This window comes from Aquarana catesbeiana, linkage group LG03 (genome assembly GCF_042186555.1).
Source record: "Aquarana catesbeiana isolate 2022-GZ linkage group LG03, ASM4218655v1, whole genome shotgun sequence".
Taxonomy (NCBI): domain Eukaryota; kingdom Metazoa; phylum Chordata; class Amphibia; order Anura; family Ranidae; genus Aquarana; species Aquarana catesbeiana.
In genome coordinates, this window is record NC_133326.1 from 385,009,866 (window position 1) to 385,154,044 (window position 144,179).

Genomic DNA, 144,179 nt, shown 5'->3' on the forward strand with positions numbered 1-144,179 from the left:
AGGGTGAGTGTCCCCTATAGAGGAGACAATGTCAGTGTGAAGGGTGAGTGTCCACTATAGAGGAGGAGACAATGTCAGTGTGCAGGGTGAGTGTCCCCTATAGAGGAGACAATGTCAGTGTGCAGGGTGAGTGTCCCCTATAGAGCAGACAATGTCAGTGTGAAGGGTGAGTGTCCCCTATAGAGGAGGAGACAATGTCAGTGTGAAGGGTGAGTGTCCCCTATAGAGGAGGAGACAATGTCAGTGTGAAGGGTGAGTGTCCCCTATAGGAGGACGAGACAATGTCAGTGTGCAGGGTGAGTGTCCCCTATAGAGGAGACAATGTCAGTGTGAAGGGTGAGTGTCCCCTATAGAGGAGGAGACAATGTCAGTGTGAAGGGTGAGTGTCCCCTATAGAGGAGGAGACAATGTCAGTGTGAAGGGTGAGTGTCCCCTATAGAGGAGGAGACAATGTCAGTGTGAAGGGTGAGTGTCCCCTATAGGAGGACGAGACAATGTCAGTGTGCAGGGTGAGTGTCCCCTATAGGAGGACGAGACAATGTCAGTGTGCAGGGTGAGTGTCCCCTATAGAGGAGACAATGTCAGTGTGCAGGGTGAGTGTCCCCTATAGAGGAGGAGACAATGTCAGTGTGAAGGGTGAGTGTCCCCTATAGGAGGACGAGACAATGTCAGTGTGCAGGGTGAGTGTCCCCTATAGAGGAGACAATGTCAGTGTGAAGGGTGAGTGTCCCCTATAGAGGAGGAGACAATGTCAGTGTGAAGGGTGAGTGTCCCCTATAGAGGAGGAGACAATGTCAGTGTGAAGGGTGAGTGTCCCCTATAGAGGAGGAGACAATGTCAGTGTGAAGGGTGAGTGTCCCCTATAGGAGGACGAGACAATGTCAGTGTGCAGGGTGAGTGTCCCCTATAGAGGAGACAATGTCAGTGTGCAGGGTGAGTGTCCCCTATAGAGGAGACAATGTCAGTGTGCAGGGTGAGTGTCCCCTATAGAGGAGACAATGTCAGTGTGAAGGGTGAGTGTCCCCTATAGAGGAGGAGACAATGTCAGTGTGCAGGGTGAGTGTCCCCTATAGAGGAGACAATGTCAGTGTGAAGGGTGAGTGTCCACTATAGAGGAGGAGACAATGTCAGTGTGCAGGGTGAGTGTCCCCTATAGAGGAGACAATGTCAGTGTGCAGGGTGAGTGTCCCCTATAGAGCAGACAATGTCAGTGTGAAGGGTGAGTGTCCCCTATAGAGGAGGAGACAATGTCAGTGTGAAGGGTGAGTGTCCCCTATAGAGGAGGAGACAATGTCAGTGTGAAGGGTGAGTGTCCCCTATAGGAGGACGAGACAATGTCAGTGTGCAGGGTGAGTGTCCCCTATAGAGGAGACAATGTCAGTGTGAAGGGTGAGTGTCCCCTATAGAGGAGGAGACAATGTCAGTGTGAAGGGTGAGTGTCCCCTATAGAGGAGGAGACAATGTCAGTGTGAAGGGTGAGTGTCCCCTATAGAGGAGGAGACAATGTCAGTGTGAAGGGTGAGTGTCCCCTATAGGAGGACGAGACAATGTCAGTGTGCAGGGTGAGTGTCCCCTATAGAGGAGACAATGTCAGTGTGCAGGGTGAGTGTCCCCTATAGAGGAGGAGACAATGTCAGTGTGCAGGGTGAGTGTCCCCTATAGGAGGACGAGACAATGTCAGTGTGAAGGGTGAGTGTCCCCTATAGGAGGACGAGACAATGTCAGTGTGCAGGGTGAGTGTCCCCTATAGGAGGACGAGACAATGTCAGTGTGCAGGGTGAGTGTCCCCTATAGAGGAGACAATGTCAGTGTGCAGGGTGAGTGTCCCCTATAGAGGAGGAGACAATGTCAGTGTGAAGGGTGAGTGTCCCCTATAGGAGGACGAGACAATGTCAGTGTGCAGGGTGAGTGTCCCCTATAGAGGAGACAATGTCAGTGTGAAGGGTGAGTGTCCCCTATAGAGGAGGAGACAATGTCAGTGTGAAGGGTGAGTGTCCCCTATAGAGGAGGAGACAATGTCAGTGTGAAGGGTGAGTGTCCCCTATAGAGGAGGAGACAATGTCAGTGTGAAGGGTGAGTGTCCCCTATAGGAGGACGAGACAATGTCAGTGTGCAGGGTGAGTGTCCCCTATAGAGGAGACAATGTCAGTGTGCAGGGTGAGTGTCCCCTATAGAGGAGACAATGTCAGTGTGCAGGGTGAGTGTCCCCTATAGAGGAGACAATGTCAGTGTGAAGGGTGAGTGTCCCCTATAGAGGAGGAGACAATGTCAGTGTGCAGGGTGAGTGTCCCCTATAGAGGAGACAATGTCAGTGTGAAGGGTGAGTGTCCCCTATAGAGGAGGAGACAATGTCAGTGTGCAGGGTGAGTGTCCCCTATAGGAGGACGAGACAATGTCAGTGTGCAGGGTGAGTGTCCCCTATAGGAGGACGAGACAATGTCAGTGTGCAGGGTGAGTGTCCCCTATAGGAGGACGAGACAATGTCAGTGTGCAGGGTGAGTGTCCCCTATAGAGGAGACAATGTCAGTGTGAAGGGTGAGTGTCCCCTATAGAGGAGGAGACAATGTCAGTGTGAAGGGTGAGTGTCCCCTATAGAGGAGGAGACAATGTCAGTGTGAAGGGTGAGTGTCCCCTATAGAGGAGGAGACAATGTCAGTGTGAAGGGTGAGTGTCCCCTATAGGAGGACGAGACAATGTCAGTGTGCAGGGTGAGTGTCCCCTATAGAGGAGACAATGTCAGTGTGCAGGGTGAGTGTCCCCTATAGAGGAGACAATGTCAGTGTGCAGGGTGAGTGTCCCCTATAGAGGAGACAATGTCAGTGTGAAGGGTGAGTGTCCCCTATAGAGGAGGAGACAATGTCAGTGTGCAGGGTGAGTGTCCCCTATAGAGGAGACAATGTCAGTGTGAAGGGTGAGTGTCCACTATAGAGGAGGAGACAATGTCAGTGTGCAGGGTGAGTGTCCCCTATAGAGGAGACAATGTCAGTGTGCAGGGTGAGTGTCCCCTATAGAGGAGACAATGTCAGTGTGCAGGGTGAGTGTCCCCTATAGAGCAGACAATGTCAGTGTGAAGGGTGAGTGTCCCCTATAGAGGAGGAGACAATGTCAGTGTGAAGGGTGAGTGTCCCCTATAGAGGAGGAGACAATGTCAGTGTGAAGGGTGAGTGTCCCCTATAGGAGGACGAGACAATGTCAGTGTGCAGGGTGAGTGTCCCCTATAGAGGAGACAATGTCAGTGTGAAGGGTGAGTGTCCCCTATAGAGGAGGAGACAATGTCAGTGTGAAGGGTGAGTGTCCCCTATAGAGGAGGAGACAATGTCAGTGTGAAGGGTGAGTGTCCCCTATAGAGGAGGAGACAATGTCAGTGTGAAGGGTGAGTGTCCCCTATAGGAGGACGAGACAATGTCAGTGTGCAGGGTGAGTGTCCCCTATAGAGGAGACAATGTCAGTGTGCAGGGTGAGTGTCCCCTATAGAGGAGGAGACAATGTCAGTGTGCAGGGTGAGTGTCCCCTATAGAGGAGACAATGTCAGTGTGCAGGGTGAGTGTCCCCTATAGAGGAGGAGACAATGTCAGTGTGCAGGGTGAGTGTCCCCTATAGGAGGACGAGACAATGTCAGTGTGCAGGGTGAGTGTCCCCTATAGGAGGACGAGACAATGTCAGTGTGCAGGGTGAGTGTCCCCTATAGAGGAGACAATGTCAGTGTGAAGGGTGAGTGTCCACTATAGAGGAGGAGACAATGTCAGTGTGCAGGGTGAGTGTCCCCTATAGAGGAGACAATGTCAGTGTGCAGGGTGAGTGTCCCCTATAGAGGAGACAATGTCAGTGTGCAGGGTGAGTGTCCCCTATAGAGCAGACAATGTCAGTGTGAAGGGTGAGTGTCCCCTATAGAGGAGGAGACAATGTCAGTGTGAAGGGTGAGTGTCCCCTATAGAGGAGGAGACAATGTCAGTGTGAAGGGTGAGTGTCCCCTATAGGAGGACGAGACAATGTCAGTGTGCAGGGTGAGTGTCCCCTATAGAGGAGACAATGTCAGTGTGAAGGGTGAGTGTCCCCTATAGAGGAGGAGACAATGTCAGTGTGAAGGGTGAGTGTCCCCTATAGAGGAGGAGACAATGTCAGTGTGAAGGGTGAGTGTCCCCTATAGAGGAGGAGACAATGTCAGTGTGAAGGGTGAGTGTCCCCTATAGGAGGACGAGACAATGTCAGTGTGCAGGGTGAGTGTCCCCTATAGAGGAGACAATGTCAGTGTGCAGGGTGAGTGTCCCCTATAGAGGAGGAGACAATGTCAGTGTGCAGGGTGAGTGTCCCCTATAGAGGAGACAATGTCAGTGTGCAGGGTGAGTGTCCCCTATAGAGGAGGAGACAATGTCAGTGTGCAGGGTGAGTGTCCCCTATAGGAGGACGAGACAATGTCAGTGTGCAGGGTGAGTGTCCCCTATAGGAGGACGAGACAATGTCAGTGTGAAGGGTGAGTGTCTCTGTCAGTAGAGGTGTGTAGAGGACTGTGTAGTGTCAGGGGGGTGTGTGTAGAGGACTGTGTAGTGTCAGGGGGGTGTGTGTAGAGGACTGTGTAGTGTCAGGGGGGGTGTGTGTAGAGGACTGTGTAGTGTCAGGGGGGGTGTGTGTAGAGGACTGTGTAGACACCCAGTCCAGGCCGTGCCGCGTTCCCTCCTCCCCCTCACGTGAGGCCTGTATACACACACCGGGGACACTGAATGGCCGTCCTATGAGCCCGCTCCCGGTTCCTGTGTGTATCGCTCGTCCTCTTCCGTTCCCGCCTCTCCCCGCCCGCTGACAGTCATGCGTGATTACGATGAGGCGACCTCTTTCCTTGGAGAGTGGGGTCCTTTCCAGCTCACCATCTTCTTCCTTCTCAGTGCCAGCATCATCCCCAATGGCTTCACCGGGCTCTCCGCCGTGTTCCTGGCAGCCACCCCTGAGCACCGGTGCCGTGTACCAGACAACGCCAACCTGAGCCTGGCTTGGAGGAATGTCAGCATCCCCTGGGAGGAGAAGGATGGGGCTCTGGTACAGAGCAGGTGTTGGAGATACAAGCTGGACACCCTGAGGAACTATTCTGATGTGGGGCTTCTTCCTGGACTACATATCAATGTCAGTGACTTAGAGAAGGAGAAGTGTCTGGATGGATGGGAGTATGACAAGGACATCTATCACTCCACTGTCATCACTGAGGTGAGGGGGACAATGGGGGGCAGGTGGAACCTTTCCTCGTCCTCAGTGTGATCGGTTTGCCCTTCATAAATCTTGGCAGTCAGCTTTCTCCTATTTGTCACTTTCTTCCAATCACCTCTATCAGGTCTGTTTCCATTATACTCTTTGTACCTTGAAGGGAAATGAAATCACTTAGCAAAAGTCCCCTCACACCTAGACGTGTGTTATGTACTCCATGCGTGTTCTTCCACTGATCCACCTTCCGTTAGTGCAGGTCACCTACCTTTATAGTACACACAATGAGATTATGGAGACTCGCCATCCGTTTTTTTTTTTTTTTTCTTGCATGCTAGACTCCATATCGAAAATGAAGAGGCTACTAAAGTTACGAAAATTCTCGTAGGACAGAATAAAAATTCAGAAGTGATGTCATGTGTTGTGTTTTTGGACAAAGACTGTACTGATGAAGGTTGCACCGATAGCACTTTTTTAAGACCGAGTACAAGTACCAATACTTTTTTTAAGTACTCACCAATACTGATACTTTTTTTTAACCACTTCCCAGCTGCCAAATGACGGCTGGGCAGCGCGGCTCTTGTTCTGGGTGGATGTCATATGACGGCCCTCCAGAACGACCGCTCTCGCGCTCTCGTGGGGGCGCGCATTGTGGCGATCAGTGGTGCGGTGTGTCAGTCTGACACATCGCACCACCGATCTTGGTAAAGAGTCTCTGACGGAGGCTCTTTACCACATGATCAGCCGTGTCCAATCACGGCTGATCACAATGTAAAAAGGAAGAGCCGTTGATCGACTTTTCCTCACTCGCGTCTGACAGACACGAGTAGAGGAGAGCCGATCGCCTGCTCTCCTAAAGGGAGGGGATTTGTACTCATTGTTTATCAACGCAGCCCCTCCCCCCCTTGGATGCCCACCCAGGACCACCAGGATGCCGCCAGATCACCAGGGATGGCCACCACACTGGACCACCAGGTATGCCACCCCAGACCATCAGTGATGCCTAACAATGCCATCTATCAGTGCCGCCCATAAGTGCCCATCAGTGCCACCTATCAATGCTGCATATCAGTGCCACCTTATCAGTGAAGGAGAAAACTTACTTATTTACAGAATTTTATAACAGAAACAAAAGAAAAACTTTTTCTTTTTCCAAAATTTTAGGTCTTATTTTATTTGTTTAGCAAAAAACTTTTGTTTGGGTAGAGTGTAGCATGACAGCGCAATTGTCATTTAAACAGCGAGGAAAGCTGAAAATTGTCTTGGGCCGGAAGGGGGTGTAAGTGCCCTGTATTGAAGTAGTTAATGTGTGACAAAGCACAATACAGATTAATGATATCTTTGCAGCACTGATAGGTGGCACTGATATGCAGCACTGATGGCTGGCACTGATATGCAGCACTGATGGCTGGCACTGATAGGCTGGCGCTGATATGCGGCACTGATGGGCTGGCACTGATGGGCTGGCACTGATATGCAGCACTGATGGCTGGCACTGATATGCAGCACTGATGGCTGGCACTGATATGCAGCACTGATGGCTGGCACTGATATGCAGCACTGATAGGCTGGCACTGATATGCAGCACTGATGGCTGGCACTGATATGCAGCACTGATAGGCTGGCACTGATAGGCTGGCACTGATATGCAGCATTGATAGACTGCCACTGATATGCAGCACTGATAGGCTGGCACTGATATGCAGCACTGATGGCTGGCACGGATATGCTGGCACTGATATGCAGCATTGATAGACTGCCACTGATAGGCTGGCACTGATATGCAGCACTGATGGCTGGCACTGATATGCAGCACTGATGGCTGGCACTGATATGCAGCACTGATGGCTGGCACTGATATGCAGCACTGATAGGCTGGCACTGATATGCAGCACTGATAGGCTGGCACTGATATGCAGCACTGATGGCTGGCACTGATATGCAGCACTGATAGGCTGGCACTGATATGCAGCATTGATAGACTGGCACTGATATGCAGCATTGATAGACTGCCACTGATATGCAGCACTGATAGGCTGGCACTGATATGCAGCACTGATGGCTGGCACTGATATGCTGGCACTGATATGCAGCATTGATAGACTGCCACTGATAGGCTGGCACTGATATGCAGCACTGATGGCTGGCACTGATGGCTGGCACTGATGGCTGGCACTGATAGGCTGGCACTGATAGGCTGGCACTGATAGGCTGGCACTGATATGCAGCACTGATGGCTGGCACTGATAGGCTGGCACTGATATGCAGCATTGATAGACTGCCACTGATATGCAGCACTGATAGGCTGGCACTGATAGGCTGGCACTGATATGCAGCATTGATAGACTGCCACTGATAGGCTGGCACTGATATGCAGCACTGATAGGCTGGCACTGATATGCAGCACTGATAGACTGGCACTGATATGCAGCACTGATGGGCTGGCACTGATATGCAGCACTGATGGGCTGGCACTGATATGCAGCACTGATGGGCTGGCACTGATAGGCTGGCACTGATATGCAGCACTGATGGCTGGCACTGATAGGCTGGCACTGATATGCAGCATTGATAGACTGCCACTGATAGGCTGGCACTGATAGGCTGGCACTGATAGGCTGGCACTGATAGGTTGGCACTGATATGCAGCACTGATGGCTGGCACTGATAGGCTGGCACTGATATGCAGCATTGATAGACTACCACTGATATGCAGCACTGATAGGCTGGCACTGATAGGCTGGCACTGATAGGCTGGCACTGATAGGCTGGCACTTATATGCAGCACTGATGGGCTGGCACTGATGGGCTGGCACTGATGGGCTGGCACTGATGGACTGGCACTGATATGCAGCACTGATGGCTGGCACTGATAGGCTGCCACTGATATGCAGCATTGATAGACTGCCACTGATATGCAGCACTGATAGGCTGGCACTGATATGCAGCACTGATGGGCTGGTACTGATGGGCTGGCACTGATGGGCTGGCACTGATATGCAGCACTGATGGCTGGCACTGATAGGCTGGCACTGATATGCAGCACTGATAGGCTGGCACTGATATGCAGCACTGATAGGCTGGCACTGATATGCAGCACTGATGGCTGGCACTGATATGCAGCACTGATAGGCTGGCACTGATATGCAGCATTGATAGACTGGCACTGATATGCAGCATTGATAGACTGCCACTGATATGCAGCACTGATAGGCTGGCACTGATATGCAGCACTGATGGCTGGCACTGATATGCTGGCACTGATATGCAGCATTGATAGACTGCCACTGATAGGCTGGCACTGATATGCAGCACTGATGGCTGGCACTGATGGCTGGCACTGATAGGCTGGCACTGATAGGCTGGCGCTGATATGCGGCACTGATGGGCTGGCACTGATGGGCTGGCACTGATGGGCTGGCACTGATATGCAGCACTGATGGCTGGCACTGATATGCAGCACTGATGGCTGGCACTGATATGCAGCACTGATGGCTGGCACTGATATGCAGCACTGATAGGCTGGCACTGATATGCAGCACTGATGGCTGGCACTGATATGCAGCACTGATAGGCTGGCACTGATAGGCTGGCACTGATATGCAGCATTGATAGACTGCCACTGATATGCAGCACTGATAGGCTGGCACTGATATGCAGCACTGATGGCTGGCACGGATATGCTGGCACTGATATGCAGCATTGATAGACTGCCACTGATAGGCTGGCACTGATAGGCTGGCACTGATAGGCTGGCACTGATAGGCTGGCACTTATATGCAGCACTGATAGACTGGCACTGATGGGCTGGCACTGATGGGCTGGCACTGATGGGCTGGCACTGATATGCAGCACTGATGGCTGGCACTGATAGGCTGGCACTGATATGCAGCATTGATAGACTGCCACTGATATGCAGCACTGATATGCAGCACTGATATGCAGCACTGATAGGCTGGCACTGATATGCAGCACTGATGGGCTGGTACTGATGGGCTGGCACTGATGGGCTGGCACTGATGGGCTGGCACTGATAGGCTGGCACTGATATGCAGCACTGATAGACTGGCACTGATGGGCTGGCACTGATATGCAGCATTGATAGACTGCCACTGATATGCAACACTGATATGCAGCACTGATATGCAGCACTGATATGCAGCACTGATATGCAGCACTGATAGGCTGGCACTGATATGCGGCACTGATATGCAGCATTGATAGACTGCCACTGATATGCAGCACTGATAGGCTGGCACTGATATGCAGCACTGATGGCTGGCACTGATAGGCTGGCACTGATAGGCTGGCACTGATAGGCTGGCACTGATATGCAGCACTGATGGCTGGCACTGATAGGCTGGCACTGATATGCAGCATTGATAGACTGCCACTGATATGCAGCACTGATAGGCTGGCACTGATAGGCTGGCACTGATATGCAGCACTGATGGCTGGCACTGATAGGCTGGCACTGATATGCAGCATTGATAGACTGCCACTGATATGCAGCACTGATATGCAGCACTGATATGCAGCACTGATATGCAGCACTGATATGCAGCACTGATATGCAGCACTGATATGCAGCACTGATATGCAGCACTGATAGGCTGGCACTGATATGCAGCACTGATAGACTGGCACTGATATGCAGCACTGATGGGCTGGCACTGATAGGCTGGCACTGATAGGCTGGCACTGATATGCAGCACTGATGGCTGGCACTGATAGGCTGGCACTGATATGCAGCATTGATAGACTGCCACTGATATGCAGCACTGATATGCGGCACTGATAGGCTGGCACTGATATGCAGCACTGATAGACTGGCACTGATATGCAGCACTGATGGGCTGGCACTGATATGCAGCACTGATGGGCTGGCACTGATATGCAGCACTGATGGGCTGGCACTGATATGCAGCACTGATGGGCTGGCACTGATATGCAGCACTGATGGGCTGGCACTGATATGCAGCACTGATGGGCTGGCACTGATATGCAGCACTGATGGGCTGGCACTGATATGCAGCACTGATGGGCTGGCACTGATAGGCTGGCACTGATAGGCTGGCACTGATATGCAGCACTGATGGCTGGCACTGATAGGCTGGCACTGATATGCAGCATTGATAGACTGCCACTGACATGCAGCACTGACATGCAGCACTGACATGCAGCACTGATATGCAGCACTGATATGCAGCACTGATATGCAGCACTGATAGGCTGGCACTGATAGGCTGGCACTGATAGGCTGGCACTGATATGCAGCACTGATAGACTGGCACTGATGGGCTGGCACTGATATGCAGCATTGATAGACTGCCACTGATATGCAGCACTGATATGCAGCACTGATATGCAGCACTGATATGCAGCACTGATAGGCTGGCACTGATATGCGGCACTGATATGCAGCATTGATAGACTGCCACTGATATGCAGCACTGATAGGCTGGCACTGATATGCAGCACTGATGGCTGGCACTGATAGGCTGGCACTGATATGCAGCATTGATAGACTGCCACTGATATGCAGCACTGATATGCAGCACTGATGGGCTGGCACTGATGGGCTGGCACTGATGGGCTGGCACTGATATGCAGCACTGATGGCTGGCACTGATAGGCTGGCACTGATATGCAGCATTGATAGACTGCCACTGATATGCAGCACTGATATGCGGCACTGATAGGCTGGCACTGATATGCAGCACTGATAGACTGGCACTGATATGCAGCACTGATGGGCTGGCACTGATGGGCTGGCACTGATGGGCTGGCACTGATGGGCTGGCACTGATGGGCTGGCACTGATATGCAGCACTGATGGCTGGCACTGATAGGCTGGCACTGATATGCAGCATTGATAGACTGCCACTGACATGCAGCACTGATATGCAGCACTGATATGCAGCACTGATATGCAGCACTGATAGGCTGGCACTGATATGCAGCACTGATAGACTGGCACTGATGGGCTGGCACTGATGGGCTGGCACTGATATGCAGCACTGATGGGCTGGCACTGATATGCAGCACTGATGGGCTGGCACTGATATGCAGCACTGATGGGCTGGCACTGATATGCAGCACTGATGGGCTGGCACTGATATGCAGCACTGATGGGCTGGCACTGATATGCAGCACTGATGGGCTGGCACTGATATGCAGCACTGATGGGCTGGCACTGATGGGCTGGCACTGATGGGCTGGCACTGATAGTCAGCACTGATGGGCTGGCACTGATATGCAGCACTGATGGGCTGGCACTGATATGCAGCACTGATGGGCTGGCACTGATATGCAGCACTGATGGGCTGGCACTGATATGCAGCACTGATGGGCTGGCACTGATATGCAGCACTGATGGGCTGGCACTGATATGCAGCACTGATGGGCTGGCACTGATATGCAGCACTGATGGGCTGGCACTGATATGCAGCACTGATGGGCTGGCACTGATGGGCTGGCACTGATGGGCTGGCACTGATAGTCAGCACTGATAGTCTGGCACTGATATGCAGCACTGATGGGCTGGCACTGATATGCAGGCACTGATGGGCTGGCACTGATATGCAGCACTGATATGCAGCACTGATGGGCTGGCACTGATATGCAGCACTGATGGGCTGGCACTGATATGCAGCACTGATGGGCTGGCACTGATATGCAGCACTGATGGGCTGGCACTGATATGCAGCACTGATGGGCTGGCACTGATATGCAGCACTGATGGGCTGGCACTGATATGCAGCACTGATGGGCTGGCACTGATATGCAGCACTGATGGGCTGGCACTGATGGGCTGGCACTGATATGCAGGCACTGATGGGCTGGCACTGATATGCAGAACTGATGGGCTGGCACTGATATGCAGAACTGATGGGCTGGCACTGATATGCAGCACTGATGGGCTGGCACTGATATGCAGCACTGATGGGCTGGCACTGATATGCAGCACTGATGGGCTGGCACTGATATGCAGCACTGATGGGCTGGCACTGATGGGCTGGCACTGATGGGCTGGCACTGATAGTCAGCACTGATAGTCTGGCACTGATATGCAGCACTGATGGGCTGGCACTGATATGCAGGCACTGATGGGCTGGCACTGATATGCAGCACTGATATGCAGCACTGATGGGCTGGCACTGATATGCAGCACTGATGGGCTGGCACTGATATGCAGCACTGATGGGCTGGCACTGATATGCAGCACTGATGGGCTGGCACTGATATGCAGCACTGATGGGCTGGCACTGATGGGCTGGCACTGATATGCAGGCACTGATGGGCTGGCACTGATATGCAGAACTGATGGGCTGGCACTGATATGCAGAACTGATGGGCTGGCACTGATATGCAGCACTGATGGGCTGGCACTGATATGCAGCACTGATGGGCTGGCACTGATATGCAGCACTGATGGGCTGGCACTGATATGCAGCACTGATGGGCTGGCACTGATGGGCTGGCACTGATGGGCTGGCACTGATAGTCAGCACTGATAGTCTGGCACTGAGGGGCTGGCACTGATATGCAGCACTGAGGGGCTGGCACTGATATGCAGCACTGAGGGGCTGGCACTGATATGCAGCACTGATGGGCTGGCACTGATATGCAGGCACTGATATGCAGCACTGATGGGCTGGCACTGATATGCAGGCACTGATATGCAGGCACTGATGGGCTGGCACTGATATGCAGCACTGATGGGCTGGCACTGATATGCAATACTGATGGGCTGGCACTGATATGCAATACTGATGGGCTGGCACTGATATGCAGCACTGATGGGCTGGCACTGATATGCAGCACTGATGGGCTGGCACTGATGGGCTGGCACTGATATGCAGCACTCATGGGCTGGCACTGATATGCAGCACTCATGGGCTGGCACTGATATGCAGCACTGATGGGCTGGCACTGATATGCAGCACTGATGGGCTGGCGCTGATATGCAGCACTGATGGGCTGGCACTGATATGCAGCACTGATGGGCTGGCACTGATATGCAGCACTGATGGGCTGGCACTGATATGCAGCACTGATGGGCTGGCACTGATATGCAGCACTGATGGGCTGGCACTGATATGCAGCACTGATGGGCTGGCACTGATATGCAGCACTGATGGGCTGGCACTGATGGGCTGGCACTGATAGTCAGCACTGATAGTCTGGCACTGATATGCAGCACTGATGGGCTGGCACTGATATGCAGGCACTGATGGGCTGGCACTGATATGCAGCACTGATGGGCTGGCACTGATATGCAGCACTGATGGGCTGGCGCTGATATGCAGCACTGATGGGCTGGCACTGATATGCAGCACTGATGGGCTGGCGCTGATATGCAGCACTGATGGGCTGGCACTGATATGCAGCACTGATGGGCTGGCACTGATATGCAGCACTGATGGGCTGGCACTGATATGCAGCACTGATGGGCTGGCACTGATATGCAGCACTGATGGGCTGGCACTGATATGCAGCACTGATGGGCTGGCACTGATATGCAGCACTGATGGGCTGGCACTGATGGGCTGGCACTGATAGTCAGCACTGATAGTCTGGCACTGATATGCAGCACTGATGGGCTGGCACTGATATGCAGGCACTGATGGGCTGGCACTGATATGCAGCACTGATGGGCTGGCACTGATATGCAGCACTGATGGGCTGGCACTGATATGCAGCACTGATGGGCTGGCACTGATATGCAGCACTGATGGGCTGGCACTGATGGGCTGGCACTGATGGGCTGGCACTGATAGTCAGCACTGATAGTCTGGCACTGATATGCAGCACTGATGGGCTGGCACTGATATGCAGGCACTGATGGGCTGGCACTGATGGGCTGGCACTGATGGGCTGGCACTGATATGCAGCACTGATGGGCTGGCACTGATGGGCTGGCACTGATGGGCTGGCACTGATGGGCTGGCACTGATGGGCTGGCACTGATATGCAGCACTGATATGCGGCACTGATATGCAGCACTGATGGGCTGGCACTGATATGCAGCACTGATGGGCTGGCACTGATATGCAGCACTGATGGGCTGGCACTGATATGCAGCACTGATGGGCTGGCACTGATATGCAGCACTGATGGGCTGGCACTGATATGCAGCACTGATGGGCTGGCACTGATATGCAGCACTGATGGGCTGGCACTGATATGCAGCACTGATGGGCTGGCACTGATATGCAGCACTGATGGGCTGGCACTGATGGGCTGGCACTGATATGCAGGCACTGATGGGCTGGCACTGATATGCAGAACTGATGGGCTGGCACTGATATGCAGCACTGATGGGCTGGCACTGATGGGCTGGCACTGATGGGCTGGCACTGATGGGCTGGCACTGATAGTCAGCACTGATAGTCTGGCACTGAGGGGCTGGCACTGATATGCAGCACTGAGGGGCTGGCACTGATATGCAGCACTGAGGGGCTGGCACTGATATGCAGCACTGAGGGGCTGGCACTGATATGCAGCACTGAGGGGCTGACACTGATATGCAGCACTGATGGGCTGGCACTGATATGCAGCACTGATGGGCTGGCACTGATATGCAGCACTGAGGGGCTGGCACTGATATGCAGCACTGAGGGGCTGGCACTGATATGCAGCACTGAGGGGCTGGCACTGATATGCAGCACTGAGGGGCTGGCACTGATATGCAGCACTGAGGGGCTGGCACTGATATGCAGCACTGATGGGCTGGCACTGATATGCAGCACTGATGGGCTGGCACTGATATGCAGCACGGATGGGCTGGCACTGATATGCAGCACTGATGGGCTGGCACTGATATGCAGCACTGATGGGCTGGCACTGATATGCAGCACTGATGGGCTGGCACTGATATGCAGCACTGATGGGCTGGCACTGATATGCTGGCACTGATGGGCTGGCACTGATGGGCTGGCACTGATATGCAGGCACTGATATGCAGGCACTGATGGGCTGGCACTGATATGCAGGCACTGATGGGCTGGCACTGATATGCAATACTGATGGGCTGGCACTGATATGCAATACTGATGGGCTGGCACTGATATGCAGCACTGATGGGCTGGCACTGATATGCAGCACTGATGGGCTGGCACTGATGGGCTGGCACTGATATGCAGCACTAATGGGCTGGCACTGATATGCAGCACTGAACAACCTCGAGCCAAGCGAGGGGAAGATGGCCCCCACTCGGCTCCATAGCATTGACTGGCAGAAGCGACATGAAAATTCCACCCAATGCTCTTAAAGGAGATTTTTTTTTATTGCATTTTAATGTAAATATGAGATCTAAGGTCTTTTTGAGCTCAGGTCTCATATTTAAGGAGGTCATGTCATGCTTTTTTATTTTCTATTACTAGGGATGTAAGACCGCTGCGCAAATACAGTGTGACATAAAGTATTGCAACAACCGCCATTTTATTCTCTAGGGTGTTAGAAAAAAAATATATAATGTTTGGGGGTTCCAAGTCATTTTCTAGTAAAAAAAAAATGATTTTAACTTATAAACACCGAATCTAAAAAATAGGCCCGGTCCTTAAGTGGTTAATGTACCCTAGTTGATCAATCAACTTAGGTACAACCAGGCTGCCGGATTTTACATGCGATTATTGCCAGCGGCTGTTATAGCCCCTAGCAATAATCAGTGTTTTCTCCCGGCGGGAACGGCTTCTCCCACACTTACTCCTCGGGAGGGATTCTTCTGTCAGCACTGACTGTGTTGATGGGAGAATCAAGGTTACAGGAAAGAAAATTGCTCCATCTATGGCTGGCCTAAGACACACTGTAACCCACATCAAGGCATTATAATACATATAACATGTGTATCATAACCAGTGTGGATTTGATTTAAATCATGATTTAAATCACTAGTAAAAAGGCTCAATTTAACCTTATTACATGCAATACCTCCTGTATGATGGGTAATACGTGTATTAATACTGTATACATAACATGTATGATCTCGCAAATAAAACCTTTGTTGCTTAAAAAAAAAGGCTCAATTTAAATTATTATTATTATACAGGATTTATATAGCACCAACAGTTTGCGCAGCGCTTAACAAAATAAGGGCAGACATTACAGCTACATTACAATTTGGTACAAGAGGAATCAGAGGGCCCTGCTCATTAGAGCTTACAATCTAGGAGGGAGGGTCAATTGATACAAAAGGTAATAGCTGTGGGGAATGAGCTGATAGAGCAAGTAAAACAGTGTATTAGTTGTAAGCTGGGTAAGCTTCTTTAAAGAGAAGGGTTTTCAGGGATCATCTAAAGATGGATAGATTAGGGGACAGTCGGACAGATTGGGGTAGGGAGTTCCAAAGGATGGGAGAAGCTCTGGAGAAATCCTGTAGGCGAGCATGGGAGGAGGTGACGAGAGCTAGAGAGCAGGGGATCTTGGGAGGACTGAAGAGAGCAGCTTGGTTGGTATTTTGAGACTAGGTTAGTGATGTAGCTGGGGGCAGAGTTGTGGATGGCTTTGGAAATGATTGTTGGTGCTTTGAATTTTATTGGTTGGGTGAGTGGAAGCCAGTGCAAGGATTGTCAGAGAGGGGTGGAGGACACTGAATGGTTGGTAAGGTGGATGAGTCTTGCAGCAGCATTCATTGTGGACTGAAGGGGGGGAAAGAGCAACTGTCATCTCTGTCCCGCAGCGGCTCCTCCTCTGACCCGATGTTGACTCACCGACAGTCCCATTCACTTTAATGGGATGGCTGGTGATGCGGCAGTGACACAGCAAGGTGTGGGACATGGCGGCAGCAGGTGAGTGGATGCCCACTAACAGGCGCTGCCATGATGGATCTGAAATGACAGGTGCTCTTTAAACGTAAGGACTTATTCTTGCTGGTAGTTAGAATCTTTAATATTTGCAACAAAATGAAGGTTTCCTATTTAGAATAATATTCTGTCAGGTTAGTAAAACAGCGATATCGGAACCAATTCAATCACACAGTTTGTAGTGTATATAGATTTGCAAAACAATAGGATAAAGGAATATTCCTGAACTTTGTTTTATCTCATGGTTACTGTGATATTGTGTGAATGCATCAATGCAGTGCATGTTATCTCAGCTTGCAGAGCTTGGATTCATTGAATGAGTTTACCAAAAATGTAAATATTGCAGAATATACAGCCTCATGCTACATAACTAAGCTCCATTTCATGCTGAATAAACTAAATTATTAATGTATCTTAAAAAGAAAATTATCTTTAGATAGATTTTTTTGCTACAAAATCATTTTATTAAAATAAATTTGATTAAAAAAAAAAAAAAAAAAAACAGATTTTAAATTTAAAAAAAATCTGATTTTAAATTTAAAAAAATGTAATATTTTTAAAAAAGAAATAATTGATTTTTTTTTTCTTTTATCCATCCACTCTGATCATAACACACATGAAGGCATCATAACGCACATCAAGCACAGAATACACAATGTAATACATAGTAATATCCTTCAGTAACTTCCTTACAAGTTGGTTGCATAAAGAACAAAGCAAATTGTTACAGTTTGGAGATATGGTTTACAATAGGCAGTGATCAAACATGATCTAGGCAGAGATGATTTCAGAAGGTGATTTGTGTGTCACTGGACAGAGTGCATTTCATTTCAACAGAATACAAAGACTAGCGGTGGAGGTTACCACTAGTAAGGATCTTGGTGTGCATCTGCACACAGGGTGATGGCAGTAAGAGAACAGAGAGAGAGAAAAAGGGTAAGGCTCCATTCACACTTGTGCAACTTTGGACACTGAAGTTGCATGACAAGTCATACCCCATGTCTTTCAATGACACGGTCAAATATGTGCGACTTAAAGCTTCCTGAACTACTTTAGTTTGACTTTCATGCGACTTGAGTGACATAGACTGCAATGTAAACCCCCCAAAGTTACATAAAAGTTGCACCTGGATGTTATACATGCAACAGTTGTCCATTATCATTGGTCAGAGCCAAAGTCGCATCCAGGTTTCACCCATAGAAAGTTGCGTCAGGCTCCATTCACACTTTATGACTCCAGCTTTAACACAACTTTGGATGGAAAGGACTTGGATGTGACTTGTTGTCCCTCTGCAAAGTCGGACCCACTGTTGCATGTAAAAAATTCAGGTATGACCTTCAGGCAACTTTTGAGGGTTAACATTGAAGTCTATGGCTCTCAAGTTGCATGAAAGTTGGACCAAAGTAGTGCATGAACTATTTGAAGTAGTCAGATGCGGGGCTCAAAAACAGCCCCGTCTGACAGCAGAAAACCATTTTTATAGTAGTTTGGGGAGTGGAGTGTCCCACTTTTCCAAGACTTTATCGATTTGTCAAGGTAGTTAAGAAACCTCGCAGTGAGCAGTTCCATTATTTGTACATCTCTTATATGACGATAAGGCTATCAATAGTCAGGTGTGTGTTGGTTTCCATCTCAAAGCTATTAGACTTTGAGCTGCGGTAAATACAGCTGAGATAACTTTCCTTAGTTGGAAAGACATACCACTCATGGGTTAGTGCAGGAGAAGTGTGAGGAGGTCATTTACCTGTCACCAGAAATGGATTGGAGCCCGTCAAAAACAATAGATGTGTGCCAGGGTTCTTCTGTGTGTTTGACCCCTCCAGCATCTATCTGGATAGCTGTGGTTTAATTTAACCACTTCACCCCCGGAAGATTTTACCCCCTTCCTGACAGAGCGTTTTTTGCGATTCGGCACTGCGTTGTTTTAACTGACAATTGCGCGGTCGTGCGACGTGGCTCCCAAACAAAATTGACGTCCTTTTTTTCCCACAATTAGAGCTTTCTTTTGGTGGTATTTGATCACCTCTGCGATTTTTATTTTTTGCGCTATAAACAAAATAAGAGCGACAATTTTGAAAAGCATTATTTTTTACATTTTGCTATAATAAATATCCCCCAAAAATATATAAAAAAACATTTTTTTTTCCTCAGTTTAGGCCGATCGTATTCTTCTACATATTTTTGGTAAAAAAAAAATCGCAATAAGCGTTTAATAATTGGTTTGCGCAAACGTTATAGCGTTTACTAAATAGGGGATAGTTTTATGGCATTTTTATTAATAATTTTTTTTTTTTACTAGTAATATCAGCGATTTTTATTGTGACTGCGACATTATGGCGGACATGTCGGACATTTTTGACACATTTTTGGGACCATTGTCATTTATACAGCGATCAGTGCAATTAAAAATGCACTGATTACTGTGTAAATGGCACTGGCAGTGAAGGGGTTAACCACTAGGGGGCGGGGAGGGGTTAAGTGTGTCCTAGGGAGTGATTACTAACTGTAGTGGATGGGCTGTATGTGTGACGTCACTGATCTCTGCTCCGATGACAGGGAGCAGAGATCGAGTGACACTTGTCACTAGGCAGAACGGGGAGATGCTGTTTACAACGGCATCTCCCCGTTCGTCCTTTCTGTGAGGCGATCGCGGGTATCCCCACGGCGATCAAGTCCGCGGGACCCGCGACCCGACTCACGGCGCGCACGCAATGGCACGGCGGGCAATTCAAATGGACGTACAGGTACGCCCATTTGCCCAGCCGTGCCATTCTGCCAACGTACATCGGCGTGCGCCGGTCGGGAACCGGTTAAAAGCAGTATAATATCAATGCAAGAGCATTTTGTAGGTATTTTCTTTCTATATGTTGTAATGACAACTCTCGCCCTAGGACAGTGATGGCGAACCTTGGCACCCCAGATCTTTTGGAACTACATTTCCCATGATGCTCAACAACACTGCAGAGTGCATGAGCATCATGGGAAATGTAGTTCCAAACCATCTGGGGTGCCAAGGTTCGCCATCACTGCCCTAGGATATCCTCCCATTTTTTTCCTTAGCTTGTAAGTTCTTTATTAAGGTTGGGTAAGGTAGTGGTTGAAGTAAGACACCATCCATAAACAGGGAAATAACAAATGATTTGCCATGTGTTTGTAGTACGAATATGGGCTGCTAAGGTTTCTATGGATATGGCAAAGAGTAGGCATAACTTTGTCCTATACCGTCTAGTATCGGGAATTTATGTGATGCGTAATGAAGTTAGGAACGAAGGCCAAAGGGTTCGGGTAAAGTAATTGTATGGCAATAAGAAAAGGTCAATGGATTCATGTTGCTCTGTTGGACAATAGCAAAAAAAAAGGCCAACTGAAGCAATCAAACACCTTATCGGCATCCAGACTTAAAAGCACCCGTATCTTTGGTCACCACTATTAGATTATACATCTTCTAACCCTTTATATTTATGAGGTGATATTTTTAAGCCTCTTGCTATGGTGCTTATAATTATTGTATGAGCTCGCTCACTACATGGGGGCACTTTTTATATCCCCAGATGCTCCTAATTGGTTTCCTGTGCTTGGTTTACCCATCCCCCACACTGAGCTCCAACTGACTTATACTTTTGCCTCTGATAGGTAAGATACTATATATATGAATAGTTCATGTAGAGCTTATATACTGAGAAATACTCTAAAGAACAATGCCCTATTTTATCTATAGAGCTGCCAGTTCTTTTTTGTCACCCTGGAGGGTGGACTTTTGGTGGTCCAGGTATCCTGTGTGAGAGGTGAACGCCTTCAATATTTGAATTCTTGATTCATGGAAGGACTGATTTGGTTCTCCTTTGTTTTGTGTGGTTTCACATATTACGTGATCTTCATGGTCAATCAGGCAAGCATATCCTTTTATAACTTTTTTTTTTATTCTCTGTGTGTGTTTGTTCATTCCAAGGTCTGTGTGTATATATATATATATATATATATATATATATATATATATATATATATATATATATATATATATATATATATAAAAAAATCTCACACACCTGTTTAATATCAATATGTATAACTCTAATACTTATTCATTTTCTTTTCTGTATATTTTTTTTAAGTTCTATATCAGCACCTACCCAGTATGTCCCAAGAAAGAAATTAAATGTGAAACGCGTTGACAAGCAAGCACGGAGGAGTGCATAAACCTGACCTGTTGATTATTACATATACCCCTTTTGTTTGGTTGTACATTAATGGACCTCTCACCAACCATATGAAAGGTTCCATGTCTGTATTTGGGTATCTGGTGACCTTTGTCTAGTAGAGGGTGTTGTGCTTGTTATATCTATAGGTGGTTTCAACATTTTTTATTTTTTTTTTTGTAAAAAAGATATAATTTTTAATAATTACTTCCTAGTGTTGTGCCCACAATTCCACCCTTTTTTTTTTTTTTTTTTAGAATCTTAGTTACTCTCTCAATCCTTTCTCTCCAATTATTGGATGTTGGCATGGTGGGGACCCCTTATTATTATTGTTATTATTATTTATTTTTATTAAAATGGGGAAGGGTTATATCCTCTGTCAGATTTGTATTGCTACCTGTGTCCTCATTGGGAACATTGACCTCTTCTTCTTTTTTTTTTTTTTTTTTTTCTTGGTGACCATTATCACCAAAAAAAGAAAGTGAGAGAAATCCAAAATCTGTCCAGAGCAAGAGGAAAGGGGAAATTGCTCATTGTGCACAACCGTCTAAGGGAATTCCCCTCATTTTGATAATTCCCTCTAACTTCCTGTTGCATTTCTAGGACAGGAAGTGAAGGACCATTTTGCTAACAGACTGAATAAACAGAATGTAAGAGAGAGGCTGTAAGGATTTGTGAGAATGTCTTTTAATATTCATAGGGAAGTCTGCCAGGTCCTGGCACTTTGATTTGGTAGATTTTTGATGACTGCAGTATGTTCTTCCATCTCTGCAGAGTAGTTAAACGATTCTGCCCATTCCCTGGGTTAATTTGACATGGTTAATGATATCTAGGTAGTCATTAATGCATTTCTGTGTCTAATCCAGCCTTTTCAACCAGTGTGCCTTCAGGTTTCTTCACAGGTGCCTTGGCAAAATGCCTAAAAATTGCCCAAAAAATGTATACAAGCCAGGTGGATAAAACCTGCCTTTTAGTTAAACAAAACCACAGGTGTCACCATTACAACCTTCTAGCCTCCGTATCCTAACACCCAATTACATCATTGGTTGATACAGAGGATATTGGGCACCTGCACAGCACCCTTGTTTGCCCCTGCCCCCCACCCCCCCCCCCCGTCAGCACTGGGGGGGGTCACATTATGAGGTAAGGAGAGAAACTCGGGGAAGGAGCAACACTGGAATACTAATCAGTGCTAGTGTGTAAACTTGTATTTGCTTTGGAAGTATAAATCGCCTCTAACATTGGGTGGATATTTGTGGATGTTGCTGCATTATGTAAACTGTTACGTTTTTCTACATGTTAGAATGGGGTGCCTTGAGACTGTGTGCGGAATTTTAAAGGGTGCCTTGACTGAAAAAAGGTGGAGAAACGGAGAACTATTTATAGCCATTGTGTTATGTAAATGGCTATGGTAATCACCAGAAATATCTGCTCGGACTTGAGAAATTGGGGGGGGGGTCACATATTCGTGTACCATTATTGTTTCTTATTGCTGGATGAAAATCATCTTTGCTTGTAACATCTGAGCAAGGAGAGTGTCAGCCTTGTTGCCTTTTTATCATATCATCTACTTCTTTTTGAGTTCTTATGACCAGTATTTTAGGTGGTTGAGGAATAGAAGCCCGGTTTATTTTCTAACTGGTGCGATTCCATTGTGAGAAGAGTGTTACGGTGAGCTGTATCACATTTATGCGTGGACACTAATGCATTGCACATGAACTATCATTTTGTGAGCCTTTCATAATGTAACGGTCTGGGGGACTGATCCCACATTTTCTGTAAAATATTGGCCAGTAACATACTAGGTAGAGTTTGGGGGGGTTCATATTTAAGGGAGTATTCGTTAATTTGCCAATGACACATTATTGCTTTTTTAGGTCCTAAGCATACTTCTAAAGAAAAGCATGGTCTGACCAACTGATGGGGTGCATCTTGGATTTTAAATTAGTGATGCGCCGAATTTTCAGCCGCTGAAACATATCGGCCGAAAATGGCCTTTTCGGCAAAATGCCGAAAAGGAAATCTCGCTGAAAATGGGGATGGGGCCCCGTCCCTGGTGCTGCCCATAACAGGAGTGTCCTGGTGCGGAGCGCCGCAGTCCTCTCCTCTCTTCTCCTCCTTCTCTCCCTCCCTCCCTCCTCGCCGCGAGCTCCGTTGTGTCACGGAGCTTAACTACACAGACTGCAGTAACAATGTCCCGCCTCCTGTGACAGACGGCACACTGATCCAATGTTGGGACATTGAATCAGTGTAACGTGATTACAGGAGGTGGGACAACGTTACTGCGACCCGGGCAATTCAAATGCAGCTCTGTGACACACGGAGATCACCGCTCTGATTCGGGAACTGGCAGGCTGCATGACAGGCACTGGTAGGCTGCATGACAGGCACAGGTGAGGCTGCATCTTATGGGCACATGTGGGCTGCATCTGAGGGGCAAACGCGGGCTGCATGACGGGCACCGATGAGGCTGCATTGATCTCTTGTATCATGTCCGCCGTCTCTGACCCTCTCTTGTACCATGTCCGCCGTCTCTGACCCTCTCCTGTACCATGTCCGCCGTCTCTGACCCTCTCCTGTACCATGTCCGCCGTCTCTGACCCTCTCCTGTACCATGTCCGCCGTCTCTGACCCTCTCCTGTACCATGTCCGCCATCTCTGACCCTCTCCTGTACCATGTCCCCAGTCTCTGACCCTCTCCTGTACCATGTCCCCAGTCTCTGACCCTCTCCTGTACCATGTCCCCAGTCTCTGACCCTCTCCTGTACCATGTCCCCAGTCTCTGACCATCTCCTGTACCATGTCCCCAGTCTCTGACCATCTCCTGTACCATGTCCCCAGTCTCTGACCATCTCCTGTACCATGTCCCCAGTCTCTGACCATCTCCTGTACCATGTCCCCAGTCTCTGACCATCTCCTGTACCATGTCCCCAGTCTCTGACCATCTCCTGTATAAAAATATTTTTAAAAACAGTCACTTTCGGTATTGGTGCTGTTTTGGTATCGGTTTTCAGGATCAAGGAAGATTTATTTTCGGTATCGGTTTCGGCACCAAAAATTCGGTGCATCCCTATTTTAAATAATTCGTAAGGATTGGTAGGTTAAAAGGGGTTGTAAACCCTCGTTTTTTTTGGGAGTTTTTTAGTTTTATGAAAAATAACAAACATGTCTATACTTACCTGCACAGAGCAGCCCCGATCCTCTTCTTCCTCTTTATCGGGTGCCCCCACGGAAAGCCGCTTTCCGTGGGGGCACCCGTGCGGGCTTGCTCTCGAGTCCTGCTGCTGCGTCTATAGACACAGACAGCGGGACTTAGCCCTGCCTGCCACTCGTGTCACTGGATTTGATTGACAGCAGCCTTGAGGCTTTACAAACACTTTAACCACAAAGTAATTAATATGAGTATGGGCTTGATGAGAAATTGAATAGAGGTGATTTTGTTTTTAGGGTGGCTCTCTATATTACATAATGGTTATGCTGCTAGCATTGTGATTGGGTGAAAGTTTTGTTAGGGGGTTGTCAGATGAAGATCCATGTGTTGTATAGCTGCAAAAAAAAAAGCGTGTCTTATAGTTCTGTGAGCAGAGATTATTTGTGCAAAATGGTACAGTGTTATACTGTAACAGGATTGGAGCTCAGTTGCACATCATCTGATTCAGAGGCCATCTAAACCACTGCCTCACCTGCAGTATTTTTGACAACACAGCGCAACAAATTGCATAGAGTATGCACCTCTGTTCATTGTGGTATGCTATGCCACAAGTGCATTTCTTCTTGCTGTATATGTGCAACGGGGTATCATTCACTATTACCGCCATACATAAGTGTGAATTCAACCATAGACAAAAGTGTTTACTGTTGTTTTCAGCGGTACTGTTGCTTTCTTTTGGTTACAGTTTAGCAAAATGCAGCTTTTATTCCTTCGATTTTTGCAGAAGTCCCATGCTACTTGGTTTTCATGGACCATTTATAGTTCACCACCTTGCTGCATTTTTGGTCCAATTTGCGGAAAAGCTCCTTTCAAGTGGATGAATAGTAATGACTGTAAAAATTATGTAGAACGCACAAACCTCCATGGAAAGTGCAGAGAGGTGAATGCAGCCTCTGATATATAGTTGTATAATCCAGGCATCAAGGGGATCTCTGTTCATGCCGATCCATTGCTTGATGACCTTCCTATTTTGCTTGATGTTACACAAAAATGTTCTGGCAACTCTCAACCAGGGATTTTTTTTTTAACTTAAAGAGGAACTGCAGTCTGTTGACATAATTTGTAATAAAAACATATTCGCCATTCTGAAGCTTCCCTCTAACCACTCTGCATATTTTATATATTCTGTGATTCTGTACTTGCCAAATATGCTGCAGAAATCTCGCTCCACTAAGTCTGGCTGCAGCCATTTTAACTGTGGGCAGCTGAAGCTGCTGCCTGTTCACTTCCTGGATTTACACAGAGGCACACCTACAGCTCTGCAGCCCTCATTGTCCCTTTTATGACTCATCCCCCCCCCCCTTCCTGACGAACTCTCACGAGAGAGAGCGATGTGCATGATGTCATAAATAAGGACGAGCTCCGGCGTGTTCGCACACTCCATGTGCCGAGCCCGCCAGGAAGTTGGCACGGCGCTGCACTAATCATTGGCAGTGAGACATTTCCCGATCCCTGCAGCCGCACATCTGGAAAATGTCTCTCTGCCTGTGATTAGCGCAGCGCCGTGCCGACTTCCTTGCGGGCTCGGCACGTGGAGTGAGCAAACATGCCGGAGCTCATCCTTAGTCGTTAACCTAGGCTTTTTACCAAACAGGAAGTGGACTTTATAAGGTATTTACTGGCAGAAAAAAAAAATGTTTTACCATCCAAAGTAAAAACAAGGGCAGAAGAAGGCTGCATTCACACCTGAGCATTTCAAAGTCGCTTGTTTTTACTGTGATATTATCGAGATTTTGCCAGTGTAAAAGGCAGAAAAACACCTGTAATCTGCCCCAAAGAAGCTCATGTTCTTGTTTGAGCTTAGGGCATTTTTCAGGTGTTTTGCTTCAGGTGACAAAACACTCAGATGGGAATAGGTGCCATTGAAATTAATGGGATTTTGCTTGTTGGGCATTTTTCAGGTGTTTTTTACGAGCGTTTTATGAGCTGAAAACGCTCAGGTGTGAATGCAGACCTAATAGATGGAAAAAGTTGAAAAAATGACTGAAGGTCCGCTTTAAGAAACAGTAAAATAAAGGTTAAAAACAAAAGTACCTTGCTGAACAAATAGTCAATGAATAACTGAGATGTACACCCTTGTTCTCAACTATCACTGGTTATTGTTAGCCATGTAGTAGGGTGCCTTTGCTGTCATTTGTTGCAATGCTAGCGTTCAACTAAGATTCTGTGACGACTGAAATTGTGTTGTGGTGACCCTGCATACCAGCATTAGGAAACCAGCCATTCTAGGAAATGCTACCCTGTCAGCATTCTTATCAATGACAAAACCTGATCCACCAAACAACCACAACAGCTGACTATGAAATGTGATGAAATGTGCCCACGTGATATGACTCGTGGGCTCCTGAACCACCTTCTGTGTGCTCGGCACTTCTGCCTTCTCCTGATAGTTATAATCTATGATTTTGAACACCGATTACATTCTACAATGCTTTATCTCACTAGCAAAGGCTAGCTTTTTTTTTTCTTTTTTAAAGTAGCTTTTTTTTTTTTTAGGACCTCATTCAGTTTCTTTAAGCCCCTTTAACACTGGGGCATCGGCGGTAAAGCACCGATATTTTTAGCGTCCTGCCAGCGCAGATTAGTAGATCCCTAATCTGCTGTCCAGCCCTCTTTTTAAAGCCTGGTACACACTGAGTTTTTTTTTTTCTGTTCGACCCAGTGGATTGAAAGGAAAAAAAAAACTGTCGGCTTCAGTTGGAGCCGCTGTACTAACTATGCAAATTTAGTGCAGCGATCTTCCCCACTGAGCTGTTGTGGACTGCCCCCCCACCAGAACACTTCGATCAGCACTCTTTGCAATTGGCTGAGAGCGCTGATCGGGAGACGGTCGGCTGCTGGTTTTCCAGCATGCTTGTCCGACAGACCGAAATCCACATGGGCCAAATGTTGGGCTTTTTTTTTTTTTTTGGCTGGCTGGCTGTCTCCCAACATTCAGCCCATGTGTACTCGGCTTTAAGCTGGCCGTACACTGTTCGAACTGGCTGAATTGTTTGACTTCTGTTGAAGAAACTTGGTGGAATAATTTTGCCAGTCAGCAGCTGCAGCCTTTGATCATCGTATTCTGACAGCGGCGGGTGGTCCTGCTGTCAGAATTCAATTTTGCGGCAGGCAGGATTTCATCCATCTTGTTTTTTTTGGATGAAGCAATCTATTCGTTTTTTTTTTTTCCCGCTGGCTGAAAAAAAAAGCAGTAAATCAGCTGCTTTAGTTTCACAGAAAAAAAATCCCTCCTAATACTACATCACCTGATAACTGATGTTTTATTTTTGCCTGATATTTCCACTACAAAAATGCATATAAATTCCAGCACAATGAAGTTCTGTCTTGCAAGCATAATAGATCTCTTTTGTAATAATTGGTGTTGCTTTGCAACAGGTAGTGTAAAACAAATAGTATTACTGGCTGATAATGAATACTAAAACACAAGTGAATGGGAGAGCTTTTTAGGCTGGACTTCTCCTCTGGGTCACAGGAGTGCAATTCGTTTTGCACTCCTGTGACCTGTTTTCAGCGGAGAGCGATCTGAGGTCCGCTCTCCGCTGAAGTCACTGCCATCAGTCGAGGCAGCACGTCATCCCGACTTCCCAAGTCTGGAGCCGCCAGCTGCCTTGATTGATGGCAGTCTCAACGTCTTAGCAAGACCCTGAGACGGCCACTCTCCGCCCCTCGATAGCTCAGCGCTCCAATGAGCGTGGAGAAACAGAGCAGGAGAGAGGCTGACTGACAGCAGCTCTCCTCTCTGGGATCTTTGAGAACCGAGCCATCGGCGATGTTCAGTGGCTCAATTCTCAGTGCAGAGACGGTGGGGAGACAGCTGCAGCATCGGTCTGATGCTGCATCCATATAGGCAAGTATGAATTAAAAAAAACATACTTTTCTTTTAACATAAATAAGTCACAGGGACCAGATGGCTTGCACTCGAGGGTCCTTAAGGAACTCAGTCAAGTAATTACCAGACCGTTGTTCCTAATTTTTACGAACAGTCTACTGACTGGTATTGTACCAGCTGATTGGTGCTACATTGGCTTTTCTCCAATCTTTAAAAAAGGACCAAGATCTATCCCTGGGAACTACGGACCAGTTAGCCTGACATTAATAGTATGCAAGCTCTTGGAGGGGATGATAATGGACTATATACAAGATTTTAGTAATGAAAACGGTATCATTACCAGTAATCGGCATGGATTAATGAAGAATCGTTGTTGCCAAATAAATCTATTAACCGTCTATGAGGAGGTAGGCTTCCATCTAGATAAAGGAAGGCGCGTAGACCTAGTGTATCTGGATTTTGCAAAGGCATTTGATACAGTTCCCCGCAAACATTTACTATACGTCTGTATTTACTAAGGTCTGTTGGCATGGACCAAAGGGTGAGTACCTGGATTGAAAACTGGCTACAAGGGCGAGTTTAGAGGGTAGTGATAAATGGGGAGTATTCGGAATGGTGCAATGTGAAAAGTGGGGTCCCGCAGGGTTCTGTCCTGGGACCAATTCCATTTAATTTATTCATAAATGACCTGGAGGATGGGATAAACAGCTCAATCTTAGTACAAATTAATGGGGTGGGCAACTACATGGCAAATGAGGTTTAACCACTTCCCTCCCGCAGTACGTCATATGACGTCCTTGACTTTCAGTGGGGATATCTGAATGAAGCCTAAAGCTGCAGGCATCATTCAGATATCATTCTTTTCTGCCGGTGATTCTGTGCACCGTAAGAATGATCATAGCAGCAGTTCCACCACTTGATCATTCTTACAGGGGACGGGGGGGAACATGCCCTCCTGTACTTCTCTGGGCTCCCGGAGAAAGAATCCGCCCCCGTCGGATGAAGAGCATAGAGATTTTTGGTGACCTGATGGAGGCCCGGGCGCGACGTTATGACGTCACATCGGGGCGGTGGATGTCAACAAAGCGGTGATTTTGGCTGGAAAGCATCAGATCTGTCTTTTGTCTTTTTTTTTTTTTTTTTGATCTGATGCTTTCCAGCCTCATGAAAAGACAATACAAAAAAAAAAGTTTTTTTTTTTTTTTTAAAGTGCCCCCGTCCCCATGTGAATGCACACATAAGTCCCGCCCACATATGTAAACGCCATTCAAACCACACATGTGAGGTATCGCCACGTGCGTTAGAGCGAGAGCAACAATTCTAGACCTTCTCTGTAACTCCAAACATGTAACCTGTAAAAAATTTAAAGCATCGCCTATGGAGATTTTTAAGTACCGAAGTTTGGCGCCATTCCACGAGTGTGCGCAGTTTTAAAGCATGACATGTTAGGTATCTATCAACTCAGCGTAACATCATCTTTCACATTATACAAAACAATTGGGCTAACTACTGTTTTGTTATTTTTTTAATTCATGAAACAGTTTTTTTCTAGCAAAAAAATTATGATTTTTACATGTAGGAAAGGAGTGCCAGGATAGGCTCGGTATGGAAGTGGTTAATATAGAAAAATGTAAAATTATGCATTTAGGTGGCAAAAAAATGAATGCAATCTACTCACTAGGAGGAGAACATTCTGGGGGAATTTAGGATGGAAAAGGACTTAGGGGTCCTAGTAGATGATAGGCTCAGCAATGGCATGCAATGCCAAGCTGCTGCAAGCAAAGCCAACAAGAATATTGGCATGCATCAAAAGGGGAATTAACTCCAGAGATAAAACGATAATTCTCCCGCTCTACAAGACTCTGGTCCGGCCGCACCTAGAGTATGCTGCCCAGTTCTGGGCACCAGTCCTCAGAATGGATGTACTGGAAATTAAGCGAGTACAGAGAAGGGTGTGACAGACCTAGCCGGGACAGAGGCTGTTGGAGAGTCGGTCTGAACTGTGCTGATCGGACTCAGTCGTGTATATATGTGTGTATTGTATGTTGTTTGATTCTGTTGGGGACTCCTTGCTGTGGTCATCTGGGATCTGTGTCCCTGAAGAGGGAGGGGGGATTCCTCCAGCAGCCCCCTGCTGAAAAGACTGATTCATACTGTTGGGACACATCCTGTGAGGAGATGCTGGTGTCATCAACTCCAACTACCTGTGTTTATGTTAATTGAATGAGCTGATGACATTGTCCTCTATACAATGTAGGAGACGGGACGACTCCTATTGGAGCTGCTGCTATTGTGAGAAATGTCCTGTGATAATTAACTCAGTCTGGACAAAAGGTCATGTCTCAGTCACCTAGGCTGTATAAAGGATTAGTTAATTAGCTCATGTTAATTAGGTTAATTAGGTTACGTTTGTATTGTTAGAGTAATATTTTCTCCTGTATATAAGACTGTATTCTGGTTCTGAATAAAGTGAGTTCATGTTAGCTACAAGCAAGTGTCTCCTTGTTTTGTGCTCAGGTTGGAATATCTGATATCTGTATACAGACTGGGAGGAAGTGGTATATGACAGAAGCACTCAAGCGGAGTGTGGGACGTTCCGTGACAAAGGGCAATAAAGCTAATAAAGGGTCTGGAGGATATTTGTTATGAGGAAAGGTTACAAGACCTGAACTTATTCTCTCTGGAGAAGAGAAGCTTGAGAGGGGATATGATTTCAATGTACAAATACCGTACTGGTGACCCCACAATAGGGATAAAACTTTTCCGCGAAAGGGCATTTAAAAAGACTTGCGGAAACTGCATAGAGGGTTCTTTACGGTAAGAGCGGTAAGAATGTGGAATTCTCTTCCACAGGCGGTGATAGGGGGCATCGATAATTTCAAAACAATTAGATGGCCACCTAAACGACCACAACATACAGGGATATACAATGTAATATTGACATAAAAGCACACACACATGTTGGACTTGTGTCTTTTTTCAACCTTACCTACTATGTAACTATGTAAACAATTATTGTCCATCTAAAATATGATTTGAAATGTAATTCACATGTGAGCATATTGGCTTTGCTAATTTAGGCTTTTGATTTATAAACATACATTAGTGAAATGTTAGAATCTCAGAATAGCAGACAGCACACCTTTCTGGTTACCATTAATAAGCCAAAGAGTGGCAATAAAAAGACTGTTTTTGCAAACAATGCTTCAATTGTAAGAATTAGGCCTTTATTACCTCCCAAGAGAACAGTAATGAACACTTACTGATGTCATAGGCCCTTTGTTATTGAAGATTATTCAACTTCTTTCTGGAAATCTTGAGTATGAGTGGGACCCACTGTTGCCACCCTAAAATGGGGGATTTAAATAGAAGGAATAGTTGTTATTTTTGCTTAAAAGTTGTTGCAAACCTCTGACGTGAAACATGAGCAAAGCATATCCTTCTATAGTGTGTGCTTGTCTCAATCCAGAGTACTGTGTCATTTCTGTCTGCTGCCTTGTTCCTCTGCTATGTGCGTGAGTCACTTCTGACAGGTTTTTCTGAGGCCTAGATCAAAAAAGGTGACAGGGGAGGGATCTTCAGCACACGGTGTGTAATTGACGGCCTCAGCTGTTTTCCTGTGTGCTGTGTGACGGGGTGTGTCTCTTCCCTTTAGAGGTCAACCGATATGGGTTTTTCTCTGGCCGATGCTGGTATTTAGAAATTGTGGCGGCCGATATATTTTTTTTTTTTTTTTTCCCTTCATCTCATAAAATCTAACAGTTATACCCCTTTCACACTAGGCGTTTTTCAGGCGCTTTTGGGCTAAAAATAGCGCCTGTAAAGTGCCTGCAAAACGGCTCCCCTGCAGTCCCAGTGTGAAAGCCCGAGTGCTTTCACACTGAGGCGATGCGCTGGCAGGATGTTAAAAAAAAGTCCTGCAAGCAGCATATTTTGAGCGGTGTATACCGCTCCTTCACCACTCCTGCCCATTGAAATAAATGGCCCCGCTGCCGAAGCGCCTGCAAAGCGATTCGGCAGCGGCGCTTCACGGGTGCATTTAACCCCTTCTTCGGCCGCTAGCTGGGTTATAAGCGCCCCGCTAGCAGCCGAATAGTGCCGCTAAAATGATGGTAAAGCGCCGCTAAAACTAGCAGCGTTTTACCGTCAATGCCTGCCTGCTCCAGTGTGAAAGCAGCCTTAATTAATAAGTGATACAGACAATTTCTTACATTTAAACATTTATTAAACAAAACAAACCTCCAATCAGTTCACTTGTATGTATAATTTAGGTTAAAAAGAACTATCTTAAATATTAACCACTTGCCGACAGCCGCACGACGATGTACGTCGGCAGAATGGCACGGGCAGGCAAAAGGACTTACAGGTACGTCCTTGCCTTCCCGCGGGCGGGGGGTCCCCCCCCCCCCCGGTGCCTGCGGCGGTCGGATTCTCATCAGGAGCGATAAGAGGCGAGGGTGAGTCCACTCATTCGTGGCTCCCCCCTCGCGATCACTCCTGGCGAATGACAGGCTTCCTCGGCTTCTGCATAGTAAACAGAAGCGGAGGAAGTGATGTCATCTCTCCTCGGCTCGGTTTTTTCCATTCCGGCGCCGAGGAGAGAAGACATCGCTATGTGTGCACAAACACTACACACACAGTAGAACATGCCAGGCATACTGTACACCCCCCGATTCCCCCCCCCCCCGATCACCCCCTAATCACCTCTCCCCCCTCCCTGTCACACTGACACCAAGCAGTTTTTTTTTTGGTTTGTTTGTTTTTTTTTCTGATTACTGCATTGGTGTCAGTTTGTGACAATTGGTGTGGTAGGGCAGTTAGTGTTAGCCCCCTTTAGGTCTAGGGTACCCCCCTAACCCCCCCTAATAAAGTTTTAACCCCTTGATCACCCCCCGTCGCCAGTGTCACTAAGCGATCATTTTTCTGATCGCTGTATTAGTGTCACAGGTGACGCTGGTTAGGGAGGTAAATATTTAGGTTCGCCGTCAGCGTTTTATAGCGTGAGGGACCCTCATATACTACCTAATAAAGGTTTTAACCCCTTGATTGCCCCCTAGTTAACCCTTTCACCAGTGATAACTGTATAACTGTTACGGGTGACGCTGGTTAGTTCGTTTATTTTTTATAGTGTCAGGGCACCCGCCGTTTATTACCTAATAAAGGTTTAGCCCGGTGGTGATATAACTTAGGTTTTAGGGTCAGATAAGGTCTGCGTCGCCCCAGGCAGCATCAGGTTAGTGCCAGTACCGCTAACACCCACGCACGCACCGTACACTTCCCTTAGTGGTATAGTATCTGATCGGATCAATATCTGATCCGATCAGATCTATACTAGCGTCCCCAGCAGTTTAGGGTTCCCAAAAACGCAGTGTTAGCGGGATCAGCCCAGATACCTGCTAGCACCTGCGTTTTGCCCCTCCGCCGGCCCAGCCCACCCAAGTGCAGTATCGATCGATCACTGTCACTTACAAAACACTAAACGCATAACTGCAGCGTTCGCAGAGTCAGGCCTGATCCCTGCGATCGCTAACAGTTTTTTTGGTAGCGTTTTGGGGAACTGGCAAGCACCAGCGGCCTAGTACACCCCGGTCGTAGTCAAACCAGCACTGCAGTAATACTTGGAGTCTCATAAGTGCAGTTCAAGCTGGCGAGGTGGCAAGCACAAGTAGTGTCCCGCTGCCACCAAGAAGATGACAAACACAGGCCCGTCGTGCCCATAATGCCCTTCCTGCTGCATTCGCCAATCCTAATTGGGAACCCACCACTTCTGCAGCGCCCGTACTTCCCCCATTCACATCCCCAACCAAATGCAGTCGGCTGCATGAGAGGCATTTTCTTTATGTCCTCCCGAGTACCCCTACCCAACGAACCCCCCCAAAAAGATGTCGTGTCTGCAGCAAGCGTGGATATAGGTGTGACACCCGCTATTATTGTCCCTCCTGTCCTGACAATCCTGGTCTTTGCGTTGGTGAATGTTTTGAACGCTACCATACAATAGTTGCTTATTAACGTAGGGTACAGCATTGCACAGACTAGGCACACTTTCACAGGGTCTCCCAAGATGCCATCGCATTTTGAGAGACCCGAACCTGGAACCGTTTACAGTTACAAAAGTTAGTTACAAAAAAAAGTGTAAAAAAAAAAAAAAAAATTTCGTTTTAGTGTTGTCTCTCTCTCTATTCTCTCTCTATTGTTCTGCTCTTTTTTACTGTATTCTATTCTGCAATGTTTTATTATTATTATTATGTTTTATCATGTTTGCTTTTCAGGTAGGCAATTTTTTATACTTTACCGTTTACTGTGTTTTATTGTTAACCATTTTTTTGTCTTCAGGTACGCCATTCAGCTGCAGCGCGGATTTATTTATCTTGACAGCAACAGCGTTTGCTCCCACGATATATAAAGCCGTGACTCCAGCGGAGGTGATATATGCCGAAGCATGGGGGCAGCAGGGGGGGAGGAGCGATTTGCTCCTACCTTTTGCGGGAGGATGCCCCCATGCTTCGGCATATATAAACAGTGCATGTATGCCCATCATTAGAAGTGAGTGGATGAAGGGAGGTATTCTAATGGTGGGCATACCCACCGATCAATCTCTTTTTTTCGTTCAGCCCACAGGCTGCATGAAAAAAAAAAAAAGATTACAATATATGACCAACAAGGACCAGCAACGTACTGGTATGTTGCTGGACTTTGAGTGGTTATACCAGAATGATCCCTGTAGGTTTAGGTATCATCTTGGTATCATTCTTTTCAGCCAGTGGTCGGCTTTCATGTAAAAGCAATCCTAGCGGCTAATTAGCCTCTAGACTGCTTTTACAAGCAGTGGGAGGGAATGCCCCCCACCGTCTTCCATGTTTTTCTCTGGCTCTCCTGTCCCAACAGGGAACCTGAGAATGCAGCCGGTGATTCAGCCAGCGATTCAGCCAGCTGACCATAGAGCTGATCAGAGACCAGAGTGGCTTCAAACATCTCTATGGCCTAAGAAACTGGAAGCTACGAGCATTTCATGACTTAGATTTCGCCGGATGTAAACAGCGCCATTGGGAAATTGGGAAAGCATTTTATCACACCGATCTTGGTGTGGTCAGATGCTTTGAGGGCAGAGGAGAGATCTAGGGTCTAATAGACCCCAATTTTTTCAAAAAAGAGTACCTGTCACTACCTATTGCTATCATAGGGGATATTTACATTCCCTGAGATAACAATAAAAATAATTAAAAAAAAAAAAAATGAAAGGAACAGTTTAAAAATAAGATAAAAAAGCAAAAACTTAATAAAAAAAAAAAGCACCCCTGTCCCCCCCCTGCTCTCGCGCAAAGGCGAACTCAAGCGTCGGTCTGCCGTCAAATGTAAACAGCAATTGCACTATGCATGTGAGGTATCACCGCGAAGGTCAGATCGAGGGCAGTAATTTTAGCAGTAGACCTACTCTGTAAATCTAAAGTGGTAACCTGAAAAGGCTTTTAAAGGCTTTTAAAAATGTATTTAGTCTTCCACTGCACGTTTGTGCGCAATTTTAAAGCATGTCATGTTTGGTATCCATGTACTCGGCCTAAGATCATCTTTTTTATTCCATCAAACATTTGGGTAATATAGTGTGTTTTAGTGCATTAAAATTTAAAAAAGAGTGTTTTTTCCCCAAAAAATGCGTTTGAAAAATCGCTGCGCAAATACTGTGTGAAAAAAAAAATGAAACACCCACCATTTTATTCTGTAGGGCATTTGCTTTAAAAAAATATATAATGTTTGGGGGTTCAAAGTAATTTTCTTGCAAAAAAAAATAATTTTTTCATGTAAACAAAAAGTGTCAGAAAGGGCTTTGTCTTCAAGTGGTTAGAAGAGTGGGTGATGTGTGACATAAGCTTCTAAATGTTGTGCATAAAATGCCAGGACAGTTCAAACCCCCCCCAAATGACCCCATTTTCTAAAGTAGACACCCCAAGCTATTTGCTGAGAGGCATGTTTTTTTTTTTTTTGCACAAAGTTGTCACTAAATGATCTATTGCTCAAACATGCCATGGGAATATGTGAAATTACACCCCAAAATACATTCTGTTGCTTCTCCTGAGTACGTGTGGCCTGTGTGAGCAATATATCATTTAGTGACAACTTTTTGTAAATTTTTTTTTTTTTTTTATGTCATTATTCAGTCACTTGGGACAAAAAAAATTAATATTCAATGGGCTGAACATGCCTCTCAGCAATTTCCTTGGGGTGTCTACTTTCCAAAATGGGGTCATTTGGGGGGGTTGTACTGCCCTTCTATTTTAGCACCTCAGGAAATGACATAGGCAGTCATAAATTAAAGGCTATGTAAATTCCAGAAAATGTACCCTAGCTTGTAGGCACTATAACTTTTGCGCAAACCAATAAATATACACTTATTGACATTTTTTTTACTAAAGACATGTGGCTGAATACATTTTGGCCTAAATGTATGACTAAAATTGAGTTTATTGGATTTTTTTTTTATAACAAAAAGTAGAAAATATCATTTTTTTTCAAAATTTTTGGTCTTTTTCCGTTTATAGCGCAAAAAATAAAAACGGCAGAGGTGATCAAATACCATCAAAAGAAAGCTCTATTTGTGGGAAGAAAAGGACGCAAATTTTGTTTGGGTACAGCATTGCATGACCACGCAATTAGCAGTTAAAGCAACGCAGTGCCAAATTGTAAAAAGTGCTCTGGTCAGGAAGGGGGTAAATCCTTCCGGGGCTGAAGTGGTTAATGACACAAAAACAGGTGTAGCGTCAGCATTTTTGCTTATTAAAGTGGGGTTCCACCCAAAAAACAAAAATACCTGGAAAAAATCTAAAAAAAAAAACAAAAAAACATTTGGATATTTTTTTTTTTTTCACTTACCTCTAAATGCCTGTTGCTAGGTGGTCCCTCGTAGTCTGCCTGTTCCTTTGCCTGGGCTGGTGACATCACTTCCCCCCAGGCACAGGAAGGGCTCCGCTCTGCTCCCTCCCTCCTGTCAATCATCTGGGACCCATTACAGGTCCCAGGTGATTGAGCGGCCAATCACGGCGCGCGGCGCCGCTCGCACATGCGCAGTGGGTGCCAGGCTGTGAAGCCACAGCCCGGCGCCCACAGTTGAAATGCCGGTGCCGACGAGCGGAGAGGTGGGACGAGCGGGGCCTCGATCCCCCGCATCGCTGGACCAGGGACAGGTGAGTGTCCAATTAAAAGTCAGCAGCTGCAGTATTTGTAGCTGCTGACTTTTAATTTTTTTTTTTTTTTGACGGCCCCCTGGGTGGAACTCCTCTTTAATGTGGTACAGTGTTAACCTATGAACAGTATTATATTTTGATATTTGTCACCATCTAGTGGGCAAATTTGTGAATGGACTTTATTTTATTTTCCTTTTTCAAGAATGTGAGAATATGACAGGAAGTGACTGTTTACTTTTCACATTAACTTACCTACCCAGCATGTCGTGTAATTTACCCAGCAGCACTCAGTACTGAATTGCATGCTGGGTAGGCTATAAAAAGGCTCCGCGCGGCCATCTTAGGTCTCGTCTGGACACATGGCCTGCCTGTGAGGATCTGTGTGGAGGTATCCAGAGGAGCGTGGTCTACACCCATTGTGGAGCGACCCGATCAGCGATCCTGCTGCACCTCAGTGAGCTGGACAGACAGTGAGGCAGAACTGGGAAGGATTCAGAGAAGCCCGTTGGAGCCACCTGAAGGCCCCGGAACATCTCACTTAGCGGAGCAGTGTTGGCTGGGTAGAAACCGGACCGCATGCACCGGAGCAGAACTGTTCTACCTTGCAGACCTGGTTAGGTGAGAGGGCTGCTGCCCAAAGTTTCATTGACGCACTTTTACACACTTGCATCTATAACACAGTGCTGCTGGGACCTGTAGTCCCACAGAGGAGATTCAAAGGATTAAAGACTGAGTTTAATATAGGCCTCAAGGCTGCACTTCACTACAATTCTGACACTGTGTTATTCAAAGTTACTTGCATCGGAGACCGTTGCAGTGCTGCCGCACCACAACAATGGTTCAACATTCAGTTTGCTCTAACCCGGGTTTTGTTAACCACTGGATTACAATTTAACCTACACATAGCTAACAGAAGACAAAAGAAAAGAAGGACTGCCTCTTTTTAACGCAAGGCCTTGCATTTTATTGTTCTTCAGAGTTATTGTAATATAAAGCAGTGGGAGCTCCCTAGGAATTGTGCTATGCTTTATTAACCACTTGACCACTGGGCACTTAAACCCCCTTAATAACCAGACCAATTTTCAGCTTTTGGTGCTCTCACATTTTGAATGACAATTACTCAGTCATGCAACACTGTATCTATATGAAATTTTTGTCATTTTTTTCACACAAATAGAGCTTTCTTTTGGTGGTATTTAATCACCGCTGGGTTCTTTATTTTTTGCGCTATAAAAGAAAAAAGACCAAAAAATCTGTAAAACAAATGCATTTTTCTTCGTTTCTGTTATAAAATCTCATTTCTTGAGACCCTAACATGCCAGAAAAGTACAAATACCCCCCAAATGAACCCTTTCTGGAAAGAAGACATTCTAAGTATTTAGAAAGATGCATGGTGAGTTTTTTGAAGTTGTCATTTTTTCCCACAATTCTTTGCAAAATCAAGTTTTGTTTTTTTTGTTTTGTTTTTTTCACAAAATTGTCATATGAGCAGGTTATTTCTCACACACAACATATGCATACCACAAATTACACCCCAAAACACATTCTGCTATTACTCCCGAGTATGGCGATACCACATGCGTGAGACTTTTACACAGCGTGGCCACATAGAGAGGCCCAACATGCAGGGAGCACCTTCAGGCGTTCTGGAGCACCCAGGCCAATTCTGACATTTCTCTCCTACATGTAAAAATCATCATTTATTTGCTAGAAAATTACATAGAACCCCAAACATTAGATATGTTTTTTTTTAGCAAAGACCCTAGAGAATACATTGGCGGTCATTGCAACTTTTTATCTTGCACGGTATTTGCGCAGCAATTTTTCGAACGCGTTTTAAAAAAAAAAAAAAAAACAGTTTTGTGCTTTAAAAAAAACAAAACAGTAAAGTTAGCCCCAATGTTTTTGCATAATGTGAAAGATGAAGTTACGCCGAGTAAATAGATACCCAACATGTCACCTTTCAAAATTGCACACACTTGTGGAATGGCGCCAAACTTCGCTACTTAAAAATCCCCATAGGTGACGCTTTAAAATTTTTTACTGGTTACATGTTTTGTGTTACAGAGGAGGTCTAGGGCCAAAATGATTGCTCTCGCTCTACCGATCGCAGCGATACCTGACATATGTGGTTTGAACACCGTTTTCATATGTGGGCGGGACCTAAGTATTCGTTCGCTTCTGCATGCGAGCACACGGGGACAGGGGCACTTTAAAATTTTTTTTTTTTTTTTTTTTTTATTGTTCATTTTACTTTGTTTATTTTAGTTTGACGCTTTTTTCCCAAAAAAATTTTTTTGCTCACTTTTATTCCTATTACAAGGAATGTAAACATCCCTTGTAATAGGAATGTGGCATGACAGGTCCTCTTTACAGTGAGATATGGGGTCAATAAGACCCTACATCTCACCACTAGGCTGGGAAGCCTGAAATTAAAAAAGAAAAAAGCTCCTGGCTTCGATCGTAGCGGTGAGTCGGTAGAAGCACCGTAGGGAGGGGGGGACATCCCCTCTCGCCTCCCGTAAGAACGACGAAGCAGTGGAACAGCCGCTATGATCGTTCTTATGGTGTAGGGAATCGCTGGCTGAAAAATCTGATATCGTTTTCACACAAAGTTGTCCATTTATACAATATTTCTAACACATAGCATGTACATACCAAAAATGACACCCCAAAATAGATTTTCCTACTCCTCCTGAGTACGGCGATACCACATGTGTGAGACTTCCACAGCCTGGCCACATACAGAGCCGAGTACAGCCGGGCATGGCTGAGTATAGCAGGGTATGGCTGGGTATCACCGAGTATGGCAGAGTATTGCGGGTTATTGCGGAGTATTGTGGGGTATTGCACAGCATTGCACAGCATTGCAGAGTAGTGCAGGGTATTGCAGAGCATTGAGGGATGGCTGAGCATGGATGGATGGATGGCAGTTGTCACTGAGCAGCGCTTTGGGCACTACAGATCCAGCCCACAGCGCTGCTGCCATCCGATCCCTCCCCCTCTCTGCTCACAGTGTACCGATCGGTACACAGAGGGGAGGAGAGGAACATGTTTGTTTACATGTGATCGCTCCGTCATTTGACAGAACGATCACATGGTAAACGGCCGCGATTTACCGGGATCCGTGATGCGGCGGGTCCTCTGGACCCGGCGGTCACAGATGCTCTCGGGTGCGTGCCGAATTCTGGGAGGACGTCACTGTACGCCCTCCTAGAGTTAAGCAACCGCCCTATAGCCTTCATTTGGCTATGGGCCGGTTGTTAAGTGGTTAAAATAGCAATTGTCTCTTTTACATAAACAGAGCGTGCTGAGAGTGAGATAGTGCCCATAGTGAAGTCAGTTTCACTCTGCCATTGGTCCCATTTTTCAAACGCATTTCTAAGAGGTTAATTTAAACAACTTTTATTTGTATAGTACTGTTGTGAACTAAATCTGTTGGCTGTCACAATACCTTGGTCTGACAGTACAACTGCTGTAATCACTATCTTGAAGCAGATATAGTAAAATCTTACTTTTGTTTAAAGTGGAGTTCCACCCCCCAAAAAAAAAAAAAATTAGAGAAAAAATTTTTTTTACTCACCTCTAAATGCCTGTTGCTAGGGGGTCCCTCGTAGTCTGCCTGCTTCGGTGCCTGGGCTCCTGTTGTCACTTCCCTCGGCGCAGGAAGGGAGATCGCCTCTCCACCCTCCCTCTTGTCAATCATCTGGGACACGTGACCGGTCCCAGAAGATTGCAGGGCCAGTGACGGCGCGGTTTGCGCATACGCAGTGGGTGCCCGGCTGTGAAGCCACAGCCAGGCGCCCACAGTTAAAATGCCGGCGCCGCCGAGCGGAGGGGGCTTCGATCCCCCGCATCGCTGGACCCTGGGACAGGTAAGTGTCCGATTAAAAGTCAGTAGCTGCTGACTTTTTAAATTTTTTTTTTTTTTTAATCGGAACCCCGCTTTAAGTACTATTGTGTGAAGTGTTTCCTTTGAATTGCTGACTAGGTGGAGAGCTGGAGGTTAAAGGTAAAGACAAAAGGTATATTATATTACATATTGTGGAATTGTCTTTAAGTCCCTGCTGCACATTGACATTACACCACAGCTGTGTCAAGGGGACTGAGTCAAATTAAGGGGGTGTTATAGCAGAGTACAGGCCAAATCAAACATCAGCAGCTTCTTCGTGGGTCAGTACTACACAGGTAATCAAAACTTTTGGATGAAAAAAAATGGGCTAACTTTACTGTTTTAGTTTTTTTTTTAATTCATTAGTGTATTTTTTTCCAAAAAAATTGCGTTTGAAAGACCGCTGCGCAAATAGCGTGTGACATAAAACCGCTATTTTATTCTCTAGGGTCTCTGCTAAAAATATATATATATATATATATATATATATATATATATATATATATATATATATATATATATATATATATATATATATATATATATATATATATATATATTATAATATAATTTTTAGGGGTTCTAAGTGATTTTCTAGCAGAAAATACAGGGTTGTTACTTGTAAGCAACAAGTGTCAGAAAAGATTGAGTCTTTAAATGGTTAAACTGAGAACTCCTACACATGGAGTTCAGTTCATTGATAAGTATAAACATTGTATCTCTTTTTGGTTCTTTTCTCAGACTTGGCAGGCTGCCCAGAGAGGAGAAACAAGTCCCTCCATGGAAGACTTTAGGCAACTTGCATTGACTTCTATTAAAGAAGTCATTTGAAAGTCGCGCTGAAGGCCTTTTTTATCAGCACAATCAGCAGATGCCAATTAAAAAACGCCAAATATCGGTGGACCTCTACTTCCCTCTAATCAGCTCTCACACTTCTCCTCACTTCACTGGGTATATGTAAGGGTTTATGTTCAGGACAAAGAAAAAATTAACAATGTATTGGGTAAACCTGAGAGGAAATGTTTTTTTTTTTTTCCTACTCGCAGCCAGCATGTCATGCACTTAAAATGTATCTCTAGGCAATTTTTTTTAGTTTCAGGCGTTGGGAAGTATTGGATCTCAAATTGTTATTGCTGTACATTGGGGAGATTCACCCTGCTCTTTGTACATGTAACCATCATTACTGAAAGTGAAGGAGAAATATAGAATTCTAGATTTGTCCCAAGAACAAGAGGTAAGGGAAGTTTTCCAAGGAGAACTGCTGTCTATAAGAGGGAAAGTTCCCAGAATTCCCTTATTTTCCTGTTGCATCTCTGGGACAGAAAATTAAGCCCTTCTATACAAACTTAATGCGGAGTTCCACCCAAAAATGGAACTTCCACTTTAAGTGAAGGTGACCCCCTGACATGCCCCATTTGGCATGTAATTTTTTTGGGAGGCTGAGCAGATACCCTCTTTTTAGATGCACCCAGCTCCCACTTCCTCCCGGGGCTCCGTGGCGCCGGAAGGAAGTTCACCCCCCCTCCGTGCAATCTTCTGGGACAGGTCACAGGTCCCAGAAGATTGGCCGGTCAATCGCAGTGCGTGCCTGGCTGTAAAGCCACAGCCGGGCGCCCACAGTCACAATGCCAGCGCCCCGGAAAGGAGGGGGAGAGGAGCGAGGCTCCGTGCGTCGGCACCGATGGACCGTGGGGCAGGTGAGTGTCTGATTATTAAAAGTCAGCAGCTACACTTTTTGTAACTGCTGACTTTTATATGGGTGGAATTTCTCTTTAATGCTATGCTAGGAATATTCCAGATAACCTGTTGTGAATAGACTCAATAAGCCAAAGGAAAGACATGCTTCTCTCTTAGTATACAAGGACCTGTATTGATTTTTAGGAAGTGAACAATTGAACAAACAGTTCTAGACTTTCTTTTTGGACATTATAGCATTCTATGCAGAAAGTGTTATGAATGCACCCTGTGTTAAATGTTTCTCTGAAAAAAAAAGATTTTTTCTATAAAAAATGACATACAGGCAGTCCCCGGTTTACAAACAAGATGGGTTCTGTAGGTTTGCACTTAAGTTGAAATTGTATGCAAGTTGGAACAGGCACATTTTTTTTAAGTGTAACTCCAGCCAAAAAAAGTTTTTTGGATAGCATAGACAAGGGTTAACACCCCTGTAACATTTGTTTTGCTGTCTGTGCCCCTGTTTAGAAGATTTCACCTCACTTTATGTCCTGTGACTATTGCATTTTGAAAAATTTGGGTTGTTGTGGAAACAAGAATTGGTGATAAAGGTTCAGTGGAGACACATTTTTCACTTGATAGTATGAGTCGCATGTAAGTCGGACGTTTGTAACTCGGGGACTACCTGTAGTATACATAAGCCATGAGGAAAAATGTTTTCAAGTGGAAATGCTTTAAAAAAAATAATGCTATGATTAGTAAAATCTGTAAACTTTCAACAAATCGCAGTAAATGTTAAAAAATATATATAAATGAAATCCATATGTGGTGTTTACCTTTGCCCTAAAATCCTCAGCAATTCTCACGCTTTCATGAGATTTCTGAAGTTACATGCATGGTTAGGTTGTTCCAAGAAGCACTGTTTAACCACAGACTTTTGCTGACTCGCTTCCTTCTGTCTTTGCACATAATTTTAGACTAGTTTGATGATGATGCGATCAGGGTTCTGTATATCTGTATATCTACTCCTCTTGTCAGGGTCATTATCCTACTAAAAGTGCCAGTTCACACATATGCGATGCGGGAACCAGTGCAATGCTAGTGCCCGTACCCGCATCGCATAGAACTCGCAGGCAGTTCACACTGCCCTATGGGAACCGCTGCGGGTGTCAATAGAAAGCTGACACCCCAGATCGGTTCACATATCGCAGTGTGAACTGTAAATTCAAACAGGAGTCGAAACACCCGTGCAATCTGATTCTGGTGCGAACCAAAAGGGTCCTGCACGATTCTGGTCCAGATGCGATGCAAATTTAGCCATCTGTATGGCTAAATTTGCATTGCACAGACATCGCATGTGATCTGCACAGCAGCGCGATGCTAAACACATACAATGTCTGACATTGCGCTGGTATGAACCGGGACTGAATGAAGTTAAGACTGAACAAATGTCCGCTTGATAGTGTTGCTTGATTGATAAAGCTGGCCATACACTGTTCATATGTTGGTGGCTTCCAGATAAACAAGACAAAATTTGCTGAATGTGTTGCCCTTTTGACAACTTACCACCTCCAGCTGCTTGTTTGGGTTTTCTGACAGCTGTTACTGATCAATTGTCGCTGATCACTGTATTCTGACTGTCAGAATACAATGTCACGGCAGGGTAGAGGGGTGGGAGGGATTCTGCTAGTTTTCAGTAACTGGCTGAATGAAAAAAACTAGCTACCTTTTGGCCAGCTTACCTCCATTTGCAGAAGTACAGCGCTAAATCTGATCTCTACTGTGATCTCACCTTTTTTAGTATGGTTGTCCCTTGCCCATGTCTTTTAATTGAAAAGTTTTTTTACTACCTTACTTCTGTAACACGTATTCACTATACCCTGTGGGTAGGCACTGCTATGTCACAGACTTCACAGAGCCTGTCTTCTGAACTACAAAGGTGCTCAGAGGAGGAGTTCCAGGAGGCTGAGTGAGTACAGGAACCTTTGTTTGCATGCAGCAAGGTACCATGGGATATATAGTCCTAAGAAACTGAAAGTGTTACTAAACCCACAACAGTAAAATCTGTCTGTATATGCAGAATAGCATGCTTGTTATACTCACTGTAGAACTTAAGGGGTTAATCCTGTGCATTGTGTAAAAGTCTCTTTGACGCTATATGGATGGATCCTTCCTTCCTGCACTGTCTTTCTTGGCAAGGTCATATAATACAGTGAGGGTAGCTGTCCTGCACATGCTCAGTTTAGTCTCCATTGCTGGAGAGAACATTTCCTGTTTCAGTTGGACTGTTCAGGTCACATGATATTGACATCACATATGTGGGTGTTTATACAGGCTGTAGTGGAAATCTCCTCCTACCTGAAAACTCAGCACTGGACAAACTGTGCAGATTATCATGTGACTGTAGTATACAGATCAGCATAAAAGGTATATAGTGGGGCAGTATTTTATTGTAAAAAGAAGATTTCTAAGCTGTGGGCACTGTGTGTGTGTGTGTGTGTGTGGGGGGGGGGGGGGGGCAGCAGAGGAACCATTTTCATATTACTGGGTTTAGTAACACTAGCTGCAAAGCATGCAGGGAATCCAGCAAGTTGTGGAAAATGATGGCCAGCAGACATGTAGAACTCACAACATGAAAGGCGTTTTTTAAAAGTAAGCTTATTTTGGAATGTAAAAAAAATATATATATTTATTTTTTGTATTGGTATTACAGTGCTGATGTTATAAAATTAAATTGTATGCTGTGACCATAGAACACCTTTATTTTTTTTCCCTTAAGGACACTTATATTTTTGCTTGGCTTTTTGCACAGTACCCTATACAAAAAATTCCATTCCCTGAAAGGCTTAGCCAGCTTTCAGTCACACAGAGCGGTGATCCTTGACAATTATGTTGTGATTCTTCCTAAGTCGGGTGTTTCTCTGCCCTGTCAGCTGATAGCGGGCGGTCGCCTACCATCACCTGACTCTAGGTCACAGGGAGACAAAAGTAAATGTACTCCTTTGACCCAGTACAGCCCAAAAAAACTTTGGCCAAACTTTTCTCTCTTAAGAACAATCTGCAATACTCTGTGTTTAGAAATGCACATGCCTATGTTACTGTGGTCACCCAGCTTTATTATAGATCTGAACTGAACATGTATATGTGACAGTCGGGAAACAAATTAGAAAAGTGATATTCGAACATACAAGGGAAATTTGTATAATGGAAGGCTAATTATATTAGCAAAAAAAAAAAAAAAAAATTTTAATATGACATATCTTTGAGCAACAAGCAAACATAAATAACTAAAAACAAAGATGGTGGAAATTAAGGTTGTTGCAGTCTTTTGCAGACCATCTAGTAATATAGTTGGAATTGCTTTAACGTTTCATTGTACTATTATGTAAACTAACCAGTGTTCCTATTGTGTAATCTACTAGTATGACCTCCTTTCTGCCGCTTAGTCATTGTTTGTGTTTGTAGTGTAGCTTGGAAGTAGGTGGATAGTGCATAACTAAAACACTTACATAGTTAGTGCCTGTCTTGCACTGTTAGGCCTCATGTACACTGCAGCTGCTAAACTCACGTTTAGGAGCATTTGCGTTTTTTTTTTTTTACAGCAGCCCCTGAACTCTCCCCAATGTTATAATATGTGTACATACATTCAGTCGTTTATAGTAGCTTAGAGGCAGTAAAGTTTACTGATTTTTTTTTTTTTTAAAAGCAGATAAATTGCTTTCAGGACTGTAGTTTATCGACATTTCAAATGTCAAATGCTTCTAAACGTTAAGATACATCGTTAAGCGGTGCTTTCAGCCCATTGATTTGAATTTAAGTCACATCCAAGTCGGATCATAATGATCCGACTTGTGGTGCGACTTGTGCTCTGAGGATCTTGAAGGGGGACCCCACACCAAAATAAAACTGCATGGGGTCCCCCCCAAAGATCCATACCAGGCCCCTTGAGTCTGGTATGGATCTTGAAAGGGAACCCCACACACCAAAATGGAAAAAACAAAAACAAAACGTGTGCCCCTCCAACAAAAAAAAAATCCATACCAGACCCTTATCTGAGCATGCAGCTCGGCAGGTCAGGAAAGGAGGGGGACCAGCGAGCGCCCACCCCCGGACCATAACCGGCCACACGACCTCAACATTTGGGGTGTGGGTGCTTTGGGGCAGGGGGGGGGGTTCTGCGCCCCCCACCCTAAAGCACCATAGGGGCAAGGGCCTCTTCCTGATAACCCTGAGCTGTGGTTGTCAGGGGTCTGCGGGGGGCTTATCAGAATCTGGAAGCCCTCTTTAACAAAGGGGCCTCAATATCCCCCCCCCCCCCCATGTGAATGAGTATAGGGTAGTGTAAATAAAAAACAGAGACTGTTTTACCAAGTCCTTTATTAAAAATCTTCCTCCCGTCTTCCTCTGGTGTTCGTCCTCCGTTCCTCTCCGCTGTTGCTGTCTTCTCCCCCGCCGACCCGGTCCTCCTCCAACGCTATCTCCCATCTTTGTATTGGCTCTGTTCTCTGCTGATTCTTATATATAAAGAAAAAGAGGAGCACCCGGTTATAGAAAGCCGGGTAAGGGGTTACTTTAGCAACAATTTTTCATCATATCAAAATGCTGACAGTTTAATCAAAAAATGTAAATTTTATTTATTAAATTATGGTACAAACATCAAGAGTGGTAAGGCAACCTAATGATTAAAAAACTATATTAAAAAATTGTTGTTAATTAGGTCCAGTTGAACCTAATAACTAGATACATGATCAATTAGACAAACTGGACGGGACAAAAGACATTACATAACAAAAACAAAAACAGACAACGTACGACAACGTCCGGACGCTTTGGATATTGCAGGCTGTCAGGCAGTATTGAAAATAGGTAGATGCTGGGGTATTATCAATCCCCGTTTGTCAAAAAGAACCTAAATGACAGCCGGAAAAATCCAGTGAAGGTAAATGGAGGTGGATAGAGGGGGGAGGGGAGGGGGGGAGGGGAAGTGCGGGCTGCAAATATATATGGATACAATTGCTGTAGCTAAGATGATACTAATTTTGATTAGCTGGCTAGTAGAGTTAATGTATTAAATATCCATTCAGTTACGGTCATTCCAATTAAAGTAGTTATTGTGACTGAAGATTCATATCCTGATAGAATAGCACTTATAGGATCGATCAAAGTAGTTCATATAGGAGAATTATGCTGTCAGTAAGTGTTCGAGTCTTATAAGGAACATCTTATAATGAATATGGTAGATTTTACCGTTTGATGTTTTCAGTCAATGAGGAATGATCGGATGTGTTGCAGCATCGCTGTGTGCACTTCATATGTGAAGAGGGAGGCGTGATGTGTGTACGGGTTCCTCTGTTCAAAGGTAAGACAGCTCGATATATGGCATCATTGGCTACAGGGGTGGCGGGAGATACAAGACTCCGTTGTCTTCACCTTCTTCCCGGTCAGGTGCCGTAGCGCAGATCAGCTGTAAGGGTATCCCGGTTAAGCATAAGTCTCCGTAAAGGTGCAGACATACGAGACTGAGTGGGAGTCTTTGATCCATTTGGGAGACTGGTGGATCAAGTCAATCAGGCTATTCCGACTCATCCATACCTCTGCTCGTAATTCTCTCCTCTCGTTCGCCTCTCACCTCTCACCAAAGCTCCAGCATCCGTGACGGGCCTGCGTTGATGACGTCAACGTGTTTCGCTAGTGCTTCATCTTGGATTCTTATATAGCAATGGGGCGTAGCCATCCGGTGACGTTACCATGAGCCCCGCCCCTTGTTATGCCACGTGATTGCCTTTTTTTGGGGGGGTGAATGGGTAGGGGTACAACGTACCCAATACTCCTTCACATGGGAGGGGGCGGGATCTGAAGGATCTTGTTAAAGGGGGCTTCCAGAGTCTGAGTCCCCCCCCCCCCCGCCCACAGACCTCAAAAACCACAGCCCAAGGTTGTCGGGCAGATGCCCTTGACAAGGTGCCCCAAAGCACCCACACCCCCCATGTTGAGGGCGTGTGGCCTGGTATGGTCCAGGAGGGGGCCATAGGTTTCCCTTTCAAGATCCATATCAGACTCAAAGAGCCTGGTATAGATATTGAGGGGGGACCCAAGGCTGGGTTTTTTTTTTCATTTTGGCATGGGGTCTCCCTTTAAGAGCCTCAGAGCACAAGTCGCACCACAAGTCGGATCATCATGATCCAACTTGGATGCAACTTCTATTCAAATCAATGGGCTGAAAGTCAGGTCAGTAGACAGCTTTCATAGGAAACCATTGATTTTGAATGGGGCCAGAGAAACACTGCTAAAAGCTAGCGCGGCTAAACACGCATTAACGCCAATGGAAAAAGCTATTAAAAGCACGTTTTTACAGCCCCTTTATACTGGCGTTGGTAGTGGCTTTATGGCTATTTTTTTTCTAATGCCTGTGTACACGAGGCCTTAAAAAACATTTTCAGCTGCATTCATTCTTTTTTATATTGAAACCTTTTAAACACTTGCCCGCAATCCGGAAGATTTATCCCCATTTTTGCGATACGGCATTGCGTTATTTTAACTGATAATTGCGCAGTCATGCAACGCTGTACCCAAATTACATTTACATCATTTTTCCTTTGGTGGTATTTGATCACCACTGGGTTTTTTTATTTTTTTGCCCAATAAACAAAAAAAGACTGTCAGTTTACCAAAAGAAATATATATATTTTTTACTTTCTGCTACAGAACTTAACTTTTAAAAAAAATCTAATTTCTTTATAAATTTAGACCAATATGTGTATTCTGCTACATATTTTGAAAAAAAATTCCAATAAGGGCATGTTGATTGGTTTGCACAAAAGTTATAGAGTCTACAAACTATGGGATAAATACTGGAATTTCTTATTTATTTTATTGTTTTACACTAGTAATGCCGGAGACTAGTGACTTAGACCCCTTTCACACTGGGGCGGTTTGCAGGTGTTATTGCGCTAAAAATACCGCCTGCAAACCGACCCAAAACAGCCGCTGCTGTTTGTTCAGTGTGAAAGCCCGAGGGCTTTCACACTGAAGCGGTGCGCTGGCAGGAGAAGAAAAAAACTCCTGCCAGCCGCATCTTTGGAGCGGTGAAATCAATGGGGCAGCGCGGCTATACCGCGGCTATAGCCGCGCTATGCGAGCGGTTTTAACCCTTTTTCGGCCGCCAGCGGGGGTTAAAACCGCACCGCTAGCGGCCAAATACAGCCGCAAAAACGACGGTAAAACAGCTCTAAAAATAGCGCTGTTTTACCGCCGACGCCCCAGTGTGAAAGGGGCCTTATAGCGGAACAGCGATATTGCAGCGAACAATCTGACACTGGACACTTTGTGGGAACCAGTGACACTAATGCCGGCCATACACTGTTCGAATTTTGAAAGAATTTCGCACCATTAGTGGGCTGCAGCAATGGCCGATTTTCATGCGGCAATCAAATTTGAGGAATCTGACATGTTGGAAATTTTTAGAAAAACGAACAATTTTCTAATCAATGATGGGAGAATCGTGCGAGAAATGTAATAAGAAAAGAAAATTTACGGAGAGGAAAGAAGATTCCCAGCCACGAAAATTCTTTTCTGTAGCAACATGAGGTGAAATTGAAGGCTTGGTCGGACGAATTTCGAAAATCAATGGTGGCATCATCGAATCACAAAAAAAAAAAAAAAACTTTCTGGTTTTGAAAAGAAAATTTAGTTCGAAATTCGACCATGTATGGCCTGCTTAATACAGTGATCAGTGGAAAAAATATGTACTGTCACTGTACTAGTGACACTGGCTGGGAAGGGGTGTAAACATCTGGGATGATCAAAGGGTTAACTGTGTGCCAAACTAGTGTTTGTGTGTACTATGTGTGCTGCTTTTACTAAGGGGTGTGATGGATTTTCTTCCCTGCTTTGCATTTACTTTACATATTACATATTGCTTTTTTTTTTTTTTTTTTTTTTTTTTTGCATAAATTCGTAGCCAATCATTTGTGCCGTTATAATGACCTGATTAGCATAAGTGTTGTTAACCTAGATATGACTGACAATGGCTTCTGTAAGCATCTTTTTGCGTCCTTATGTTGATAGAAATATATTAAAAGCTTTGTGCACTTTCACCTACATTCAACTTTTCCATTTAATCGGCTTTCCTGAGGCTAAAGTACACTGAAATCGTGATATACGGTATTTACAAAGCACAGCTTGTGCCAGTTGATTAATTTGCTGTTTTTTTACAGCACTTTGCCCTATGATGTCTGACTAATGTAAAGCAAACCAAAGACTGATAAAAAGCTATAGTGTAATTGAAGAGTTCTTCTTTAGTTGGATTTGTGAAAATGTCTTGTTATATTAAATGCTTGCAGTTCTCTTTCTGAAGTTTTACACCCACCCACATACACAAACGAATGGGATCGAAAAACAGAAGTGTGAATGTTAGACACATGACTAAAGCTTTCCATGTAAATTAAGAGATTGTCAGATGATTTAGGTTCAAACACTTGTATGTGTAAAGAACATGGACAGTTTTGTTAGGATGTAAGCCTATGACAAAATAATAAAGAAATCGCCTGCCAATGCAAAAGAATATGCATCCCACCTTTTTGATCCTTCCAGTAGTGATATCAATGGCAGGCATGAGGTCCTCATGTTTTCTGCTCCCATGTCCAATGTGCCCACTTATAGGATAACATAAATGGTCCATGAGGATGTATACCCTGGAATTGGAGCAGAGCAGCTCCAGATGAGGTCTACACTCTTATCACTCCCGGAATACATTATTGAACTAGGGAAATTTTCAGAGAACCTGAATATACTACATCACAATTTTCTGAAGCTGTTATGAATGAGAGTGCCATTTTTCCCAACTGTTAAGGAGGACAAAGGGGTTTACCACCATCGCATATGTGTACACCAATGTTACGATGCATCCTTGAGCATATACGACTTCTCATGCTGAGTTCTATTAGGAACTCCTATGAACATGTACAGTACATATGATTTAAGACATCACATTCCGCATCTGTATGCTGCATCATATCTGCAGTTTAAAGTGTATCCAATAACAAGAAAAAACGCCAATATATTGTATCTTACAATTAAATGTAGTTTTTGGATTAGTTCTTTTTTTGGGGGGCTTTTTTTCCTTCATATTTACCTGGTCAGCCTACCAGTAACGCCCTGTGCCAGGAGGGCATCCCTGCACCTCATACTCCTTATTTATGGAGGTGCAGTGTTGTAATCTGAGGACAGGCAGTGTGTCAGCACTATAGAATACCCTCCTTATCATTTCCATAACAAAAGAGTGGGAGGATGTTCTGTAGTACACAGAGAGAACTGGGAATAATGCTAATTGATATTAGAGTAGCAATGGCACTGTGTACAGGAAGTTATCAGCCCACTAAATGTAATAGGTTTTCTTTTGCACTTACCAAACAGCTATACCATGACATTTTCAATGGTATATTTAAAGTAGAACTGAAGGCAAAACTTTCAGTTTATTTATTTTTTGTAATCTGTGTTTAGTTGGGAAGATCTCTCTCCACATCCTTTCCCAAAGCCAAACCAGTAACTGAGAAGAAATTGCTCCAAAATGAAGGAGCCCCTGGTTGTCATCTGCGTCACCAGAACTAGTGTCCCCGCTGGAAATTTTCCCTCTATATCTGTTTTGGTGACGACTCAAAATGTGGGTTTTTCTTTTACGTTTAATGATAATGGTAAACAGAACAAATAGAGAGGGTGAATCTTCCTAACGGGGGCACAAAGAGTAGTAAGAACCTGGCAGGTGTTCTAATCCCTCTCCACTGTATCCAAGACTAAAAGAAAAAGTTTTGTCTTTAGTTAACGTTAACGGACCAAAATGGTAAAAATAAGAAAAAATCATCATTAGGGCTTTTATACACTGTAACCTGAAATACATGGCTTTGTGGCAGTCATAAATGTAATTTAATGGTTTCAAACTTGTGCTACCATTCACTGTTACCCAATCCATCGGCTCTTTTTGTCCCAGTGGCCAGAGACTCTTCACCTGCTCAATCACAAATATTAGCCTTCCTAAAACGTCATGGCTGCAGGTGACATTTTCTGTTTTTAGTCAGCCATCCACGTCACTTTGCCACAATGAGACTTCCACTAAATGCAATAAGCTTACATATACAGGAAGACTGGAATTTAGCTTTTAATAAACAAGCAGATTATGTCTACTCCTTCAGTATACCCTAAAAGTCAGTTATTATTCCAAGCTGTTTTTAAATGCCAGAGGACCCACTTTAAAAATGTATCAGTCATCTCAAAATCAATGTGTTAAAGTTGTATTTATTTTTGTATGTATTTTAGAGTAGTAAAGGAACCAGAGTCATGAGAGAAAAATGGGAGCTGCTGACTTCATTCTAAAATTTGTGGTTGCCTGGCTGTCTTTTGCTTTAATAATTAGTCGTTGCCCTGAAATAATAATGCAGGACGCAAAGTCAGATTGGAGTCAGAAATCTTAATCTGTATGCTTGATATGGGGAAGTGGCTCAGAAAGAATTGACGCTGTTAGATTTTAAGAAGGGGTTAGCTTCCATATTTCTTACAGCACATTTCCTTTAATGTGAAAGGGCATATGCTAATTTTTACTCTTTGCTTTCTTGCAGTGGGACTTGATCTGTGACAATGACTGGAAAGGACCATTAACTACCTCACTTTTCTTTTTGGGAGTGCTCATTGGTTCATTTGTGTCAGGACAGATGTCAGACAGGTATATTCACTGCAATACTCTTCTCTAAACTGGTTCTTGATAAACTTGCATTAGATTATACAGTATCTCATTCTTACCAAGAAGACTCTGAAACCACGTAGCAAGGATCCGGACGCCTAGTTTAAGCCTCATGTTGGTCTTCTTTTTATTTTAAATTTCAAGCCCAACTTTGGGCAAATTTGGCGCCACTTCTAACCTTCCCACCCATGAACTATTTCATTTAAAGCGGAGTTCCAGCCTGGGTGAAAAAAAAAATAAAAGTCAGCAGCTACAAATACTGTAGCTGCTGACTTTTAATATAAGGACACTTTCCTGTCCAGGGAGCTCGCAATGTCGGCACCCGAAGCCAACTAGTTCATTGGCTCCGGGTGCAGGTGCCAGCATCCCTACTAAGGGAAGCCTTGCAGCTTCACAGCCTGCTTCCTGCTGTGCATGCGCGAGTAGCGCAGCGCTTTCTGATTAGTCCCGTCTTCTTCTGGGCACACAGGTCCCAGAAGGGGGAAAGAGGAGGGCGCAATAAAATTGCGGATGTAACGTAACCTCGCCGCATCGACATGGGGCAGAAGTCCCAAAGAAAATGCCAAAAAGGTATGAAAAAGAAAAAAAAAAATATCCAAAAACAAACGGGGATTGGGTGTGCTTTTGTTTCAAACGGAGTTCAATTTCTGCCTGGAACTCCACTTCACCTATTTTTTAAAACCCTTTCTTACTGACCTTAGCCTTCAGTCAAAGGACCCTCTGGGGGTCTGGGCCCACCACTGATCAATCTTGTCTTCTACCCAAACCTCTCCCCCCAACTCTCCCCTTGTCATGACATTAGGACTTTGTAAGGATTTCACTGATGGACCCAATTAGAAAGGTCTACGTCACCAGGCAGTGACATAGGCACCCAAAGAAGGACCCTCTTACTCTGCAGTCCAGAAGATAGCAGACTTGGGACCCAGGGCCCCATGTGACCTGAGATTCATTTAAGTATTTTAGCATTTTTTTTTTTTTATGAGGTTGCTAGAGAGGGTGGGGGTATTGTTTAGTGGTGGTGTGGGGAATCCATAGCTAGGCCTCAAGAATTATGAATATGCATAGTAATCCATCCTCAAAGTTTACAACAGAAGCATTTAATATTTTTCAGGTTGTTTTCTCAGCAGCTCAGTTCCCCCTCCTCCCCCCTCCCAGCAGTTACTTGGTAGAATTTTATCCTAATTCCTAATGGAAAAACAGAGCAGGAACACTGGAAGGGGAAGCTAATCTTCTGAGAGAACTGTTTTGAATGGCTTCATTGATTTTGCTGTAAATTTTTATTATGTAAATATTTGAATGTCCATAGCCTGACCATAGTTACACTTTAAAGGAATTCTAAAGGTAAACTTTTTTTTTTTTTTTTTTTTAAATAACGAACATCTTGTACTTCCCTGTTCTGTGCAATGATTTTGCACAGAGCAGCCCCAATCCTTCTAGGGTCCCCTGCTAGCGCTCCTGGCCCCTCCCCCGCAAAGTTCCCCGGAGCAAGCCGCTTGCTATAGGCGCACTTGTGTGTGTTCGCTCCCAAGCCAGCTCTGTGTGTCAATAAGAAAAAACAGAGTGCGGCTTGGCCCCGCACCCCACTCCCTCCTCACTGGCTCTAATTGACAGCCGCTCCCACCGCTATGTCTGAGCCAATGAGGAGAGAGAGAGCACTTTGCTAGATCGGGATCGGACTCAGGTAAGTATTTAGGGTGGGGGCTATGGGGGACCTGCATGCAGAAGGTTTTTTACCTTAATGCATAGAATATATTAAAAAGTAGCTCCAGGCTTCTTCAGAAAAATTTAAGTCAACAGCTACAAATACTGTAGCTGCTGACTTCTAATAATGGGGTGCTTACCTGTCCAGGAACCCAGCGGTGTCCTCACCTGAGTCAACTTTTCAATTGGCTATTGGGTGCTCCCGCCACCATCTTGACTAAGGGAAACCGGCAGTGAAACCTTGTGGCTTCATAGACGGTTTCCTGCTGCGCATGCACGAAGCTTGCTGCATTTTGTGAATGGTCCGGCTGCAGGGGGAGGAGGAGGGGGCCATACTTCCTTTTAAAAAACAGGTACCCCCCCAAAAGGTGCCAAATGTGGCAGTGGAGGGGGAGGAGGAGGCAGACAAGTGGAGCTTCCCCTTTTGGGTGTAGCTCCGCTTTAAGGCAAAAATCCTTCTGCCTTTAGAGCCACTTTAAAGCAGAATTTCACTCAAAAGTGAACATTTCGCTCATCTTCCTCCCCCTCCCCTGTCCTCCTATCATTTTTGAAAGTTTTTTTTTTTTTTTGTTCCTGGGAGTGGGTACCTTTTTCTGACAGTAACCCTACATCTAAGATAGTGGCCACAGGGATCTGAAGCCCAGCAAAGAACTGGCCCTGGTGCAGACAGCACTGGACTGGGAAGTGGTAAATGCCTTTTGTTAAAACTAATTTTTTTAAAAAGGGAAGGAAGCTCCTCCTTAAGCAAGGGACTCTTCATTTTTCCCTTAGGCTCTTACATTCTCCACTATTCCATGCTTCTAGTGAAATAGTAGAACGTATACAATGGCAGTTCATTCTTCAGATACTCATGTTTTTTCCACCACTGTATGTTATATTAAAAAAAAAAAATTATAATAATTCAGTGCTTTATCCACATTACCTACTGTCCACTCAGCTTTTTAGAGTGTGGGGGTATAAAATTGGTGTGGTGTGTACATTATGTCTCACTCCTCCACACTTTACAGTTCTGTGGATAACAAGATTAATATTTGCATGCCACATTAATTTCCCCATATGCCACTTAGACTTGTTCACTGGACCATAATGACGATAAGATGTGCTGCTCATTAAAGTTTGATCATTTATTTATAAAGGTTTGGAAGGAAAAAGGTCTTGTTTGTTACCATGGCTGTTCAGACTGGATTCAGCATAGTACAAGTCTTCTCCATCAATTGGGAAATGTTTACAGTCTTATTCCTCATTGTTGGCATGGGACAGATATCCAATTATGTGGCAGCTTTCATACTTGGTAAGGATGCAGTATGTGTAAGTACAGTGCTTACTTATTTTTTAATTTATTACAGGTATTTACACGTCATTGATAATTTACACAGCACTTTACAAACTGTAAATGCACATGCCTTCAAGAAGCTTACAATCTAAGGTTCCTGTCTCGCAAGCATACATGCACATACTAGGGTCAGTTTAGACAGGATACAATTAACCTTCCAGCATGTCTTTAAATTGTGGAAAAAATGGGAGTACCTGGAGGAAAGAACAGGGAGGACATGCTGAAACTCCATGCGGGTATGGTCCTGCTTAGGATTTAACTTGAGGCCATCTCTCTGCTCTCTCCTGCTTTTATCATGTTCTTTGTTAGCACATGTACATGCAGAAAAACTGATCGGCTCCTAGTGTTGAACTTTTGCCAATCAGAGTGCTTCTGTAAAGTGGATTACAAGAGCCTGAAATAAAATCAGATTCCCATATTTATATTAGTCACACATAAAAATAAATGTATGATTTTATAATATACAGTATATATAACTATTCATTATTGTTTTTTAAGGGCACTTTCACATGGGGGGGAGGCATTGGCAGTAAAGCGCTTTACGGTCCCTAGCAGGCCACTTTTAACCCCTGCTAGCACCCGAAAAAGGGTTAAAAGGACCGCTGCCACGCGTTTTGCAGGCGCTTTGGCAGCGCTGGCCATTGATTTCAATAGCAGGGGCATTTTAGGAGCAGTGTATTCATCGCTCCCGCAATGCCCCAAAGATGCTGCTTGCCGGACTTTTTTTTCCATCCTGCAAGCGCACCGCTCCAGTGTGAAAGTACTCAGGCTTTCACACTGGGGTGGCTTGGGAGGCATTTTTCAGGCACTTTACAGGCGCTATTTTTAGCCCTTTAATGCCTCAGTGTGAAAATAGCCTAATATTTGCCTGAAGTTCAGCTCTAAATAGGATTTATCTTGGGGAACCTCAAATTAGGGTTGCACCTATACCGTTTTTTTAACCGGCGAGTAGGAGTACTGATACCCTTGTGATGTGATTTGATCCCATACAAAATGAATGGTCTCAAATCACACTGCAAAGGATCGCATGCGATTTGAACATGCATGTGGTGTGATTCCTGTGCGAATCACATACGGTTTCCCCACCACTTTTGTGTGAACCCAGGCTGAAGTCTCTATGACAAGGCCACACAGAAGCGGTGCGGGAAACCGCATGTGATTTGGACAGGAATCGCTCCTCATTCCTGTTCAAATCACATGAAATTCTTTGCAGTGCGATTTGAGCTAATTTATTTTGTATAGGCTCAAATCGCATCGCAAAGGTATCCGAGCATTTGCACGAGTACAAGTACTTGTGCAGATGCTTAATATCAGCACCAATACCGATATCGACATTGGTGCAGCTCTACCTCGAATCTTTGGACAATCATGAACATTATTTATAGGAACGTGATTAGAGGACATTCCCATTCATTTCTATAGCCCAAATCTGTTCCTTTGCAGTATAGTGGAGGCACCTGGCTCCATACAGGCTGTAAACACTGCTTTGTGTTGCCAAGGACCAGGAAGTGAAGAGCAGGCCCACACTGCTTCTGTTTGTTTAGGGTATTTGAATAGGTTTGCATACCTCCCAACATTTTGAGATGGGAATGAGGGACGCCTACTAGCAAATGTATGTAGGCATAGGACACGCCCTTGCCACACCCCCTTAAAGGAGAATTGACAAAAAAAAGGTTAATTAAATCCGCAAGGGCTTTTTTTTTACCAGAAACTATTCCTTTATATTGGCTTTTAAAGTTTACAAATGCAGCAATTTACAATTGGATGAAAGGTTTAGCACTGGGAAATACTTTTTGAAAGATAAAAAGTGCATTTTATATACAACTATATAGATCAGACAAAAATGAGGGACAGAGGGACATTGCTCCAAATCAGGGACAGTCCCTAGAAATCAGGGACAGTTGGGAGCTATGGGTTTGGGTTGGGCACTGACAATTTTTTGTTGTTGTTAAACATGTAGTTACAATTAATAGGAAATGGTACCTGCACTGCCTACATTTGCCATGTGAAAACCAATGTTGTAACACCACTTAAAGACTGCAATGGGCATCCACATAGATAGCAAATTAAATTATAATTTTATTTCAGGAATCCTCTCATAAAGGGATGTTTGTATTATAACTTATCTTAAGATACTATCAGAAGAACTTATGCTAACATAATTTTCTGGACATCATTTAACTAGGTGCAGAAATACTAGGCAAGTCGGTGCGCATTCTATTCTCCACGCTGGGAGTGTGCATATTCTATGCCATTGGATACATGCTACTGCCACTTATAGCATTCTTCATTAGAGATTGGCGGATGCTTCTGCTGTCCCTCACTATTCCTGGATTGTTCTGCATTCCCCTGTGGTGGTAAGTTTAGCCCTTGCTGGGCATTTCTTTATAAGTGATGATATTTGCTCATCATCCACATTTGGATTGCTAAAATTTTACATCAGATTTTTTTTCCCCAATACTTTATTTAAAGAGCGCACACCGTAAATCAGAAACCACAACTGTGGTGTGTATAACAAGGAACAATTCCATGAACAATAAGTCTACAGCACACAAAGCTTCTGTGTATAAAGATGAGAACATTTAAATGAGGTGCAGACTTTAAGCGTCAGGATCTAGGAAGTCTCTGTGTCCCGCATGACATTTTATACACCGGTTTTCAAGACGAAAGATCATAAAAGACCCTAGGGCCCTCTCAGCAAGAGAGAAACGAGTAAGAAAAAGGAAACGGCAAAGGCAGGGGAGGGGGTGGTAAGGAGAAGAGGTGGGTAAAGGAGGAGAAGAGTGAAAAAAAAGGGTGGGGGGGTGGACCAGAGCCTCCCATCAGCCACTCCTTCCAGGCCTGGGAAGCCAGTATTATAGACCCCTACTCTTGGGGATTTAAGTCACCAGTTCCACATACCCCTCAGAATAGACAAACTCGTGCCAATAAAACCACTTTTTTAGAAATTTCTCACTAAGGCCCTTCTCTGTGGCCACCAAGTCTTCCGTCGCATTGATTTTGGGTACTTTTTTTCAGCCAAACGGCAACTGACAGCGGCTGTGTCTGCTTCCAGAACAGCAGGATGCAACTTTTCGCAGCTGTGAGCAGGAGAGGCAAGATAGATTTCCTGTAAACCTTGCTCAGAATCTCATGTTAATGTAAGAGGAAGAACGCAGGATCCCTCTGTAATTCCCGGTCAGTGAACTTTTGAATGATGCAGTGGATATCCCTCCAAAAGGACTGCAGGAGGCAGGAGGACCAGAAGATGTGAAGAGAACCAGATTTCTTCAGGTATCTCCAACAAAGGTCCGAACACTGGGAGAACATTCTATGGATCTTCACCGGTGTATGATACGACCGGGTCAACACCTTAAACCCAGCTTCCTGGTGTTTCGCACAGATCAAGGTTTTGTAAGAGAACAGAAGAATCCTGTCCACTTTTTTTCCCTGTAAGTTGGAGCCCCAACTCTCGTTCCCATCTGGTGATATAAGGAATTTTGAAGTCCGGTGGTGGGGCTAACCGTAATTGGTAGGCCTGAGAGACCGCATACTGCATTGGTGCAGACATAGTAATTCAGAGGTAGTAAGGTGTTTCTGAAAGGGCTCAGGAGGGGGTAGAGAGCCAATGAAGTGGGCTAGTTTACCTTTTGCCAAAACGACAAGCCCGCAAGAGCCGGATCATCATTGATTTGCTGTCTGGTCATCCATCGTCCATTGGTAATGGAATGACGGCCTGAGATCGCTCCATCAATTTCAGTTGATGGAGCGATCTAGAGTCAGAATCTAGAGTCGAGTCCAGGGCTAAAGGCCGGATTACCGACTATGGGGTGAGCGGCGAAGGCGTTGGCGCGACAGAGGTCGCGAAACCCCTTCATACATATCCTCCTCTTCTCTCCCACCGTGGGGTGATCTAAAAGCTGGCAAGGCAAATCTGTTAGGCGCCACGGCACTGTCTCCAGCGGGTTCCCCGCTAGAACCTGCTCCACTTGTACCCATTGCCTAAGCGAGCTATGAAGACCCCAATCCAGGACCCTCGTCATGTGGCAGGGCATGTGGTAAAGGTTGGCATCCAGCAAGGCCATGCCATTCCGAAGCTTCGGTAGTCGCAGAATAGATTGTGCCAGACGAGGAGGTTTCAGGGCCCAGAGGAAAGTCACAAAAGCTCGGTTCACCACCCTAAAGGAAAGAGCTTAGGATCTGAATGGGGAGGGCTTGGAAGTGGTACAGCAGACGCGGCATAACGTTCATTTTCACAATGCTACACCATCCGAACCATGAGAACAAGCCATGCTGCCAGGACTGAAGGTCTTTTTTAAGATTGCTGCCAAAACGGGGGGGGGGGGATTGATAGAAAACATATCTTCCACCCTACAGGGTAAGAGGATGCCCATGTCCTTTGTATGTACCCATTTGAAGAGGAAGTCCACCCGAAGCAACTTTGAGGCCGGCATGGATATGTTCAATGCCTCTGATTTCTGATAATTTACTCGGAAAGATAACACTGCATAAGTCTTCAGTTCTGAGAGCAAGTTTGGAACAGAGACCAGGGGGTTAGACAGAAAGAAAAGTAAGTCATCTGCAAATGCTGCAATTTTAGGGGGGAGAGTTGCATCCAAGTGAAAACCAGTGATATCTCGATTGTTTCTAATGGTACAGAGAAAAGATTCCAGGGTCAGAATGAATATCAAGGGGGACAGGGGGCACCCCTAATGTGTCCCATTAGTTATCCCAAACGATTGTGAGAGATGGCCATTCACCTTTACTTTAGCAGATAGCCAAGAATAAATTGTCTGGACCCAATGCATCATCCGCTGCCCAAAGCAGATAAAATAAAGAGTCTCCGTCAAAAAGGTCCAAACCACCCTGTCAAACGCCTTCTCGTCGAAAGGAGTAAGGGGGATTTTGCAAGCCTGTGCAGCATAGATCATATTAAGCACCTTAGTCGTGTTGTCCCTGGCTTCTCTCGTAGGAACAAACCCCACTTGATCAAAATGAACTAGCTGTGGGACCAATGCTATCAAGCGCATCAAAAGTACTTTGAATATTTTAAGATCCACATTTAAAAGAGAAAACGGCCAATAGTTTTGACAATGTAGTGGGTCTTTTCCCTCCTTTGGGAGCACAGTGATATGTGCCCGAAGTGTAACCACTGGGGGAGTAGTCCCTTCCTCCGCAGCATTATATGTGGAAAGAAAATATGGAGTCAAGAGATCCCCAAAGGTCCTGTAATATAAGAGGGAATACCAGTCCGGCCTGGGGCTTTGCCTAATTTCATTTGAGCTGTCACCAGAGCTATTTCCTCAGCCGACAGAGGCTCCTCTAGGGCAGCCAGTTTCTCATCTGAAAGGCGAGCAAGTCCCGACCTCTGGATATATTGCTGAATGGCTGTCCGTTTGGAGTTCTCCATTTTGGACATAGGACAAGGAAAATTTATAAAGTGGGGTATAATATTTCCTAAAGATTTCTGCTATCTCCTCTGTAGTATGGGCCTTGACGTGACTCTCATCCAGAAGTTCAGCAACTAAAGTGCGGGCTTGCTGAGCTTTCAAAGCACGCGCCAGCAACTTTCCACACTTGTCACTATGTCCATAGAACGTACATCTGCATTTAGCAATCATGGCTTTGGCTCTGTCCAACGCCAGCGAACACAATTGTTTTCTCAGAATCGTGAGATCCGCAAAGATCTTGTCCGCCATTGATTTCTTATGGGTGGCCGCCAGGGTCCTAATCTTTTCCAAAAGATCTACAGTTTGCTGAGCTCTGGCCTTCTTAATATGAGACCCAAGCTTGATCATGGCGCCCCTAATATAGCTCTTATGTGCCTCCCGCACCATCATTGGAGCGCTATCCGAACTGACATTGGAAGAAAGAAAGTGTCTCAACTCCCTGGATATCTCTTCCAAGACCTCCGGCGTTTGTATCAACGAATCGATCAGCTTCCACATCCACTGTTTAGGAATAGAGGGCAACAAATCTATGTCTACAAAAATTGGAATATGATCCGATAAAGTAATTGAACCAATGGAGGCAGATGTGACTCTGACAGGAGAGATTGAGGCAAAAAGAAAAGGTAAATTCTGGTGTAAGAATCATAGGGGTGAGAATAAAACGTGTAATTACGTTGATTTGAGTGCAGTACTCACCAGACATCTACAAGGTGGAAAGCATAAAAATTCTTCTTCAGGTATTTTAAAGCGGCGCATGAGACCTGAGAGGCACTTCTGGTAGCGTCCAGGGTCGGATCTAAGGTGAAATTCATATCACCCCCCCACGATCACCACACCCAACCTGACGAGAACCGGTTCCAGATAAGAAATCTGGTTCGAGTTAGGAAGGTAGAAGTTCACCATAGTAACCAGGGAACCGTCCAAGTCCCCTTCACAAAGAGAGCCCTTCCCTCCACATCACTCTACTGATCCGTGAACACCCAAGGGATAAAGCTATGGATCAAGATGCTAGCTCCCTTGGACTTGGAATCAGGGGCGCAACCGTGGTATGCAGTCTGGAAAAACATCATGGAGTCTTGGTAATTTATCAACACAAAAATGTGTCTCCTGAAGAAAGCAGACATAGTGTTTCAGATTAGTAAGCACCATGGAGCATTTCTCTAGTTCAACCCCTTCACGTTGATAGACACATGAGGAACAGGCCTGTTTTACCCGTAGTCATAGTGGAGGTTGATGGAGGGTGGGTAAGCGGAAGATAAAAAAAAAAAAAAAAAAAAAAAGGAGACGGGGAGGGTAAGAATGGGACAGAAAAGAGAAAGCGAAGTAAAAATGGCAACCAGAAGGTGGCCCAGTCAGCACAAAAAACGAATACACCGGAAGCGTAGAAGAGACATACTCTCAAAACACCCAGGCAGCACCACAGAGCACTACCAAAAGGGTGTCACCCTGTGTGGGGTAAGCAGTTGTACACAGCAGGGGTCAGAGACTCCCTACCTATCCTGACCCAAGCCACATTATAATTAAACATTATATATAATATATATATATATATATATATATATATATATATATATATATATATATATATATATATATATATATATATATGAGAGAGAGAGACTCTATATAAGGGTCCAAGATGGCCAGCAGACCCGACAGCGAGCTGGATACCTGAGAGGCGGCCATGGACAGAGAAAGTGAGCCTGTGGGCCGGCTGTTGTTCGCCATGTGGCTCAGAGGTATGTGCCGCGAGGGAAGATCCAGATGAATCCGGGAAGAAACGGCTGATTGGGGCCGCAGAGATAGCGAGATAGCCTTCGATGATCCCCTAGTCCTCCTGCATTTAGAGTAGCTCATGGCAGGTGAAAAGCAAGCTGAGATAAGGCATAATAGCCGAGTTAGGCGGGTCGGGAGCTCTAGCAGTGAGTGTCTTCACTCTGCCATGTCCAAGCCACGCCCCTACATCTGATTTTAATATAATCTGCATTCTTCGTATATATTTTCAGTATTGAAATAATACAATCATTTTTTAAATGTGACAGTTTTTGTTAATTATACTGTATCATATATATTGTCAGTGCAACATAGTATTGCTTAGGTATTATTTAAAACTATTCTATGATATCATTAGACATGTCCATCAGATCAATCCTTCCTTGTTCACATTATTGATCCTTTACAGCTTTAAGACAAAAAAAAAAAACTTTCTAAGAGGTAGTATTGGGGCTCAACTGTAGCTGTTTTTGGATCAAGCAGAAGGGTTTGAATCTGTTATTTTTATTACTGTCTTTAGCCACTTTGTAAAGATTTCCTCTCACTTTCTCTATCAGTGCCACCCTGATATGCAGGATTTCATTGGGACCGAAAATGAGAGGAAATCTAATGCAGCGTACACACAAGTGGACTTCTCGTCGGACTGAACTCCGAAGGACTTTTCAACGGAGTTCCGACGGCATGGACTTGCCTACACACGATCCCACCAAAGTCCGATCGTTTTGAACGTCCAGATATAGTTCAATAGACCTTTTCTGCCGGAAAGTCCGGTCGTGTGTACGCAGCATCAGAAAAGGTACAGCAAGGTGAATCTGACAGGTTAAAATTATTCCTGACCCTGACTACTTACCGTATTTATCGGTGTATAACACGCACTTTTTTCCCCTTAAAATCAGGGGGAAATCGTGGGTGCGTGTTATACGCCGATCCCCGCTAATTGTGATCTATCAGCAGTGATCGCGTCGACATTCACATAACGTGTCGTTTTAAATATGGCGCCGCGGAGTTCAGAGGGACGCGGCGGAGCTGAACGAGCGCCGCCGAAATCACAGTGACTGGGCGGAGCCGAGATACACATAGTCGAGTGTATTCAGCTCTTTCCAGCGCCGCTCACAGTCACGCCCAGTCCCGCCATTGGACCTGTGTTATGTCCATCATAGGGCGGGACTGTGAGCGGCGCTGGAAAGAGCCGAATACACTCGACTATGTGTATCTTGGCGGCGTTCATTCAGCTCCGCCGAGTCTCTCCGAACTCCGCGACGCCATATTTAAAACTACATGGAGCTATGTGTATGTCGGCGGCGATCTGTCCAAGCATGGACACTGGGGGCAAGGCTGCACTGACCACTGGGGCAAAGCTGCACTGACAAGGCTGCACTTGCAAAGCTGCACTGACAAGACTGCACTGGGGTAAAGCTGCACTGACAAGACTGTACTGGGGTAAAGCTGCACTGACAAGGCTGCAATGGACACTGGGTCAAGGCTGCACTGACACTGAAAAGGCTGCAATGACACTAACAAGGCTGCAGATGAACACTGATGAGGCTGCATTGATGGGCATTTTAATGTAAGTTTTTTTTCCTTAAACTTCCTCCCTAAAAGTTCCCTACTAAAAAAACAACAGGCGGACCCAGGAGGTGTGTGTGCTCACATTCGTCTCACCCGTCCGCAGCACTCGTCCCTTCACTAGAGCTCCGCTCTGTCCCCCTTCACTCCCTCCTCTAGCACTCGTGTGAGATCGCCGTGTAGCTACGTCCCGACATGTTTCATCATAAAGATTTAATCATGATGATTAAATCTTTATGATGAAACATGTTGAGGCGTAGCTACACGGCGGTCTAACATGGTGAGCACACACACCTCCTGGGTCCGCCGTGGCCTGCCTGTTGTTTTTTTAGTTGCTATTGCTTGCTGTGCTGTGGGAGTTCTCCATTTGCCGTGAAGTGACTTGCCTGTTATTTTATTTTAAATGTGAGTTCATTACAAGTTATTTTATAATTTATATGTGATTAAATCTTTTAAACGAGATTACACTATTTGAGCTTTTTTTATTTTTATGTCATACTACCAACCTGAGAAAAGCGGTCTTCCTATGGAGCAGTGGAGGTGTATGCTCGCATGTTAACCCCCATGTAAGTGGGTTAGAGGCTCTGTCAGGCCAAACACGAGAGTGAGAGGCCTTAACAGCTGGTGAGTTTGAATTTCAGCAGGGAGTGGATTCACGTCACAGAGGTGTGGTGGATGTTTGAAAACACAGCTGAGCAGTTTTGGAGTCACCCTCACTCTTTTTTTGGACTTTGCTCAAATATTTTCACGATTATTTTTCACAATTGATTGGTTTCTGGACTTTATAGACATTTACTGTGTTCAATTCTCGTTATATATATATTTTTTCTTGGATTAATATATTTGTATATCACTTTCACTTAGTGTTATAATTTATATTAGCTCATATTGAATTTATTGAATAATTTATTTTATTTAATAATTTTTACTTTTTGGGATATTTAGCAATATATGTTTTTTCACTTTTTCTCTAGTCACGTCTGTATTCAGCTCACTGGCTGGATAAGAGTGTCTGGCATCTCCCCACCTGGTGATAAGCGCCACTATTTCATCTATAGTTTTCCTTTGGTGAATTCGGTTTATATACATTTTATTGTTAAGTGGCAGCTTTGGTAGGGTTTTGACATTTATTAACATAGCGCAGAGGTGGTAATACAGGTCAGGGGTGGCGTAATTTGCACCTGGTTATCTCCGGTTTTCAATAACTTTTTTTATCAGCCACTTCATGGTAAGGGCAATTTTTAAATTTCTCACACACATTAAAATCCTGTATTTTGTGCTAAAAATCTACTTAACCACTTAAGGACCAGAAGGATTTACCCACTTCCTGACCAGGTCATTTTTTGCGATACGGCATTGCGTCGATTTAACTGACAACTGCGCGGTTGTGCAACGCTGTACCCAAACAAAATGTATTTCCTTTTTTCCCCACAAATATAGCTTTCTTTTGGTGGTATTTTAATTACCTCTGCGGCTTTTATTTTTTGCGCTATAAACAAAAAAAAAAAAAACGACAATATTTTGTACTTTTTGCTATAATAAATATCTAAAAAAAAAACCTAAAAAAAAACTAATTTCTTCATCAGTTTAGGCCGATATGTTTTCTTCTACATGTTTTTGGTAAAAAAAAATCGCAATAAGCATATATTGATTGGTTTGCGCAAAAGTTATAGCGTCTACAAAATGGGGAATAGATTTATGGCATTTTTATTTTTTTTTACTAATAATGGCAGCGATCCAATGATTTTTAGCGGGACTGCAACATTGTGGCAGATGGATCGGACACCTAACTGACATTTTTTACATTTTTTTGGGGAACCAGTGACGTTATTACAGTAATCAGTGCTAAAAATATGCACTGTTATTGTACTAATGACACTGGCAGGGAAGGGGTTAACATCAGGTGCAATCAAGGAGTTAAATGTGTTCCCTCACTGTGTGTTCTAACTGTATGGGGGACTGTGTGACTGAGGGAAACATACAGATCCATCTTCCTGCTTTACACAGGCAGATCCCCGTTCTGTCACCGCAGTGAACGATCTGGCTCCCCCACTAGCCAATGGGACACACCGCACACCCACAAAAGCGAGATCCCGCGCCAGTGTACAATTATGGTGATTCGCGGGATCGTGCCACCTTGCTAAAGTATGATGATGGTGGCTGGTCAGCAAGCGGTTAAAATCCCAAACAATTTTATATATTTTCTAAAAGCAGGGACGCTGTAGATTAGGGCTGGGTTCACATATAAGCCACATGCGGCTCACAGCAGTGCGTTCCTGTTCACTGGTTCAGGTCCGATTTCAGCCCGAATTCTTGGCTGAATTCGGACCTGAAACGGACCAAATACGCACAAGACTCGGTGTAAAAACACCAGAGCCACAGCGGAGATATGTGAACCAGATCCATAAAGAGGTGGTCACAATCTCCTGCTATTGCGAATTGGATGCGAGAAAGCCACATCCAATTCGCACTAGTGTGACCCCAGCCTGAATGTTTATTAAATCAATATTTTTAGAGAAAAAACTACACTGAAATTACTTTTAACATACACACAATGTAATTTCAGTTTTTTTTATAAAATATAAACGATGGGGTGGTATAAATAGATGCCAAACCTGTCTAGCCTTAGGCTTCATGCACACCAAGTGCCGATTCACACAGGGGCAACAACCCCTTTTAATTGTGAACTATGGTCCTAGAATTGTTGTTCTCTGACATTTACAGTGATTGCATTCACAAGTATGTGCGGGTTATGAGGTTGCTTTAAAAAAAAAAAAAATTGTAAAATTAATTTTATCATAATTACATTTATTTAATTTCATATTTTAAGCACCTTTCAGTTTTTTTCCTCTAACTTTATTTCTATCACGAGGAGGCTAACAAGACTCCTGTATGATAGCATGGGCAGGTGTAGGTTTTCGTTTTGAAGACATCAGGGGTCTGTTAGACTAGAAATGTCTCCCCTGACCTCCACTCCAGCTCATCAAGCACAGGACTGTGTGTGTTTAGCTATTTACCTGTCATTTTCAGCCAGGAGTTTGAGGGATTGTTTATATCAGGTGCTTTTTGGACTGTGCAGTCCAAACACATAGACAAAGCAAATGCCTTGCTTCCTATTCATTCAGTTCTCAAAACCATGTTGCGAAGGTGTGTGCTTTAAAAAATAAAGCATGCAGTATATTGATTGCTGTGTGGAGCAATACCATCCTCTGCATCACATCACACGCTGCAGGTAATAAAACTGAATAACATTTCATTAAAGTAACAAAAAAATAATAATAAAAAATATAAAAAGTGGGGTGGGTTCTTCATGCAGTGATTGCTGGGCAGCTCGGGAAATAGATGTCCTTCCATCTGCTTCCAAGTTCCACGCCGAAGAATTTACTGTGGTCCCCGAAGGATCAGGAGGGACAGAGTAAATTGCAGCACCTTCACAGTATAGTAAATGTGTAGAGCCACCTCTATATTTGTAACTGGAAAACTGGGCACTGCCTAAAAGAAATGCCAAGTTAGCTTGTTTAAACCATTTGAAGTCTATATATATATATATAAAATATGGCCTATAGATGACCCATGGTTATTCTTGTGCATAAATAGCAGCACCCACCAACCTACCAGAAAGCCCATTCTTTCCTGGTCACATCTGGGTGGAGTTATTTTCTGCTTGTCTAGCAACAATAGCAGATCATTCATGGTTCACCATTTACTATGCCTGGGTCATTAGCTTTTAATAATTCTCCAAATTCTAATACACATCAGTTTTGTAGGGTTAAACAGTAATGTATTGAGATAGCATGTTTTTACCGAGTTAAAAATGTATTATATAAGAAACAAATGGCACACAAACACTAGCCATTAAAAGTTATTTAGGGTATTTCACGTTAGTAATCTCATGAACAGCATCATCTGAAAATGTAGAATTTTTTTATTTATTTTTTTGCCCTCAAGATGGCGCTGTTTAATGTAAAACAGTAGTTATAGGCCAAGTTATCTTTTTCCAAATAGCTGAATGTGATGAGAACGTTCTTAAATTAGATCTAAAATTAAAATGAAAAAAAAAATCAAAACAAAATACTATTTACTATAAAAAAAAAAAAAAAAATATATATATATATATATATATATATATATATATATATATAAGTTCCAAAGGTTGCTGCACTTAAAAATCTGTTGCTTTATTCCATCAAATCTTTAGAAAAAGATCACAAAGCAAGTAGAGTCATTCCAAACAAAATTGTTACAATCATCTGTTCAGACACAGATTAAGTTTCGGGCTGATTTGTTTGCGCCCTTCCTTAGATCAGTCAGAACACATCTGAAGGTTTTCACCACAATCATCTACTTTATATGCGTTTCACAATCATCATCTCACGTAGAATCAATATGGTTAATCATCCTCAATTTCTATCCAATCATGGTTACTGAATACTAATCTTATACCATAGACACAGCAAATAGCTAATTGCACGGCCGATAATCTCAATATCTCATTGTCATCCTGTGATTCATCCTATTTTCAGATCTAAAATATATATATATCTATCTATCTTCAATAAATAGATGTAAAAATCTGTTCAGACATAACACAGAACAAATGACCTATTAGATAAACAAATAAAGATCTAAATCCACGTTTAAACCGTGTGGGGCAATTGTAGTCAAAAAATTGATCCAGTGTACCTCTCTTTTTTTCTGAGGGTTAATTCACGATCCCCCCCCCCTCTTCTGTTTCTTTCAATCCCCTCCAGGACCATATATTTCAATTGTGACACACTATGTCCAAATTCACCAAAATGTCTAGCAAGTGGTAGCTGTGTTAATTTATCCCTAATGGAATATTTGTGTCTTGCGATCCTATACTTAACTTTGTGTAGTTTCACCAATGTAGACTAATCCACATAGACATTTGATGGCATATACTACAAATGATGACTGACATGTATAGTGTCCCCTAATAGGAATATAGAAACCTTTATGGGGGTGTGTGAAAAATGTACCCTTAATCATGGAGTTGCATTGAATGCATGATAAACAGGGATATGAACCTAGATTTTTTGGTCCCAAAAACATTGTTTTTGGTGTTATGGATGAAAATTGATCAGATCTAATTAATTGATCGCGTATTGTTCTACCCTTCCTTTAAGATGACATAGGAGGACACCAGAACTCCTGAACCACAGGATAACTGGTTCTGAGTAGGTTCCAATGTTTATTAATTATTTTAGAAATTCTGTGTGAAAAAGGATGATATTGCATAATAAAGGGAATTTGTTTGATCAATTTTTTGGGGTCCTAATGCTGTCCATACTGGACCGTTCCTTTTTAACCAAGGCTTCAGGATATTTTCTATCAATTAATTTGGTCTCATCTCATCAAGCCTCTGACTACAGCGCAGCGGATCGCTAACTATCCGCTGAACCCTCATCAGCTGACTCCTTGGGATGGAGGCAAAGACATTGGGGGGATGAAAACTATTAAAATGCAATAGTTGATTACGATCAGAAGTTTTCATATAAAGATCACCTGTGATTGTCATATTTTCAAGTTTTAACGTAGTATCGAGAAACGAGATTTGAGTAGTACCTATTTCATTATTAAATTTGAGTCCGGGAACAAGATAGTTAATATATTTATCAAATAAGAAAATGGTATCCATGTCCCCATCCCATACAGAAAAAATATCGTCCACAAATCTATACCATCCCTGGCAGTGTTTAAGAAACATATCATTAACAAATATATAAGATGTTTCTATCGTATTCATGAACTAATTTGCGTATGGGGGTGCGACATTAGAACCCATCGATGCACCTTTCAGTTGTAAGTAATGAGTATCGTTAAAAAGGAAATAGTTCTCCTCAAGTACAATTTTGAGTAAGTCTAATAAAAACTCAGTATTGTTGTGTTTTTGTATATACCAGACTGGATCAGCAGCCGCCGACAAGCCTCTACCCCAAGTTCATGTGAAATCATTGTATAAAGACGTCCCATGATACCAGAATGGAATCGTCCGACAGTCTAATATCCTGAATTTTAGATAAGAAATCAGAAGTGTCTTTTATATAAGATTTTGTGTTCAACAATAGCGGTGTTAAACATTTATCAAGATACTGCGCTAAAGGAGCTGTGACCGATTCCATCCCAGATACAATGGGACGTCCCGGGGGATTGACAGGATCCTTATGAATCTTTGGTAAAACGTATATCACAGGTGTAATAGGATGTTCAGAAAATAAAAAATCTACAGTTTCATTATCTATGATTTTGTTTTTTACTGCAGTGGACAAAATATCCTAATTCTTTTTTGTACTTTAAAAACTGGGCATGTGTCTAGTTTTCTATAAGTCCTCAAGCTGTTTCATCACCTCTAGCTCATATTTTGCGGTGTCCATTACTACAATAGCACCCCCCCTTGTCGGCCAGTTTGATAGTTAGTTATAAACGTGGATTTAGATTTATTTGTTTTGTTATTTGTTTATCTAATAGGTCATTGGTTCTGTGTTATGACTGAACAGATTTTTACATCTATTTATTGAAGATATATATATTTTTATGCGCAGATATAGATATAGATATATATATCTCTTTCAGGTCTTAAAATAGGATGAATCGCAGGATGACAGTGAGATATTGAGATTATCGGCCGTGCGATTAGCTATTTGCTGTGTCTATGGTATAAGATTAACATTCAGTAACTTTGATTGGATAGAAATTGAGGATGATTAACCATATTGATTCCATGTGAGATGATGCTTGTGAAACACATATAAAGTAGATGATTGTGGTGAAAACCTTCAGATGTGTTCTGACTGATCTAAGGAAGGGTGCGAACAAATCAGGCCGAAACGTAATCTTTGTCTGAACAGATGATTGTAAGGATTTTGTTTGGAATTAATCTACTTGCTTTGTAATCTACACATTTTTTGAGTGCAGCAACCTTTGGAACTTTATTCTTATATATACAAGGTCAGTGGGAGGACCTTGTTGCTGGCACTAGGTTGAAAGCTGTGTGCGGTTCTCCTATACACTTCAATATATATATATATATATACTGAGCAAAATTATAAACACATTCGCATAGAGTTGACCAAGTTGTTGATTGTGGCCTGTGGAATGTTGGTCTATTCCTCTTCAATGGCTGTGCGAAGTTGCTGGATATTGGCAGGAACTGGAACATGCTGTCGTATACGCCGATCCAGAGCATCCCAAACATGCTCAGTGGGTTACATGTCCGGTGATTATGCTGGCCATGCCAGAACTGGGATCTTTTCAGCTTCCTGGAATTGGAATTCCTGGGATGAGCGAGCCCCCCCCCCCCCCCCAAACCGTACCAGGCCGCATGCCCTCAACACGGGGGGGTGGGTGCTTTGGAGCACGGGGGGCTCCCATATCCCTGCCCCCCACCCTATGTGAATGAGTATCGGGTACACTGTACCCAGGGCCGGTACAAGGGGTGGGCGAGAGGGACGGGTGCCCTGGGCGGAGTGTGAGAGGGGGCGGATTTCTCCCCCTCCCTCTGCTCGCTGACTCTGAGCATAATACACGAGACGGTCGCATTGCCACGGCCACTCAATCTGCTCCCTCCTCCTCATTGGCAGGGAGGAGAGCGACTTCAGGAAGGACTGAACCAGCAGGGGAGGGGCGGACAAGCCTCCCATTATCTCAGTAACCGTGAAGAAACAGACTGATTTCTCCCGTCCGTAGGACAGGAGAATCAGTCTGTAAATTGTGAGACTGGTGGCTGCAGCTCTGTAAGAGTGTCTGTGACACTTACGCAGCCCAGCGAACACATCACCTCCCCCCCTCATTGACGGGAGATCAGGGAGGAATACAGCTCCTCCCACCTCTGCTCCTCCAGTGACTTCCCGCCCCGCCCACACTATCCCCGACGTGCAGCTCAGGTATCTGAAGTGAGGGGATGTGTGGGTGGGAAATATGGAAACAGCGGCTACAGGTTCCTGTGTGCCAAAGATGCCTGATCTTCCAGCCTGGACCTGGGTGAGTGTGCAACTGTGCACACTGCAGTACACTGTAATCACTGAACTGTCCTTATCTCCATTGCTTGATTCCCCTGTTTAGCACAGTCAGTGCTGACAGCGGAATCCCTTCTGCTGAGCAATTGTATTGTCCCCACAAACAGTGATTATCACTAGCAGATATAGCAACCGCTAGTGATAATCATAAGAGAATCCGGTAGGCTGGTTGTACCCAATTTGATCAATCAATGTGGTACATTCAGCCTGCCCATTAATGGTTCTAATCTCAGCCAGTTCTCGCTGAAACAGCTGAGATTTAACCACTTGCTTACTGGGCACTAAACCCCCCTCCTATCCAGACCAATTCTCAGCTTTCAGCACTTTGAATGACAATTACGCGGTCATACAACACTGTACCCAAATGAAATTTTTATCATTTTTTCCCCACAAATAGAGCTTTTGGTGGTATTTGATCACCTCTGCAGTTTTTATTTATTGTTAAAAAAAATGTAAAAAGACCAAATTTAAAAAAAAAAAAAAAAAAAATGTTATTATATTTTGTTATAAAATTTTAAAACAGGTAATTTTTCTCCTTCATTGATGTACGCTGATGAGGCGGCACTGATGGGTGGCAATAATGGGCACTGATCAGTTACACCGATAGGCAGCACAGCTAGGTGGCATTGATAGGTGGCACTTGTGGGTATTGATAGGTAGCACTCATGGGCATTGGTAGGTGGCAATGGCAGGTGGCACAGATGAGGCATAATTGCCTCTTCCTCTTCGGGACCGATGTCCCTTGCAGATGAGCCGATGATCACCTTTTTTTTTTCTCCTCGCGCTGTCAGCGTGAGGAGAAAAAAAAACGATCACTGAGCTTTTGTTTTGATCATGTGATCAGCTGTCATTGGCTGACAGCTGATCACATTGTAAGGGGCCGGGACTCAGTGACTCGGTGATCACAGCGCGCACAGGGCACGTGCACTCCCGGAAATTCAGGTCCGCGCTGTGGATGTCAAGAGGTTAAACTATCTTAGCTCTTGGGCAGCCCATACATTGATCACTTTTTTCATTCAACTATTAGGTTGAATGAAAAAAAAAAGAATGTTCCAATTCCCCCATCTACACATTCCAGGTGGAATCCTCCCACTGTTGTCCAGTGGTGGAATCCATTGTGGTGGTGTATAGAGCCAAAAAGATTAGAATTGTGTCAATGTCCCAATATTTATGGACCTGACTGTACATATAATTAAAAGGTTGAGTGAACTATGTTTCTATTGCATTAAACCTAATTGAATTTGTATTGTTTTAAGTATATTCTTGTTTTGAAGTGACATTGATTCTTTCTTAAAAATGGGGGGGGGGGGGGCACAGATTGCCATCTTTGCCCTGGGCACCAAATGGCCTTGTCCCAGCACTGACTGTACCCCTACCCATTCACCTAAAAAAAAGTGTAAAAAATATAACACAGTACACATGTTTTTAAAGTAATTTATTAGGCAGCTCCGGGGTCTCTTCCGACTTCTTCTCCCCGCTCTGGCTCTTCTGCCTCCTCCGCTGATGTCTTCTGTCTCTGCCGGTTTTTCTCCCTTCTCCGGGTCTTCCCTGCTGATGTCTTCTAGCCCTCTCCGGTTCTTCTCCCTCTGTCCGCTGTCTTCTGCCTCTCTCAGGTCTTCTCCGCTATCTTCTCGCTCTTTTGCCGGGTCTTCTCCGCTGCCTTCTCTCTCTGTTCTTCTTCCGATGTTGACTCTACTCTCTCTCCCGCTCTAATGCTGGGTGCGCGGTGTGCCACTACTTGTATTGGCATGGGGTTGGCCTTCAAGATCATCAGAGCACAAGTCGCATACCAATGTCGATTCAGTTAACACGGCGATCCGACTTTGATCCAACTTCAATGATATTCAATGGGCTGAAGTAGGATCAAAGTCAGAACAAAGTAGTGCAGGGTCTACTTTGAAGTCGGCACAACTTGAAGTCGTACTAATATGAATGATAGTCATTGGAAATCATGGGGAACGTCTTGTCATGCGACTTTGCAGTCCCAAATTGTAGGACAAGTCATACACGTTTGAAAGGGGCCTTAGACAGATTTGTAAACAATATTTGAGAGAAATAGGCCTTTTGTGTACATAGAAAAAGTCGCAGATCTAGATCTAGTTCAGCTCATGATAATTAGAGGCAAACACAAAAGTGTTGCGTTTATAATTTTGCTCAGTCTGTGTGTGTGTGTATATATATATTTATATATATGTGTGTGTGTGTGTGTGTGTGTGTGTATATATATATATATATATATATACATACATACATACATACATACACTCAGCAGTATACTGCAGTAGAGTGCTCACATGACTGCTGATCATTGTTTTCTCGGTCTGCTCCGAGTAGAAAGCAGTGACTGCCATATATATATATATATAAATATAATATATATATAATATATATACACACACACATATAATATTTTTATATATAATGTGTTTTTGTGTGTGTTCATCTTTGTTCTTGCATCCCCTGTTTTTGTGTGAAGATAGATATTAGAATCAGAATCAGAAAGTCATAAATTGGTGCTGATTTTGTGGGTGGCAGTAGCCTGTTATTCCATCTGCTTACAAAAAGCAATATAAAAGGACATCCACGTGTAGAACTGGCATATAGGAGTGTGTTTGTTTTCTGCTCACACCATTGGATGGAAAAGTCCAGCCCAGGGTTTAGTATTTTTCTTTATGCAAAGTTTTGGAAAAGGTGTCTTTGACAATCCTAGATGCTGCGATCTATGTCCAGTCTTACTACCATTACCAAGATGTACATCTGAATGTGTTCTTATTGAGGACAGGATAGCCGCTTCAAGTTTATGGTTGTCTTTCAGCCCTAAGTAGTAATATTGGAGCTTTTAAAGTAGTGTTGCAAACCTCATGTACAACATGTATGAAGTAAGAATCATGCACTGACAACCAATTTCTTTTAAGTTCTTAACTTCTTGCTTGTTGATCATCGGAACAACATTTTGCTTGGAGCCAGTCTACCTGAAGCTGGTGTTTTTTGTTTTTGTTCAGTGTTCAACCACCAGGTAGATCCTCATATATCACAGAAATTATATTGGTTGGATTTCTGCCCTTGATCCTGTTCCTGGGATTTCTAATGTGTTTTATATTATGGAGAATGGAACGGGGCTGGAACATACAAAGGTAGGAGGGTGAATCCCCGACTACCAGGTGGCTAAGAATAAAGTTGGTAGAACTGGCAGGGAGATCTCTCTGGTGGTTGGTTAAAAACCTAACCTTGCACCAAAAGAACCTTTTCTTTTTTGGCACAACTTTGAACGTTCTTGACCTACCCGCAGGTTTGTGTATGGGTTGTGAGCCTCGGCATCGATCTTATGACGTACTGTGTGTGATTTTACATAACGTTGCTTCACCTCATTTAACATTTTGTTGCAGGATTATCCCAGAGTCACCTCGATGGCTGCTATCTCAAGGCAGAATTACAGAAGCTGAAGATATAATAAGGAAAGCAGCCAAGAAAAATGGTATAACAGCACCAGAAATAATATTCAGTGTATCTGAGGTAACCTCCATAGCATTGCACTATGCTGTACAATAACAATATATGCCATAGTGTCAGTCTGTTGCCTTTCTTTTTTATGTAGTGTGCAGATATACTAAATAGGTTGCAGAAAACAAGCAGTAAAGACTAAAAGGTTTAAAAAAGGCACTGTGATCCACATATAGTATAAACCTTTATCATATAATTAAAGGCAAAACCTTTTTTTTTTTCGTTTTGGATAGAATACAGAGGGATTAGAACACTTGTAAGTTGTTATTGTTGTTTGTGCCCCTGTTAGATAGATTCCCCCTCTCTATTTGTCCTGTTCACCATTAGCATTTAAAGTGAAAGTTAAAGAAAACCGCAAATTTTGGGTTGTCCCCAGAACCTTAATAGAGGGGAAATCTTCCACTGGGGATACTAGTTCTAGTTACCTGGAGGTCCCCATGGGATTCACTTAATTTGTAGTGATTTCCTCTCACTTCCTGTTTGGATGTGGGACAGGAAGTGAAGGAAATCTCTGCAATGAGACACATGGTGAAAAAAAAAATCCAGCAGGGGTTCTATCCCTCTCTTACTCTACCCAAAATGAAAAAAAAAAGTTTTGCGTATAGTTCTAGTAATTTCATGACGCTGGAAGGATTTGATGCCATCTAATCTGCTTCTGTACATGGATCCACATTGTGGTGATTTGAAGTAGACATCCAGCTCAATACACAGCTAAAATAGATACATTTGAACTGTTTTACCTGACAAAATATTTTAAATTTTGTTCTGCCACTCTTGAGATGCACACACCTCTTCTACACCATATTAAACAGTGGTGATACTGAGAGTCCTTTTTAATATAGACCACTATTAACCACTTAAGGACCGCCCACTGCATAGATACTGCGGCAGGGCGACCCTATTGCACAAAACGATGTACCTGTACCTGTACGATGTCCGCCGGCCACCCGTGATCGCTCCTCCGAGGCAGAATGGAGATCTGCCAATGTAAACAAAGCGGATCCCCATTCTGACAGGAGAGTACAGTGAGATCGTCTGCTCCTAGTGATCAGGAACAGTGATCTCTCTGTACTCCCAGTTCACTCCCCCCACAGTTAGAAACACCTCCCTAGGACACACTTAACCCCTTGCTCGCCCCTTAGTGATAACCCCTTCCCTGCCAGTGTCCTTTATACAGTGATCAGTGGATATTTTAACTCTGATCACTGCAATAATGTCAATGGTCCCAAAAAAGGGTGAAAAGTATCTGATCTGTCCGCCCCATTGTCACAGTTCAGATAAAAATCGCTGATCGCCACCATTACTAGTAAAAAAGTAATAATAATACAAATGGCATAAATCTATCCTCTATTTTGTAGATGCTATAACTTTTGCGCAAACCAATCAATATACACTTATTGCGATATTTTTTTTTTTTTTTTTTTTTTTTTTTTACCAAGAATATGTAGAAGAACATATTGGCCTAAACTGATGAATAAATTATTTTTTTTTTACTTTTTTTTTATTATTGGATATGTTTTATAGCAAAAAGTTAAAAATATATATATATTTTTTTTTTTCAAAATTGACAGTCTCTTTTTTGTTTATAACGCAAAAAACAAAACACAGAGGTGATCAAATGCCACCAAAAGAAAGCTCTATTTGTGGGAGAAAAAGGAAATCAATTTTTTGGGGTACAGCGTCGCATGACCGCGCAGTTGTCAAAGTGACGCAGTGCCGTATCGCAAAAAATGGCATGGTCTTTTAACCACTTCCCGCCTGGCCTATAGCAGAATGACGGGCGGTGGTTCAGTTATCCTGACTGGGCGCCATATGACGTCCAGCAGGACAACATGCCGGGGCGCGCAGCGCGGGGATCATTGGTGCTGTGTTTCACTCTGACACACCGCATCTCCGATCTTGTTAAGGAGCCTCTGACGGAGGCTCCTTACCACGTGATCAGCTGTGACCAATCACAGTGTGAACCAAGAAGTGCCGGTAAAGGGCTTTCCTCGGTTCACGCTGACAGGGAGAGCTGACCGACAGCTCTCCCTGTCAGAAGGAGGATCGGTGCAGATAATACGCAAATTGATTATCAGCACAGCCCCATCAGATATGCCACCAACAATACCAATCAGTGCCCATCAGCTGCCAGTCGGTGCCCCATCAGGAACACCTATCAGTGCCAATTAGTGCCCACCACAGTGCCAATCAGTGCCCATCAGTAACACCTGTCAGTACCTCATCATCAGTGCTATTAGTGTCTATCAGTGCTGCCCGTCAGTGCCCATCAGTGGTGCATACCAGTGCCGCCTTTCGGTGCCCATTTAGTTTGGATACAGTGTAGCATGACCGCCCAATTGTCATTCAAAGTGCGACAGCGCTGAAAGCTTAGAATTGTCCTGGGCAGGAAGGGGCGAAAGTGTCTGGTATTTAAGTGGTTAAGGTGGTAAATCCTTCCGGGGCTGAAGTGGTTAATCCACTAAAATTTAAGTATCTTTTAACATGCTCTGTCACTGTGTAAAGATGCACATGATTGGATAGAGAATAGTTCATTTTGTAGAGGGTCTCTAAACAAGTGTGAGACTAATTGTCAGGTGGGTATTGTTTCACAAATGGAATCGGCTTTACAGCCAGTGGGACGCGCTGCAGGGAGTAGCATATAAGTACAGACACACAAGGAGTGTGCGTGTCCTGGCCTTATACTGTATAAAGGTGCCTTGACCAAACTGCATTGCCCTGAGAGAGACAGCGCTCAAACAGGCTAAGACCTGAGAGGAAAGTTTTTAGTCTGGGCACACCAAATAGCCAGGAGGCCAAAATATTGTTTGTCAAAGTGTAATGCTGAAAACCCCTGCAAGAGCAGACCTGGTGTCAAGGTCCTTTCGTTCCTGGACAGCGCTCCATTTCAAGAGACATATCAGAGTGCCTAGGTCAAAGCATTGCCAATACCCTGTTGCAGGCATGGCAGTGCCTATCTGGTTAATTATTTAGGGGTAAGTTTTTTGGCTTAAACTGAGTATAATAAAATCTGTACAGTAAATCTCTTAGGCCAGCCATACACTGTTTGAATCTCGGCAGGTTCATCAGGAACCGGCCGAGATGCGAACAGTTAATGGGCAGGCTGAATTTACCCATTTGATCAATCAACTTGGTACAACCAGCCTACCATATTCTCTTACGTTTATCGCTAGCAGCTGCTACAGCTGCTAGCAATAATCACTGTCTTCTCCCGGCTGGGACAGCTTCCCCTGCTCCCCCCCCCACAGGGAGCAGACAATAGCTCGGCAGGAGGGATTCCCCTGTCAGCAATATTTGTGTTGATGGGGAAATTGTGAAAAACTCTTTCCTGCAACCCATGGTTGCAGGAAATAAGCTTGTTGATGGGGAAATTGTGATGTTTGTGTTGATGTGGAAATTGTGAAAAACTCTTTCCTGCAACCCATGGTTGCAGGAAATAAGCTTGCACCATGTATGGTTGGCTTAAGTAACAACATGCTTTACTTCTCAGTGTTTTAGTGAAGTGAGTTTCGGTTTATTTTTAACTCTCTTACCATAAGTCCTTATGCAGGCTAGGCATTTAGCCCCTGGTGCATAGGATTTTTGCATTTTTGTGCTGGCATAAGACACCAGTGCACTGTCCAGCCCGCTACTGGGCACACCCCTGAACCCTGCATTTGTATACAGCACACTCCTGAAATCTGCACTCTGTACGTAGCGCACTCCTAAACTCTGTACATAACATAACCCTGAACTCTGCACTCTGTACGTAACACACCCCTAAACCCTACATGCTGTACCTAGTGCACTCCTAGCACACAGCCGGACCTTTGAGGTCAGCTATCCTGATGCGGCCTATGAGGATATGGAGTTTGACAACCCTGCTTTAGATTGTATCTAATGTGTATGCAGTAAATACTCTTGTGGCACATTTAAGGCATACATTGAAATGCATGCTGGCGGCTGTACTTTTTAAAAACATTTAACTAAATGTATACCAAAAAAAACCTTTTATTGATCTGCATTTTTTTATTTCCCTGTTATAAGAGACTGTATTAAGGCATAGTTGTGCAAATACATTTTATTCCAAAACCCTGACAAAAATGGTAGTGTTCCAGGTTTCTTGGCATATGCAAGTAAAGCTTCAAATTTGTTTGAATGCCTAGGAATCCGTTGCCAGTTGACATTTAATGTGGGCTCATACCATGTTTATTATTGCAGTAGTCCAGTCAGAGACACATCTGGAAATTGTAGTTTAAGAGCTAAACAACATCACAGCCCCATGGGGATCGTGAAGGCTAAGTTTGTTTTTCTGTTTGTTAGGAAACTCTGAAATTTGCTCTCTTATTATGGCACGCTGCTTTATTTATTTATACTATATATTTAAACATTTTACATTTTTTCTCGTTATGCTCCTTTTTGTTTATGCATATTAAAGTTTTCTATTCTTTATTTGACTAAAAATTCCCATAGAACATTGCACATTTAACATTACTACTATTGAAATTATCACAGCCAAAAATGTATGCACATAAGAAAGCCATTATAAAGAGTACCTCCACTTTTGCTGAGAAAAAAAAAAAAAAACAATCTCTACTGGGTGAGCATTGTGCATTGCAAGGATTTTAACAAACCTTGAGTCCTACCTTTTATTGTCCTGAAGAAATAGCTGTTGTGTGCACAGTGAATCTGAAAAGGAGTGCCTTTTTCATTATTAATCAGTTGGTGAACTTGCAGTGTTCTAATGAGGAAAGTTGCAGAGTCTGCATCCCTTTTAGAAGTGATTAACCATTTGGGAGCATCTTGCCAAATGGAATTTTTGTTGCCTGGGATGTCTAAAATCTGACTTGTATCTTGTGTCTGGGAAAATAAGTGAGCCAATTACACAAGCAGGAAATGACAAATCTGGTGAAGTTCTATACACCAACTGTGTACATAAGTCCTCCAGGTAGCCATATTGCATTGAATTTTACAGAAAAATACAGCTGCTGCAGATTGAAAAAGGAAAGCTAATTAAGCACACCCTCGTGAAAAAGTAATCTCATATTTTATAAGATTTGTTTATTAAAAAACTATTGAAAGAGAAAAAGGAAAGGTACTTTATAATAACATTAAACTACAATGGGGGGATTCAGTTCAATAAAGTTGCTATGCCACTTTCCTGGCCTTAATCCCTCTAGTTAATGTATAGCATCAAATTCATGAAGCATTTGCTACACTTTTGGATTGGTTCTGACAGTGGCTCATGTACCCAATTCAGGTAGTCCTAAATGCGCCACTTTGACATGTCACTTTGAAATGCGCCAAATATAAAAGTGGAGCTAGCTAAGACCAACCCTTGTATGTACCACTGTATATATTCAATAAACGAGACTGTTAAATTTTTATTTTATTTTTTTCAAGACTGTCAGGGAAAATCTAAACTTCTCCCTATAAGCATATAATTTCTTTGCGCTTAAAAGCACAAAAAGCTCTCTTATATAATGCCGGGAAAGCGCGCTCATTTATCTCTCCAAGTAACACAAACAGACGTTGGTATCACTTCAAGCTCCGTGTAAAATCCTGCGCAAAGTAGCCAAGTGGCTTTTATTTATACTAAACACATGGATAACAAAAGAGGCTGCTGACTTCAGAATCAGCCAATCAGACACTTGTATTCATTCAAAAGAACCAATGACACACATGCATATAATCAAATATAAAAGCAGTAGTGACGAGTGCAGACGGTGGTGTGCAAAACCATGCAGCAAGCACATGGCTTTGAACACAGCCGTGTGCACATTCCCACTGCTACCAGTGATGCGAGCCGTACTATACCATGGCCCAGTGGGCCATAATATTGTATGGTTATACTATGGTTCCCAAGGTACGCAAACTTGTTTACTTAGGAGTTGAAATGCAGTCGCCATGGAGTGGCCAGTTCCTTGGAGAGACATAAACAGACATCCTTAAAAAGGTAAACAGATCCGCCGTGTCCACGGGAAGGTTTCCGCATCCAATGGTCTTCCACCAGCATCTGTATGTGCGAATACCCTCAAATGAGAGTATTGCAGCAAAACAGACACTGGGGGGCATCTGACAATATACATAAATAAAATTTTCCACAACAGCTCCTCCTCTTTGTCATATCCTCCCATGTGTCCCTCGATGAATCTTGATCTTCTTCTTACACCTGGAAATGTATCAGTCCTTACAGTCCATATGAGTCCATAAAAAAGGAAAATGCGGCTTGACTTGTAGATTCTATTCTTCAGGAGGAATGACTTATAAGGAGGACACGACATGGTGAGCTGTAGTAATCGCCGGTCGATCTGGGATCCTCTGTGTCTCGTACGTGGGCTGGGCTTCGGGGCGTCTCATCTCGGTGAGGAAGATGTGGTCATCTGCTCTGGCTCTGGTCACGCGTCCAATCAGGCAACAGGAACACCTCATCACGACATATAGAAGGAATAGAAATAAAAACAACATGAGTATATATACCCCTACTTCCTTCAACCATGATCCGATGGAAAATAAAAAATCCCCCAAGTTTCCCAAACCCTTAAAAGGATTCCAACCTTCACCAGCTATAGCTCTGGCTTTGCCTTGTAGGGATCTAAACCTTATCCATATGGGCCTGAACTTTGTCACTACTATCCCTGATCCAGATATAACAATCTTTACTTATGAATTCCCAGAAACCCCCTTGGACTGTGGGAACTTCCTTGTAGCTTCAACCGTTACATGAAACATCCCATCCTCAATGGATGAGAAATTGTTCAAGCGTTTCATAAGCTCAAGCCCCCACCATGTACAAGCAATTCCCTTCCAGCTGTCCCTGCCATTCTTACCTTCTCTCGCGCCATCAGATCCTCACGATCGGCCACGACATAAGATGCTGGGACGAGTTTCATCAGCACACATGAACCTCTTGCCTTACGGGAAATTACCTTATAAGCTGTAGATCCGCATTAATACCAAACTTCAGTTGTAGCACACTTGTGGGCTACCTAGTTATCCCGATACCAAAGCTGGCAAGAACCAGAGCTATTGTTAAAATTATAATTAATTTTACCCTCTATGAATGTTCTGTTAAGTTCTTTTGACAGGTGTCTGTTTGGATTTTACTAGTCTGTCAAAACTCTTCACACCAATATGAATGTCACGTAGCATGTACCGCCGTCATCGCTGGGGCACTAGTAGACTCGACCATGTGTCCTGTTCTCTTTCTTAGCTAGTTGGGATGCTTTTCATCGTTACCCTTGCCAAAATTTATTAAACAAAAAAATATAAATGAACAAAGATACTCCTCTACTCTTTTGTGGTTGATCCGCTTCTTGCAGTGTCTGGCGTGGTCTCATCCCTCAAGCTTCTTTACAATGACCCAGTCACCTGGTTGGGAAGAATGTAAACTGGTTATTGTGTCAGGGTCCAGGATGGACTCGTGAACCCTGTGGTGGACCTTTTGAAGTTCATGTTACAGTGATTGCACCCACCGCATCAGCTGAGAATGTAGTTGACAGCTAATGAGGAAAGTACAATTCTGTTTTTGGTTGACCTTCAAACAAACCTCATATGACAATAACCCAGACATCAGGACTGTGGTCACTGCATAACCTGTGCGTGGCTTACCATCCGGGGTGTAATACCTGGAACCAGTGACAAAAAGGTTCTTAGCATCTGGGATGGGAGCCTCCTTCACCAGACTGCTGCTTGCTGATTCAAATTCCATCAAAGAAAGACAGTCTTGGCACAAACTTGGTTAGAATTAGAGCGGTTAGTATTATTGGTTTGAAAATGTGTTATTCTCACCACTCTCATCCCCCCTTTTCTTCCCTCCTCATTACAAACTGGAGGAAGACATGCAGGGTTTAGAATGGTGCAGAATAAAACAGTGAAATAGCCTATGATACTTTTACCTTCTTATACACCTGTACACACACTTCCAGAAACTCTTTGGACCTGAAAAGATACTTATAAACAAAGGTTATTACTCTATCCTTCAAAGAATGGTAAACAATACAACATTCGTGTACATTGGTAAATTGTCACTGACATTCCACAAAACCGATAATAACTAAACCCTCTGTAAATCTTACTTTCACGTTTTTTTGTGTTTTTTTTTTCCTAAAATACAACAGCCGCGACATGCAAGAGGGCTGTCACGGGAGGTTCAAACATCTTGTTACCAAATACAAACAATGAGACAAAGAAAAACATTTAGATACAAATGTGGGGGAGATATTTCATAGTTCCCAAAAACGAAAATGAAAAATAAAAACAAAAATGACCAGATGGAATGCTGCCTTCGCTCTTTTAGCGATAAAAAAAGAATACAATTTGAAAGGCACGAGAGCATTTCAAAATCTTTGCATGGACCAGCCACACAAAGTTCAAAAACAGGCCTGTGTATTTTTAATCACACAAATGTATACTACGCATCCATCAACTCACTCAACATTACAGATTTCTGAAGCCGCAGTCGCGCTACATCAACTCCAGAGGGATACCCAAAATAGTATCCTTGGACCACCTATGTCAATCTTTCTGGGGTTTAATGGCCTTTTCCTCAGAACTCAGATTTCATGTATTATGTAGCTGTCTGACTGGGGTGCATGGACGACCTATTGCCCATGACGATTCAAATCGCTTTTTTTGGCGAACTCTGCGTCCAGAGAACCCTGCGCTTTATTTTCGGAGCGATTATGGTTTGCGCCTTTATCACCATAATCGACCCCCGCATTCCGATTATTCTACACGGCCTGAGCGGGGCTGTTAGCGTACTACTCCTCACGTTTATGCTAATACAATCACGAACTGGAATTCCGACTATTATACACGGCCCGACCAGTCTCACGATATACAGCCCTCTAAACGTGTTCGTCCGACAACTACAAAAACACCATGAAATCCTTCGCTATTCAAAACAAAAACAATCTTATGGCTTCCGTCTGTACCTAGATATTACAATAACTTGGATGCCTCCTGTTTGCTCTCTACCCAAAACTGTATTACAGTATAAACCTTCATTTAATTTAAAAATAAAAATGATTTTGTCTTTCCAAACACAAGTCAAAAGATGCCAAGCCCCTCCCACCAACTTCCTGTTGCATACCTGAGTAGGAAGAGGGAGGGGGAGGGGAAGCCTCAAATAGCTTCATATTTTGTCTATCAAGACATTAGAAAAATCTATGGCTAACATCAACAGATAAAAACTCTTTGTCCCGGAGTGGTTGGAATAAGCCCCCATATTGCAAATGGGAGGGAATCCCCCTTGACTCACATATCCCCTAGGAAAACCAAAAGTTTTGACGGAAATACCACACAACAGTGTAACAAAAAGCCAAAAACTGAAACTCCTGCAAAAAGATGGCTGAAGGAGTTCTTTTTCCTTCCACGGCAGCCACAAAAAAATGGCACCATTAACACATGAAATTTAGTTGTTGATCCTGCCAAAATCTAGATTTCTTCACTAGAAACATAAACTTCTTTAAAACAACTGGAATAAAAACTAAATGATTCTACTGGAACTGGAATTCAGTACAAAACCAGAGATATTTCGCTCGAGACTAAAATCAGCAGAAACAAAAAGGCAGTTGCAGCAATTGAAAAATGGTCCACGGCAAAATGGTGAATGAAACCCGGACTACAGAAAAATGGCCGACATTAACAAATGACAAGACAAACCAGGATTTCTTCCTACAAAAACTGACTATACAATTTAAACACCAATTGAGTCACCAATATTAACACTTTTCCCTAGACAAACACTTTAGGCTATGTCAATTAGGGCCTATACTGAAATATAGGCATATTTAACTAAACAATATTGGGTGGCACAGTGGTGTAGTGGTTAGCACCCCCGCCCAGCAGCAAAAAGGGCAGCTGGCTTGAATTCCAACCATGACACCACCCGCCCGGTCTCTGCATGTCCTCCCTGCGTGGGTCTCCTCCGGGCACTCGGGTTTCCTCCCACACACCAAAGACTTGCTGGCAGGCCAATTGGCCTCCATCCAAAATTGGCCCTAGTACATGAATGCAAACCGGGGACCCCGGACTGCGGGCTCCCCGAGGGCAGGGACCGACGTGAGCATACGATGCACGTGTGGAGCCCTGCGCAAACCGATGGCACTATATGGGTACCTTTAAACTAATATGAGCATCTCAATGAGACACAATGCACAGGGACAACAGCAGACACACACCCACACTCAGGATGGACTGATGTCTCCACTCAAACCCCACGAACCATGCAATTATGTAATATATCCAAAACGCCAAAGTTACATAAAACATGAAAAAAGTCTTAAACAATACACTCTTGTCGCAAATACAACACAATATCTAACTCTGAGAGTTAGAAAGTCAACAGAAACTCCCCCCATGTTATTACCTAGAAACCTGAGACCCCCCACAGGGTGTAAACAGCCCCTATTGTGATGTCCCAACAATACATGGGCACTTGGATATGCGACAGGCATTTCAACTTAAAACCAAACCCTTTAAAAATATTTTTACACTTATGGGGACATGTGACTTGGTCCCATACAAAGGTAAAAATCACAATTCATCCATTTCTATTTCTCATATACATCACAAACATATCACACAGCATACAATTACACAGCCTTCTCAGTCATACACAACATACAATTACACAGCCTGCTCAGTCATACACAACATTCACTTTAGGTTTGTATTAAATGGGACCTATAGAGGATTTAAATATAGGTGCTTCCCCAAATAATAGACCTACTTACAATGACAAAAGTATAACCTACAATAAAAGTCCCGTCATTATACAGAGAGCGACAAAAAAACAAAAACATAAGGTTCTTTGCCTGGCAGATCTTACCTCATACAGCGGACAGAGAATCAAGATCCCAAACACAGAACAGCAAAAATGTTCAAAAAACTTGAAGAATGGTTGTCTTATCATAGGCCGGCCTTTGCTGGTTCTGGTTCTGGAGGTCTCTTCCCCCTCGAGGTCCGCTGAATTTAAAAGATCTGTTGGCCTCCTACCTGGCTCGCCATTAATGTCAGGGAAAATCTAAACTTCTCCCTATAAGCATATAATTTCTTTGCGCTTAAAAGCACAAAAAGCTCTCTTATATAATGCCGGGAAAGCGCGCTCATTTATCTCTCCAAGTAACACAAACAGACGTTGGTATCACTTCAAGCTCCGTGTAAAATCCTGCGCAAAGTAGCCAAGTGGCTTTTATTTATACTAAACACATGGATAACAAAAGAGGCTGCTGACTTCAGAATCAGCCAATCAGACACTTGTATTCATTCAAAAGAACCAATGACACACATGCATATAATCAAATATAAAAGCAGTAGTGACGAGTGCAGACGGTGGTGTGCAAAACCATGCAGCAAGCACATGGCTTTGAACACAGCCGTGTGCACATTCCCACTGCTACCAGTGATGCGAGCCGTACTATACCATGGCCCAGTGGGCCATAATATTGTATGGTTATACTATGGTTCCCAAGGTACGCAAACTTGTTTACTTAGGAGTTGAAATGCAGTCGCCATGGAGTGGCCAGTTCCTTGGAGAGACATAAACAGACATCCTTAAAAAGGTAAACAGATCCGCCGTGTCCACGGGAAGGTTTCCGCATCCAATGGTCTTCCACCAGCATCTGTATGTGCGAATACCCTCAAATGAGAGTATTGCAGCAAAACAGACACTGGGGGGCATCTGACAATATACATAAATAAAATTTTCCACAACAAGACCAACTCTCTTTTGGCGTAAAGACAAAAAAAATGGCTAAACCAGATTGATTTTGTCAGTGTCTCAACGTGCATTCTAAAATTAGTGCAGCATTATACAAATTCAGGTATAAGTTCTGGACCAGTATATGAATTTGGGGCACGCTGCACCACTTTTAGAATGCATGAGAGACACTTTGGCAAAATCTGCCTGCGCCACTCTTTGTGAATTCCAGGGAGTGTGTCTTGTGTTACAATTGTATGTGCTATATTATTTTTTTATTTCTTATATTCTTTTTCCCACAAAAGTGGGTAGAAGCAAGTTGACCTACTACCGTTTTTTGGACCATTTGAGAAAACCAACATGAACATGAAGGAAACGTAGAAACGTTATGAAGGCAGAGTGCCTTCTGTGATTTCTTTTGATCACAGAGCCACAGTTCTGCTATATCATTTTTATGCAGGTCACCAGTTAGAAACACTCTCTGGAATTCGTAAAGACTGGCACAGGTAGATTTTGTGAAAGTGTCTTTCATGCATTCTAATAGTGGCGAAGAATGCGAAATTCAAGAACTGTCTGGAACTTATACTTAAATTTAGCTCATTCTGCGCCACTTTTATAATGCATGCAAGACCTTTTCACAAAATCTGTCTGAGCCAGTTTTACTCTTTCAATGCCAAACAAGAGTTGGTCTTAATTAGCTCCACTTTTACATTTGGCACATTCAAATCTGAATTTGGTGTCACTGTCATAACCAAAAGTGTCACAAATGCATCATGAATTTGGCGCAATGCGTTAACACCAGAAAAGTGGGACAGCAGCTATATTGAATTCCCCTCACTGTGTATAGACTTGCTTAAAAGTCTAGATATCTTGCATTTCATTCTTCATGTTCTTGTTTTTTATTTCCAGCTGCAGGATGTGAAGGACCAGTCTCACAAGCCTTACACCTTCTTGGACCTCATTAAAACGACGAATATCCGTATTGTGACATTTCTATCAATTTTACTCTGGTGGGTAGCAAACTCGCAGGCAATGATTAAGAATCTACATTTAACACTGTAAAAATGTTAGCAAAAGAGTTAAAAGTGAGCAAAGTGATGACTTCATATGTTTGCTGCTGCACTTTCATTGCCCAATCAGCAGACTGGGGCAGGTCAGTGACTAAGCTGTTTTTGCTTAATTGCACTGAAAAAATCATAAGGTCACCAACTTGGCAATGCTGTTAAGAAAGTGGTTCCTGCACCTCCTAGTTGTAAAGACTAAACAGAATTTACAACTCTTTTGAGGGTTCAGACCATTCACAGTATTTCAACTGAGTATTTAGCTAATTGCCTGGAGTGCAGCTTGAAGATATGCTAAAGTAAGAACCCAAATTCTGTACTGACTTTCATATTACTGGCGTCAAAAAATGAAATGTTGACGGCTGAATTGAATGATACTGTAGGAACATTTAGAAAATATGGAGATTATGAGCATCTTGTGATGTGAAGTAGATGTAGAACAATCTTTCCATGAATTTTAACATATGTATTTTTATATATATATTTTCTTGATATATAGCATTTTCTTGCTATTCAGCACTGTGCTACTGTAACTGCCAATTGTGCGGTCATACAACACTGTACGCAAATTAAATTTTTATCATTTTTTTTCACACAAATAGAGATTTCTTTTGGTGGTATTTTATCACCACGGTTGTTTTTTTTATTTTTATTATATCAATGAAAAAAACAGAACATTTTGAAAATAACAATATTGTCTACTTTCTGTTATAAAACATACTCAATAAAATAAAAAAATCTAATTTCTTCATAAATTTAGGTCAGAATGTATTCTACTGTATGTCTGGTAAAAAAAAATCCCAATAAGTATATATTGTTGGTTAATTGGTGGAATTGGTTTGTGCAAAAGTTAGTATCAGCTAACTATCGTCTATATACTGGAATTTACACAGCTATAGACACTATACTGTAATAGTGATCAGCGACTTATAGTGGAACTGTGATAGGGTGGTGGACAATCTGGCGCTAACGGACACTGGTTGGGACGATCACTAACTGACACTGACATCACTAGTAACACTAATACAGTGATCAGTGACAATACTGTACACTGACACTATACTAATGACACTGGCTGGGAAGGGGTTAACATCTAGGGGCAATCAAGGGTTTAACGGTGTGCCTAACAATGCGTGCTTTTACTTTTCTATCTGCCTAACTCATGCTATGTCCGATCACAGCAGGGGATGCGTGCATGTGCGCTCCAAACTCAGAAGCAAGCTGGTGACCCACTGTAAATCTACTGTGGGCGGGTGGCAAGCAGTTGATTTGTGCTCAATTTCTTCTACAATTTGGTTACTCTTTTTGTTGAAGGTTTTCAACATTATAGAACAAGTTCAGTTGAATGTGATTAAAGTGGAGTTCCACCCACTTTTACAACTCTTCAGGATCTCTCACTAAACTGTGCACTGTAAACGAATTGGATATTTTTTTTTTTTCTCAGCACTTACTGTATATCTGCTGTATTCATTTTTCACTTCCTCCTCCCTGGCCGCGGCCCATCGCATCATTTCCTGTTTGCAATGCCTGCTGGGAAGGGGCGGCAACTTCCTCTGACACTGCCGTTGCTATGGAAACCTGACCTGAAACCTATTACACTGCTTGTGCTGCACTGAGCATGTGTGAGATCTGCAAGGATGAGATCCAGGAAGAAATACTGTCTGGCTTCAAATGCCCAGACTTAAGATGGCCACGGCCTGCTGTAAGTTTATAAAATGACAAACTACTGCTATAAACTAACAAAACAGACCTTAGTTTACAGACTAACTTTACTAGAATTCATTAAGCTTGTGTATTATATGGGTATTTTTATTTGAAAAGTATAAGTTAGGGCGGAACACCACTTTAACTACTATATAAAGTGAAAAAAAAACTGCCTATAATATAACTTTATTGGCAGTAGTAGCCAACAATCCAACAACAGCACCACCAAACCTTAGGCTGGTTCAGATTTCTAATGGGTAGTGGGGTCAAAACGAGGTTGGTTTTTAAAGGGGTTGTAAAGGAAAAAAAAATTTTTTTTTTTAAAATAACAAACATGTTATACTTACCTCCACTGTGCAGCTCGTTTTGCACAGAGTGGCCCCGAACCTGGTCTTCTGGGGTCCCTCGGCGGCTGTCTCAGCTCCTCCCCGCAAGAACTAACCACCTTCATGCGAGCTCTCTCACATGGTGTTTAGTTCTTGCGGGCAGGCTTCCGTGATACAGTCGGCGGCTATAGCCGCTCACTGTATCACTCGGCCCCGCCCCCCGGCGCGCCGCATAATTGGATGTGATTGACAGCAGCACGAGCCAATGGCTGCACTGCTTTCAATCCATCCACTCTAGCCAATCAACAGCCAGGCTGAGTGGCGAAGAGGACATCGGGGGCGAGTGCAGCAGGTTTAGGGGCTCAGGTAAGTAAAACAGGGGGGCTGGGGGGGGCCGGTATTGTCGGATGTTTTTTCACCTTAATGCATATGATGCATTAAGGTGAAAAAACGCAAACCTTTACAACCCCTCTAAATATACTGATGAGAACATTTGTAGAAGCATGAAAAAAAAAATTCTCAAAGGCATGAAATTCTAACTGAATGTGGTTTTCATTTGGGAAAAATCGCACATATTGTATTAAAACCTGTTTACTTAACCACTTGCTTACAGGGCACTTAAACACACTTCCTACCCATACCAATTTTCAGCTTTCAGCGCTGTCACACTTTGACAATTGCGCAGTCATGCAACACTGTACCCTAATGACATTTTTATCATTTTTTTTTCCCCACAAATAGAGCTTTTTTTTGGTGGTATTGAATCACTGCTGAGTTTTTTATTTGTTAGAAAAACGAAAAAAGACTGAGAATTTTAAACATTTTGAACATTTTTGAAAACTTTGAAAAAAAAAATATATAAAATTTTGCAAACCGGTAATTTTTTTCCTTCATTGATGTACTCGGATGAGGCTGCACTGATGGGCACTGATAAAGCGGCACTGATAGGTGGCACTGATGGGTGGCAGCGATGGGCACTGCTAGGTGGCACTGATGATGAGGCACTGGTGGGCATTTATAGGTGAAACTTATATGCACTGGTGGGTACTGATTGATGGCACTGGCAGGCGGCACTGGTGGGCACAGATGAGGTGGCTGTGGCTCTTCCTCTTCGGGACCAATGTCGCTTTCACAGAAGCCTGTGATCAGCTTTTTTTTCTCCTCACGCTATCAGCGTGAGGGGAAAAAAAAAAAAAGATTACCAATCTTCTGTTTACATCACGTGATCATTGGCTGACAGCTGATCATGTGGTAAGGGTCCGGGACCGGCTCCTTATTCCGATCTGTGATCAGCTGAGTCTCATTGACTCGGTGATCACAGAGCGCGCCACGCACAGGCGCGCAAAGGGGAGGACGTTGTATGACGGCGTCCTGGCAATGTAGGTCCGCGATGTAGCTGTCATTTGGCTATAGCGTGGACGCGAGGAGGTTAAAGGGGTTGTAAAATCAGAAGGTTTTTTTTTTTTTAACCTAATGCATTCTATGCATTAAGATAAAAAAAAACTTCTGTGTGCACCAGCCCTCCTCAACCCCTAATACTTACCTGAGCCCCATCTCTATCCAACGATGTGCATGAGTGCCTCGGCTGCCCTGGACTCTCCCTCCCGATTGGCCGAGACACAGCAGCAGCGCCGTTGGCGCTCGCTACTGTGAATGAGGCCGGGTTCACACTGTAACCTGCTGCGGATCGCACAGGAGCGCTGTACGTCCCTGTTCCCCGTTTCAGGGACGATTCTATGGCTGAATTCGGCCCTGAAACGGAGCCAAAGACGCACAGCATTTCTGTGCAGTGCGCTCCGCAGCCGCAGCGGAGATATGTGAACCGGCTCCATAGGGAGCCAGTCACCTTCTCCTGCTATGCGAATTGGATGCGAAGAAACCCGCATCTAATTCGCATAGGTGTGAACCCGGCCTCAAAGTCAGTTAGCCAATCAGGAGAGAGAGGGGGCAGGACCAAACCGCAGGGCTCCATGTCTGAATGGACACACAGAGCCTCGGCTCAGGTGCCCCCATAGCAAGCTGCTTGCTGTGGGAGCACTTGACAGGAGGGAGGGACAAGGAGCACCAAAGAGGGACTTGAGAAGGAGGATCCAGGCTGCTCTCTGCAAAACCATTTTACAGAACAGGTAAGTATAACATGTTTGTTATTTGCAAAGGAAAAAAATGTAGACTTTAGTATCACTTTAATCTGGGACTCCATTCAAATAGCAGATCTGGATGAAATTTCAAGGGCATTTAAAGACACTCCATGACTAAGCCCCATGAATGGGGCAAAACATGTTGGGGGCATGGCCCTTGGTAGAGTTGGGCTAAGGCTGCTATAACTTATTACATGCTGGGCTTGTATGGTGTGCGGTGGGTGAGATTTTTCTCTATTTGTTCTGTGGATTACATGGAGTCAGGGCAGACTCCTAGCCTGACCTGCACTCTCAGTGGAACACACCGAATGGGGGACCATTGATCTTTCTATGAGCATTCGACCACAAATCTGACCATGTATGCCCAGTATTACTGGTATTAAGAAGCCCACTTAAAGTATTCTGTATTCACCTAAATGTCTTTTTTATTGGCAAGCTGTTACATTTCTACATTGCTCTTTTTCAGAATGCTATTTACTAGGGTTGTCCCGATACCACTTTTTTAGGACCGAGTACAAGTACCGATTCTTTTTTTCAAGTACTTCTTTTTTTTTTAATGTCACGTGACAGTTTTTTTTTTGCTATTTTTTTTTTTTGGGGGGGGGGGGGGGTGAACGTTGTATGTGTGTGTGTGTTTTTTTGTTTTTTTTTTACAATTTTTATTTTTTACAATAATATTTTTTGTTTTTTTTTTTGTTTTTTTTTTAATCAGCCCTTTTGGGAGGCTTTGGTGAGATATCAGGGGTCTTAACAGACCTCTGATATCTCCCCCTTGAGACAGAGAAAGAGACAGAGGATAGAGATTCCCCAGTCCCTTTCTCTGCAGCGTCAGCTGCACTGAGAATGAATGGAGAGAAGACAGCGGCTTCTCTCCATTCATAAACTGACACATCGTAATCACAGGAGATTACAATGTTTCAGTTATGTGAATGGACAGAGTCAGCTGACTCTATCCATACACAAAGGAAGGAGGAGGAGGACGGAGGAACTGAGGGGGAGAACTCAGGGGACAGATAAGGAGAGAGGAACTCAGGGGACAGATAAGGAGAGAGGAACGGAGGGTACAGATAAGGAAAGAGGAACGGAGGGGGAGAACGGAGGGGGACAGATAAGGAGAGAAGAATGCAGGGGACAGCGGAGAGGCACAGAGGAACGGAGGGGGCACGGAGGAGGATGCAGTGACAGTCAGCTGTGAGCGATCACCGCTGTATGTCACTAAAGCTGGTGAAAGCCACTGGGTGAGAATCTTGTAACTCCCCACGCGCCGATCACAGCTGTCCTCTAGGTATCGGGGGAAGCATCGGGAGCATTTGCCCGAGTACAAGTACTTGGGCAAATGCTCGGTATCGGTGCCGATACCGATACTAGTATCGGTATCGGGACAACCCTACTATTTACTACAGCTGCACAACTAAATGTTAAAAAATCGTGATCTCGATTCAACCTCCCTGACGATCTCCAATGTAGAGTTTGCCGATTCTTTCATATAACAAGTGGAGAGACAATCTGCTTTCTCAGCTGTCAAAAGAAAATATTGGGGAAGTCTGCCAAGTTAACAGGAAACATTGTAACTAATGCTTCCTTCTTAAGGCTCGGTTCACATAGGGGCGACTTGTCAGGCGACCTAGTCGCCTGACAAGTCGCCTCCCGTTCTGTGCTACGGAACCGTTCTAATAGGAGCGACGCAAGTCGCTCCGACTTAGAAAAAGGTTCCTGTACTACTTTGGGGGCGACTTGGGGCGACTTGCATAGACTTCTATACAGAAGTCGTTTTGCAAGTCGCCTCGGAAGTCGTTTGCAGGTCGCCTCGCTGAGGCGACCTGCAAGTCGTGCCGCCCCTGTGTGAACCGGCACTACATCTTAGATCTTACAACTTCTGTGTGTGTAAAGAAAAAATCCGGGCGGTCTGCCAAGTTTTTAACAACATGAAACCTTGTAACTAACTTCTTATTTAGGTCAAACTTCTGTGTGTAAAATGCAGGAAGTTTAACCACTTAAAGTCCAAATCTTTTTCTGACACCTGTTAAGTTAAAAATCAATATTTTTTGCTAGAAAATTACATTATATATATTTTAGCAGAGACCATAGGGAATAAAATGGCAATTGCTGCAATATTTTATGTCACACTGTATTTGCCCAGTGGTCTTTCAAATGCAATTTTTTTGGAAATATACACTTCAATGAATAAAAAAAAAAAAAGTAAAGTTAGCCCAATTTTTTTTGTTTCAATGTGAAAGATGTTATGCCGCGAGAATAGTGAGAGAATCGTGATCTATCTTCTAAGCAAAAAAATCGTGATTCTCATTTTAGCCAGAATCGTGCAGCTCTACTATTTACACTGCACTACACCTCTAAATTATACATATGTTGTGTGAGTTTGTAATTTTGTATTTTTTTTTCTTTTTTGGGGAAGCGTTGAAACCTATGTCAGATGATTATAACATTTTATGGCTTCCTGCAAGGACCACTCACCTCAGTTCTTGTCCTGACGTTACAGACTGTAAGGGATAGGTATGACAAATTCCCCTCAAAGGGTCAAGGACAGCAATAGAAAGTTGACAGTCATTTCATTTTTCAAAGTCTATCCATTTAAAAAAAAAAAAAAAAAGGTTGGTGAGAGTTGGGCTTTAATTTGCATTGAGTTACCGAAGATGTTTAACTTCGCCTTTCAAAATATATCTTTTACAGGATGATTATATCTGTAGGATACTTTGGATTATCACTAAATACTCCCAATTTGCATGGTGACCCTTACTTAAATTGTTTCCTGTCTGCTATCATTGAAGTCCCTGCATATGTCATAGCATGGGTGCTGCTCCGAAGCTTCTCTCGCAGATACTCCACATCAAGCACACTGTTTCTTGGGGGTGTGGTTCTTCTTTTAATCCAGCTTGTGCCTCAAGGTGAGATGTGCTTAGTATTTACATTTTACATTTGCCAATATTGTAATCTTTTTTTTAAATGCAACAATGAATTACTTTTTTTAAATCAGTAATGGTTCTGCAGCATTGAAGCCCTGTTTAAGGCAGATTTCTAGAAGACCTCTTTAGGTTAAATGAAAACTCAAGGCTAATATGGCCAGGTGATGTTTTCATCTGTCTTACCTCCATGCCGTTTCAAGAATTGGCTCATCTATAAGTCTTACAGTGAGCACTTTAATCAGTGACTATGATAGATGGCCACATTAACCAACAAGGAGACAAGGACAGTGGACCACAGTGTGATTACACAGGGTCTGTTTGGTCTTGCATAATAAAGCATGCGAGGTTGTTCTGGGGCCTACCCTGGAAAGAAACTTAGAGTGGAAGTCCAGGCTATTATTATACAGGATATACAGTGGGGACGGAAAGTATTCAGACCCCCTTAAATTTTTCACTCTTTGTTATATTGCAGCCATTTGCTAAAATCATTTAAGTTCATTTTTTTCCTCATTAATGTACACACAGCACCCCATATTGACAGAAAAACACAGAATTGACATTTTAGCAGATTTATTAAAAAAGAAAAACTGAAATATCACATGGTCCTAAGTATTCAGACCCTTTGCTGTGACACTCATATATTTAACTCAGGTGCTGTCCATTTCTTCTGATCATCCTTGAGATGGTTTTACACCTTCATTTGAGTCCAGCTGTGTTTAATTATACTGATTGGACTTGATTAGGAAAGCCACACACCTGTCTATATAAGACCTTACAGCTCACAGTGCATGTCAGAGCAAATGAGAATCATGAGGTCAAAGGAACTGCCTGAAGAGCTAAGAGATAGAATTGTGGCAAGGCACAGATCTGGCCAAGGTTACAAAAAAATTTCTGCTGCACTTAAGGTTCCTAAGAGAACAGTGGCCTCCATAATCCTTAAATGGAAGACGTTTGGGACGACCAGAACCCTTCCTAGAGCTGTCCGTCTGGCCAAACTGAGCTATCGGGGGAGAAGTGCCTTGGTGAGAGAGGTAAAGAAGAACCCAAAGATCACTGTGGCAGAGGTCCAGAGATGCAGTCGGGAGATGGAAGAAAGTTGTAGAAAGTCAACCATCACTGCAGCCCTCCACCAGTCGGGGCTTTATGACAGAGTGGCCCGACGGAGGCCTCTCCTCGGTGCAAGACACATGAAAGCCCGCATGGAGTTTGCTAAAAAATACCTGAAGCACTCCAAGATGGTGAGAAATAAGATTCTCTGGTGTGATGAGACCAAGATAGAACTTTTTGGCCTTAATTCTAAGCGGTATGTGTGGAGAAAACCAGGCACTGCTCATCACCTGTCCAATACAGTCCCAACAGTGAAGCATGGTGGTGGCAGCATCATGCTGTGGGGGTGCTTTTCATCTGCAGGGACAGGACGACTGGTTGCAATCGAGGGAAAGATGAATGCGGCCAAGTGCAGGGATATCCTGGACGAAAACCTTCTCCAGAGTGCTCAGGACCTCAGACTGGGCCGAAGGTTTACCTTCCAACAAGACAATGACCCTAAGCACACAGCTAAAATAACGGAGGAGTGGCTTCATAACAACTCTGTGACTGTTCTTGAATGGCCCAGCCAGAGCCCTGACTTAAACCCAATTGAGTATCTCTGGAGAGACCTAAAAATGGCTGTCCAACAACGTTTACCATCCAACGTGACAGAACTGGAGAGGATCTGCAAGGAGGAATGGCAGAGGATCCCCAAATCCAGGTGTGAAAAACTTGTTGCATCTTTCCCAAAAAGACTCATGGCTGTATTAGATCAAAAGGGTGCTTCTACTAAATACTGAACAAAGGGTCTGAATACTTAGGACCATGTGATATTTCAGTTTTTTCTTTTTTAATAAATCTGCAAAAATGTCAACAATTCTGTGTTTTTCTGTCAATATGGGGTGCTGTGTGTATATTAATGAGGGAAAAAAATGAACTTAAATGATTTTAGCAAATGGCTGCAATATAACAAAGAGTGAGAAAATATAAGGGGGTCTGAATACTTTCCGTCCCCACTGTATATTATTATTACAACATGAGGGCAGACAGTACAGTTACAATACAATTCTATACAGGTGGAATCAAGTTATGCAAAAGGTGATAACCGTGGGGATGATCTGACGGAGAAAATAAAAGTACAGTTGTTAGGTAGGGGCAGAATAGGCTTCTCTGAAGAGAAGGGTTTTCATGGATCATCTAAAAGCAAATAGAGTAGGATATAGTCAGACAGATTGAGGTAGGGAGTTCCAGAGGATGGGAGAGGCTTGGGAAAAATCCTGGAGGTGACAAGAGAACTAGAGAGCAGGAGGTCTTGAGAGGAAAGTAGAGATCGATTTGGTTGGTATTTTGAGACTAGGTAAGTGATGTAGTTGGGGGCAGAGTTGTGGATGGCTTTGCAAGTTGTTAGTATTTTGAATTTAATTTGTTGGTTGAGTGGAAGCCAGTGGGGGGATTGGCAGAGAGGGGTAGCAGACACTGACCGGTTGGTAAGGTGGATAAGTATGGCAGCAGCATTCATGATGGACTGAAGGGAGGATAGCCTATGTAAAGGCAATCCTGTGAGGAGTGAGTTGCAGTAGTCGAGGCAGGAGATGACCAGGGAGTGAACTAGGAGCTTTGTGGTGTGCTTTGAGGCTAGAACAAACTAAGCTTAAAAGGGCTCCCACCTTCTAACAACAATACTAACTACCTTGTAGAAGGAAGATGCTTATACTTGCCTATTCTCAGTGCACTGTGATCCAGTCACGTGATCGCCCCCCAGCAGCTGGCTTCAGGGTTGAGGAGGGACAACTAATGAATACCCCATAGTAAGCCTATGGGTGATGTTACCGCCCAGGCAGTTCATCTGTTGCCGGTACACTCTCCTCTCCCTTGAATGCTCTGAGAATAGGTAAGTATAAGCAGCTTCCTTTCAAAGGGTAGTTTGTATAGGAGTTAGGTGGGTAGGAGCCATTTTAAGCTTAGTTAGTTCTTCTGGGGTCCCTCGGTGGCTCTCGCGGCTCCTCCCCACATCAGATAACACCCTAGGAGAAGTGCTCTCCCCAGGGTTACCTTGTGGGCGCGCTCCAGAGTCCATCATTTGGCATCCGTAGCCTTCAAATGTATGACTCTGCCCCGCCTCCGGCGCCCGTGTCATTGGATTTGATTGACAGCAGCGGGAGCCAATGGCTGAGCTGCTATCAATCTATTCAATCAAGAGCCGAGAACCCCGGGCAGAGGGACAGCGTGTCCCCGCCGGGTGAAATTCCAGGGCTCAGGTAAGTAAAACGGGGGAAAAACAAGGAGAGAGGTGCCTCTGGGTGCAGATGTTTAAAGCAAGCTTTAATAAACATATAGTTGTCAACTCACATTTAGACAGAATGTGATAGGCATTATGGCATCATGACTGTAATGTCAAGGTGACAATCCTAAATCCTGAGTCCTCCTTTCCTCCGCCAAGACTATCTAGTCGATGAGATGTCTGCCGTTGGATGGAGAGGCCATCTCCGGAAGACAAACTCAGGACGAGGCATGAGGCGCAAGGTACATCTGGCTGCAGGGGATGTAGTCGCCAGAAGTGGATACGTTTCATGAGCATGCGCGCTGCGATGTAGTGGCAAGCCGCACTCCTTTTTCAACAGACATAGTGATAACACCATACAGAGCCATATATAAAGAGGGTGACCGGAACGGGGGGAGGGGGCAAGGGGTTGAAATATAAAACTAGTTTCTATGGGCGGAGTGCAATTTGGGATTTATTAAGAGACAGGAATTAATATAAATAGGCAAGAAATTATAGCTAAAATAAAAATATGGACAATATTAATGATAAGACATGTAGTAGGACAAGGCACTAAGGATCGTAATTAAGCATATTATATAAGGGGGAGGGGAAGAGGTATCTGTAAAGCCAAAAGAGTGGACGGAAACATGGATTAGAAAACGTTAATTTAAGAGTGGGGGATCAAAATGAATAATGTAGGGGAAGTTGGTGGATATTGATAATAAATATGTTCAAAAATCATTGATTGGTTGATTGGCTAAAAAAGAATATAATAAAAAATATATATAATTACCTAATAAGTGAGACTTAATGAAGGTATCAGTGGTTAATATATATACAAATACATATTAATATATATATATATATATATATATATATATATATATATATATATATATATATATATAATAAAATATATCAACTATCAAAAGAAAAATTGATTATAACTGTTATGACGATTAATAGAAAAATATTTTATTAGAAAAAATATAGGAAAAAAAATATATAATATATACTAGAAAAAAAATATACACACGCAAGTATACACGTATACACATATATACGCATATACATACCCATGTGGGGGCGGGGACTATAGGTCAGATCAAATACACTAAAGGGAATACATACCTGGAAAAAACACAGAATGTATATGCACACATGCCTATACACACACCCTCACGTGTTATCAAAGTGGATATATGGGGAGGGGGGTTATATTGGGGGTTTTGGAGGGGGGGGGGCAGGTTTTAAGTGACAGGGATAGTGTGACTGGAATAACGGAAAATAGCATTCTGTCTAAATGTGAGTTGACTACTATATGTTTATTAAAGCTTGTTTTAAACACCTGCACCCAGAGGCGCCTCTCTCCTTGTTTTTCTCTGCAGCTTCCTGGAACTCGGTTTCTGTTCCAATATCTGTTCCAATATGATGGCAGCCCTGCTTGCTCTGGACTTTTAACCCCTTACTACCACCTTGCACATAGACTTGTACAGACTGTGCATTTATTATAGATCTACTGCCATTGGGTTATTTATGGTTTTAAGTCTTGCACCTCCACTTGTTGTTTTTTGTAAGTAAAAGGGGGGGCTGGGGGGCGGTCACTGCCAGGTGTTTTTTCACCTTAATGCATAGGATGCATTAAGGTGAAAAAACACCAGGGTTTACAACCCCTTTAAATACTGCAGCCTAAAGGAGGTTTGGACATTGGTAATAATACAAAATTGTAAGCTAGCCACCATATAACCTCTCCTCTACCCAGCATGCCTCATTTTTTTTCCTAGTGTCCCTATGAAGATGTACTCTTTTTCCTCGGCTCTCTTGAGAAAAATCTAACAATCTCTTCTTGCAAAATGTGTTTTTCTTCATGAAAATGTATTCCTTGGGACTTTAAGACATCAAGATTCCTCAATACACAGTTGCTTGGGTATATTGCATCTCTCGGGATTGGTTTTTCCTCAGTACTAGCTTTACCCTGACACTGCCGAACTGGACAGAATGTACTGTGTTGTCTGCAGAGTCCTTTCCAGCTTCAGAGCTGTGGCACAGCCCTAGGTGTGACTTTCCTGTCTATCTTTGAAGACTCACTTTGCAAGTAATGCCGCATGCACACGATCGCACATTCCGACAACAAAATCCATGTTTTTTTTCCGACGGATGTTGGCTATAACTTGTCTTGCATACACACGGTCACACAAATCTTGTTGGAAATTCCGACCGTCAAAAACGCGGTGACGTACAACACGTATGACGAGCCGAGAAAAATTAAGTTCAATAGCCAGTGCGGCTCTTCTGCTTCATTCCAAGCATGCGTGGAATTGTGTACACACGATCGGAATTACCGACAACTGATTTTGCCGGAAAATTTGAGATCCAGATCTCAAATTTTGTTTGTTGGAAATTCCGACGGAAAATGTCAGATGGAGCCTACACACGGTCAGAATTTCCGACAACATGCTCCCATCGAACATTTCCCCTCAGGAAAATCCGACCGTGTGTACGCGGCATAAGGCTGGTTAAACTAAAGCGCAGTTACCTCTTTGTTACACCATTGAGCACCTTTTTTAAATCACCCACCACTGCTGGTTCACTGTGCTAAGGGTTAAGGCTGAGGGACTGAACACTGATGTAATCCACTGGATGGAGCAATGCGCGCTCCGTTCTATCTTTACAACCACGGGACACAATGGACATACAGAGAGCGGCTGAGGAGCGAGCCCGCATGAGTGCCTCCATAGCAAGTGATTTGCTATTGGGGCACTTGGCAGGGGGGAGGAGCCAGGAGCACTGGCAAGGGACCAGAGAATAGAAGGATCAGAGCTCTGCTCTGTGCAAAACCATTGCAAAGAGCAGGTTAGTGTGACATGTTTGTTATTTAAAAAAAAAATGTAGGTTTGCAGTCACTATCCCAGCTACAGTTTAGCTAGACAGCCATCTTTTGAAGGATTCATCTCCCTCAAAACTGTCTGTACATGTCCAATGAACTATTCAGATTCTTCATGCTTTCCATTGAGTAATCAACCTCCAAAAGGCTGCCCTCCAGTCTTTTCCTTGTATGGATACTTGGGCCTCTTCCTAGCCATGATCCAGGCTAAATTTTTTCTTCCAGCAAACAAGTTCCTCTTTCTAAGGTTTAATGCTCGGATGTTCAGATCCAAAAGGCATCCCTCTGTGAGACTCTCCATGAGAGCCTTGAGCCTTATGGTCGACTTAGAGGCAACTTCCATTGAAATCTATGGGTACAAGTTGCCTAGAAGTCGTCTTGAAGTAGTACAGGAACCTTTTCAGAAGTCGGAGCAACTTCAGTAGTGTACATTAAGACAGCTCTCATTCACTTCAATGGAATTTCTTATGTCCCGCGACTTGGGGCAACTTGAGATCTGACAAGTCGGATCCCAAGTTGTTGTAGTGTGAACCAGCACTGAAGGTAGCTGCAAATTTGTGTTTTTTTTCATATTCTGAGCCTGAATTGATTAAAGAAACAGCTCTGTTAATTGGATTTCTATATTTTGTTCTGATTTTGTAACCTTTAGGCCTCATGTACAATGAACGTTATAAAAATGGCAGTAGCTTTAGCTGTAGAATGCTGCATTAAAAATGCGAGTTTTACCATGTCATGTACTGTTTTTCAGCATTTTTTTTTGCGTTTGTTTTTTTAGCAAATCTATACCCCCACAAAAGCTATAGCTATAAACGATACTCCTCAAAAACGCTCATTAATGCAGAATTGTGTTTTTCATAATTAGAGCATTGTTACAGCTGAAAAACACCTCTTCAAACCCACTAGTTCTGGGTTTTTTCAGGCCAAAAAACACTGATGAAATTCTGTGTGTATGGACACATAGGATAACATGCTGGGGAGTTTATTGGCTGCAGAAAAAAAACGCCTGAAGCCAAAAACAGCAGCTGTAAAAGCATCCAGTGTGCATGAGACCTAATATTGCTTCAAGCAGTTTTTCTCTTTTGAGGAATATTTTGTGGAATAAATGTAAGTACTATTAGATTGTAAGCTCTTCTAAGCAGGGCCTTCTTAACCCTCTTGTATTTTATTGTATTGTAACTGTACTGTCTCCTTTTGTATTGTAAAGAGCTGTGCAAACTGTTGGCACCATATAAATCCTGTATAATATTAATAATAATTGTGGGCCTGATGAATGTCAATTGCTGGAAAGTGTCTATCTTGTTCATACTAACCAAACAGAACTTGGATTTTAGTGCACACAAGGAAGATTGTGAGATCGTAGTAACTTTTCTTTCAGTATAGAGAATAACCGTTGTATGTTTCATTGCAGAGTTGAACATCTTGTCCATTGTACTGGTCATGCTTGGGAAATTTGGTATAACAGCAGCCTTCTCCATGGTATACGTTTATACTGCTGAGCTCTACCCAACAGTAGTAAGGAACATGGGAATTGGGGCCAGTTCTATGGCATCCAGATTGGGCAGCATTCTATCCCCTTATTTTGTTTACCTTGGTAAGATTTGTTCCAATAAATACTTTTAGGTTCTAACTTGACATTTTGTTTTTATTCACCTAACCAGCTGTGAATCTGTGTATGTAACCGTGCAATAAATTCAAACCGTAAACGCCAATGCAAAAAAAAAAAGGGCATCCAAGAAGTGCTGGGATTATGATACGAGTTTAAACAAGATAGTGAAGATGATAAGAAACATTTGAGGAGCCCACTGGCTTAGGTTAGGCTGCTTACAACAGGCAAGGCTACCCTACCTTGGGTACTCCAGCAGGTTACCAGGAAAAGATGTACATTAATGGAAGGAGAGCCAGACCAAAAAATAAAAGTCCAAATTAATTTATTGATGTTGTATTAAAAGCCAGGCTGTCTTTTAACCCAATTTTAGTTCTGGATCTCCTTACACGTACTGTATTCACGTTAATTCAAACAGTAGGCATTAGACAAAGTAATTTGCAATGGCCTGCACCTCCATAGTTAAAAAAAAAATTACAAATTTACTTTGCTGTTTTAAAGAAGTATCACAACATTTATAAAATCTTCATCAAATCCCCAAGGAAGCCAAACGCTTGTAGTACTTGGTCCCATTCTGATCTATCCAGTGAATGCTAAGCAGCATGGTTGGACAGTTTGCCCCCTACTCCTGACTATGCTGATTGCAGGAAACAAATACAGTTTGAGAGTAACTTGGTTTGAGAGCACTTTGCAAGACAAGTAAAATTTTTGAATAAATTTTGATTTGATATACAAGCAATGTCTTGATATACAAGTAGCATCATGTCACAACTGAGTATAAAAGAGAAGAGAGGCGCTTCTAATTGTAGCAATATGGTGACATTTAATGAAGGTACAACATTTAGCAACTCACATGGTTGATGATTAAAACAGGCACATCTAAGTATGCAGGCATCCGGGGTAAAGCTGTCCACATAGACCGTCCTCCGCACCACAATCGACCTCCCTTCCATGCTGCGCTTCACGAGCGGTTCAAGCCTCGCTTTCAGATCGCTCTACTGCAGGGTAGTCTTCCCGGTCACGATTGCAGACTGACAGCGGTGAGAGCCGGCGGTGCCGGGGATGCCATGTGTCTCTTTTAACCATCAACCATGTGAGTTGCTAAATGTCGTACCTTGGTTAAATGTAACAATATTGCTACACTTCAAGGTGCCTCTCTTCTCTTTTATACTGCGTAGCTCGTGCTGGATTTTGCTTCTAACCCCTTGTGGAGGCTTTAATTTGTGGATGGACATTTTATGGTTAAGCAACCCATCACATTGCTATAATCTTTTTATATCAACTATAAACTGAAGGACTTATGAGTAGATGGTTGTGGAACAAATCATCTGAGTTACCATTATTTCTTATGGGGAAATTTGCGTGCTTTGGATCGCAAGTATGTTTCTTAAACCAATTGTGCTTTGCAATCCAAGGTTTTACTGTACAGTATATAATTAGATGTGAGTGATCACACTGATCTCTGACATCTGTGGTGCTGGTGTGAGCAAAGTGTGAATGCAAACTATTGGGGGAAATGTTTCCCCATTTTATAACAGAAACACATTGTTACGTGTCTCCATGTGCTATTTCACCTTGGGTCACTTTTTAGTATACTGTATATAGCATAAAGGTGCAAGATGACATTTGTGAAATACTTAGCTGTTTGAAATTGTGGATTTATGGAATCTAGAACAGTTGGAGTCTCTTTCAGTCAAATTATAAAAGTGACAAGCCTGGCTAAAAGTAGTTATATGGGATTGTGACGTGACATGTCTGACCTTGATTTCTTTTCTTTACTTTCTTAGGTGCCTATGATAGACATCTTCCTTTTGTTCTGATGGGCAGTCTAACCGTTCTTGTGGGGATTTTTTCCCTCTTCCTCCCAGAGACAAATGGCATGCCTTTGCCGGATACTATTGAAGAGATGCTCAGAGTGAAAGGGTATGTCTGTGTATTTGTATGACTGCGCACATTTAGCCCCAAGACCTGTGCTCTCTGTGTAGTTGATAGCAAAATACAATGGAATTGCATATGTTCAAAAGCATTTTGAACCTCATAGACCATTTTCTAAATTAACAAAATGAAATATGTGACTACACAGTTAAAATTTTCCTGCTCTTCATTCAATCTTACTTATAATCTATGTGCACTGCAATGTTTTTATCTGTTAGATATATATTTCCCTATATTTTATAATCACATGATTGTGGTAAAGACCCCTTTCACACTGGAGGCGTTTTTCAGGCGCTTTTCAGGTGCTTTACAGACGCTAAAAATAGCGCCTGAAAAAGCCTCACCTGTAATCCCAGTGTGAAAGCCCGAGTGCTTTCACACTGGGGCACTGCGCTGGCAGGACGTAAAAAAAAGTACTGCAAGCAGCTTCTTTGAGTATACACCACCCATGCCCATTGAAATCAATGGGCAGCGCCGCCGAAGCGCCTCGGCAGTGACGCTTTGCCTACACTTTTAACCCTTTATTGGGCCGCTAGCGGGGGGTTAAAAGCGCCGCAAAAACAACACCCGGGCGCTGGCAGTGTGAAAGGGCTCCAAATTAATGATCTCTAGTCTGAACAATTACTCCAATATAGTTGACAAACCAATATTTATGAAAAATGTTATTTCTTAGACAGGGCAACAAAGTTATTTTTATAATTTGCAGGTGTATTTCTTTCTAAGTATATTCAAGTAGACCTATTAGGATTTTATCAGTTATCAGTACTGTATAATCTCTACCCACTAATGCTATCTGCAGTGCCCTATGAGGTATAGACTCTCCCTTTGCTTTACCTCTAGCCCTCCTTTCTTTGGATTATGATCATACTTTACGCCCCCACCTCTGACCACTTGTACTTCAGGTCTGCGCAACCCCCACAGTCTGATAGCGAGGGCTGCTTTCCTGAAGCTGGCCACAGATGGGTCATTTTTCTTCGATCAGCCAGTGGACTGAATGAAAAAAAGTTTTCCAATTCCTCCATCCACAAAAGCAACCTGGACAAAGGAATCTCCCCCACTGATACATTGTATTCTGACAGTGGGACTCTCTGGTGTCATAATACACTGATCAGTGGGTGCAGCAGATTGACTGCAGCCACTGATCGACACAAGTTTTCCGAAATTCCTGTCTGGCAAAAGTTGATCTACTGTCAAACAGGGATGTCTACATATGGGTCGAAATTTGGCCAGTTCATGCTGAACTGGTTGAATTTCGATCCATCTATGGCCCGCTTTTAGCTGGCCATAGATGGATCGAAATTCAACCAGTCAACCAGTCACATAACCGTCACATTTCAGACGGTTCCTAACTGGCTGAACTGGCCAAGATTTGTTTAGTGGGTGGCCCTGTTGGGTGGCCCTGTTGGTTGCCAACTCAAGAGATCCCTCAATTGAAAAATCGAAGGAGCCAGGTAGAAAATAACAGCACCTACATCCTTTCAGATGCAGCTGTTGTTCGGGTTTTTGACCGCTAGCAGGGAATAAATAGTCTCAGCAGAAATTTGTCCATCCACACTAAGTAGCGTGTATGGGACAATTCAGCCCCCCCAACCCCCCCCCCCCAAAAAATTAAGTCAGCAGCTAAAAATACTGTAGCTGCTTACTTAATGTAAGGACACTTAATTGTCCAAGGATCCAGCGCAGTCCTCACCCAAACCGATTCTTCAGTTGACTCCAGGTCAAGACATCAGCATCTTAATTAGTAGAAATCGTCAGTGAAGCCGCAAGGGTTTTCCACTGCATATGCACAGGCCGCGCTGCACTTTTGAATGGTCTCGCAATCTTCTGTGACTTGTGATGTGTCTCAGAAGGCTGCAGTGGAAGGAGGGGGGCAAACTTCTGCTCGAATCGGCGCGGTGATCTCTATAAGAACAATGAAAGATACAGTTCTTCTTTTCTCCAGCAGTCTTTCATTGCTCTTGGTTATAAGTTGGAAACCAGCACCAGGGTTTGTAATCTTACAGGTGTTTAAAGATATATAAACATACACACATACCGGTATGTCATAGTACTGCCGTGCTTGAGCAGGATAAGACCCACATTGTGTTCTACAGTTCTACCATTCAGCATATGGCCACACTTTTTTGATGGTACAAATCCTAGTTGGTTGTAACTCTTGATCATTTTGTAGAAACAACTGATCCTGCTGTTCCTTCATGACTAAAAGCAAAATGCTAATTCAGTGAAACTTTATAGGCTAGGCAATAAATACTATGTGGAAGATTGCAAAAAGGTGCAGCATCATGTTTATCCACAAACTATGTTTTTTTTTTTTTAGGTTTAAGTACAAAAGAGGAATTCCTGTTTCAAAGAAGCAAAACGGAAATATGAAAGTCCTTTCAAACACTGCATTATAAGACTCCAAGCAGTCTTCCTTCCTACATGTATGGGATTGTTTATTTTATGAATTTCTCAATGGATCTGCACAGCTTTCTGTTGACTGTTATCCAACAAAAATTATAAGAAACCAACACTATTGACAGTGCCTCAAACTCTCCAGAAGGTTCATGGTTTGGATTGTTTTCATAAGTCCCATAGAATAGTCAAGATTTGGACCTATTATTTGGCTGTCTTGACAATATAAATGAAAAGCTGCTAGGGCTAAGCTATCAGTAGTTATACTTCCATGATCAGTTCAGTAATGACCATCATGTTCCTCTTGCACCTGGAAAAAAGCAGATCCACACAGTCAACCATGAGGAACATAATCAGCAGGGGGTGACTGCTTCAAACTGATGAATGTACAATGAATGTATTTTAATGACTACATTTTCATTGTGTTGGAAAGTATTTTATTTTATATGATTTAGAATGTGTGAAATGGTTTGTACACTCCAATAACTTATTGGATTTCTGGTTTCAATGTGGATATCTGGGATTTTTAGTGGGAAGAAGCATCCACCTGGATGTTAGATTCCTGTGTTAGTAACTGTAGGGACATCTTGTACTGTTGATTTCAAGCAGGGCTCATTCTGTAAATAAACTGGTTGACCAATTGTCACGATAAACCATCTGGCATAAGCACTTGAATCCCATGGGTTTTTTTCTCCTTAAATCCCGGAATATTTGGATGTTCACCCTAATGTATTGTATGTCATTTTTTGGGACAAATAGAACTTTAATTTGGTAGCAATTTTGGATGCATATATATGCTTTTCCTAGATTCTAATTCAAAAGAAATAATGTAAAATGTGAAAATTGCATTTTCTGGACCTTTGACTTGACTTTTTTTCCCCATATCCACAAATATGTATGTTAGAATATAATCAAAAACGTTTGCCAATTCAAATATCACATCAGTGTGATTTTTATGTAACACAGCAGACTGGTGAAAGCCAAAGTAAACATTTGACTTTTACTTAAGAGAACTTTATTCCCCATTTGATGGTACATTGGGACACTCACAAAGGAAGAAAAAAATGGCTTGGTAAATGGTTAGCTTCATGTTAAGAGAAGATCAAGTTGGATTGGCAAGGACTCATTAGCTTGTTGACACGTATGTTCACCGGTTTGCGCTTGCTGAAAATCTGAATGGCATTGCGATCACTTACACAAGCATTTGACACGTGTACATTACACATAAGAGTAATCCAGATAGTCCGACGTGATTGGTTGGACCTGGGGATTATTCTAAATTGGGTCTCGACTGACCTGACCTGACCAGGCCCCTCATTCAGCCATGCAGTAACAGAACACCTCTCATAGTAATCTATATAATAGACTATAATGGAAGTGATCTGCTGCTGCTGCAGGGAGAGCTGTTTCAGCTTTGTCCAAGCCTCTAAACGAGGAAGTGCTGTGACGCCACTTGTGATGTTACATCCCTTCTAGTGCAAACATAATACAGAAGCTCATCCCACGAGAGTCTTCCAAGAGTTTTCAGCTCTGTATACAGTATCCTAATAGACAGAGGATGTGGTCTCTCAGTTAAAAATATGTACCTGACCAGGTATTTTGGGTGCATTTTTTGTTCAATATTTTTGTTGTTCTAATGCTTGAGGTGATTGTAGCCGTATTAGTGCAATTGCAACAAAAAAAACTGAGTAATGTCTGTGATACTTTATTTGCACTAACATCCACATTTTCAGGACAAGCTTTCGGGATGTACCCCCTTCTTTAAGGTCCAAGCATGTCCCATACTATTTTTTTTATAAAAGTCTGGCGATTTGCACTAAATTCACTTGGAACTATATTTACTTATGCATCTAGAAGTTTGTCTCCCCAGTGTTTTCAACAAAAAGAAAAAAGTATTTTCCTAGTACTTTGCAGTGGATAATGAATTGCAAGAAATGTATAATTTAAATAACTATTCACTCTAGTTAAGATAATGCTTTGTTAGTTAAGTGAAGGCTTTGTACCATCTGTACTAGTGTAACAAAGTGTTGGTAACACCAAATTTTTTAAAATCCTATTTAAAGTATCCACTCACTTCTTATCCTAAAAGTTTAATGAAAACTGAATGATAAAATAAGATTTTCACCAAATAACACTAGTCTATTACTCAGGGTTTATTATTGTGAAGTCAGGTAGTTTCTATATGGTAAAAAACAACTCTTATCTTTGATTAAAATGTGTGTGTATTTACATACATATGTAAATACAGTGTGTAATAAAAAAAAAAATATATATATATATATATATATAATTATATGGGGGGGGGGGAGAATCTTTTATTGGGGACAGAACATATTTCCCTCCATTAACTTCTTTGAGGAGCTTAGAAATGGCCAATTTGCAGTAATTGCCATGTGACTCCAGCACACTTTGGCAAAAATACTGCACCTCCAGTCTTGCTGCACTCTACGGATAAAGACTTCTACCTGTTAAACTAGCACGTAGGACTTAGTATTTTTAATGTAATTAATTTTAGGCAAAATATATAAAATCTCAATTTTATACTGCAACTCGTTTTATGAAAACATACTTTACCTTGTGCTGTCTTTATGCTTCTAACTGCCATCCACAAATTCAGAAATTTGCATTTCTGATCCTATGTGCAGCTGCTGTTCAGGGTGCCTTAGCTAAACCAGCCTGACCCAGGAAGTCAAACGTAATGTAAGATGAGCATTATATAATAGAAGAGACAGAAACATGTCCAAAATGTTAAGCAAGTTTTTCTTTTAGGCTCTTCTGTTACATTGGCTGTTGTTTAGTTAATGCTGAACTCTGGGCAGAAAAACATTCATTGAAATATGTAAGACCTAAAGGGAGATCGATACTTAAGACTGATATAATACCAGGCACACTGCACAAGGAGAGAGTGCAGCAGTGACCAATGTTTATTGCAGAAAGCTTTTACACAAAGAGAGAGTGCAGGAGTTCTTTCATTTTGGATTACTGTGTTGATCCAAAAGAAATACACAGAGGACTCCAAGATTCAAGTAAGTTCCGGTGCATAGGGCTCCAATGTTTAACTGCGAAAGAAGGGTACAGGTGTCCCATTGAGACCTGCTGTTGGCAGCCTGTCAAACGCTATGACAGTCTGACAGCTGCTGTGGCTATACAGGGCTGGGTGGTCCACCTAGCAGTACTAATGGTTAGGGGAGTATGCACCCAGGGATGAATGCACAAAATCTGTTTTCCAGGCATTCATCCCCTGGGTGCATACTGGCCTAAACGTTCGGCTACGGCTGGATTCACACTGGTGCTCTGCGGTTTGTGTGCAGCGTTATTGTATCTCATTTTACATGTGGTTTTAGGTGTACTCCCATCGACTTCTATTAGACCGTGTGTTTTCATGAAAGCGCATCAAAATCCTGCATGCTGCATCTTTAATGCGCTTTCATAAAACATACAATCCATTAGAAGTCAGTGGGAGCACAAGTAAAACACGGATAGAGTTGCACTGCGCCCAAACTGCAGCGCACCATTGTGAACCTGGCTTAAGACTAAACATCCCTCTTATTTTTAGACAATATTTGCAAATTCCAGCTTTAAATTAACTTTGAGAGTAGTTGTACAAATGGATTTTCTGACTACACTGGACAATATTGCAGAACTTATTTTACATATTTTATTTTCAGTTACGGTCATATTACCATTCTTATAATAAATACTACCTATTTTTAATATTTTTCTTTGCTTTTCATATGAAAACATTAGTGAAATGCTAGGTAAAGGTTTTCCATACATTATTTCATATTGTCTCATATTTGGCCAAGGAAACGTTCACACTAGATATATTTGTATTAAATGTAATGTTGGATAAAAGACCTATGGAACTCCCTGAGATTATGGCTATTAGGAGATCTCGCTCTACTGTATGTTGTGCAATATGGAATACAGCAGTAATAGAGGGTCATTGAGCCAGCATTGAAGCCATTAGATCAGCATGAAAAAGAAGCACTTGCAGCACATAATTCCTTGAGCACCAGTTTGCTTTGAAGGAAGTATTAGTTTGTAATGTGCACTTCACTGTAAGAATTCTTTTTAGAATCTTCCTTCATTAAAGCAACATTAAAAGGTTCATTTAAAAAAAAAAAAATGAAATAATGATGTACTTGCTCTGTGCAGTTGTTTTGCACAGAGCAGCTCGGATCCTCCTCTTTCGGGTCCCCCACTGATGCTCCTGGCTCCGCCTCTTCAGCCATTGCCCCCAATAACAAGCCTCTTGCTCTGGGGGCAGTGGTGCATGCTCGCTCCCGAGCCCTGCTCTGTGTCCATAAGACACACACAGCTGTGACTTGGCCCCACCCCCTGCTCTCTCCTCATTGGCTCACTGGCTGTGATTAACAGTAGCCGGAGCCAATGGCTGTCTCAGCCAATGAGGAACGCGGGAGAAGCTCTGCTCTCGTGCACATCGCTGGCTCGAGAGGGAGCTCAGGTGAGTATTAGGGGCGCTGGGAAAGGGGGGGATGCTGCACACAGAAGGTTTTTTACCTTCATGCATAGAATGCATGAAGGTAAAAAAAAAAAACTTGAGTTTTTAAATCCACTTTAAACCTTAACAGGTACAGCAAAACATTTTTCTCAACTAGATTTATGAAATTGGCAGCATTATAAGTTATATTAAAGCTTATGTTTGGCAGAACTAGTAATGTTGTTAATATACAAATAGTTTATTCTTTATTTTTTGTATTATCTGTTTTCCCCAGTGTAATGTAAATATGTGTCACGTGTTTTTTAGCTAATTTTGTGTTGTATACATGTACAATGAATTCACTGTCCAGCATGTTAAATAATTCATTGAAATTCTGGTGCTAAAAATTTTAAAGCAAACCTGTAATGATGTTAAAATATCACCTTGTGGATGCCTTCACTTAGCCTTATTAGATCACCTAAAGAGCCCTGATTCCTGTAGAGCTCTTTTATACAAATACTGACCTCAGCTAGGAAGTTGGCCCCTAAAGTAGTTCTAAAGACAATTATTTCCCCTAAATCCGTAAACATGTTATAATTGCCTGCTCTGTGCGATGGTTTTGCATATTGCACAGAGCGGCCCTTTTCCTCCTCTTCTGGGGTCCCCCACCAGCACTCTCTGCTCCTCCTCCTCTGTGAGTGTCCCCATAGCAAACTGTAGGAGCAATCGTGCAGGCACGCTTTTGAGCTGGACTTTGTGAATCCATAGACACACACTGTGTGGCTGGGCACCGCATTTTACTCACATGATTTGATTGATAGCAGAAGGAGCCAATGGCTCCCAATGCTGCCTCGGTGTCCTATGAGAGCACCGCTACGAATGAGCACAGCGCTGGATCGAGAAAAAGCTCAGGTAAGTATTTATAGAGGTGGGGGTGGTGATACAACTACTGGCTCATTTTTTACTTTAATGCAAGGAATGCATGCAAGGTAAACACGTCTTGTTTTTAGAACCACTTTAGTTCACTGATTCCCAAAGCATAGTACTAGCAGTCACCCATCACACTAATATAATGGGTCATGGGAGGGTATGCGCATAATAGTGGCCTAGGTTTCAAGGTGCTCTTGGTTTATTAATCTTATTACAGGTACACTTTTTACTCCTTTTTTCCCTTTAAAAAGACAATTCTTTTGATGTTTTAACTTTTATATCTAGAGCACCTTACAGAACACAGTGTGCTAGGTTTTTCTGTAGATCCAGATAGCATCCCAACATTTCCGGAACTACAAAATATATACAAACACATGTTTCCTTCAGTCAAAAGAATACTTAGGATCTGCTCACTCCCTAGGCAATCGTTCTTTTTACTTTTCAAACCACTTCTTTCATACAGATTTCCTGCCTTGTCAAATATAATATAATGAAGGAACTTGCCATTAGTTTGTCTTGTACTTGAATCCAGTTCTTAGAACTGAATTTTTATTTATTTTTTTTTTTTTACCCAATCTGACGAGTAATGTACAGATCAGGGAACATTTCGATGTCTATAGAACTCCTTATTTTTCCCCTACTCCCCAAGCTGATTAATCAAATAGTCGAAATGCTTTTCTAGTTTACCAGTCTATTGATCAGTTGATGGGTGGGTAAGTTTAGCGACAAATTGTTGAACCAGGAATCTATTTTAGTTCACACATTCTATACAAAACAGGCCCTGTTTTCTTTAATGCTGATATGTGAAAAGGAAACGTAGACAACTGGCATCTGGTTGGTATGGAAAGACCTTCCTGTTTCCACCTCTGGAATATTATTGATAAGTTGTTTATTCACTTCCTGTCCCATAGCCAAAACAGGAAATCTCTGCAAAATTAAGGGCATCCTTCAGAGCCCCCAGGTCACCAGAAGGAAGGTCCCTGTTGGAAGATTTCCCCTATTCCCCTCTGTTACTTTTCTGGGGACAACCCACAATTTTTAATTTTTTGTGACTTTCACTTTCAATGGTAACGAAAAGCAGGACAAATAGAGAGGGTAAGCCTCCATAATGGGGGCACAGACCACAATAAAAACAGATGTTGTAATCCCTCTTCACTCTATTCCAAATGAGAAAAAAAATGTTTTGCCTTTAGTTCAACTTTAAGATCAGTTTTTGATCAGTTAAACTATACCTTCAGTTTCTGGCAGTAAAGGCTTTTTATTGTATTTATTTTAGGCCTCTTTCGCACAGACGGTTGTTCTGCTTGTAAATGACTGTTTTTCATTTTGAAAATCCACCACTCCTGGCACAGTGATCAGTTGAACTTATAACGTTTTACGTTTATCTGCGATGACATGCGTTTTACATGCAGCTGTGTTTAGCTGCGGTAGTAACTTCTTGCCTTTTCCATAGCAGTGAAACTCTTGCAATTACCTTTGTTTATGTACAGAAAGCTGTGATACATCGCCCCTGGATGCTGTGAAGTGTTTGTTTTTGTTTTTTTTTCTAAATGTACGAAACCATTTGTTTTGTAATCATTGCTAACTGCTTTGTGTGAAAGGGGGCCATAGGAATGCATCTGCACTTAGCTATGGTAAGCAAGTCCCTTCTATCCGCAGTTAAAAGATAAATTCCAACCACCTGTGTGAAAGAGTCCATAGGTTTAATTTAAGTCCAAATCGTCTTGTACAGTTACGAATACACATTGTAATATCCATTTATGTTTGTAAATCACTTGTTAAAAGTGATTTTTAAGCCTGTAATTTCCACTGATTTACTTTGTATTTATTTTTAATGTTCTTTAGCACTTTTTTTAAATACTTGAAGTGTATGTAAGCACATCAATGCAAAATGTGTGTACAGATGTATGTTCTATATCTTAAAAAAAAAAAAAAATTAACTACTAAAGTCATGTAGCAGATTTTGTAATGGAAAAAATCTAATAAATTTTATTCCTTTCAGAACAAACAAATCATTTCTTGAAAAGGGGAAGGGGGTACTGTTTAATTTCATAAAAATGTGCAATGTATGTGGCTTATGTGAGAAAGAGCAGAACTAAAATTCATAGCAGGATTCCAGGCAAGCTGCTAATGCATAGTGTAAATACATATTTCTTTATCGTACTTTACAGGATACAGAATATTATCCTTAGATTATTGGGTTATGAAGCTACCTTCAGATGATTGGACAAAGTTGTAAGGGCAGCCATAGCATAACCTGTCCCACCTTTCCCACTCCTAGCAAGCCACAGTTTTTTTGCTAGTGTCCTCAAGTATACATACACTTTCCCTCTGCTCTGAAAGATGGAAACTCTTTATTTTATTGTCTATTTGCTATTTTTTTTTTTACTTTTTGCATCCTGGTTCTTCCTTCATGTTTTCAAGATGCTTATAGCCACTGTGGCTTCCATTTGGCAGCTTTCTGGATGCGTTGACTCCTCGGCTGAACCTTGGGGGACTGTACCTAGACCCCGCCAGAAAGATGTGGGGCCGACCTGTAATGTTGCTTTAGGCCCAATATGCTATGTCACCTCCATTAGGTGCTCACCTAGGAAATGCAACACTACATTGGACACAGAGTTCTATACAAAGTAGGAGCACTACCAACTGGTGTGATCCTGTCTTTGACAAATACTTAGGGGGTTTGTGCCTAGCATCCACTATCTACCCAGCTGCGAGGACCTTGAAACCACGATACCCAATGTGCTGAATGCTCTGATCCCTTAGATAATCCAGAAGCACTGGCTGTGACTTTCTCTGTCGCAGCAAGGGGTGTGGGACAGGCCAGCTTTAAAACTGCAGGCACTGTAGTGTTTTGTTTTGCTGTTTCTTCTTGGGCTGTTGGTGTTGTGTTGCCATCCCCCAGTTGAATTGTTTTGGTACATCCCAGTGTTCCTGAATTCTACTGTTCCAGTGTTTTTTCATTTTGAATAGAGCAAGGGAGGGTTATAACCCCTGGCAGCTCCTTTTTTTTTTCTTTGGTCATCTGTGCCCCATTGTAGAGATTTCCCTTCACTTCTTGCCCTTAGTGAGAGGAATTTCCTGGGGGCCCAGTTAAAAGGTTTCTCTCTGTTCCTGTTCTGGTGGTCTCTCAGAATTTGGAATTTTCTTTGACTTTTGGTGAAAATCTCCCTAATGGACACACAGCAATGAAAACCTGACAGGTATTCTAATTACTCTGTTACTTTAAGAAAATAGGATTTTTGATTAAGATACACCGGTCCCACCTTTCTGTATTTATGATCTATTTCTAATGCTGCTTTTCAAAAAAACTGGAGTATCATGGGAATTGGAGTTTGCCTGTGTCTAAAGGCAGCAGTATAAACCATAGTTCACAAATTCTACTGTTCCATTGTCCCTTGATGAACTTCTACAATAGGGTTTTATGGTGAGTGCAATCCTTTTATATTGACACCCTCTATAATGTGATTTGTTATTAATAAATAATTTTATAAATTAATTGAATAAGATATGCATTCAATGACTTGCCTCATATAAAGTCCCATTTCTTTCCTTTTTTTTGTTGTATGCAATCCTTTTATATGTTTTACATCCCAATGTAATTGTCATTCTCCTCAGCTGCGCTTGGGTTTCACACACAACTGCCACCCTGCACAGCCAGTCAGTTGACACTGCTGATTCTTGGCTCAGCTTTGTAACTTTGAGTGTTGTCTGTCTGTAGGCAGGTGGAGTTTGGTTAGTTTCCCTTCAAGGGATGCCTACTCTGTGGAGCATTGTGGGAGTCCGTAGATAAGGTGGGTGAAGTTGAGGCTCCATATGCTTGGCTGCCTGGAAGACCTGAGAAGGGCTTCAGAACTTTTCCTGCTTTCCCCCTAAGGAGGAGGGGCTGTAGAAAGGTCCCCTACAGTGGATAGTCTGGAAGGTATGGGGGTATGCGTAGAGAAGAGGAGTACAGTATGGCCATGGATGGTCAGAGGGCCTAGGCAGAGTCAACATGATCACTACAAAGGTACAAATGTTCCCCATGTGAAGACCCTCCACTTACTACTTGATCTATCAACTGGGAACTGTAATTCATTTTATCATTTGCTGGATAATGGTTATGCCGTCCATTGAACTGATTGTATTGCTGACTGAGGCCTTTTAGTAAAGAAGGTTTTTTGTTAAGATCGGGCCTCCATGTGAATGGGAAGGGTATCCACAGCCTAGGCCTGGGAAGTGTAGCAGAAGGAGTGTTTATCTGTGCAGACCTGGCAGCAGAATCCTGAAAGCAGGTGCCAGGCTCAGCGTGTGATTATCCTGGGGAGTGAAGGGGTTACACAAGCTCAGTAAGGCAGATAGGAGGGTTTGGTCCCCAGCCAGCATCCCTGCACAGTAGAGTACAGGTTGGGCAGAGTTTAGTACAGGCCCTGGAACCTGTGTAATCTGTGAGTAGACCAGCTGCTCGCAGTGTCCACGTGTGAGGCAGCCTGGGTACTGTCCACCTATCTGCCTCCTGCTTGCCCATTGGACAGTAAGTTAGCTTCATCACACCTACTAATTCACTGTCCAATGAGTAGGTAGGTGGCAAGGAAACTGTAAAACTGAACTAGAACCTATTGGAGGAATCTGGTCTGCCCAACTGTACTGTGTGACTGATGCCTATGAATAACATGACAGAACAGAATTCACACACATAGTAAAAAAAAAAAAAACATGCTAATTCACATTCACTGTTTTCAGTGGTGTTTTTTGCCTTTTTATTTGAGTTCCTTATCCTTTAAAAAAAACAGCAACAATAACAACTGAATGCTATTTAGGCCCGAAACATAAGTTAGAGAATTGTATGGCTAATTGGCGATGGGCATTTTAAGCACTTTGTGATTAAATATGGATGCCCAGGAAAATGTTGAACGTGTTTACAAGTCAGAGGCATAAGTATAATATAAGAAAAAAGCATTTATACATTTATAAAAATTATACTTATGTGAAATTTAATACTTTTAGGCCCCTTTCACACGATTGGACCGTTAAGGTCCGCCTGTCAGTTTTGACAGCAGACCTGAACGGGCGCTCCATGTAAGCCTATGGAGCGACGGATGTCAGCAGAGACATGTCCACTGACATCCGATCCGCTAAAAGAAGACGGATGGCCCTACGTCCGGATCCCTTGCTATCGGATCGGGTGAGATCTGATGAAAACGGACATGCTGTCCGTTTTCATCCAATCCCTCCATAGGCAGCAGTGGCGCCTGACAAGCCCCTCCCCGCTCAGTGAGCAGAGAGGGACCTGTCATCCGCCGGCTTAGCGGAGATTAATGGAGAGATCTCCTGCTGAGCCCACGGACTCCGTGGAAGCGGAGTCCGCCTCGTGTGAATGAGGCCTAAGGTGGAAAAATCTCATCATCCAGGGGTTTGCCATAGTGTAACTAAAAGCAGATTTAATGTTTACTAGCAATACTATAGCAACTTGAAGTGACATATGCCACAAAAAAGCACAAATAATGTGAAATAATAAATGTTAAAAATACCTTACATGACCTCTGCTTTGCTTTGTATTATGTTTATGTTCGAGGTATAATATAGTAAAACTTCAAATATGTTGTAAATAGCTGTGTGGAGGTCCCTGGTCTAGTGGCTGGTGGTCACAAATGTGACACTTGTGGAAAGTGTGTAATGCATAAAGTGTATAGACAGGTGCTGAATACCTACTGGGAGCCTCCCATGGACAACACAAAAGATGGCAGAAAGGCAAAGGCCTCACATAATGAGCTGTGGTTCATGATAGATAACCTTTAAAGCTGAACTCCGGGGACACAGCTAAATACACAGGTTAAGTACATAGTGTATAAGGAAGCTGATTTGCCCACCAAAGGATTTGTATTTCTGCCCATCCAGTTCTTACTCAGAAGAATCTTTACAGCTGTCAATAGCTAAATCTCAAACTACTGGCATGTTTTAACAGAATATCTAGAACAAAACACTGCAGTCTTTTAGCTTTGGTTCATTACAGATTACCATTAAAGCATTAAACCTCCAGGCAAACAGTTAAATACACAGGTGTGAAATACATATAAAGACTCTGATATACCTGCTAAAAGAGTTGTATTTCTGTCTATCCAGTTCTGAGATTTAGGGCAGGAGACCTGATTTTTTTTTTTTCTACTGCAGTTTAGTGACACAAATCCCCTAGCCCACCCATACCTTGTGGCTGGATAACGAAGGAGAGGCAGCATACCGGTGAGCTACTCTGTTATCTGCTCTTTTCTCCTATCGGCATATTCCTTGTTAGAACATTAACACTGAAACACAACTGACTGGTTCCTTGTGCTGCCTTTCCTTCTTCCACTCTCAGCTTCAATATACAGAAGATTGAAACAGGCTCTTAACAAGTTAAGGATAAATGTATACTTTTTCTTCAGCTCACGAATGTTGAGGTATACCCAAAGTATGGGTAACTACTGAGTTATAGTAAAACTTTTCCTAAATTACTTTGTTTATAAAGCAGATAAAATTATTCTCAAGCTTTCACCTCAAGTCTTATCCACCCAATTAAAACGGCACATAAGTTAGTTATACAGCCCATTTGTTCTTATCAGGATAACCAGGAGCCACAAATGTAGCCAAATGTGCACAAATGGCACTGATAACAGTCTACTTGTTCAAAGGATATAGATTGTAAATCCACAAGGCTAAATAACTCCTTCCTAGATATCATAAATTATGTAGTAAAACTTCAAGTGAAAATATGTCTTTCTCAAGGATGCAATATTCAAACCCAGCTTGTTGGCTTTCTTAAAAATTAATCTGAATTTATCAGTTCTAATAGACTCTTATTGTTCTTTATCCACTTCAGCCCCGGAAGATTTTACCCCCTTCCTGACCAGAGCACTTTTTGTGATTCGGCATTGCGTCACTTTAACTGACAATTGCGCGGTCGTGCGACGTTGCAACCAAACAAAATTGACGTCCTTTTTTTTCCCACAAATGGACCTTTCAGTTGGTATTGATCACCTCTGCTGTTTTTATATTTTGCGCTATAAACAAAAAAAGAGCGACAATTTTGAAAAAAAACACATTATTTTTTACTTTTTTGTTATAATAAATATCCCCCAAAAATATATATAAAAAAAAAAAAAATTTCCTCAGTTTAGGCCAATATGTGTTCTATGTATTTTTGGTAAAAAAAAAAAATCACAATAGGAGTACATTGATTGGTTTGCGCAAAAGTTATAGCGTCTACAAAATAGAGGATAGTTTTACGGCATTTTTATCAGTAATGACGGCGATCTTCGTTTTGTTTTGTTTTTTATCGGGACTGCGACATTGTGGTGGACACATTGGACACTTTTGACACTGTTTTGGGACCATTGTCATTTATACAGTGATCAGTGCTATAAAAATGCACTGATTACTGTGTAAATGACACTGGCAGTGAAGGGGTTAACCACTAGGGGGTGATGAATGAATTAAGTGTGTCCTAGGGAGTGATTCTAACTGTGGGGGGATGGGCTTCAAGTCACATGACAGCGATCACTGCTCCCGATGACAGGGAGCGGTGATCTCTATCATGACACAAGGCACAACGGGGAAAGGCCTTGTTTACATATGCACTTCCCCGTTCTGAGACTCCGTGACATGATTGCCGGGAGACCAGCAGACATCGAGTCCGCCGGTCCCGTGGGCACGGTCAAACTGTACGCGGTGGGCACACGCGCGCCTGCTATCCCCAGCTCTTAAAGGGGGTGTACAGGAAGGCCCATTTGCCCACCGCTGCCATTGTGCCAACGTATATCGGCGTGCAGCGGTCAGCAAGTGGTAATAGACCCAAAAGCAAACATATATTATATTGCAGCTTACCATTTCTTAGATGTAATGGTTGCATTCATTTTATTGTTTAGGCTTTCTTTCTATTTTCAATTGGTGATGCAGCCAGTAAGTCTGTTTTTTTTCAAAAGAACAAGCTAACAAGATAAGACAAAGCACTTAACACTAGCGGGGGTGCTTACAATGGTCAGCTTTTATTTATTTATGTAAAACTTTATCCCAAAAAGAAAAAACTTTTGTACCTGCTTATAAAGTGTGAGCTGGAGTTTGGCTGCAATTTGTTAGTGTATTTAAATCTGCTAGTACATTTAACAGCCCCCCCCCCCCCCCCCCCAGATAGCGCTACTGTCCAGAGGTGCCCCTGTGCTCTTTCTTCCAGAGTGAAGGCACTCTAATACAGGAGGTGTGTTACTGGCTAGATCACCAGGTGAAAACTGAGGAAAAAGCCAGAGAAAAGAAAGGCAATACAGCCACCAAATCTACAGATTGGTAAGCTGCAATATAAAACATTTTTGTTTTTGTGTTTAATACCACTTTAATATTGCCCAGTGCCTAATAATTTTCTTAAACATTTGGGCATTGTACTTTAGCTTAAGACAGCTTAAACAGGCTGTTTTTCAGTATACTGGTACTCCTTCATTGTCCAGTCACAAGCTGGTTGAAAGGAGACCTGTATTTCTTAACTGCAGCAGAGAAAAACCGGTCCAGGCTCCAGCACTAAAGCTGGGTATGCACACACCAAAAATCCTGCTGTTCAACAAAACTAGTATTTAGATCAGCTTCTGTTGAACAATCCTGATGGAAAACTATCAGCACTTGCAGCCAATGGCCACTGCACTGATCTCTGTATTCTGACAGGGGGGGAGAAGCCCCCCTGTCAGAATACAATAGTATACTTGCCAACTGTCCCGGATTTGCTGGGACAGTCACGATTTTTAGTAAGCTGTCCCAAGATGGTCCTGTCCGAGAAACCCAAACGGGGGGCACAGCAGCAGCCCTGTCTGCTCTAGCCTGGCTGCTGCACCATCCCCCACCACTCTGCCTCTTCTTGCACCCTCTCCAACACCCATAGCCCTTTCCCCCCTCGCCAGACCTATACCCTCTCGCTCCCCTCCTGCCAGTTTCAGCTGCTGCAGGGGAGCCACAGGAGGATCAAACTTGGTAACCTCCAATTACACCAATCCCCTTTCCCCAGTGCTGCTGGTCAGCTTCCCCTCCTGCCAGCTGCAGCTGCAAATTGTCGGCGCTATATACAGTAGGGGTGCACCGAATGGAAATTTTGGTACCGAAACTGCAGGATGCACTTTGCCGAAAACCGAAAATGACAGTTTTTAAAAAATATTTATATTTTCATATATAATTACAGTATGTAAAGTGTTTTACATACTGTACTTATTCAATTTTTTAATTAATATCAATTTAAATTAATATCAATTTACATTAATATTAATTTATTTTTGGCCATTATTGACACCTTTTAGTGCAAGAAAGATCAAGAAAAATGCAGTCTGCAGTCTCTAACCATCTCTTGTATCATGTCCTCAGTCTCTAACCATCTCTTGTATCGTGTCTGCAATCTCTTACTTAAAATTAAACACACTGATTTAGAAAACGTTCCACTGTGAGCAGTATGGGTAAGCATGTTAGCTTTTCCAATAGAGAGACTGAGATTTGTGATTATGCTGCAGGTGGTTTTGCCTCTACCTCATCTATGGAGGGGGTAGTTGAAGGTTGGGTTATATCATATTTAAACTCTCAAACAGGCCCTCAAGGAAAAAAGAAGAAAAAGCAGGGAATACGACACCCCCCAAAAAAGCAAGGAGAGGGGGCAGGAGAAGAAGGAAGAGTCTCCTATTAGCTCAGGGGTCACCAGCAGAAGATGGCTCCAACATCCTAAATCTGTCCATTAGATCCTTATCTTCATCAGAAATTTCTTTCCTGTCGAAAGGTTTACATTTTTGTCCGATTAGACATTTTTGTTTATTTGACACGATCTTGGATGTCAACAAGTTTGCATGTAATCTCACCCTTCGGAAACATTACCAAGGTACCCAAGATTCAATCGTTGATCACTCTGGCTCAATAGTATCACAACCATCTATGAATTTTAGAGAATTATGTGCGATTTAAGATTTAGAGGAGTTACAGCATATGCCATCTGGAGATGATGAATGTTCAGCCATCCCTCCTGAGGAGGTCACTTTAAAAACACACTCTGATTTTTATCCCGTTAATTCCAGAGGAAAAGCCTTGGACACCTTTCAGAAGACTGTTGAAAAAGGATTAACTCAATTGGCTCTAGGCTCTGGAAGCAGGGCCCATGTTTTCAATGATAATCTTTCCTCTGAAGAGCTTTTGCGCTCGAATCACTTAGTAAGGAGTCAACTATAGTGATTAAAAATTCAGATAAGGGGGGATTGGTGGTGGTTCAGGATGCCTCTATGTATCTTCGGTAGTTGTCTGATAAGGATATATATTTTCTGAGCTTAAGTAATCCTACTAATGATTAGAAATGTATTTTGGGTATGCTGGTTTTAAAAGGAGTTCACCTGGGCGTTTTGTCATGGAAAGAAGGTGAGAATATGGTTGCCATAGCACCTATTATGCCAGTGTTTCACCATCTTCCAAAAACACATAAAGGCTTAGACCCGCTTAAGGGACGTCCCATAGTTGCTGGGATAGGCTCTCTCAATGAACACCTAGGGCTGTGGGTTGATTGTCAGCTACAGCCCTTAGTGAGGAGTCTTCCCACCTTACCTTAGGGACACTAAACAATTACTACAATGTTGTAGACTTGATTTGGCATGGGAGGATGGTGACAACTGGATAACGTGCAACATATCTAGCCTTTATTCATCGATACCTCATTACATGGGTCTATGGGCTGTGGAATTTGTTCTCGATCGTGTCAGTAATTATTTTGGTGATTCATAAAGTATACATTTTGAAGTGTTTAGAATTTTTGTTGACCCATACTTTCTTTTCTTTCGATGGGGGTTTCTATCTCCAGAGATGCGGGGCAGCTATGGGAGCCTGGTTTTCATTGTCTCTTGCCAACCTGTACTTGGGTTGGCGGGAGAGGGACTGCATTTTTGGGGATGGAAACCCTTTTCGTTCAAGGATCAAGTTCTACCGCGTTTTATAGATGATTTGCTGTTCGTTTGCTCAAATACTGTAAGTAATTTTGTTTTGTTTCTTGATTACTTGAATGACAATTGTCTGAACTTGCAGTTTACTGGGCAGATGAATGGCAAATCAATTTCCTTCTTGGATGTTACACTCTTTAGTGAGGAAGGCCATATTCAGTCAAATATATATAGAAAATCTAATTCTGTGTTCCTTCGTGCTGACTCGGGACATCCTCATCATATCACGCGTGGCATTCCTGTAGGTCAGTTTCTCAGATTGCAGAAATTATGTAGTAGAGATGATGATTTTAAGAGGGAAAAAAGGAGTATGAACGATAGATTTTTGAGGAGGGGTTATGATGAGAACACGCTTCACAGGGCTATTGATATTGCAGAGGGTACAGACAGAGAGAAACTTCTGTGTGATAAAACACCTAGACCATGAGGTATAAATATTCCAGTGTTCTCTACCCCCTTTAGTCTTTAATTTCGAAAATTTGAAATATTTTGACACGTCATATTTCTATCCTTTTTTTCAGGGGGTTTCAAAACAGTGTCTCGTCGGGCCACCTCTTTAAGCAATTCTTTATCACCCAGTGAGTTCAGATCAGGCTCTATAAATAGGACCTGGTTGGATTTCAAGGGGGTTTACAAATGTGGCTCTAATAGTTGTCCGTGCTGTCCTTGTGTTGCAAAAGGAGATACATTTCAGTCTACCACTAATAACAAAATGTTTACCATCAAGAGTTTTATTAATTGCAACACAAGGTACATGATCTATTTGATCACATGCAAGGCCTGTAGAGTCCAATATGTACTGTAGGTCATACTACAATAAGACTGAGAGATCATTTAAATGACCATATTGGGAACATTGACAGTAAACAAACCACCAACATAGCTCGACACTTCAATCATGTTCATGGCATAGAGAAGATTAATACACCCAGTAGGGGGGAGATAAATTCAGAATCCTGTGTAAACAGGAAGTATTCTGGATCTTCTCTTTAAATACCAAAATTTCCCCAGGGGTTAAATTTCGAGTGGGATCTTACTCACTTCTATGATTGATATATGTTACTGTAATTTGGGAATACTTCTATTGATTGAAATGCGGTGTTTATTTTATTGTTGTTGTTATTATTATACTTTTTTCACTTTTTGTCAATTTTCTGTTACATGGTTGTTCAATCTTTCTAGTTAAAGAACATCCACTTTATCGTATTGAGTAGTGTGTAACCCTTTTAGAACAAAGGGAAATATTCTTTTTCCCTTTTTCTTTGAGGTTGCTATATTGACTAGAATCTTTTCTGTGTCTGCCTTTTGTTTTTACAAATCTCTTTTCTTAAACAGGAGATTTTATTGGTTTGTGTTTGCAATTGCTGAGTCCAATCTGATGATTTGCACCAGTGCTGTCATGTGATTTATGTGTTTATTAGAGAGACTGTGGCTTTTGCAAAGCACTTCCATGGTGTGAAACACTTCAACCTACCTGCATTTCCCCTGCCTGTACCCATCCATTGCTTTTATTATATTCATGTTTCATGAATAACCCATAGAAAGAACCCATACTTCCTGTGTGGGTGTGCTGCCGATCTAAAGTTTTCCTGTTCCATGATTTCTGCTGCAGTAGCAGGCCGTGCACCCCACATCATAGACGTAACCTTGGAGTGTTACCGATTGTATCAGCTGTGAGCAGCGGTCTCTTTCTTCTACACTGCTAATAGCATTAGCAAAATTTCCATTCGGTGCACCTCTAGCAGACATAGTACAAGAGATAGTCAGAGACTGCAGACATGATAGAAAAGATCAATGCAGCCTAACCAGTGCCCGTCAGATGTAGCCTACCAGTCAGATGTAGCCTACCAGTCAGATGCAGCCTGCCTGTGCCCATCAGATGCAGCCTGCCAGTGCCCATCAGATGTAGCCTCACCAGTGTCTGTGGATGCAGCCCACGTGTGCCCGGATCAGAGTGGCGATCTATGTGTGTCACGGAGCTGGATTTGAATTGCCCGGGTGGCTGCAGTAACAATGTCCCGCCTCCGGTGACCACGTCACACTGATTTAATGTCCCACCTGTGGATCAGTGTGCCGTCTATCAGAGGAGGCGGGACAATTCAGCTCCGTGACACACAGAGATCACTGCTCTGTGAGAGGGAGGAGGGAAAGGAGGGCTGGGGCGGCGCTTCGGGCAGACCCCACCACCTTTTGGGCTTTCATTATTGCCATTTTTTTATTTCGGTCGATGCCAATAATTTTCGGCTGCTGAAATTTCGGTGCACCACTAATATACAGTATATGCCTGTAATAAATAGGTTAGCAATATGCTTCTTGTAGAACTACGCCCATTTTAGATGAATGCCCCACCCCTAAGTAAACTACATTCTGCACTTATAATGGCTTGCTGGATACACCGCCAACAGTGTCCCTGGAAACTTTATTGAAATATTGATAACTATACAATAGTGAAACATGGGAGATCCCTGCATCCACATCGCTCTCATCGATCTGTTACGTTTTTTTCATTCAAACCATTGGTTGAACAAAATAAACTGTCTGTGTATTACCCTGCTTAAGTCTCAGAGCTGAACAAACGAAAATACAAATTCTTTGACAGGTAAAAATGTTTAATTATATGTATTTCAACGGTGTGTTTTGTGGTTTGCTTAGAGTTCAGCATTAACCCCATTTACTGCCATGGAAACAATGGAAAAAGACTGCTTCCCGCTGGGCAGGTCAGTAAGCCCTATGTTCATGGAATTCTCCTTTCTGCTATAAGTCCATGGTCACTTCGGGCCTTTGCCAAAAGCTACTATTTTCTGGCTAATGGGTCACATATTGGTTCTGGGACAAAAAAACAAAGCCTATGGAACGCCACTGGAACTTATGTCATTACTCTAGGACATGCAATGAGGGAATGAGTCAGTGCATGGCAGCTGCTATCTCAGGTTTCCAATACAAGTATTTTGCTTTGTATAAATCCATGTTTATTCCCTAAAGCAGTGCTCCCAACCAGTGATCTGTGCAGTCTCTTTTAATGTTTGACAGGCTCACAGCAGGTATTTAGCGCCTGTCTATATACTTTATGCTTTACATAAATATGTAGTTAGGAAGTGTGACAGACCTAGCCGGGACGGAGGCTGTTGGAGAGGACTGAATGCAGGCCTCTTGCCTTTTGATTATGGGCCCTGGATTTTCAATGGAACAATACTCTTTGTCAGGTGAATTAGAAATCCAGTCTGAACTGTACTAATCGGACTCAGTCGTGTATATATGTATATATTGTATGTTGTTTGATTCTGTTGGGGACTCCTTGCTGTGGTTATTTGGGATGTGTGTCCCTGAAGAGGGAGGGGGGTCCTCCAGCAGCCCCTGCTGATAAGACTGATTCATACTGTTGGGACACATACTGTGAGGAGATGCTGGTGTCATCAACTCCACTCACCTGTCTGATGTCAGCTATAATGTGTTTAATGTAAATGAGTTTAGTCTGGCTTTCCACAGGTTCTAAGGGTATTCAATTCATTGTTGTTTGTTCTAATTAACCCTGTTTTGATGTTTATGGTAATGTGTGTTGAATAGTCAATGAGCTGGTCACATTGTCCTCTATACAATGTAGGAGATGGGACGACTCCTATTGGAGCTGCTGCTATTGTGAGAAAATGTCCTGTGATAATTAACTCAGTCTGGGCAAAAGGTCATGTCTCAGTCACCTAGGCTGTATAAAGGATTAGTTAATTAGCCCATGTTAATTAGGTTAGGTTTTTAGTCATTCTGCTGTGTATATATTTGTGCAAGATTTCAAATAAAGGGTTAGTTCATGTTAGCATCTAAGCAAGTGTCGCCTAGTTTTGTGCTCAGAGAGGTTGGAATATCTGATATCTGTATACAGACTGGGACTGGGAGGGAGTGGTATATGACGGAAGCACTCAAGCGGAGTGTGGGACGTTCCGTGACTTTTATATTTCATTTAAACTTTTTTTATTGATTTATGTTTCCTGTTAACACCACTTCACACTTGAAGAAATGTACCTTTCGTCATAGAGGACATACTTGCACATTCAAATCCATATGGCACCCCTGGTTTAACACTCCAGAACTCAGACCCCCTTATCTATAAGGAATAGATTGCTCTAAGATAGCCAGGACATCCTGGCTTATCCCAAATTTAAACTATGTAAGCTGATTATAGAACCTCAAGATAAAAAAACGGACTGACAACTAGTTGGACCACTTTTTTTTTAACCACTTACGGACCGCCTGCCGTCGTTTTTACAGCGGCTGTTAGATGTTGAATACTGGGGTTATGGCAGCAGATAGCTGCCATAACCCTGGTATCTTTTTAAACAGCGGGCGGTCCGCTTTCAGATAAAAGTGGTCTCTGCTGCGGATTCCCCGCAAGATCACTTTTATGGGCAGCGGGAGAGGTGCCCCCCCCGGTGGGCTCCGGCGCTTACCGGAGCCGTTCGGTAGCAGCGGAGACGTTCAGGTCCTTTCCCCTGTGAGACATGGAGTCGAGTGAGGGAAAGATGGCCCCCACTCTGCTCCATACCATTGGATGACGGAAGCGATGTCCAACGTCCCAATGATCTTGAAGGGGAACAAAAAATGTATTGGACAAAAAAAGACAATTATTTAATTATTTTTTTTATTGCTAAGTGTAAATGTGAGATCTGAGGTCTTTTTGACCCCAGATCTCATATTTAAGAGGTCCTGTCATGCTTTTTTTTCTATTACAAGGGATGTTTACATTCCTTGTAATAGGAATAAAAGTGACCCAAATTTTTTTTTTTTTTAAAAGACAGCAAGCTCGCACGCAGAAGCGAACACATACGTAAGTCGCGCCCGCATATGAAAACGGTGCTCAAACCACACATGTGAGGTATCGCTGTTAGAGCCCAAGACCTCCTCTGTAACTCAAAACTGGTAACCTGTAGAAATTTTTAAACGTCGCCTGTGGAGATTTTTAAGGGCCGAAGTTTGTCGCCATTCCATGAGCCGGTGCAATTTTGAAGCATGACAGGTTGGGTATCAATTTACCCCAAAAAATTGGGCTAACTTTACTATTGTTTTATTTTTTAATTCCAAAAGTGTATTTTTTCAAAAACAATTGCGCTTGTAAGACCGCTGAGGTAATACGGTGTGACATAAAGTATTGCAACGACTGCCATTTTATTCTCTAGGGTGTCTGAAAAAAAATATATAATGTTTGGGGGTTCCAAGTAATTTTCTAGCATAAAAACCTGATTTTACCTTGTAAACAACAAGTTTGAAAAATAGGCCTGGTCCTTAAGTGGTTAATGGCATGTAATCTCCATTGCGCAAATTTTTTATAATTCCATATAAGCCATAGTGTACTACTTCTGAATTGTCCGTACAAGGCCCTGAAGATTTTATTTCCTAAGCTGTTTCTCAGATGTATCGGTGGTCATTACTTAAGCATTATTACAGTATATCTGTAATAAACTGCACTCAGTCAAGGTTTTAACGTCTGAATGCTGCATTGTGTCACAGCACGAATGCACAAAGATTATTTTGTTCTCTCCTTGATTCTTTTTGTTAGGTTAAAGGAGGTGGGAAGGACCAGACTTTTTGTATATTGTTTTACTTTTGTACATTTGCAAAAACTCAGTAAAAATGTAAAGCGCTAGCCCCCAGGAGCCACTTGGTAGATTGGGTCTCGATTTTGAGAACAACCTTAGCCCCACCGACACACCAGGTTAAGGAAATTGATACTGCACTGGTACCAGGAGCACAAATATAGATACTCTGCAAACAACTAAGCTTCAGTATCAAAAGCAAACATCTGACCAAATGAATATATTTGTCTCTGGTTGCAGTAAATAAACAGTATGCACATAAATGGGTAATAAAAGGATTAGGAAACAGTAACAGCAATTAAAATCAATACTGTGATAACTCCACCTGTAAACTGTAAGCTATTTCCCCTTTAGAGTGCACGCTATATGAATGGCAGTGATGGAATTTAAGACACCCTAAGAGGTACCTCCTCCTATGGACAATAGGCAAAGTTCTTGCGAAGAAGCTATCTGAGTCTTTAGCCGGCTAGTGTTGGAACCCAATTTTTACGGTGACGCACATGGGTACAGTCCCAGTAAAGTCTGCATGCAGTAAATAATGCTGCTAGTTAGGTGGCCCATTTTCTATGTGCTCAGTCTCTGCTAGCAGCAAGAGATTAATGGCAGCAGTGTCCTCTCACCAGTATCAGTGATACAGCAATAGGGGTCCTGCTGTTCAGATGTTAGTTTACTTCTTGATCTGCCTGGAGCGACTCCAGTACTCACTCCAATACTTGACAATACAGGCCCTAGAGAAACATCCATGGAGCACAAACCACAAAAGAATTGTGTGTGATGTAAAGTCCTTATACTCATGCATGCCTCAGAACTACAGTCACTTAAGCACCGTATGAATCTATATACGGAATACTCGTCAGAGCTGAAGTGGTTCATTCTAGAAGCAGTTTCCTATCTTTTACCCCATAATTATTTTCTTTTCAACGCAAAATGGTACATACAGAAACAGGGTGCCTCTATGGGAGCTAGATTCTCACCCATCTATGCAAACCTATACTTGGGTTGGTGGGAAGAACAACACATATACAACACGAACAACCCCCACGGAGACCACATCATTTCATACTTATGATACATTGATGATCTGTATCACTAAACAGGAGTTGTCAGCTACTGAATTTATAAAATATCTCAATACGAATGATTTGAACCTAAGGTTCACAAGAACATCAGATTGAGACAAATTTTTTGGACCTCACTTTGTCTGGATTTATTCCAAATAACACAGTAACCATACAGGTATACAGAAAGACCACTTCAAAGAATACCCTTTTACACGCATCAAGTTGTCATGCCCCCCATGCCATCAAAGCAATACTTTGTGGTGAGGGGTCAAGTCGGGGGGGGGGAAGTGTGGGAAGTCACCCAAGATTCCCCCCACCTCAAAAATAAAAAAAAGTGTGTGTGTGTGTGTGTATATATATATATATATATATATATATATATATATATATATATATATATACTCCTTTTTTAACAAATAAAGTGTAACATTTATTGAAAAGTGCCAGTTTACGAGGACACCTCCAAAATTCACATGTATTAAACAAATAAATATAGAGCAGTTGTAACAACAAAATAATTTAACCTGTATGCTATACTAACGAAAAACTACCTCAATGTTTGATGTTGTTTCCCTCGCAAGGAATTTCTGAAACAAGTTGCAATGACTGGGGGCCCCTTCTGCACTATGTCTCTATGCAGGGTCTTTCTGAGGTCTGCCGGCCCCTTCTGCACTATGTTTTAATGCAGGCTCCGATATGTGGGGCCCCTCCTGCCCCAAGGTGTCCGCGCACATGTGTTGGTCTGTGCAGAGGAGTGAGGGCAGGGGAGTGCTGAGTGTGCCGGCCCAAGCCCCTCTCCTCCGGATGCCTGTATTGATTTTGCAAAGTGGGGCCCCCAGGCCACTCACTCCTTAGTGCCCATCAAGTGCTGCCTGATCATTTCCCATCCATGAAACCTTACCAGTGCCCAATAATGCAGCCTGATCAGTGCCCATAAATGCAGCCTTACCAGTGCCCATTCATACAGCTTTACCAGTGCACAGCAATGCAGCCTGATCAGTGCCCATCCATGCAGCCTCATCAGTGCTCATCCATGCAGCCTTACTAGTGCCCAGCAACGCAGCCTCATCAGTGTCTGGATGGGTCTTGGCTTTGAATATCCTGCCGCCCGTCCTCCTCCTCCTCCTCCAGCGAGCACTGTAACAAGGTCCCACCTTGTCACACTGATTCAATTCGCTTTGTTACAGCGGCTGCTGGAGGAGGATGACTGAGTGAGGGAGGGAAGGACGAGCACGCCAGGATGACACCCCACCCTAATGTGTGGCACCCGGGCGGACCCCCCACCAACCCCCCCCAGTTGACACTGCCTGCCACAGCTCGCAGTCCTGAAGGACACTGCTAACGAGAACAACGTTCCTGCTGTGGGAAAAAGTACAGGTTCACCGTTCCCTTGCGTCCATGCAGGACTTGAGCCCTGCTCACGGTCAATTAATTTGTATAAGACGAAATTGCTTAAACGCAACAGATTATGATAAAGAAGCTTGTCTATTGGAACAGAGACTTTGTCAATGTGGCTATTGCAAATCACTAGTCAAAAAAGTCCTTTGTCAGGTTGGGACACTAGACAGGACAAACCTCCTAACTAGCCACCCCCACAAATAACTGGGCCGCCTGATCAACTTCTCTACTAATTATAGTTCTCAATTCCGAAATATCAAAAATATCATCTCAAAACACCTTCCTGCCGTACAGAGCAATGACAGCTGCAAGGCCATTCTGGAGTGAAGAAGAAGACCAGGAATGGCCTGCAGTCAGATATAGGCTTGGCTAGACTGGAATGCAGTGGATATATATATGTAGGAGTCTGTATATATATTCAATGCACTGCAGATCACTAAATCACCTGCCTGCCTGCCTGAAAGTGTATTTGAAAACGTACACCAGGAATGGCCTGCAGTCAGATATAGGCTTGGCTAGACTAGAATGCAGTGGATATATATATGTAGGAGACACTGCAGCTAACTGAATCACCTGCCTGCCTGAAGTATATTAGAAACAGTACACCAGGAACAGACTGCAGTCAGATCTAGCTAAACTGGATACAGTGGATATATATATTAGAGGTTGACCGATATGGGTTTTTCTCTGGCCGATGCCGATATTTAGAAATCGCGGTGGCCGATGGCCGATATATGATGCCGATTTTTTTGGGCCGATACATTAGGCCGATTTTTTTTTTTTCCCCTTCATCTCATAAAATCTAAAAGTTAGACCCCTTTCACACTGGGGCGTTTTTCAGGCGCTTTTGGGCTAAAAATAGCGCCTGTAAAGTGCCTGTAAAACGGCTCCCCTGCAGTTTCAGTGTGAAAGCCTGAGTGCTTTCACACTGAGGCGATGCGCTGGCAGGATGTTAAAAAAAAGTCCTGCAAGCAGCATCTTTGGAGTGGTGTATACCGCTGCTTCACCACTCCTGCCCATTAAAATTAATGCGCACCGCTGCCGAAGCGCCTGCAAAGCGTTTCGGCAGCAGCGCTTCATGGGCGCATTTAACCCCTTCCTCGGCCGCTAGCTGGGTTATAAGCGCCCCGCTAACAGCCGAATATCGCCGCTAAAATGACGGTAAAGCGCCGCTAAAACTAACAGCGTTTTACCGTCAACGCATGCCCGCTCCAGTGTGAAAGCAACCTTAAGTAATAAGTGATACAGAAAATTTTTTACATTTAAACATTTATTAAACAAAACAAACCTCCAATCACTTCACTTCTATGTATAATTTAGATTAAAAAAAAATAACTATATCTTAAATATTAAATACACAAAAACAGGTAATCAAAACTTTTGGACGAAAAAAAATGGGCTAACGTTACTGCTTATTTTTTTTTTCATTAATTTAAAAAAAAAAGTTGCGTTTGAAAGACCGCTGCGCAAATACCGTGTGACATAAAATATTGCAACAACCGCTATTTTATTCCCTAGGGTCTCTGCTAAAAAATATATATATAATGTTTGGGGGTTCTAAGTGAATTTCTAGCAGAAAATACAGGATTTTTACTTGTAAGCAACAAGTGTCAGAAAAGATTGAGTCTTTAAATGGTTAAATTGAGAACTTCTACACAAGGAGTTCAGCTCATTGATAAAAGAACTTGAAAAGATACAATGTATCTTCTTATCAGACTTGGCAGGCTGCCCAGAGGAGGAGAGAATCCTCTCCACAGATAATGTCAGGAAACTTGCATTGACTTCTATTACAGAAGTCATTTGCAAGTCCCGCTGAAGTTATAATCGGCTTTTTTTATCAGCACAATCCGCAGATGCTGATTAAGTAAAAAGAAGCCCAATATCGGCCGATATATCGGTCGACCTCTAATATATATATATATATATATATATATATATATATACTAGACTGACTGTATATATAGATTAAATACACTGCAGCTAACTGCCTGCCTGAAGTATATAAGAAACAGTACACCAGGAACGGCCTGCAGTCAGATCTAGCTAAACCGGATACAGTGTGTGTGTGTGTGTGTGTGTGTGTGTGTGTGTGTATATATATATATATATATATATATATATATATATATATATATAAGCCTGCATGTATGTATGTGTATGTATATATATATATATATATATATATATATATATATATATACTAAATACACTGCAGCTAACCGAATTGCCTGCCTGCTCAATCTAAATGAAACGACACTCTCTCTCAGTCAACGCCAGCAACACACTACACAGGGCCGACATGCAGGCGGCCTTATATAGTGTGGGGCGTGGACTTAACCCCCTGAGCCATAATTTGCCAAAGGCACCCTGCCTTTGGCCAATTATGGCTCTGTTTGCTGACGGCGCTGTGATTGGCCAAAGCATGCGGGTAATAGTGCGTGCTTGGCCGATCATCAGACAGCAATGCATTGGGATGTCGCAGTGCATTATGGGGCATGACGCGCCACTTGAATCTTGCAAGGTTTCCACATCCTGCGGAGAAGTTATTGCCCTGCTTAGCTTAGTGTCCGCAATTACAGAGATTGAGCTGTTTACCCCATCCTGCAGGTCGTTTATGAACAAATTAAACAGGATTGGTCCCAGCACGGAACCCTGGGGGACCCCACTTCCCACCCCTGACCATTCCGAGTATTCCCTATTTATCACCACCCTCTGAACTGGCCCTTGCACCCAGTTTTCAATCCATGTACTCACCCTATGGTCCATGCCAATGGAGCTTACTTTGTACAGTAAACGTTTATGGGGAACTGTGTCAAATGCGTTAGCAAAATCCAGATACACCACGTCTACGGCCTTCCTTTATCTAGATGGCAGCTCACCTCCTCATAGAAAGCTAATAGATTGGTTTGGCAAGAACGATTCTTCATGAATCCATGCTGATTACTGCTAATGATACAGTTTTCATTACTAAAATCTTGTATATAGTCCCTTATCATCCCCTCCAGGAGCTTGCATACTATCAGTGGCAGCCTGTGCACTGTGGGCGCACGGGCGCCGCCCCCCATCCATGCGCCCGACGCCTTTCAGGACGCCGGATGCATGGATTCCTATGGCGGGGGTGGGAGGGAGTGGACTTTTTGAAGCACCTGATTAGAGCCAGAGGCTCTAATAGGCTTCAAAATAGGGTGGGCTCGGGGCGCAGAGAGTGCGCTCTGATCCCACCCAATTGTGTGACGATAGCGAATTAATTTTCGCTATTTACACACTAACCTTCCTCCCCGCCAATCAGGAGGCAGGGTGTCAGACCTGTTTCCTGATTGGCCAAAGCGCCAGGCCACCCTATTGAATGGCTGGCGCTTAGGAAGAGGAGCGGAGGAGACACACGCTGGAGCAGAGGTCGCCGTCGCTCTGGTGCAGTGGAGAGGAGCTGCTGCCGTAAGTCCCCCCCGTCAGAGCTGCGTGCGCGGGGGGAGGGGGGTTGGGGGTGCTGTCAGAGCCACGCGTTTGCGGGGGTTGAGGGTGCTGTCAGAGCCACGCGTGTTGGCGGGGGGTGCTGCCAGAGCCGTGAGCCCCACAAGAGGGGGGTCGGTGGGCACAATGGCTGCATATACTAGGCACAAGTGGCTGCATATACTGGGCACAATGGCTGCATTTGACGGGGACATGTGGTTGCATATGATGGGCACAAGTGGCTGCATTTGATGGGCACAAGTGGCTGCATATGATGGGCTCAGGTGGCTACATATGATGGGCACAAGTGGCTGCATTTGACGGACGCAAGTGGCTGCATATCATGGGCACAAGTGGCTGCATTTGGTGGGCACAAGTGGCTGCATTTGATGGGCACAATGGCTGTGTTTGATGGGCACAATGGCTGCGTATGATGGGCACACGTGGCTGCATATGATGGGCACAAGTGACTGCATTTGATGGGCACAAGTGGCTGCATTTGATGGGCACAAGTGGCTGCATATGATGGGCACAAGTGGCTGCATTTTATGGACACAAGTGGCTGCATATGATGGGCACAGGTGGCTGTATATGATGGGCACAAGTGGCTGCATTTGATGGGCACAATGGCTGCATTTGATGGGCACAGTGGCTGCGTTTAATGGGCACAGTGGCTGTGTTTGATGGGCACAATGGCTGCGTATGATGGGCACACGTGGCTGCATATGATGGGCACACGTGGCTGCATATGATGGGCACAAGTGGCTGCATTTGATGGGCACAAGTGGCTGCATTTGATGGGCACAATTGGCTGCATTTGATGGGCACAATGGCTGCATATGATGGGCACAAGTGGCTGCATATGATGGGCACAAATGGCTGCATTTAAGGGGCAAAAGTGGCTGCATATGATAAGCACAAGTGGCTGCATATGATGGGCACAAGTGGCTGCATATGATGGGCACAAGTGGCTGCATTTGATGGGCACAAGGGCTGCATATGATGGCACAAGTGGCTGCATATGATGGGCACAGTGGATGCATACGATGGGCACAGTGGCTGCATATGATGGGCACAAGTGTCTGCATATGATGGACACACGTGGCTGCATATGATGGGCACAGTGGCTGCATATGATGGGCACAGTGGCTGTGTTTGATGGGCACAATGGCAGCATATGATGGGCACAGTGGCTGCATTTGATGGGCACAATGGCTGCATTTGATGGGCACAGTGAGGCTGCAATTGATGGGGAGGGTTCAGTATTTTTCAGTTTGTTTGCCCCCCCCAACAAAATTTTGAGCACCAGCCACCACGGTATACTATTGGTGCTACATTGGCTTTTCTCCAATCAGCGGGGACCATTCCAGTCAGTAGACTGTCAGTAAAAATTAGGAACAATGGTCTGGCAATTACTTGACTGAGTTCCCCAAGTACCCTTGGGTGCAAGCCATCTGGTTCTGGTGATTTATTACGTTAAGTTTATTACGTTACGTTAAGTCTATTTCTAATTCTGTCCTCTATTAGCCATGTGGATGCTTCCTGTGATGTGTCATGAGGACAAACACTGCAGTTTTGGTTACTGAAGCCCCCCGATTCCCTCGTGAAGACTGAGGAGAAGAATAAATTTGATACCTTCGCCATCTCCCCATCCTTTGTAACCAGATGTCCTTCCTCATTCTTTATGGGGCCAATATGGTCCGTTCTCCCTTTTTTACTGTTTATATACTTAAAGAATTTTTGGGGATTTTTTTTGTTCTCCTCCGCTATGTTTCTTTCGTTCTAACTTAATTGCCCTAATTGCACCCTTACATATCTTGTTGCATTCTTTGTAAAGTCTGAATGCTGATGATGGTCCCTCAGCCTTGTATTTTTAGAAAGCCTTCTCCTTGGCTTTTATATGCATTTTACATTGGAGTTAAGCCATTCAGGACTTTTGTTCGCTCTTTTAAATTTATTTCCCAATGGGATGCACTGGCTACTGCTCCTAAAGCAAACCCATCTCTCCTCAATGTTCTTTGTTTCTAAGATTTTATCCCAATTTATATCTTCTAACAAGGTTCGTAGTTTAGGGAAGTTGGCTCTTTTGAAAATCAATGTTTTTTGTGTTCCCCTTGTGTTTTCTATTTGTGTGATTTATACTGAAGCCAATTGACCTGTGATTGCTGTTTCCTAAATTGCCCCGTATTTCCACATCCGTGATCAGGTCTGTATTCTTGGTAATCAGTAAATCTAGTAACGCCTTGTTTCTAGTTTGTTGCGTCTACCATCTGACCCATGAAATTGTCCTGCAAGACATTTAGAAACCAGCGAGCCTTAGACTAATGCGTGGTTCCATCCGCTCAGTCTATGTCTGGATAATTAAAATCCCCCATTATGATAAAACTTCCCATCCTTGCTGCTAATCCAAATTGTGATAGGAGGTCCGTCTCCCCCTCCTCCCTCAGGTGTAAGGGGGCCTGCAGCATACTCCCAGTATTATTTTCCCCTTAGCTTCATCCCTTTTGGAGCTCTACCCATAAGGATTCCACCTCCTCCCTAGCTTCCTTATTGATGTCATCTCTCACATTCACTTGTACATTATTCTTGATATATAGGCATGCCCCTCCCCTTTTGTACCCTCTCTATCCCTGCGATAAAAGGAATACCCTTGAATGGTTGCCAGCCAATCATGAGAGCTGTTGAACCAGGTCTCTGAAATTCACACAAAATCTAAATCCTCCTCGTTCAACAGCATCTCTAGTTCACCCATCTTGCATGCCAGGCTCCTGGCATTGGTGAACATGCCACGTAGTTTAGACCGGTCGCATACTGTCCTCTTATTGGGTGTTCTGAGATTGCAAATAGGACTTGTTACTATACTTACCTTGGGTTTATGTGCTTTAGTCAACCTACCACTAATGCCCCCAATACTACCCTCTGAAATATGTTCATTGCTGACTATCTCTACCTCTGGACCCTCCCCCTATCGCCTAGTTTAAAAACCCCTCTAACTTTTCGGCCACCTTTACTCCCAGCAGATCTGCACCCTCCTCATTTAGGTGCAGTCCGTCCCTTCTATAGAACTGGTGACCAACTGAGAAGTCGGCCCAGTTCTCCAGGAACCCAAACCCCTCCTTACTACACCAGCTCCTCAGCCACTTATTTACTTCCCTAATCTCCCTCTGCCTTTCTGGTGTGGCTCGATGTACCGGTAGTATTCCTGAGAGGGAGGAGGTGGAATCCTTATGGGTAGAGCTCCAAAGGGATCAAGACTGCCTTGGAGGTCCTTTTCTTCAATTTAGCTCCTAAGTCCCTAAAACTGTTCTGTGCCTCTGACATTGTCATTGGTGCCAACGTGCATTATGACAGCTGGGTCTTCCGCAGCCTCTCCCAGTAATCTGTCCACCAGATCCGCGATGTGCCGAACCCGAGCGCCCAGTAGACAGCATACAGTTCGGCGCTTCAGGTCTTTGTCACAGATTGCCCTCTCTGTCCTTCTAAGAATTGAGTCCCCTACCACCAGAATCTGTCTATCCTTTCCCTTCGCTTCCCCCACACTCTCACTGTAGGAGTTCTTCCCCTGGCAGCTAGGAGAGTCCCTCAGCTCCAGCAGTGCTGGTCCCTGACCGGTTTCAGACAGGAATGTAACAGAGTTTACACTACAGTAGCAATACACATACAAACACACTTAGAAAGGCTTCCCTGGGAGAAACCGTGGTGGAAAAGGATCTGGGGGTGCATGTAGATCCCAGACTTCGCAATAGCATACAATACCAAGCCACAGCTAACAAAGCTAGCAAAACACTGTTATGTATTAATAATGGCATCAATTCATGACATAAAATAATAATTCTACACCTTTACAAAACGCTGGTTCAGCCTCATCTTGAATATGCAGTTCCATTTTGGTCATCAATCCTCAGGAATGATGTTGAGTTAGAAGGAGTTCAGCAAAGGGCAGAAAAATAAACAAGGGGAATGGAAATCCTTAGCTATGAGGCTTGATTACACAGATTACAATTATTCATAGAAAAGTGACAACAGAAAAAAACCAAGTGGTCCATCGTGTCTGTGCCCCCCCCCCCCCCCCCTGTTTTTTTAATATATGTTTTTCGACTTTTTTTTTTTAATCCACTTACTGTTGACTGACTCAGTACCTCTGCTGCCACCTCTGCTGGAAATCTGTTCCAATCATTAACTACCTTTCGGTAAAAAAATACTTTCTAAGATTGGCTTTGAACTTTCCTCCTGCTAGTTTGAGGCCATATCCCTGTGTTTTGGAACTTGACTTCATATTAAAAATGCTGCCCTCTTGAACCTAATTTACCCCGTTGGTGTATTTAAAGATTTTAGCCATGTCTCCCCTTGCCCTTCTTTCCTCCAGACTGCACATATTAAAACGGTTGTAAACAGCGGATGTTAAAAAAAACAAAAAACCTGCAAGGCAATGGCATAATGTGCTAGTATGCATTGCATACTAGCACATTATGTAATACTCACCTTGGAATGAAGCCTTCCAGTGCTGTAAAGTCACCGCTGAGAGGGCTGACATGTCCCCCTCTCTTTCTTCCAGGTTCGCGAGCTCCGTCGCTGTAATTGGTCGGAGCCGTGATTAAGTCACTCCCGTGCATGCACGCAGGAGCCTTCAGTTCCTGCGCGAAGCTCTGAAGTTCCGGCAAGGTATGTCGGACCTTTAGAGTGCATGCGTCAGTAATGTCACTGGCTGCATGCAGGGTAAATATCTCAAACAGTGCACCTTTAGGGGATATTCATATTCATTTTACCTACAGGTAAGCCTTATTATTGACTTTCCTGTAGGTAAAAATTACCAAGCAGGGTTTACAACCACTTTAAGTTCCCTAATGCCGCGTACACACGACCGTAATTTACGGCATACTTTGCCCGGCTGACTTTTTAACGGACTTTACGACGGACTTTCCGAATGAACGGACTTGCCTACACACGATCAACCAAAGTCCGTCGAATTCGTACGTGATGACGTACAACCGGACTAAAACAAGGACGTTCATAGCCAATAGCCAATAGCTGCCCTAGCCTCGTTTTTGTCCGTCGGACTAGCATACAGACGAGCGGACTTTGACCGGACTCGAGTCCGCCGGATAGATTTGAAACATGTTTCAAATCTAAGTCTGTCAAACTTTTGATAAAACAAAGTCCGCTGGAGCCCACACACGATCGAATTGTCTGACAAAATCCGGTACGCCGGACCAAGTATGCTGTAAAGTCCAATCGTGTGTACGCGGCATAACTCTTTCTGATATGTTTTATCCCTCAGATCTTTCACAATTTTTTTTCACCTGTCTCTGGACTTGTACTGTAAATGGCAATTCTACCTCCCCCATCCCTACTCTGTCATTCATCTATAGTGTATACCCTGGTATAGTTATTTCCCAGTCATTTGAATCCTTGAACCATGTTTCTCTAATTGCAACAAGGTCCAAGTTGTCTCTAGACTGTCAGCTCAAAAAGCTTGTTGCCTAAACTACGAGCAATAGTGCACATGACATGACTGCTATCTACTGTTTTATTTTTAGCACCAGAAACTTTAACTGAAGTAACTACCCCATCAGCCCAGTCCTTTGCAACACAAACTCTTACATTTGTTTTAACCTGCTGGGGGCAGAAATGTTCCTCAACAATTAAATCTTTGCCCCCAGTTCTTAGTTTAAATGCATGTCTAAAAAAAAACTCCTGAATTCCATACTAAGAAGCTTAGTGCCCTTGTGTGAGGGACAAATTTACTCTGGAGAAGAGGAAATATCGTTGCAATGTACAAATAAATTAAAGGTGATTTCAATAAATAACTGTAATAAATATTTTACTCTTAAGGTCCCTGAAGAGGGCATGCAGCATGCAGCCACAATTGGAGATTAGAAGAAATGAGGTTTAAAATATTACTAAAGGTAATTTTTTAAAAATTAAAATAATAAATGTTATACTCACTGGCTATGTGCAATGGTATTGCACAAAGTGGTGCTGACCCTCCTTTTCTAAGGTCCCCTGCCAGCGATCTTGGCGCCTTCTCTTCTTTGTGTGCCCCCATAGCAAGCTGCTTACTATGGGGGCACACAGTGCATGCTCGCGGCCAAGCTGTGTGTCTATGGAGTCATGCTCCATTGACACACATGCCCCCCACCCCCGCTTCCTTCTCAATTGTAATGTTTTATTTTTCAGTTGGTTTATTTATATATATATATATATATATATATATATATATATATATTGGTGCCAATACCAAGCATTTGCATGAGTATCGGTACTCGTGCAAATGTTCTGATGCTTAATCCGATAACTGTCGTATTGGGCCAGGCATCCTCAGTGTAGCAGGGGGGCCGGGCAGCCTCACAGTGCAGTGACGGGGGCAATTACAAGCACCGATCCCCCGTATAGCTTTTCTGACAGCCGCTTCTCCCCCTCTCCCTCCCGCGGCTGTCAGCTGCTTTATTGAAAGGTTACAGGGAGAAAGATGCTTGTAACTGCCCCCGCTGCCCCACTGATCACCCCTGACTGTCCCCTATGTGTTCCTCCAGCTCCCCGGGTCCTCCCTCTCTCCGGTGTCCTCCTACCTCTCTCCATCACCTCCTCCGGTCCCTGTCCTCCAGGTCCCCCTCTGTGCTCCCGGGGTCCTCCTCCGGTGTCCCCCCCCCCCCCCCAAGATCTGTCAGGATGGAGAGCTGTGGAAGGAGCCAGTATATATGTCATTTACCGACTCTTTCCTTTTCCGATTGAACAGTCAGTGTTTACTGACTCTGTCTATCCATAACTGATCATCATAAACTGTATTTACAATGTCTCAGTTTATGAATGGAGAGAAGCCACTGTCTCCTGTCTATTCATCTCCGATGCAGTTGAGGCTACAGAGAAAGGGACTGGGGAACCTGTGTTCTCAGTCCCTTTCTCTGTCTCAAAGGGGAGATGTCAGTGGTCACACTGACATCGCCAACATTGACACTGCCAACCCCCCCCCCAAAAGAAAAAGAAAGCATTGTAAAGAAATAACAAAACATATATGAATTGTAAAAAATAATAAAAAAATAAATTGTAAAAAATAAAATTGTAAAAAAAAAATAAAAAACGCTGACACAGTCCACGCCTCATCAGTGCCCATCAGTGCAATCTATCAGTGCCGCATATTAGTGCCACTGTCACATGACATTTAACCTCTTGACGTCCAGGCCATAGCCGAATGACGGCTACAGCGCTGACCTCAGTTTCCGGGAGGCCGTCATATGACAGCCTCCCCTTTCCTCGCTCCCAGTGCGCGCTCACGAGTGCATCGGGGAAATTCTGTGTTGGCCGTGTCCCTTGGACACAGCCAATCACAGATCGCTGTAAATGGCCAGTCACAGCAGCCATTTACAGCGCGATC

At 43.3% G+C, this 144,179-nt stretch overlaps 1 protein-coding gene across 2 annotated transcripts; it reads left to right on the forward strand.

The window, feature by feature from the left end:
* The first annotated feature begins 4,658 nt into the window (after window positions 1-4,658).
* On the forward strand, window positions 4,659-109,656 carry LOC141132374 (organic cation/carnitine transporter 2-like). 2 transcript variants are annotated; one of them, XM_073620681.1, is made up of 10 exons: window positions 4,663-5,196; window positions 53,589-53,692; window positions 56,548-56,702; window positions 58,930-59,101; window positions 76,935-77,061; window positions 89,642-89,742; window positions 96,650-96,864; window positions 104,467-104,649; window positions 106,449-106,584; window positions 108,914-109,656. In XM_073620681.1, the coding sequence occupies exons 1-10, from the start codon at window positions 4,804-4,806 to the stop codon at window positions 108,990-108,992; spliced, it is 1,665 nt and encodes a 554-aa protein (XP_073476782.1). In that variant the 5' UTR covers window positions 4,663-4,803; the 3' UTR covers window positions 108,993-109,656. The 2 variants fall into 2 exon arrangements, with proteins under 2 accessions (XP_073476783.1, XP_073476782.1); XM_073620682.1 differs by lacking the exons at window positions 56,548-56,702; window positions 58,930-59,101 and having other exon boundaries at window positions 4,659-5,196.
* The last annotated feature ends 34,523 nt before the right edge of the window (window positions 109,657-144,179 follow it).

What these genes read in the sequence shown, in the direction of transcription:
- LOC141132374 (XM_073620681.1), top strand. Translation starts at nt 4,804, where the DNA reads ATGCGTGATTACGATGAGGCGACCTCTTTCCTTGGAGAGTGGGGTCCT. An exon ending in AATCCAGCTTGTGCCTCAAG is followed by an intron (nt 96,865 to 104,466) that starts GTGAGATGTGCT and finishes GTTTCATTGCAG; the next exon opens with AGTTGAACATCTTGTCCATT. An exon ending in CCCTTATTTTGTTTACCTTG is followed by an intron (nt 104,650 to 106,448) that starts GTAAGATTTGTT and finishes TTACTTTCTTAG; the next exon opens with GTGCCTATGATAGACATCTT.